We start from the raw sequence: 144,179 nt of genomic DNA on the forward strand, positions 1-144,179 counted from the left end.
ACACTTAGCTTTATTACTTGGGCACCCTTGGCCTTTTAGTTGACCTCAAACGGACCCCGAACAGGCCAAAAACTGGCCTCGTAGTGCATAGTTGTCACCCTGCTGCATCCATCCGCACACCTAGCACTCATTTTTTTCCAATAATGCATCCCGCCACCACGTGAAGTGGCCCCCAAATACAATTCTCATGATGACCTTTTTACATAATTATCACAAGGAAACACCCACGTTGTGTTCGTACTTATCCACGTGCAAGTATTGACCCCATTCGACCTCCTGACGCCACTAGATGCCATCTGACGCACCTACTTACCTCATGTCGTCGGCCCGCGGATAGCTTCCTCGAGAAGTTTTACGCGCTAGCAACTCCTCATTATTATAGAAAAAGCACACTGGTACTGGTGATAGTGAAAATCGATGCACTATGTACATGTTGTCCTACCTGTACACATGTGGGCCCACATAACCACCTGGCTCTGGAAAATGGGCAATCTTTTATTCGATGCACCATGCATGTGTATGTACATATGCGCAATCCCTTGCTCCAAAAAACTCCTAACAACGCATGGGTGCTACTACAAGGTAAAATATGGCGGGAAGGTGGACTTTGGTACAACATAGGGCAGCGCGGTTCGGTGCTATCTTCATATTCTTATTCATTTGAAGTATAAGAATTGTTTTGTAAAGTTTAGAGACCAGTTGTCCGATCATGCACGCTACATTGAGGACGCACTGCAAGCTAGATTTCAAAATGTCCCTGATCAACGTTTTTCACAACAGTGGTTGGAGGGCTACATAAAAACATTTTTGAAAAACAAGTAGTCCAATGGACGGCGTACAACAGCCAACCAGGTTAGATATCCAGACAGGAGCTATTGTGGTGGCAACATGGCAGATGCGGAGTGGAGTGGACAATGCAAGAAAAGAGCAACCAAACTAAAACGAGCTCATCCTACAGACAAACTCCCACGCACTATGGCTCGGGAGGCACAGCAGTATGGAAGGACAAATATATAAGATTGATTAAATTACAACCTAAATCATTGATTATAAAGATTATAGTTGATTATTTGTTTTTGTTATTGCTAGTTTAGAAAAATATCACTCTTAGTTGACCAACCAGAGAGATGGTCAAGTTTCGAGAGCGGCATACAAAATTTGAAACATTACGATGATTGTTCGAAAACAACCACATCTCTTGTGAGCAATTCGACACAACGGTTGGATTACTACAAGCGGTAACTTTAAAAAAAATAATTTTGTACCAATTGTTTTGAGCTGCTGATTTATATATTTTTAATTTGGTTTGGGTTTATTTAGAGTCAAGGTGATCAAACGTACATTCCCGTGGGACAACAATGAAGAGGAGAAGGATTAGATAGAAAAAAAATTGTCCAAACTTCCATAAAGTCCTAATGTGGCACAACGTATATACAAATATTTTTATTTTATTCATACATTTTTAAATAATTGATCTTTTGAACATTGAATTGTCAAGGTAAAGTAAATTCAATTTCAATTTTTTCTCTTTTCTGTATACTCTTTCAAAAAACATTTCATGTTTCATATGTTTTATGTAGGTCAAAAGTAAAGGTGCTCATTTGGACCACCCAATTTTGTGTGGCCCAAATGAGCAACCTTTATTTTTGAATAAGAGTTTAGCAGTAATATACGCGCGCGATAATAGTAGCAGGAATGCATGCGGTAATAGTCGCAAGTATATCGCGACTATTACTGCGTATATTGCTATTTTAACCACTACCACACTTTTTGCCGCTCCTATTGCCACATATGCAATATTTTTTCTTTCTATTTTCCTTTGATTTTTTGCAGCAATGCTAGCGACTATGGAATGCTCCTCTTATAGTGGTATCATGATCCACTTTGGCTATGCCAAGTCTAAAAGCATACTTGGAGTGTTATTGCATCTATTTTTTAAGTGTTGTCGGCAGGTTAAAAACCTATTCAAAGTGGTGACTTGACAAAATTCAATTGTGAAGATGCAAAATATAGTCATACAATGGTCCATTGGAACAAAGAGCAAGCATACAAGTCTATGCCCTCATTGGATGCAAACACTTAGATAAAAGGTGTTTTGGGTGATGCTCAAACATTGTGTTAACATTGCATATATTTATAGAAATATTTCAAGAATGGCAAATGGAATAGCTATTTTAACTATTATCCGATCGAACATCTAGTTTGAAGCTCTAACTATAAATATCGCACTTTTGTAAAATTTGAAACGGCACTTTGCAGAATATGAAAGGGCTTTTGACGTCATCTCTAGGCAAAAGATCTCCTCTCCTTGGCCACATGCTAAAGATTCCATAGCTTACAATACTTTTTTGTACTCTATGTTGAGGCAATGAAGACCTTCTCTCCTTCACTTTCTTCTATTCTCTATTGAGTGTGGGGGGTCATTCTTGCTTGCATTGCAAGTGTGCTTGTGATAGATACTATGTGCATCCTTGTGTATGCAGAGAGAGAAGTGGCTCTCTTGAGCTCTCTTGAGTGTATGGAGAGTGTGTTTATGTGCTTCTTTGTGCATTCCATGCTTGATTGATGAGAAAAAATTCTTGCTTTGTCGATTGTAGATTGAGTAGGATTGAGAAGAGGTATCTTCACCATAAATACACTCTTCACAAGTATTGCAGCTTAGGTAAAGTAGATTGAACACTTGTTGCAATATATGTGTAGTGAGACTCCCATACACAAATATGGTTGCCACCAAGAACTAGCCAGATAAGCTAACCAAATTGATGATTTAGAGGATATGTGCATATGATTGCACAGAGGCCCAAGTCCTCTCTAAAGAAATAACAAAATTGTAGGTGCAGTCTAATTGTAGACCTAGCCAATGTATCCAAATTATTCCAATCATCAACAAAAGTAGGCTCAAAATTCAATGACTTTCCATGCAAAGGGATCAACAAGTCTTGCCTAGTAAGTGCATCAAGCATGCGTTCTTTCCACACCATAAAGAGCTCAAAATAGGGCATAATTTCAACCATATCACTTGCTCCAGTGGAACCCAAAAGTAAGCAATATAACTAGCCAAAATTCTCCAAAAATGGCTCAAAATGCAACCACAAATAGTCCAAACCAGCACTGCTCAAATAAACCCAATGCATCCTAGCTCCATTCACATCACAATGTCATAAACTACATAAACAATATAGCCCGCATCCTCCCTGCATCAAGGAACATACACAAAGATAAGTCTTGTCATAGAGTATCAACACAGCCATAAGTCACATACATGTGTGAATCATCTCCAAAATTCAAGTATGCCAATAAGTCTCTCACAATAGAGCATATATAAGAGCATACATGTCAAGTATGCATTCCAAATTGAGCATGAATGTGACACAAAGCCACATTTGAATATGTATCAACTCCAGGTTCACATTCAAAATCAACACTTGCATATACAAAATCAAGTTTCAAAAACTCTCAAAGAGCATCACAATATCATGTGCATGTCTGAAATCTCAATCTATACATGCTCTGCAATATATGCATTGAAAGACCACGGGGAACTATGACATGTACTTCTCCTCCCAACCTACACTTATATCACCCTTGGCTATAAAAGTCTCCTAAATTGCATGTCTAATCTAGGGCCTTTCCCCTTGGTCCTACCATTTCTATGACATTACTCCCCCCTTGGAGAAGCATTTTCATTCTCGAAAACAAAAGTAGCCTATTTCTTCTTAAAAACACTAATGTTTTCCACAGTGGCATCGTACTTAGGTCCTATCTTTTACACTTGTCCTATGCCATGATAGTCAGGAATACATTCAATTTCATGTGGATGAGTGGGAGATTCAATCAAATCAATAAGAACATATTGATAAACTACATTGTTGTCCCTGTTGTGTAAGCGTTTACATAAATGGCTCATAAGAAAATATACATACCATATTTCCTAATCGCTTGAGTATTTTGAATGGACCACAACATCTAAGAGGTAAATAGATGGATGACCAGTTTTCAAACTTTTTGAAGGTTTTGAAACCCGTAAGAATACCTCTTTGTGACTTTCCGTGAAAGTTACTTGGTGATGTTTCTCATCAATATACTATAAATGTGTGACATAGTGTCATGCTTTATTCTTAGCTTAGAAAATTCTTCTGCAGATTCCACGAAGAGATTTTCAATTGTAGCAAAGTCTTCTCAATTTAATGGTTAGACCCCATTCTCATACTGAGTATGAAAATCATGCACCTATTGTGCTCTTGAGACTTGCTTAAATAGAGATACATGGGTATGTAGATCTCCATATCCACCTTATTTTTTGCTTACACATTTTCTACTTGAGAAGGTCTCGTCTGTCATGGTTAGGAACATATATGTAGGGTGAAGCCGAGGAACCACAGAAGCTTACGGGAAGTGCGGAGATTGAACGAGAGAGAGAGAGAGAGAGAGAGAGAGAGAGAGAGAGAGAGAGAGAGAGAGAGAGAGAGAGAGAGAGAGAGAGAGAGAGAGAGATGTGACATAGTAAATAGAACTCGCTTGTATTAATCTTATAAAAGCCTTACATATATAAAATTGACCTTTCCCATGCAAACTCTACTAGAACATGGATTATACTGCATGCTATAAGAGACGTCCCCACGGGCACGATTTAACCAGACCAACCTTGGGCTTGGAGCCCAACAACCCCCCCCCCCCCCCCCCCCCCCCCCAAGCTCAAACCACTCACGATGGACTTGGTGTAGACCATTGTAGAGTTCAATCACCTAAAACTACGAGTAGAAGCCCCCCCCCCCCCCCCCCCCCGACAACAACATAGGTGCGTGTGTGCACTTCCCTCAATCAGAGTGAGACCAATAATTCAACCAAACAGAAAATGGGCGGTCTTATCACTGATGTGTGGTAGTGTCTATAATCGGTACAATTTATTGACAATAACTAACATAAAAGGCAACATAAGAAAAAACTGAAAACTACAGGACATCGCTATCTACGAGAAGCATCAGTGCTTCACCATCATCATCACCATCAACCATGTTGAGCTGTCATTTATTCTTTTCAAAACACTTATCCAAAGGATAATTTGTCTTTCCACGATGGATGAAATTATTTTTTTTGAAACAATCCTTGGCTTGATGATTATTGTGGCCACAGATCGCACAAGGTCTAGTGCTAGTAGTAGGTCTGGTTAAAGTTGCAGTCAAAGTGCAACCATGGCCTACATATGCAATGGGAATTGGTTAGAACAGACACATGATACTCGATTCTCTTCTTCATGTAATGAATTAACAATATCGTCCAAAGAAGGCAACGGATCCTTCTCCTTTAAAATAGTTACAATTTGACAAAATTATGTAGGTAGGCTATTAAGGAAAATAGCTATGAGATCTTCATTTGACACAGGGGCTTCAACATACTGAGTGGATGCTTTTTAATCTGTTAGCTAAAGTTGCAATATTCTTGTCATCATGCATGGAAAGAGTGAAGTCGCGGAGCGGAGCGTGGGTCGACTCTCTCACACACACACACACACACAGTGAGCTTACACAGTACACAGTACGCAGAGATCTGTTAGAAGGGTTATCTACCAAATCCTTAGTATTCACAAAGAATATGTTAGTATATACAAAGAGTTAGAGGTAAGTGAGTTAGGCGGGCAGCCGGCCATATCCGCATAAGAGGCCACTTGGGCTTTAATCCCAACAACCTCCCACTTAAAGTCCAATGTGGCACTTTAAGTAACTGTAAATCTATGAACATAAATGTACAAAGATTTACATGGCTGCCATCTATCCAATGCCCAATAACTCACGACAATGCACAAAGCCCTCTCCTGGAAGTCCCTTTGTGAGTAGATCAGCAGGATTGTCCTTGGTGTGGATCTTCAGCAGTTGTATCTGCTTGTCTTCAAGTACTTCCCTAATGAAGTGATATTTCACATCAATATGCTTAGTCTTCAAATGGAACACTGGATTCTTTGCCAATTGTATAGCACTTTGACTATCACAATATAACTCTGGCATATCTGCATTGATTCCCAAGTCTGCAACCAATCTACCAAGCCAAATAGCTTCTTTGCATGCCTCATTTGCTGCAACATACTCAGCTTCTGTAGTAGGCTGCGTAACACAATCTTGTAATCGAGATCTCCATGATATGGCACCTCCAGCCAATGTAAAGACATAGCCTGATGTAGATCTCCTTTTATCCAAGTCTCCTGCATAATCTGAGTCAGTGTATCCTCTGACACTCAAATCCTGACTACCATAGCATATGCGCATACTCTTTGTATGTTTTAAGTATCTCATGATACCTTTCACTGCCTCCCAATGTTTCTTGCCGGGATTTGACATATATCTGCTAACCACTCCCACTGCAAATGCAATATCCGGACGTGTAGCAATCATTGCATACATCAAACTACCCACTGCAGACGCATATGGAATCTTATCCATTTCAGCCTTTTCTTCCTCAGACACAGGACAATCTTGTTTGCTAAGTTTCACATATGGTGGCAATGGAACACTCAATGCCTTTCCCTTCTCCATATTGAAACGTTGCAAAACCTTGTCAATATACTCTGTTTGAGATAACCAAATCAACTTCTTTGATCTGTCTCTCTCAATGCGCATACCAAGTATATGACTTGCCTCACCCATGTCTTTCATGTCAAACGATTTTGCCATCTTTGACTTCAAAGCTGAAATTTCTTCCAAGTGTTTGCCAGCAATCAACATGTCATCCACATACAAAATAAGGATCAGCCAACTGCCATCCTTAGCCTTCTTTGTATATAGACAGTGATCGAACTCACTACGTTTGTAGCCTTGAGAAAGCATAAACTGGTGGAACTTATGGTACCATGCCCTCGGTGATTGTTTTAAGCCATAAAGACTCTTTAACAACTGGCATACCAAATGTTCCATGCCTTTCTCAACAAACCCTTCTGGCTGCTGCATGTAAATTTCCACATCTAAATCACCATGCAAGAACGCTGTCTTGACATCCATTTGGTGCAACACCAAATCCAATATAGCAACCAATGCAAGAAAGCATCTCAATGTAGTCATCTTGACCACTGGAGAGAAGACTTCATCAAAGTCAATGCCTTGTTCTTGCTTAAAGCCCTTGGCAACAAGCCTTGCTTTGTACTTTGGCTGACTATCATGAGCGGTGATCTTATACCTGTAAACCCATTTACAAGGTAGAGCCTTTTTGCCCTGTGGTAATTTAACCAACTTCCGTGTCTGGTTTTTATGCAGAGCTGTCATCTCTGACTGCATGGCCAACTGCCATTTTTTCGAGTCAACCACTTGTAATGCTTCCTTGTAACAAGATGGTTCTCCGCAATCTGTGAGCATGACATAATTTAGAGATGGCACATAACGATCAGGTGGTTTGGAGACACGCTCAGAACGTCTCACCACAACTGATTCTGCCTCTCTAGCCACTATAGGCTGTTCCTGAGCCTGACCATGCTGTCTTGATGTGCTAGCACTAGGTCCATCTTCCCTGAAGACAACTCTTCTGATCTCCTCTGTCTTCTCTGGCTTAGCGTGAAACTTGGCTTCATTGAAATGCACATCATTGCTACGAATAAGCTTTCTGGACTCAGGATCCCAAAGCCGGTAACCCATCTCGCCCGATTCTCCGTAGCCAAGAAATATACACTTCTTGCTCTTTGGTTCTAACTTATTTCTGAACTCCTTAGGAATATGGCTATAAGCTTCACAACCAAAGACTCTGAGATGCTTATATGAAGGTGCCTTGCCTGTCCATAGCATCTCGGCCACTGCACTCTTATCCAGAACCCTACTAGGAGACCTGTTGATCAAATGGACTGCTGTAGCCACTGCTTCCGCCCAAAATCCATCAGGCAACTCAGCATTTGACAACATGCTTCTGACCTTCTCTTGTATGGTCCTATTCATACGTTCTGCAACCCCATTCTGTGAAGGATTATATGGTGCAGTAAGTTCCCGCTTAATCCCTTTTGCTTCACAAAAGTCTTGAAAAGCTTTGGAAACGTACTCTCCACCATTGTCAGTTCTCAAGCACTTCAGCTTCTGACCACTCTGATTCTCCACCAGCTGCAAGAATGTCTTAAAGACTTTGAGCACCTCATCCTTGTGCTTCAAGAAGTAAACCCATACTTTGCGAGAATAGTCATCTATGAATGTACAAAAGTACGCTGCTCCCCCTAGTGACAAACTAGGCATTGGTCCGCATAGGTCACTGTGTACAAGAGCTAACCGTTCGTCCCTACGATTCCTCTTTGATCTGTGCGGTTCCTGTGTTTGCTTACCATAAACACAATGCTCACAAAACTCGAAATCTTGAAATGAAAAGCCAGGCAAATAACCATAATGAGAAAGTATTTCCATTCCTCTTTTTGACATATGTCCCAACCTACGATGCCACAGTGACACACTTGGCTGCTCAATCACATTAATTACATGGTTTTTAACCTCTGAAACATGTAAAGTGTACAGAGTTCCTGACTTGCTGCCATGTGCTACAGTCATCGAACCTTTGGAGATCTTCCAAGCGTTGTTCCCAAAAACTGTCACATAACCCGCATCATCCAACTTCCCTGTACTAATCAAGCTCTTTCGGATTGCTGGAACATGTCTGACATTCTTGAGCCATAAAGAAGAGCCATTCTGAAACTTCAACTACACATCTCCCACTCCAAGTATGTCACAAACCTGCTCATTGCCAAGTCTGACATAATCTTTAGTAGCCACATATGATGTAAACCACTCTTTGTGCGGAGAAACATGTAAAGATGCCCCTGAGTCAATAATCCAATCACTCATAGCATGTCCATCCTCTGCAGTCAAGAAAACAGAATCAAGATTGCTTGTAAGGAAGATGTCACCACCTGCTATACCAGAATCACTGTCTGAACCAGATCCTGTGACATTCACCTCTTCAATCTTCATTGAACTCTTCTTTTCATCTTGCTCAGAACTCTTTGTTTTGCCTTTTTCTTGTTTCCACTTCGTACAGTCTCGCTTCATGTGACCCTTCTTGCCACAATGGTAGCATTCTATGTCATCCTTTGACTTTGAATCACGAGACTTACTTCGGTTTTGTGCCTTCTTACCCTTCTTTTCTTTAAACTGTTGTCTCCCTCGAACGACCAAAGCGCTATTGCCTTTGCCTTTGTCAATGTTCTTCCTGTTCACTTCCTCTGTGAGCAAGCTGCCTTCTACATTGGCACTTGTAAGACCTTCTGGCGCGACAGAATTACTTAACGCTGTACGAAAAGTATCCCAACTGTCTGGCAAAGTGATTAAGAGAAACATAGCCTTCACTGAATCTGGAAAGACTATCTCCTGTGCTGTTAACTGGCTGAAAATTGAGTGAAATTCATTCAGATGATTTGACATGGCTGTCCCTTCCTTCATCTTCAAATCCACCAATTTCTTGAGCCAGTAAATCTGAGAAGCGGCACTTTGTTTCTCGTACATATCACATAGCTTTTGCCATACGCCATACGCTGTAGTCTCTTCTGCTACGTTGAAGTAAACATTTTCTGCCAGTGTCAGCATGATTGTGGAACAAGCTAACTCGTCAAGCTCTTCCCACTCATCTTGAGCCATAAATTCTGGTCTCTCCCCTTTGAGCTTCAATGGCTTCACTTGTTTTTTCTGCACCAAAACCTGCCAAATCTGCTTCTTCCAGAATGGAAAGTTTGTGCCATCCAGCTTCTTTATGTTGTAAAGAGTCTCACTTTGAGAAGATGCCATATCTGCCAAACTGTTTACTCCTGAGAAAAATCCGGCAGAGTTTCCCCTGTAAACTGGCCTCTGTACACAGTAAACAAGCTATAATCAACAAGCTGAACACCTCTCCTCAGGAACTGTCAGTATTTTGAAAATTTTTGACAGAGTCTCCCCTGTAAACTGAGCTCTGGGAACCAAAAGATAGCTCAAAAAACAATCATAAATAGCTGACCAATGACGAATCCTGTAAGCATACACTGTCTCCTCTCTGGGCAATGACAGAACCTGTATCTGTCTCAAGACTGAACTCTGAACAATGCCTCAACGGCCTGACGCATAAGATGCAATCCAGTGTCTACACAAAGTCATACATCCTAAGGGATAAAAGTCGCCGAAGAGGATGCGTGTAGAGGGGAACTCCAGCAACCTAATCCACCTCACACTGGGTAACCCAGCCCCCAGTGCTTGGCTTCAAAAAACCTCACACACGACCCTCTCAGATGGCTCAGCAAACTGCCCAGAACTAGCATACATCCTATAATAGACCAATCACTGTCCTATGACCGCTGCGGCGGTCTGTCTGCTAGCGTGACTCACAACTAGCAGACCCACAATCACAGTACATCAATCTGCAATACATGCCAGTGGTGTCAAGCCGTCGTATGGCCACACCTCCCCTGGAACCTGGCAAGCACAAGAAGTAGCAATGCAGACTGCAATATATATATCTGATGATATATATGTGTACCTGGTCTATAGATGATGCTCTGAAGACGAATAAGTGATGTATGTCGATGTCGATATTGATGTCGACCACCTCCTGCTTGCCAATCTACACAAGACGGATTTCTTTGCGGCTGAAATCTATCTTCTGCTGTAGTGCTCAGAACGAAATTCTGAGGGCATAAACGGCTTCGAAAGGGGGGTAAAACCGCAGGTCGCCTGGTGGAAACGCTCCCGGAACGCCGAGTGTGAATTTTCGAACTCCGGATCCAGAATCTGCCGGAAAAGTGCGCGCGCGTGCGTTTGCGCAAATCCGCACTGAACCAAGGCTCTGATACCAATTGAAGTCGCGGAGCGGAGCGTGGGTCGACTCTCTCTCACACACACACACACACAGTGAGCTTACACAGTACACAGTACGCAGAGATCTGTTAGAAGGGTTATCTACCAAATCCTTAGTATTCACAAAGAATATGTTAGTATATACAAAGAGTTAGAGGTAAGTGAGTTAGGCGGGCAGCCGGCCATATCCGCATAAGAGGCCACTTGGGCTTTAATCCCAACAAAGAGAATATAGCTCCATTTTAAGGCTCATTTTGGAACACTTAATAGATGAGTTTAACTAGGGGCAAAAGACATTCAATCTTTGTCGACCAAACAGGCTACAGATTCTTCTTTGGAATTGTAATTTTGTGCTTACCATAATATATATGTTTTGTCTAGTGATTGGGATTAATTGTGTGTAAATCCTCTTGGTTCATAGCAAGATAACTACACTTACTTCAAAAGAAAGGTTATAGTCTATAAGGGGTAGTATGATGGGATCCGGTGAAAGAAGTATTTCATTGAGCCCTTTTGGGGCAAAGAGAAACACTATATGTTGTTGAAAGTGTATTTTCCGGCTAATCCATACGTTAAGTGTAATAGATCGTACATAGTGGAAGCGATATAAATTCACATCATGTGGATTATTCATCTAGGATAACTCTTGTATGTGCAAAATGTAAATATGAGAGGAGTGAAGAGAAGAGAAGTTTACCTCCCAAGCCCTGTTATTGCCCGTAGGCAATAAGGATACTACGGGGAGAGATGTACTTGTAGCAAGGAGAACCTAGAATTTGTAGGGAGAATGACTTTCTAAGAGTGAGAGAGATAGATTTGGTTAGAGAGGGAAATGAAATTAGAGATATATGTTGGATTACATATGAAAAAGTAAACAACAAGAAACCAACAAAATATTAAAGTAAAGCACATATTACTTGACAAACTCATTGGGCGTTATTCACCATTATGATGGAGAGAGAAAAAGAGGAAAGACTTCAGCTTTGATTGATGCACCAAGTTCAAGACCTTTTTTTATTAGAGTTGATCTTCCAAGGATAGCCTACAAGAATGGCTAGTCTTCCTTTAGGAGCAAGCTTAAGCTTAGTTAATGGCTAAGTACAATTAGGCATCAATCCTCTCACTTCCTCATGAATTCATCTCTTGAATGGTTTTCAAGGAAGAAGAGGTCCCCTTTTATAGGTGAAGGGAACCCCCAAGGGTTTACACAAGAAGAGAAGAGCCAGTGTGAACAGAAACTGGCAAAGTTTGAAATGAGCTATCCATGCATGATGTGGGCAGACTGGGGTCCACCATTTTGATCATAGATTCAGAACCGTGGCTCCAAATAAAAAAGTAAAAATAGGAACAAAAAATTCAGCTCATTACCTACGACTCCCATTTTATATACTTTTTTCAATTCGGATTGGAACCTTGTGTAAAAAAACCATCAAAATAGGATACAGTTTTGGCAGCAAAAGTCTTCTTATGGTCCCCTTAGCTTAGACTTTCATTTGATTCCAATGGACACCTCATGCAATATGAAAGCATGACATTTCTCCTTGAAAAAGTTTTGTAATCATGTATATAATAATGCATTAAAATAGGTCTATCTTTGATAATCATGTAAGCTAGTGTCCCACTAGGATTTGATTCCTTCCTAGTAGCTATTAAAAAGAAATATAAGAAAAATACATAGAATATATATATATTAAAAGTTACGCTAGATATAGGATCTAGCTAGGATGTGAGATAATAATAAGATAGTAGAAAAAAAGAACCAATGCTTTTTGCCCCTAGTTAAAGAGGCGGAGCTATTAACGCTTTTTCCATAGTACCTTTTGATGATAAAGTAAGAATATATTACCCTTGAGATAAATAATAGGATGAGATAGAAAGCTTATTATTATAATTAGATATGCATATGTACATTATAGGAAATATACTTACGTATCTAAAAAAGTCACAAGATAGATCTTGTAGCATTCGTTCCCACTATGTACGTGTCACAGCACGACATCCACCCCCTCTCAACCTGCACATCCTTTGGTATGTGCCACATTTGATCTTTGCAAGATTGGTCCTCTTTGCAAAGATATCATCACAGGCTTCATCACTAAGTATGTGTCCTCAACATCAAACCAAAAGTGTCTATCATCATTGAGCACTTTCAGCGATCGAACCTTTGTCTTTACCCGTACGGGTCGCTCTACTTCCCACTCATAGAATCCAACACAAACAAATGTCTCCAAAAACAGCATTTTTATTTGGCAATAGACTCTCCACAGTGTAGAAGTTAGTGCAAAATCTGGTTTCACATGGAAGCTTCAATATTGTGGACATACATTGCCGATACATGTCTAGCACACGTTGTCTCATCAAAATAATTTCACCACCTTCCTTGCATTATCTGTAATGATTTTGAACCAATCAATGTCATCTTTCTTATACCAATCCTGCAACACAAGATTCAAGCTATGTGCATTGCAACCAAACATGTGCAAGCTAGGAAAGCGCTCCTCCAAGAGACCCCAGGGGATTCACCATGGAAAACTTACCGAACCACGTAAGTGCAGGGGAGGGGGGATTTTTTCCAAGTTACATAAGCATATAAGTTAGGGGAAGGCGCCCAATAATTTATCTCCCAAGCTTAAAAATAAGGAAGGGGGTATCATTTTTTTTTTGAGCGGGGAGGGGGAGTGAGAAAAAGGGAAAATGAGAGCAAGTTTTTGTGTTTCAATATCATGGCTTCCCAAAAGAATGCCCTCGAACTTGTGAGTCAATAGCTACAAAGATACATGCAAGAACTAACATTGCTTTGTACTATTGCTTGTTTTGTGATATATTTCATTGTTGAGAGATAAAAGCTATAAAGAGTTTGTATAGTTGCAAATTTACATGGAGAACCATGTTTTTTGAGGAATAATGTGTATTGATTTTAAAGCTACAGCGGGACCCAAAATTACTCAAACTCTTCCCCAACCTTGGTTACATTGATCCCGTAAACACAAGCAAGAATTCTTCCAAGATCCTCACATTGAACACAAGCAAGCCTCCTTCCCTCTTTCAATTTCCCACGAGAGCCCGTGAATCCTGAGAGAGAGAGAGAGAGAGAGAGAGAGAGAGAGAGCCAACAAAGAAAAAATTAATCCTTCCCTTCACTTCTAATACACCAAGAGCAGGAGAGCTCCCATAGGTCAAGAGGCAAGGAAGTTCTCCCCTTTCCTTGTGTATAAGTGAAAAATTTTCTCACAAGAGTAAGAACATTTTCTCTAAAGCCATCCCAAAAGATCCTAAATAACCCCCAATCCTCTTGGTCAAGATCACGAGAGAGCACCTCAACACTAATAGGAGTGTAAGAGGTTTCAATTCTTCTTCTTATCTTCTCCAAGAGAGAGAGAGGAAACCAACAAAGCAAACACCGAAACAAAGTAGGTTCTTCAACTCTCTGCGAGAGAGCTTCCCAAGAGCCTAGCCATCCTTCATCCTTCCCAAGACTCCAACCCTTTATTGATATGCTGGATGGCCATTCATTGGTCCCAAATCCCAATTTCTTGATCAAACCTATTATTTAGTGCCCTATTTATAGCAAAAAGCCCATGTTAATGGCCAATTTTCAAGAAAATGCCACCAATGTCCTCATTTTCAATGCCCTTATAGTGCACAAAGGCCCGAAGACTGAAGGGGATCGGAGAGCACCAAAGACGGAGAGTGAGAGAGAGAAGGAGACACGACACACAGATATGGATGGGGAGACTCAAAGAGTGAGCAACCCCCTATACACTTATGCTATGTATAAGGTATACAAGTCAGTGGGCGCCCAGACTCTGGGCGGCCGGGCAAGGCACAGGTGCCTATACCCCAACAACCTCCCACTTAAAGGCGACTGTGCCTTTAAGCAAGGGAACCTAATCTAAAGACTACAAAAGGCGAGAGAAAATCGCTCTCAACCGATGTCCACTGGCTGGCTGTGATTGTGTGCATCCGGCTGTCCTGCTCCTGTGTAAGTCCATACACCACCAGACGTACCGCACACGTACTGCAAGTATGTACGCAATACCTGCATATCTCCCTCGTGCACTATGCCATCATCAGTCAACAAACGAGTGACAACCCCAACTGCAAATGCTCCCACTCCAGCTGCGATATCCGGTCTCAAGATCAGCATCTCATACATGAGACCACCGAATGCCGATGCAATGCTAGCGGGCCCTGCTAGCTCTACGGAGCATGCATCAACATATATATCCCTTGCAATAGGCATCTCTGACTGACAAGGCGTGTCAGCCACATGCATACAAAGGCAAGAGCCAAATGGACAAGGGGAAAGGTCCAGCTTCCTCGACTCTGCTAGGTGGAGTTCCTACTCCAAATACTGAAAACATTCTGCAACAACTGGTAAAACAGGACAAGTTGCAGCAAATGCAGAGTAAACAGTTGAAAGGGCATCTTCTCCTACGCAAAGCTGATTATGCAACTTTACCCTACATGGCTCCAGTGACAATATATGAGCCTACTGATTCTGATCCAACCACAGGCAAAGACAGATGTTCAGTCCTCATACAATCTTCTTGGAATACCATTGTCAGTTGTATGGGACAACTGATGGAGGCTTCTGGATCAGAAGATGAAGTCAAAAAGCTTAAAGCTGACTTGATGGAGGCACAAGATCAGATTGAAAAGCTCCAGAAAGCCCGAGAAGAGCAGAACATACAACACAGGGTACTGGAAGCTCATTCAGAAAGGACTAATGAGTTGTTAAACAAAAAGTTAGCTAAGGCTAAATATGAAATAATGATCATCAAGAATCAATGAAATGAAGCACTCAGAGCTGCAGAGTGGGCTGAAACAATGCTCAGGATGAAGCGGGCAGAATTCAAAAACTTGTTAATGCGCCATACGGCTCTGAAGGCCTCTTTGACTGAAAGATACATTTATAACAGCTTGGCTGAAATTTTAAATCCATCAGGCAATGCTATTTTCAATTTAGAGAATTTAAAGTCCTTGATGGAAAGTATGCAGAGTGATTTGCAGGACAAGGTGACTGAGTATAATACTGCTCTGATGAATCAAGCTATATTAGATTATATTGAGCAGCAGACTTCTCCGGATGAGGAAGAAGAAGACCAGGAAGATGAAGCTGATCAGGAGGAGGATGATCAAGAAATAGGGCATACAAACGATGATGATGATGCCCCACCACCATCTCCATCTCTAGGACCTGGTATTGGTGGGACAGGGCCAACTGAAGAAGGCCAGTCACAGCCCAGCCATGCCAAAATGAGGGCCAGCAGGAAGGACAGAATGAAGGGCATCAGTCGGGTAACCAGCAGACTGAAGAGCAGCAGCCCAGTCACACAGGGAATCAGCCAACTGATCAGTCCCAACTCAGCAGAGATGCTAAAGGGAAAATGAAAGTGTAGGATGAGGGACCAGTTGTTGATCATCAACATTCACTGCAGCTCATTACCCTGAATAGGCAATTGAGACATCAACATGCCTCCATAACCGGACAATATCTGGAGGATGATGATCTCTTGTCTGATTTGGAAAGATTTCAAAGGCTATATGTTGGAGCCAAGGAAATGGTGGAACATTGGAAATCAGCAGCTTTCCATGATAAAGAAGCTTGCCGTTTACCTACGCATCCCAGTATAGTCTAGCTGCTGGAACGAGTTCCTGAATGGATACTCAATGCTGATGAGAAAGTGGCAAACCCGCACTTACAAAGGCAGCCTATTGCAGATTGTCGCTCCCTTGCCCTGGAACTAGAACTTCTGTTGGGCAACAAACCAACTTACCGATGTATGAAGGATGTTAGGGTACAACTCAAGGATGTTTTGGTACAAATGCAAACTGCCAGAGGTGTTTTGGATCAGAGAGTCAAAGCCATTCTTGAGGACCAGACAGCCACTAGCAAAGGACCTCAGACTAGAATGTCAGTCGGAGCACAGGAAACTGCTCTCCGAACATTGTTCCAGCTAGTGAGAATCACCAGAAAGATGATGCAGCAAGAGAACCAGGTTGTTCTCAATTTCTTAGAATTTGTGCCTGATTCTCCAGTTCTCTTGTATGCTGTTCCAGCAAGAGAAATAGAGTTGCCAAGATTCTTTCCAGCACTGTATACTCAACATCCAGAACCAATTGATCGCCTTACATACTTCAAAATCACTGATGAGCTTCAGGATTGGTACGAGCGATCGACTGTGGAATGGAAGACTTGGCAGACGTTGTTCAATGATGCTCTCCAAATCAATGATATTCAAGCACCAAAAGAGGAGATGCATAGGATCCAACTGTGTATGGGCCAGTGGAAGATTCAAGTGAGAGGACTGACCAGGATTACTAATCAGTTGCTACAACTTACAGTCGAATCTTCTAAATTTCCTGAAAAAGACATTGCAGCAAAGCCGGGTCTGGCACCATAGTACAGGGAGATGGCTGAGATTCTTTTCGAAGCTCGAGTCATAATTAATCAGCCTCTTCCAGAAGGATGGATCCATACTGCTTTGCATTGTCATAAGCTGGCCAGAACCAGACTGAGCAAGGGCAGGCGTACACTCTATGATCCTGACACCAAAACTTATCATTCCCTCACGCCTTATGAAGTAGAGATGACCACCGACCGGCCGGATCAGCTTGAGCAGGAGGCCATTTACCGACTGATTCAGAAGGAGAATGCTGGTACTGGGACTTCTCAGGCACCCTCCAGGTTAAAGGGCAAACAGAAGACGGTCCAATGGAAGGATACTGGGTAGTTCCATCTCAGAATTCAGTGGCGACTTTTCTCCTGAGCAGGCAGGTGGAGATGACAGCTCTACCTTGGCCTGATGAGAGCTCCACCTTGGCCTGGTGAGAGCTCCACCTTGGCCTTTTCAGCTGCCTCTCACAATCCTTGGCCTTTTCAGCTGCCTACTCGCAATCTTTGTATGGCCATTCTGTCAGTGGTCAAACCGGATTCCCAACATCAGAATCAAATAGGGGAATTTTTCAGAAATTTTGGAATCTTGCCAAACTTCAAGAAAGAAGGGAAGGATGTAGACGGCTGGATAGTTCATTGTGTGGGAACGTCTTCTTAGAAGATGGGCAGCGAATTACTTAGTAGTTACTATGGTAATTACTACAGTAAACCCGAAGTGTATAAATAGGACCCATTACATTGTAATCGGGTTGGCAATTATTATCATTTGGGTTAGCGCCTTGGCTGTATTTGTACTTGAGAATCATTGGCAGTATTGTCGGTTGTACTTTCTCTTTGTAAATCATATTCGCTGTAACCTTATTCTATAATTCCAATCATGGCATATTCCAGTTATACTTACTTCTCGTCCAGTCTTCTGAATCTGAACCTTATTTCCAGTACATAAGTCTGATTCTTATTTCAGTATCCACGTTCCAGTCTAGTTTCTGATTCCTGTCTAGTCTTCTGTCTGAAATCTCCCTACACTAGTAGCTGAAATCTTCCAACACTGGAATTAGCTGTCTCAAGAGATTAGCTCCAATTCCACTTGGCAACAAGGCATTGGGTAGCAGCCAGTTCCGGGTTGGTGGCAACGGTAGCATATTCGGCTTGTGAAGTGAACAGACCTTGTGCAGGTGCATGGTTCTCCATAAAAGCCTGGAGGTTCTTCATATTTTCAACAAGTTCGGGGATGGTGTTTACTCCTTGGCATCTCGTGGTGATGGAGCGGTAGGTCTCCCCCCATATGCGGCGGTATTTCTTCATGTTTCCTTCTACTGTTTTATATGATCCAGGTCGTTGTTATGGTTTGTGAGTTTGTTGAAGCCCAGTTTTGATTTGATGCATTCTTGAGGGGGTGGCTTTTGGGGGTGGGAGTCCCTTGGTTACATGTGGCAATCTCTTGATGTTGTAGATCAAGTTGGTGTTTTGTTTGAATGTGATGAACTCCTTAAGTACGCTTGTATTCTTTTTTAATCCATGACTCGTTGTGGGCATGGATCAGTTGTATTGTGGGTGATTAATCTAAGTTACTCACTCTGTGGAGTGAGTTTTGCAAAAAAAAAATCATCACACTGTAAATTCAAAAAACTTAGTTATTTATAATATTTATAGTCCTTGGGAAAGTCATAGAGTTTCAGCCAGTGTTCGGGAAAAAACAATCTCACAAGCATACAAAATTCCCTTTAGGGTAGATTCAAATAGGAAAAAAAAAAGATAATCAACATTTTTTGCAATTTAAATCTATTTTTCTTAATCTTCCAATCAGATTTTCTCCTTGTCCCTCTCCTTTCAACCGTCTTTTTTTATTTTTCAACAGGTTCCAGGCTAAATTGAAGCACACTTTTCTCAAACACTGAATCCAGTCCTCAAATTTCAAGGGTGACCATTGACTACTTTTGTTTTTAAAAGCCATTTGAAGGGTGGCTTTCTTTGCAAATTGAGGCCACAAATAACTTTCCTTCATGTTTTAACAATGAGTCTCGTTATGCACGCTTGCACGGACCTTCCATGTCGTAAATGATCTCCGACTTCATCGCCCAAAGCTCACCGGTTGTTTTCGTGTGTCCATCTTTTGTCTATGCGTGTTGCTGTTTTTAGACTTATACATATACACAAAAGGCAAGCCCAAGACCTAAGACAACAAGGACACGTGTCAAGCACCTACACATGCTACCCTCATGTAGTGCCTAAAGCCTATTGGTTGACCTCTAAAGGGGTCCAATGAGAATTTAGTTTATTTTATTAATTGTTTAAGTATTTTTCAAGCCCTCTCTCTCAAAGGGGAAAGGAGGACACTTGTTCAAATGCTACCATGGTTGCTTGATATGTCCAATGCATGTGATTGGCTAGTCTAGAGAAGGTCCAATCAACTTCAAGCTTGAGCAAGGAAGAGGAGTCGATCCAAGCAAGGAGGGGGGTAGCTTGGCCATATACTCTCCCTCTCACACTCACACACACACACACACACACACACACACACACACACACACACACACACACACACTCATTCTCATGGTGTGTTGAGCATGAACTCCATCTACTTCTCCAAGCTTGAGAAGTTGAGAGCCTACACCAACACTCTTGGCTATAGAATGCAAATCCAAATTGTGGTGCATGAAGCTCTCTATCTTAATTTCACCATCAAGGTCTCAAGGAACAAAAAGCTTGTATTGTACCAAGTCTCTCTTTATGGGAGAAGCTATAATACAAAAGCCTTTTGGAGGGGGGACTTGCTCCACATAAATCCAGTCCTCAATTGTTGTCAAGTTCTCTAATTCACTGTCTTGCAAAGTATAATTAAGTATAATGGTTATGTTGCTATTCCTAATCAAGTTTTCTCCTTATTCTCTTAAAGAATTCTCATGAAAATGCTCACTACAGTTTTCTTAATTCCGCTATTCTCAATGTTCATAGTCCAATTTCGTTACAAAATTTGTAGGTGGGATTACACTAAACCTAAGTTTTTCTCAAACACTCCAGTACACAATAGGTTTTTTCCTATTATTCAATATTCCATTATCTATACTCTTTATAATGGAGCTTGAAAAATTAAAGGAAGTAGAGAGCCTACATGCATCATCTTCTGGTTGATTTGCATGGCTTGCTGAATCAATGCCAACTAAGTTGTTGAGCCACTTCTTGGTTGTCCTCCTTGTCGTACACACATTAAAGAGCCTTTAAAAAGTGTGAAAAGTAGTCTATCCTTTTCCAATGACCTGAAATAGTGTAAATTGTACGCTTGACAACCAGTTGTCAACCTCTATGTGTGTGTGTGTGTGTGTGTGTGTGTGTGTGAGAGAGAGAGAGAGAGAGAGAGAGAGAGAGAGAGAGAGACCCTATCCCAAGGGGGTCATTACAATTAAAAAACACATATCACATGGGCGCAATAGTAGGGATTATTTTATTCTATATTTTTTGACATTTTCACATATAAAATGGTGTGTAAAAAATGATATTGAAAAAAATTATAGATTGAAGGGGCTTTATAAATAGTCCTTAAGCACACGCAATATATAGGTTTTACATATAGTGACCCCCGCCTCCCCCTGAGGACCGCGTAGAGTGCGCAAACCTAGCCTTTTCCAACAACGTGGAGACTGTAGTAGCGAAATTGTGCGCTTGAAAACTTGCATGTGTATGTATGCATACGCATATACAGTGTGTGTGTGTGTTCTAGTAATAATATAACATAAACACCAAAGAGTTCTTTCAAATTACAAGAGACACTAGAAACTAAGTGAAAAGGTGGTATAATTCCCATTCATAGTACAGAATGGTCTTTATGCATAAGTACACGAGAGTTAAGAGCCTGAAGATATATAAATCCACCATCTTCACTCCAAGGAACTTTGAAAACCATAGTTGAGAAGGTAACCCTCACCTGCACCCATGGAAACATCATAACTTTCAATTAGCATTGGCACCATATGCAGGTGATGGATGGGTATCCCACATGTTATCGATGTCACCCAACTAAAATGTTTTCAAAGATAAATAATAAGAAATGTGAAGCTACTCATATATTCAGAGATGGTTTCCTTTACACGGGACAAAAACATTTGAAGCCCCTTTAGCTTTGCAAGCTCTCATGAGATAAGGCCGGAGACGAGTTTTATGAGGAAATTTAGCTTCAAAGTAAGCCACATATACCTGTTTCTTGACTTTACAGAGTTTGGCATTAATTGCCGCTATTTTTTTAGGATCAATGGCAGTGCTCATACATGTAGTCAATCTATACTTTGGAGACACCTGTAACATAAGAAGATGTTAGTAATTAAGTCCTACAGCTCCCTAGACGGAGTCAAAACCACATGTAAGGTAGTAGTATGAGTGCTACTCCCCTAAAACATACAACGTATAGCTCGGATATTCCATAGCTCCGCATTTGTTCAAAAATCTAGGAAAGTCAATCGCCATGGTCCATAACTTTTGATCCAATAAACAGCCATTTACAACCTCATGAGTAGCCCATTAATTTACAACCGTATTTACCATAATTCATAACCATTATCTTAACCATAATCGGCCACAATAAGTCATAACCCTCTTCACAACCATTAATAACCATATTCGGCCAAGTTGAGCACTTTTACAAAGGAACAATATACATAACACTAAGTCAGCATAGACCGTATCTGAGCAAGAATGGTAAGCTCGGTACCAACTCCATAAGCACACATAAGTAGAATAACCGCTGTGCCCACAATCAATCATTAACCTTGTACACAACCACCCATTCATGGCTAAGTGAGTAGATGTTAAATCTCTATATCCATAACACTAGAACAATATAGATTGAAGCCGAGCGGTAATGGTAATCTCAGTGACAAACTCAGAGGCACAACATCAGTATCATATTAGCCACGCCAACCATAACAAAGTATACCAGGCCGTATGTTAACCCCTAAACCCTATCATATAGGGCCATTCCCAAGAGCTTTTGTCATTATATTTAAGCAAAAACATCAACTCAAGGCAACATTTATCCCGTGTTTGCAAGAGGATACCACCTTTTAAAGTTATCCTAAAAACATGCCTATGAAAAAGCCCATAGATATGTATTGCCAGTTATCCCTAACCTTGAAAGGAATTTCTAAGCCGCAGACAAAAGGATGCACATATATATGCCAATGATAAATTAACCGTAAACTGAAAAGCCTTTCCTAAACTCGTAAGGTGAAAAAACTAGTGTCATAAATGATACAGTAGAAGTTGCCAATCATGTATATTCTGGCATAGGCATGAAGAATATAACCATAACAATAATTGAATTATCACAACCAAATAGTTCAGGCAGTAGTCCATATCAATGCCATAGGTCACCTGAGATTGAGTCGGAGCAGCCAGCTCCACAATAGCCTGATTATCCTTGCCTTTTGCCATAGAGCCGACAACTTTAACACAACACCTCTTGCAGGTAACACACTCACAATCCCAATATACACACATACACCAGAGAAGCAAACAGTACTGATGAAGTGAGCATGGGGCCCATCATCAAGAGGTAAGAGGTATACAGCATCATCGCCTAGTACTGAGTGTTAGGTAAAGACGGTGTGCCTCACCGTGCTTTGTCAGTGTCCGTCAGCCAATGTCCGACCGCCCACATTTATCTCCTTATTCTTTATACATACAAAGAATAAGGAGCTCTCACTCATTCTCACATTGTGCTCATACAGTGAGATTTGGGAGCTCCACCCACATCTTGTGTACTCTCTCCCTCTCCCCTTCTTGCTATTTGCACACGTACTGTATTCGTGCACTCACAATTGGTATCAGAGCTTTGGTGATGCGTGTGCAAAAGCTTCCCGGCGGCGAGACGAAAGTGACAAAGCTTGGCTATGGCGGCTTAAGCTCTGCGGCAATGGACACGGCTTGATGGTGTCAGATATCAGCTTATGCATGTATATTCAGCTTATGTAGAGTTTGTGTAGCAAGATGTTGCTGAATTTTGCAGAGAAAGAGCAAAAACAAGAAGTGTTGCAGCTCGATTTTGCTGTTTTTGGCTCTCGAAACAGTGTTTTTTGCATATCTCCGTCACACGGATCAGATGGATATGATCCATGAGTTTAGGTTGGGGTTTTGTCACATTCCAAATGCGATGGTGATATCTATTTTCTGAAATTATGCTCTGAATTACAGCAGGTGCAACAACAGCAAGTTTATGCTGTGTTTTTTGGCATATGTCTCACACCCGGACTCGGATACATGTGATCCAGGAGTCTACCCTGAGGTTTTGGCATGTTCCGAAGGTGCTAGTTATATTAGAATTTTAAAATTTTGAGTGCTGAATTTTTGCAGCAGCCTATCAACAATCTCGATATATCGAGTTTTTGCAATTTGATTCCTACAATGTAGATAGTGATCTGATTTGCATCTTTCGCTATGTATGGAACACTGTGGTTCTCTTTGAGAGAGAATACACCTTATTTTTGTATATTCAAGTGATGCTCTGGGATGTGACTTTTGGATCGTTACACATTCGGATGCGGTTTTATGCGCATTGTTTGATTGTGTGGGGCATTTCAGAGAGCTTGTTCAGCACGGTTTTGTGCAGTTTCATGCTATGTATGCATTGTGCGGATATAGTTTGAGCTAGCCATAGCTCGTAGGTAGCAGCTTTACAAGTTTGCTGTCTTTTTTGGATCGATACACATCCATAGAGCTACTCGGTCACGAGTGAGCCAGTTTGCCAGGCTTTTGGCATTGCATGTAGACCATTTGAGGATTTTGCTACTGAGACAGTGTCTATTGTCATGCATATTGGTGAGATTTTTTATTTTTTTGCTCAATTTCCAAGGAAAACTCTGCCGGATTTTTCCCAGATTCTCGCCATGGTTTATGCATATTTGTAGTTTGCTCTCTGATGGTATAGTGGTCGATATATTCCCACTTTGACATTGATTGAGTGTTTACTCTCACTTTCTCTCACTTTTGACAGGTTTTGTCAATTTGGACACGGTTTGATGTTCTTGTACCCACTCTCGCAGGAGTGAGGAGAGGCTATTGCAAAGGCTATTGAGCTTGACCATTTGCTCGTCTTCTTTGCTTGAGATAGAGGTTTGCTCTCGGGTGGGAGAGTCTTGTGATCTCGAGCATTGTTTACCATAGTTTTGTCATGGATATGGAGACGCTTTAGGTTAGAGGCGGTTCTCGCTCAGGATCGCGACTGACATGTTGGCACTGCGACCACGATGGGCATATCAGGCGTCGTTGCTTCAGGCATATGATGTAGCAGAAGAGGCAGATGCATGGTGCTACTATGATGACAGATGCTAGAGAGTATGCATGTGACGGGCATGTCACTTTTGAGTCTAGATTGCCTTCAGACTACTTTGTGTCTTGGGATAGCACATTGTCTACGCATTTTCTACTAGACGAGCATGCAGTTTTTCACGTGACACCACGTCGTGATTTGTTTTGCTCTTTCTCTAGTGGAAGACTTGGTTGTGTGCAATTTATTGATGGTTCAACATATGACATAGAGGGTGCTGGACATGTATGTATGTCTTTACCTAGTGGTGCATTGCTTATGCTATGGGATGTACGTTATGTACCAGGACTCAGCCAAAGTCTCATTTCAATGTATCAGTTGTTGCAGAGTAGTGGATATTGTGTATTGCTTGGAGAGCGATCATTTCAGATGCATAGGGGATCACTCGTGATAGCCAGAGGCGCTAGGAGTGGTCTGATATACCCTTTGCATATTTTTGACACACGAGGGGGTGTAGTCTCTGTGTATTTGCAGTCCTGTTTGGAGCAAGAGATGAGGCGTGTCTCTTTTGTGGATGTGTTGCATGGAGAGCAGGTTGTGCATGTTGAAGGAGTACGAGCGGAAGTGCGACGCGAGAGAGAGTGCGAGAAGAAGAGCACGACGATATGGTGAACTCGCTCTACTATAATGTGTAGAGCATAGTGAGTTCTTATTAGGTTTTTACTAAAGAATATGTGTACATACCTGGCGGCCCGCCCACTTACCTGGGCGACCACATTGGGATTTATACCCCAACAACCTCCCACTTAAAGTCCAATGTGGTACTTTAAGTGTGAAAGAAGCTACTATACAAGCTAATATACAAGAGATGTAGAGAAGTGATGTACTACCCTACACCTAACTGCTTGCGAAAATGCGCAAAGCTCTCTGAGGGAAGTCCTTTTGTAAGTAGATCAGCAGGATTTTCTGTGGTGTGAACTTTGACAAGCTGAAGTTGCTTATCCTCGAGCATTTCCCTGATGAAATGATACTTCACATCCACATGCTTTGTCTTTGAGTGATAAACTGGATTGCGAGCCAATTGTATAGCACTTTGACTATCACAATATAACACAGGCATCTCTTCTTTGATTCCCAAATCTGTTACTAGTCGATTAAGCCAAATTGATTCTTTGCATGCCTCTGATGCTGCAACATATTCAGCCTCTGTAGTAGACTGAGTAACACAATCTTGTAATCTAGAACGCCATGATACTGCTCCACCAGCCAATGTAAAGACATACCCTGACGTAGACCTTCAGTTGTCTAAGTCACCTGCATAATCTGAGTCTGTAAAACCCTTTACACTTAGCTCCTGACTCCCATAGCATATACGCATACTCTTTGTAGCTTTCAGTTATCTCAATATTCCTTTCACTGCCTCCCAATATTTCTTGCCTGGGTTTGACATGTATCAACTTACTACTCCCACTGCAAATGCAATGTCTGGGCAAGTAGCAATCATTGCATACATCAAACTACCCACTGCAGATGCATATGGAATCTTATCCATTTCAGCCTGTTCTTCCTCAGACACAGGACAATCTTGTTTGCTAAGTTTCACATATGGTGGCAATGGAACACTCAGTGCCTTTCCCTTCTCCATATTAAAACGTTGCAAAACCTTGTCAATATACTCTGTTTGAGATAACCAAATCAACTTCTTTGGTCTGTCTCTCTCAATGCGCATACCAAGTATATGACTTGCCTCACCCATGTCTTTCATGTCAAACGATTTTCCCATCTTTGACTTCAAAGCTGAAATTTCTTCCAAGTGCTTGCCAGCAATCAACATGTCATCCACATACAAAATAAGGATCAACCAACTACCATCCTTAGCCTTCTTTGTATATAGACAGTGATCGAACTCACTACGTTTGTAGCCTTGAGAAATCATAAACTTGTGGAATTTACGGTACCATGCCCTCGGTGATTGTTTTAAGCCATAAAGACTCTTTAACAACTGGCATACCCAATCTTCCTTGCCTTTCTCAACAAACCCTTCTGGCTGCTGCATGTAAATTTCCACATCTAAATCACCATGCAAGAACGCTGTCTTGACATCCATTTGGTGCAACACCAAATCTAGTATGGCAACCAATGCAAGAAAGCATCTCAATGTAGTCATTTTGACCACCGGAGAGAAGACTTCATCAAAGTCAATGCCTTGTTCTTGCTTAAAGCCCTTGGCAACAAGCCTTGCTTTGTACTTTGGCTGACTATCATGAGCGGTGATCTTATACCTATAAACCCATTTACAAGGTAGAGCCTTTTTGCCCTGTGGTAATTTAACTAGCTTCCATGTCTTGTTTTTATGCAGAGTTGTCATCTCTGACTGCATGGCCAATTGCCAATTCCCGGAGTCCTTCATTTGCACTGCTTCCTTGTAACATGAAGGCTCATTGCAATCAGTCAACATGACATAGTTCATAGATGGAACAAACCTATCAGGAGGTCGCGTGACACGTCCAGATCTACGCACAATAGGTGGCTCAGGCTCAGCCACAACCTGTGGTTCCAATCTATCCTGTCCTTGCTCCTCTTGAGCCTTGACATTTTGTCTTGCACGTGCAGGTCCATCTTCTTGGAAGACAACTCTTCTAATCTCCTCAACCCTCTCTGGTTTAGAATGATATTTGGATTCATTAAAGTGAACATCATTGCTGCGGACAACCTTTCTAGATTCGGGATCCCAAAGTCTGTACCCCAGCTCACCAGAATTACCATAGCCTAGAAAGATGCACTTTCTACTCTTTGGCTCAAGTTTGTTCCTAAATTCCTTTGGAACGTGAGTATATTCCTCACAGCCAAAGACTCTGAGATGCTTGTATGAGGGCATTTTGCCTGACCATACCATCTCTGGCACTGAATCCTTCTGCAAAACGTTGCTAGGAGATCTATTTACAAGATGAGCAGCTGTTGATACAGCTTCAACCCAAAACCCATTTGGCAGCTGTGCATTAGGCAACATACTTCTGATCTTCTCTTGTATGGTCCTATTCATCCTCTCAGCAACACCATTTTGAGGAGGATTGTAAGGAGCAGTAAGTTCACGTTTTATACCTTTTGACTCACAAAAGTCCTGAAAGGCCTTTGAAACATACTCTCCACCATTGTCAGTGCGTAAGCATTTAAGCTTCTTGCCACTCTGATTCTCCACAAGTGTCACAAACGTTTTGAAAACACTAAACGCTTCATCCTTGTGCTTGAGAAAGTAAACCCATACTTTCCTCGAGTAATCATCTATAAATGTCATAAAGTAAGAAGCTCCCCCTAGAGATAGGTTAGGCATAGGTCCACACAAATCACTATGAACAAGTGCCAACTGTGTATCTCTTCTACTGCTTCTATGCTTATGTGGCTGCTGTGTTTTCTTACCATACAGACAATGTTCACAGAATTCAAAATCATTAAATGAAAAGCCAGGCAAATAACCAGAACGAGACAAGATTTCCATTCCCTTCTTGGACATATGTCCTAACCGGCTATGCCACAAAGAAACATTCGGCTGCTCGGTTACATTGATTACATTTTTAGAGACATTTGATACATAAATCATGTAAAGTCCTCCAGACTTTACTCCATGTGCTACTGTCATAGAACCCTTGCATATCTTCCACATGTTCTGTCCAAAAGTGGTGACATAGCTAGCATCATCAAGTAAACTTGTGCTGATCAAGCTCTTTGTAATTGCGGGAACATGTCTCACATTCTTCAGCGTGAAAGAAGAGCCATTCTGAAACTTCAATTGAACATCTCCAACACTTAAGATCTCACATGTCTGCCCATTGCCTAGCCGAACATGATCTTTAGTGGTCACATAAGAGGTAAACCACTCCTTGTTTGGAGACACATGAAGTGATGCCCCTGAGTCTATAATCCAGTCACTCAGTGCATTTCCATCAGATGCTGTAAGAAGAGCTGAGTCCATTGTATTCTTCAAGAAGTAGATGTCTCCTGAAACTAGACTGTCATCCTCTGCAACAGTGTTTGTCACATGTATTTCTTGAATCTTCACTGAGGACTTGTTCTTCTCACCATGGTCTTCAGCTTTCTCTTTGCCTTTTTCTGCTTTCCATTCTCCGCAGTCTCTTTTCATGTGACCCTTCTTGCCACAATGGTAGCATTCTATGTCACTCTTGCCTTTAGCACTGCGGGACTTGCTACGAGACTGATTCCTCTTTCCACCTTTGTACTTTTCTTTGGTCCTTCCCCTGACAACTAAGGCTGTTCCTTTGCCTTTGTCCATTGTCTTTCTATTGGTTTCTTCAGTAAGCAGACTTCCCTCTACACCTGCTATGTTCAAACCATCTGGAGGTGCAGAATTACTCAAAGCTGTGCGAAAAGTGTCCCAACTTTCCGGCAATGTGATCAACAGGAACATAGCTCTAACAGGTTCATCAAACTTGACACCTTGAGCTGACAACTGACTATAGATTGTGTTGAATTCATTCAGATGATTGGACATAGGGGTCCCTTCTTTCATCTTCAAGTCAACAAGCTTCTTAAGCCAGTATACCTGTGAAGCTACACTCTGCTTCTCATAAAGATCACTCAGCTTTATCCATGCTTGATAAGCCGACATCTCGTCGGCTACATTGAAGTAAACTCTTTCTGCCAAAGTCAACATAATGGTAGAAAGTGCCAATTCATCCATTTCGCTCCATTCATCTTCGTCCATATCTTCTGGTTTTATCCCCTTGAGCTTTATGGGTTTTATCTGCTTCTTTTGTACCAACACGTGCCAAATCTGCTTCTTCCACAATGGGAAATTGGTTCCTTCCAGCTTCTTGATATTGTAAAGAGCAGTGTCCTGTGATCCAGCCATAGCTACGCTTCACAGTAGTTTACTTTCCTGGGAAAAATTCGGCAGAGTTTCCCCTGTAAACTGACCTCTGAACCAATATCAACCTGTCAAATGAACCAAGAAAGCTTCAGATTCTGCAGAAATTTTGGCAGAGTCTCCTTTGTAAAATGGCTCTTGTGTACTAAAAATAGACGAAAAAACATCTCAAAAAACCACTGTCTCTCTAACACTGTAAGCTATGGGTAAACCTGTCCTGCACCTGTACTGTCTCTGATTGTCCTGTCACTGTCCTGTAAGCATAGACTGCGACAATGCCTCAACGGCAGTAAAGCAAAGATGCAATCCCAACTGTCTAACTCACAGTCAATACATCCTAGCTGCCTATCTAAGGGTGCTCGAGGGATCGCTCCAAGACCTGTATCACCGAAAGGATCTCAACATTTGAGAATCCCCCAGCTCAATAAAACCTCACTCGACCCTCAACAAAGGCTACAGTAAATCTGACAGTACATAGACTTCCCACAAAGTCATACATCCACAAATTTCCCACTGTATGTTGTAACCGCTGCGGCGGTTGTTTGCTGCGTGACTCACAGTCAGCAAACCCTCAATAGACATACATCATCTCTGACAATACATCCCATGTGGAAGTACCTGCAATGTCAGGATGAAATCTGGAATATCAAGCAGCAAACACAAGCTACCCGATGAACTAGTGGATGTCGCCTACAGTCTGTGTGTAGATGCGCCCATGTCGTATGTGACACGCCTCCAAGAACTGTGAGCCGTCCTTCGATGTGTAGACAGCCACAAATCAACACTCTGGGAGTGTCGATATCCTCAGCACCTGCAGTCGTAGGCCGAAAACCCCAAATTTGCAGAGTCGGATCTGCACCCATCGAGACCACGTAGTCGAAAATGGCCTGCGTAGACCTTTGTCGAAGCCAAACGGTGGCCAAGATGACCTCAGAATGAAATTCTGACAACACCGAGCCCTTCAAGCATTCCCACGAGATTTGGGGCCGTGTCTTCGCCTGTCTAATTTCACTCCAATCTGAGTTGGTGACTCTAGCCTCCTGTAGTGCTGCTCCGAGCCTCGATCTGAGCTCTGATACCAGTTGAAGGAGTACGAGCGGAAGTGCGACGCGAGAGAGAGTGCGAGAAGAAGAGCACGACGATATGGTGAACTCGCTCTACTGTAATGTGTAGAGCATAGTGAGTTCTTATTAGGTTTTTACTAAAGAATATGTGTACATACCTTGCGGCCCGCCCACTTACCTGGGCGACCACATTGGGCTTTATACCCCAACACATGTGTCTTATGGTGGTGTTCATGCAGACAGTAGTATCTCTGGGGATGCACAGCTTTGTCAGTCATCAATTAAAATGACATCATTTGAGCCAGAGAGACCGATGCATTGTTTTATGATGCATCTGATATGTTTGAGGGTGACAGTGTCCTTCACAAAGCTGTGTGTGATTGTAGTGGTGCTGATTTTTTGGTTTTGCAGTCATTCTCAATAGATATTCCTTTGCCAGACCATGTTGACATGCTAATGCATAGTCAGGTAGTTCCTAATGAGGATGCATATGGCACTGAGGTTGCTGATAGAGATAGGTTGCCACACATAGTGCATGTTTCGTCGGTTTTTGGGTCTCTCATGTCTGACCTTTTGGTCTCAAGACCTGATCTTGCTTATGCGGTTGGTGCATTTGTAGTGGGAGTTGTCAGTCGTGCGATGATTGACACTAGCATTGTGCATTGTGGAGCCATGCAGGTCATCACTCGATACCTGCATTAGGAGTGTCATCGTAGCTCTAGCCCTAGTGGTATGCATGTTGCATCTACACGAGCGGTTACAAAGTGAACCAATGGGCATAGGTTGAGAGCCGTCTTCTATCACCTCTTGTATATACTAGTTGTAGGCCAGTCTTCTCGCCACTTATCGGCACACAGCCTTTAGTGGGAGAATGTTAGGCAAAGGCAGTGTGCCTCCCCGTGCTTTGCCCATGTCCGTCGGCCAGTGTCCGGCCGCCCACATTTATCTCCTTATTCTTTATACATACAAAGAATAAGGAGCTCTCACTCATTCTCACACTGTGCTCATACAGTGAAAATTTGGGAGCTCCACCCCACATCCCTATGTCGTGCTCGCTCTCTCCTTCTCACTCTCCACACAAGCACCGCATTCGCGCACTTACACAGAGACAGTGAAAGAGAGAGGGGGAGAAAGCTAAGGAGAGAGAATGAGATAGCACTTAGAGGGTGCTGTAGCGCGGACCTGTCAAGAGGGAGCCACCGTGAAGTTAAGGAGAAAATGACAGGGTTTACAGAGCCAGGAAACCCGCCAAATGAACATAACCCCTTTTAACTACAAGGGTTAGGTACCATTATGGTACCACCTTCTAGTGACTTTTTAGATTTATTCAGTGAATTCAAGCCATTATTCACCCAAGGTTTCCAACCTAGCCAATTTTACAAAGGACATAGCTAGGCAATTCATCCACCCTTATATAACCCAATTAACAACCCACGGTTAGATACCATTAAGGTACCTCCTACAAAAAATTAATTTTACCAAGTGAATACAAGCTGGTTATACACCAAGACACCCCAGTCAATAGTCCTAGCAAATTATACCAAAGAAATAGCATCATGCCAGAACTAGCAGTATGACAAGCACCTCAAGCACCTTAGTCATTAAGCACAACAAGCACCTCAAGCACATGCCTAGCTTGCCTAAGGTCTAAAGTACCTAAAGGTCCTAGGTGTCTAAGAACCTTTAACACTAACCTTTGAAGGTCTTTAATGAAGCTAATCCTGAGGTCTTTTAAGTTCCATTATATGCTCATTGCTCTTTGGTAGACCATCGCCTTTTTGGACCCTCAATGAGATGTAGCCTTCTCCCCCTTTGGTCATGTGCTGAGATAAGTCTAAAAACATATATATATAGTCTAACTCTTGTTCCCATTCATTTTCCCACATTAAATGATCGGGTTCAATATGAGAAAATCATTTGGGATAGGTAGATATTAGATTTTATGACAAGGTATTTCTTGAGAATCCATTTAATTTCTCATGCATTGTACATGCTTTTAAATGCATATTAGGCTTTCATCCTAGCCTCCAAGTGTCACATAGTGTAGGCATTCCATTTATGATCAGTCAAAACATCGAGGCCGAGGTACTTGAAGTTCTTCAAGGGACTCTTTATTGTACACAATGCATGGCTTCTCGTTGTTGAGATTTTTCGCAAGCATAACCATTTTCTTTGGAGCCATTCACAATCCGTCCACCATACAATTAATAGTTTTCTAGGACAATCATAAGTTTTTGTGGATCTTCTAAAGTTCAAAAGGTGGAGAAAAGTAAAATATGAAGTTGGGGATGGATGTAAGACATCAAGAAATGGTTGGAAAGATGGGATGCATTACACTTGCTTCATGATGCCTCCATAGAATGCAAAGTGAATTAGGCTTTTCTACAATGCCAATGTATCACAGTTTGGAAGGATTTTATTTTTTTAGTTTTTTTTTTTGGGGGGGGGGGGGGGGGGGGGGGGGGGGGGGGGGGGGGGGGGGGGTGGGGGGGGGGGGGGGGGGGGGGGGGGGGGGTCCTCACACTTCCTACATTACACCATGTATGTTACCCCCAACTACAAAACCGTCTTCTTTTTTGAACGAGAGTACCACACCCTCCCTTACATGCTCAAGCCTATCCCCTTGAGAGTCATTGCCTCCATCCTGCTCAACTCTCATCCTCTAGGATGTCAGACCGGGCATTGGGGTACCGTCAAGGAGGCTCATCGATTGAACTTTATGACCCATAAAGTGTATAAATTTGAGCATCATATGTTTATATTTTGATCACATTAGAGCTTGCTTTCCCCACAATTTTAGCAGTGACCTTTTCCTACACAGATTCCTCTCTCAAGCACGATATGGACTCTCTATTGCGATGCTCATTTCCACAATTCTTGAGCATTGAGAGTCACTTATGAGCCCCACACAGCCTACATATATATTTCTTTTCGTCGCAACGCACCCCCACCCTTGATTCATTGCATGGCAATAGGATGGTGGGCGTGTCAAATGGGCCGGGTTCAGACGACTCGACGGTAGTGCACAAGCAGACACGCAGACCAATGGCTCGCTCGCATTTGGAAGGTGGCGTTTAGATGGCGCGTAGCTCAGCCAGCCTAGCATGCCAACGCACTGCAAAATGCATTGCATTTTCTTTCCGACCCCCCCCCCCCCCCCCCCCCCCCCCTTTTGCTTCATACACTTTGTGCATTGGGTAGCTCATTGAGCTTCCTTTTTATCAACAGGGACAAGGGACAGGAGGAGGGAAGGTGATGAGTTGCACCTTTTTTTGTTGGCATTTTGATTAGCCTTATTTCTCATTGAACATGGATTCCTTACGTTCTCTTTCTTTTTTTGTAGGACATTGAAGGCGAACGTCGTATTCGAAGCGGCAAGGTAGCATTGGGTGCCTCTCCAATTATGCGCATACCTCCCTTTCAACCAAATTATGCCTCCACCCCCCATTCTCCCAACCCTCTCTCTCTCTCTCTCTCTAGGATGTATCCACTAACAATTACTACTCATTAAGGTTGAATGTGCTCTCTCTCTCTCTCTCTCTCTCTCTCTCTCTCTCTCTCTCTCTCTCTCTCTCTCTCTCTCTCTCTCTCTCTCTCTCTCTCTCTCTCTCTCTCTCTCTCAACTAACCAAGCTATTGAAATGTTTGTGTATGCAGGAGTCATGGACCCATCTCAACATTTAGAAATCCAAAAAGACGTTGATGACAACGCATCCCAAAATGTATTCTCTTACTACTCCTTCACACCGCCCCCCTTCACAATGCCTCCACATGGTTTCATGGCCATGCTAACTTCCCCCCCCCCCTCTCCTTTCTTATTCCCCCCCCCCCCCCCCCCCCCCCCCCCCCCCCCCCCCCCCCCAACCATGTGCTCCACCTATATGCCATAAGCCTATGCATGTAGAGAGTGGCCCAAGCCCAAATCCCTCCTCCCATCAATCTAATCGGGAAGAAAGCCTTATGCTTAGGTGGTAGAGAGGATGTGCAAGATATTGCACCGACGGCTCCATCAAAGAAGGCGAGGGTGTCCAAGAAGAAGGGAATTGTGGAGCTCGAAGATAACGAAGACATCATCCAAAAATCCAAGGGTCAATGGAAGGACATCTGGGTTGACCAACTTATCCGTGTGAGGGGGGGTATGCACGAGGAGTTCAACAATCCTCAAAAGCAAGGGATCAATCTATGGGCGAAAGTGGCTGCACGGTTGGCCTCCACATACCATGACTTTGATAAAGATAGCGAGCAAAAAGCGAGGCTCTGTACTTGGCCAATATAGGCTGGATAAAGCACATAATGCTACATCTGGCAATGATAGAAAATACACATGTAAATGGTATGATGTGGTAGATGAGTACTATCATGATAGGGCCTCTGTGAATTGTGTTAGCCATGCCTCATGTACCACCCATGAAAATACTAAGATGGGTGAGGTACAAGGTGAAGAAGACTCCAAAGCCGCCCAAATCAAAAGTCAAGCCACAACCACCACCAATGGCAAGCAGTCTACTCCAAAGGTCGAGGAGTCTTTGGCACAAATAGCGGACACTGGTCGAGCTTTACTTGACCACTTGAAAGATAACTCCAACCAACAAGAGGCACTTGAAAACAAGCGCTTGGACTTGTTGGCTAGCTTTTGTGACACCATGGCAGGGTTCTTAAAGCATGCCAGTAATGACAACAACTGATGAGCCACTAACTAGTGAAGCCTATGGTCTTCAAAGATTCAGTCCTTCCTTGTCTCTAAGTTCCCATTTTTAACGTTTGTGATGACTTTGGATACCTTTATTTTCTTTGGAAGTAAGCATATTGTGTACATGCATTGCTTTCTTTTCGTTGACTATGTTACATTGCTTGTGTAAACCTACAGGATAGGAGTTTGATGTCTAGAGAGATGGCGCTTCATTGTGCCGAATTACTAAAGGATGGTGGACCCAACCAAAATGATGTGGCCTTCTTGCAAACATGGTTGCATTTAATCCAATGTATTGGCCAATCGGTCAACCTCAACATTGGTAGAAGATGAGGTCACGAGCATAGGAAAGCCTGGGCTTATGCTTGGCCCCAAAATTTTCTTGATGACTTTCTTCTAAAGTCATACTCAGATAGCATGTTCAAGAGACGCCTTCGAGTCAGCAAGGATACCTTTCGTTACATTTGTGGAAAGGTGGCCCCTTTCATGTCAAAGCGCGTCACCAATATGCGCAAAACCATCGACCTTCCTACGTGTGTGGAGATTGCTATGCTCAGATTAGCTTATGGCACACAGTTGGAGGTCTTAGGTGACTTGAATGGATGTGCTAAGAGCACAGCATGTGGCATGGTCCTTGATTTTTGCAAGGCCATCATGAAATCAGGTCTCAAAGATATCTACATTTGTTGGCCTTCTTCATCTCGCTTTGAGAAGCTGGACACCGAATTTGAAGCCCTCCGAGGAATACCCTATGTTGTTGGTGCTATTGATGGTTCACATATTCCAATCATTGCACCAAAGGAGAACCATGTGGATTACTTCAATCAAAAAGGCTTTCATTCAATTTTGTTGCAGTTAAGAGTGGCAACAGATTGTTTCGTATGGAACTATGATGTTGGATGGGCAGGGTCAATCCATGACTCTCTGAACTTTACTCGCAGTGAGTTGGGTCAAAATGTGCTAGAGGTGAGCTTGGGAATTATTGTTTGGTGGTTGATGGTGCTTATCCCGCTCAACCATTTATGTTGGTGCCCTTCAAAGGGTACAAGGAAGGCTTATCGCGCAAAAGGTTTCATTGGAATTTTATACAAACTAGCACAAGAATGCTAGTGGAGCGCACATTTGTCATGCTAAAGGCAAGGTTTCGCATCTTGTTAAAGAGATGTGACATGGATCTACATCATGTGTCTGATATGGTGTTGTGTTACACAATATTTGTATACGACACGGCGATGCTTTTGATATGGAATGGGTCAGTGAGGCTGAAGCTACCCTACTGGTTGGCAATTCACTCGACGAAAGCCAAAGAACCGCAACAAGCTCTATGGTGGAAATTCAAGCTCTCCGTTCCACAAGGGCAGAGGGTGCTCAAAGAGGCGATGAAGGAGGTGTTCAAGATGGAGTGGCAAATGACCTTGGTTCAGGTGCTAATCGTTGCAACAATCTCGCAAGACCCTTGTATCAAGAATATGCCAAGAACAAAGTACAAGAAGTTTTTGATGATGTTGTGTCTGATGAGTCATCTTCATCAACTTCTACTTGAGCTCTTGTAACAAGGGTAGGAATTTACACCATGGTTTTATGTTTTGATGTTTGTAATTTTGAGTCAGTTTTTTAATCAGTCTTTTTGGTGTTCTAGCATGTATTCAAGTATAGTCAAATTTAATTATTGTTTATAATTGAATGATTAATACTCCCTTTTGTGAAAAAAAGGGAAAGAGAGAGGGGGGGGGGGGGGGGGCGGGATTAATTGAATAGATAACTCAATGAGCTATCATGTGAACATTCCCAAGCTAGATCTCTTTCGCCGTCCTCGTGTTTACAGGGGTGGCAGAAATCCCCTTGAGTTTGCTTCCGCCGGGCTTGTGTGAACAAAAGGGCGGCGGAAATCACCTCTTTGTGATGGAAACACCCTTTGCAGCCCTGCATTTCCGCCGCCATTGTGTGAACCCACAGCCATAGACGCCATTGCACTATAACTAGCTTTCTGTTTAAGACCACATATTTACACGCGAGGTTCCAACCAGAAGAAAGATCGGGCGTTCTTGCTGTAGAGATATGGTTTGCGCTGAGGTCGAGATGGGTGAGGTTGCTGTGTCTAATCAGCAACCTCACGCATCTCGACCTCAGCACAACCCATATCGCTTCCCCTTCCTGCCCAAGATCACGTATAGTCTTGCTCTGCAAGATTGGAGCTTCCCTGGATCTCTCTGGTTTTGGGCTAGACGGTCCGTAGCCTGGCAGAGCCTTGCTTATCCCACCTGTATTTGGGTGCACACTCGGAAGAGCCGGATGGTTCGATGTGGAAGGCCTTGGAATACCTTGCTTTGGATGGGGATATTCGTCTCCCAGCTAATTCTGGTAATGAATCAGCCCATTTCTGCCTGGATCGAGAGATTGTGTCTTTAACAAGAACGTCAGCTTAAGGCTTCCCCGCTTGCTTTTGGGACCTATACCTCTCTTGGAGAGCCTTGACATCCATGGTAATTTGAAGCTGTCAGCGCTGCCTCCCACCCAGTGCGAAGATCTCTGGATGCTTCTCGTTGTGCCCTTGAGAAGCCCTGTATTACTTGGACCTTTCTTATAACTCTTTGTTAGGGGGCTTCCAGCAAGTATGGCTAACTTGTCAATCCTATCCATGGTACGATTGACGTTGAACCAACACTACAGCTTTTCAAGGGTGCTTTCACCAAGCTTATCACGCTTACATTCGGGCTGGCACTGGACTTAGCGATCTCGAATTTTCAGGAAAATTTCCATCTACCTACGGCAGCTTTTCATCACTGCAAAGGCTGGAATTGTCGTATAATTTCTTGACAGGTGAGATTCCTGCAATTATGGGCAAGTTATCATCCCTAGAGTTGTAGCAAGGATGTCATTGTTGACTCAATTGTACATGTCTGACAGTAACTTGTCAGGACCTTTTCTGGCCTGCTTGGCTAACTTGTCATTTCTCTCAGAGTTAATTCTCACAAACAACAGCTTCACAGGCATCTTGCCAATCTCCAGCTAGCCAATAAGAAGCTGAGTGTTTTGAATGAAGCTTGGCAAGATTGTCACTTGGAAATTCTAGACTGACATATCGTGTCTGGTGATGTGACTCTTTGATACCTCGTAGTGTGATTTAAATATCTTCAATAACAGGGTCGGTGGAATTCTATCCCATATTGGGGCTTTGACAGGCCTTGTGTACTTGAATGCTGCCTAAAACTCATTGACACAAATCCCCCCAACAATACATGGTTTGCACTTTCTGAGGTACTTGATCCTGCACAACAACACAATTAATGGTGAGCTTTTGCTGGGATGCGACAGTGTAGGTCCTTGGAGGTCTTGGATTTGAGTTACAACAGCCTTAGTGGAGCAATTCCAGATTGGTCAATAGGCTCAAGCTTCCCATCCCTGAAGATGTTGGTGCTTAGCAACAACAGGTTTCGTGGTTTTGTTCCGCCGTCGCGAGTGCAGAACTTTACAATGTTGCAGGTGTTGATGATGGCCAATAACTCGCTCTCGGGGCCCATTCCGAGGAACTTGGATGAGCTTCATGGCATGGCTAATACAAGTAAATTAACAGTCAATGGGAACTGTAGATTCTGGCTATGCGAATTACAGCACGGAGTCAACTATCCCAGTAAAGGGCTCGAAGCACTTGCTGCAGGATCCTTACATCGAGTCTATATTAGCCTGCTTCGACTTGTAGGAAACAAGCTGCAAGGTCCCAAACCTCCTCAAACTGTGAGCCTCAAGAGACTCCACTATGTCAATCTTCTGCATAACATTGACGGGCTACATTCTAGACTCTCTGGGACAGGTCTCAAGAAACCTGGAGTCGTTGGATCTTTCTAGAAACAGGTTGAGCAGAAGTATTCCATCGAAGCTTTGCTCACTCAACTTCCTTGAGGCCCTGAATCTCTCCGAAAACCAGCTGGAGGGAGCCATACCAGATTCTTGCAGGAATGGTTACATTGATTGCCAATTTTGATCATTTCAGCAAATTATCAAAGATTTGTTGATTGGCAAGGCGATTATTTCCATTTTCTCAAGGTCTTTTTTTCATGTTTTTGTGGCATGATTGCGACCACTTAAAAGCAGTCATCTCAGATTTGGCCACAATTTGGATGCAAGCATCTGCTTTTTGCTCCTGATCTATCTTCATTTATTATAGTATTGGGTGACTGCCTGGCTATGTAGATCACACCATGTTTCAGCATCACAATGTACGACGCTAAGCAAAGCTGCGATGATCGATTGAGATTGTGTAGAGTGCGAAGTGGGCCTTAATTCTAATAGGAAAAATGAAATGAGTAAATTGGCAAAGTTTAAAGCTTCTTGTGAAGCATTACCATCATTTGGAAATACAATTTAGATTTTAGTCAAAACCCACACATGTTTATGGCATGCAACAAAGTATATTAGACAATAACAACGAAACAGTGAAAATTTTGTCATAACTCCAATCTTTGGCATTCTTTCCTTGAAGGCAGGTATAAGTTATTGGGGAACAAGTCTTCCCAAAACATTTAAAGTAGAAGGTTAGGTTGACTCCTGGAGATGATAAAAAATAATAAGATTTTTGAAGGTAAGTCTCTTGCTTGATCTAAAAGGCCTTCTAGCTTTAACAAGGGTATTAATTTAACTAAGGGTTACCATATGGTATCATGTGAGTGTAGAATAGGGGAGTTTTATAAGGTAAAAAGGATAGATTTTACTAAGGAGGGTCCTGTATATAGGGCCCAAAAAGGCAATTCTGTTGCACACAAGTTGGCATCTCCCTAGTGCTAGTCAATCCCCCCCGTTAGATTTAGGTAGATTTTACTAATCAGGGTCTTGTATATTGGGGTCAAAAAGGCAATTTTGGTGCACACAAGTGATGTCTCCCTATTACTAGCTTTAATGGTGTGCGCACGCGCTTTTCACTTGTTTAGTCTGTCTTTTACTTAGTGCTGTTTTTGCTTCCATATTGTATTGTCATTTCTCTTTTCGAAAGTAGTAGTTGCTGACGTGCACAGCATTTAGCTTCAAATTGAGCAAATCTTTAACAGCCACTAGCATAACATACTGTATATGGCACCAGCTTCTTTTGTGCACAATGAAAGAAGGTGGAGAGTCATGTGGGCCTACTTAATTCCAAAAAAAAGAGGAGGATTAATTGATTGTAATATAGCTACCAATGGATCACATGTCTTTGGAGGCCACACACTATTGAGAAGTAGATGCTTGACCTTTTGCTCATCGCACTATGGATTAACAAGCCAAAAGGGTAAATTGTTGCACATAATTATTCCCTTGGGATTTTAATACTTAAAGTAGCCCTATTGCAATCAGAGATCTGACCATAGATTGTGGAAAATACTTATGGGAGGCAAAATCTCATCACAGACGATCACTACTCACATTTCGTGTGTTTTTTTTTTTATAAAAGAAAGAGCTTAAAATATATCACAGTAGGGTCCTACTGGGAGTCGAACCCAGGTCTCTGAATTTATAGGCCAATGTATTAACCACTACACCATAGAACCTTCATGCAGGCTAAAGTTACTGTTTACATTTGATCCAATACTAACAAATTATTGGAAAAAGCTGTTCTCCAATACCTGCTGTTATTAGGAGAAATTGATTAATGTACATGTTCTTTTTCTTCTTATTTTTTTCTTTTGGGGGAGGGGACATTTGAAAACTCATTTTGGCCATTTGTGATTCTCTCTCTCTCTCTCTCTCTCTCTCTCGCCAATGGGAGTAGTTTTGACTAAGTGTTGCATAGTTTTGGCTTCAAGTGTTGAATGTATCCTCACTTTCAAGCAAGAGTATTTGGATCGATAGCTAAATTATTAATATCCTCGCTTTCAGGCTTAGAGAGGTACTAGTTCAGTAGCTTAATACTCTCACTTTCAGGCTTAAGGAGGTACTAGTTCATTGGCTTTAAGTATCTCATGTACCCTCGGCAAGACTATGTGGCTTGAAGTTTCTCCCCCTATCTCTACCTGCACTTGATGGGAGGAGGTACCAAGTTGCCTGTGCGAGAGGTGTAAATCCATGTATCTCGGCTGTAAAATAAATCTATCCGCAGTAAAACCCATTGTACCGTGGTGTTAAATATCATCGCCTTAGTCTTGCGGTTTATATACATGTCTAAATTTGTGCAGACATCCATAATGCAACCAACCGTCTATCTAACTGAGTCAACAATGAGCACATGATTATCTGCATAAGCAACAAGCATATCCAAATGCCTGATAGCTATGCACCTGTATCTCCCTGTCTATCAATATAGTCTATTATCACCTTAGTATACAAACCAAATAGAGTAGACGAGAGAGGATATCCCTGCTTCACTACCAATAGAGTGAACACCCAAATCATATGATCTATGCATCAATCTTCATCTAGGTACGGCATCAAAAGCTTTGCAAAAATCTTCAAATCAACAATATAGTCGGCATCCTTGTGCTCAACCCCTCTCAGTGGTAGTGATCAAGCGTAGAGAATCCTCTCCTCAATCTAGTCTATCCCAGTGCTCTGACAATCTCTCCCTCTCTCTCTCTCTCGTGGTGAGGATGGTTTTGTGACGAGGCCCAGATACATGGCCACCCACTTATCTCATGGGGTACGATGCGCTATTAGCCATTTACACACATCTTCACACCAGCTTCGAGTCGAGACTAGTAGATACAACGGAGTACCAACAGAGGCTAGGACATGTCCCCTAAGTCACATGGAGCCGGAGACCGAGTTGCACTACACATGCCACTTCCCAATTTACTATGAGATAAAAAGCCACATTCAATGCTTGTTCAGAGAGGGCTTTGGACCACTCTAGATCTAGACTAATGGGGTATGAGGACTGTTCGGGACTGTTTTTGCTCGAGCTGCCCAAACAAAGAGAGCCTGATGAAAGGAGAGGTAGGCTAGCTAGTCTCAGAGACGGATCACTGAATTCTTTAAAGCGGACACTGGACATCCGGAGGAACACAGAGCTCACATTCTCCTTATATCAGGGACAGCGCTGATCGATCGAGCGACCAAGCTAGGGAGATTCAGATGCCCACAATTGTGAAGTACTACATAGCATCGTCGAAGGCTGCATCAGAGGATTCGGGTCACTTTGACCCGACATGCACGCCGCCTGATCAAACTACTAACCATGGAGGAGATTGATGAGATCTGTCAACGACCGATGATGGATTTCCTGTGATTTAGCTCTTTTAAGGATTGTACATGTTGCTCATCTTGTACCACACACATATCCACAGTGTGTTATATTAGCCCTCATTCACTACTTTCACCACACCCCCCCACCACTCATACACATTTCCATTTCAGTAGCTTTTCTTTTTCTTTTTGGTACTCGGACATTGTATCAGATTCACCGCATTGTAACTTTATGGTCTCATAGGTCATTTTGGCCTTTTGAAGAAGTAAATATTACATTCCATTTCATTAACATCTCTCTCTCTCTCTCTCTCTCTCTCTCTCTCTCTCTCTCTGCGCGTAACGGCTTACCTTCACTAAAACATAGGACATACAGCTCACCTACTAAGATCTGTCCCAAGCACTCAATATTAGCACAAGAGGATTAGTGATCCAACTCTCACAACAGCCTGTGTATAGGTCTATCAAACACGGGTGCCATCAAAGGTGCCAATGTATCTGGAGCATGACATAAATGCTCAGCAACTAGACCCTCGTCATCATAAAATGTGCCCATGTACTCATATCAATGGCATCACATATCATGCTGGCACTGAAGAAAGTGGAAGTCGAGGTCAAGACCCCGGCGGCTATGATAGGGGAGGTTGAGTTCACTTTGTATGTGACTAGTAGCATAATGTCACCATGTCTAAAAAAAGTAGCAGGTGTAGTTACTCACTGCCGCCTCTCTAGAATCTTGACAACAGAATGACTAATACAGTTCGCACTCAAGCTTGGCTAAAAGTGTTTACTTGCGAGACATTATTGATGTTTCAAAAAGGCCATTGTGGCCTTTAACACCATAAATACATACAATGCAGACTTATGTTGTCCAAGAGGAACAGAAAAATCGCACTAAGACAAATCTTAAAAATGCAGATTAAAGAGAACATTCATGATCCCAAATGACAAGATATAAAAGCTTCCTATCAAAGTATCTCTCATGAGAAAATGTATGTATGCATAATTTAAATGTTACTCCTGTGGCACTCAAAAATAGCCCAAATTTGCACATGAGAGGGTGTTAAGGTCTCATCTCTGAGTGGAGGTGGGTTGGGGGGTTTCTCGCCTGGCTGAGCACTGCTCTTCCAAGCATTACACCTCCAGACAATGAGACCTCTCGATGCTAAGTTCTAGCTGAAGTTCTCTGACGAGAGAGAGAGAGAGAGAGAGAGAGAGAGAGAGAGAGAGAGAGAGAGAGAGAGAGAGAGAGAGACTAAAAGGCCTGTGAGACCAGAAAATTACATCGTTGTCATATGATGCCCTTGTCCTACGAAAAACTAAGGTAAAAAATACTAAAAATGTGAACAAATACTGCAGCTGGTAGCATATCTCCCAAAGCCTGAACTCTTGAGTGGGCTGCCGCTGAGTACCATCACATAAACTCTGGTGTCATGGCATCAATATCCTCCATGAAGAACCTCGTAGCAGCTGCTTTACGTCTCTCAATAATGGCCTGGATGTTGCGCTGGTGATGTAGTCTGCTAGAGGGACGAGGGCGAACAGATCAAGTATGCAGCTCTATCCAAGATAGAGGTCACAGTATCCCAAAAGACTCAGAATCAGACCAGGCAGTTGGTTGTACAACCTCTTACACCACTTGAATGACAATAAACCACGGAGCAGCTGGTTGTGGTCGGTCCCGTGCCGTGTCCCTGGGGGCGGGGGTCTGCTTCTTCAAAGTCGGACAGAATTGAACAAGCAGTTACCATCCCAAGTATGAGGAATAATCAGTAAGGCATAAAAGTCAAAAGTCATACAACATTGAGCAACCACGTCACTATCTCACGCATGTCACACATTCACTAAGGAGAAACACGATCGGAGCTTCTTTATTTTGTGATGGTTCAGGTAATTTACATGAAAAAAGAGCTTCGGCCATTAGGCAAAAATCAGTACCCACGGAGCTGAGACTTTTAAACTTTTTGAGATGATCTGATCTGCAAATGAGCAAGACACAAATTAAGACCGTTTTCCTCCAGGGAATCTTAACTTTCATGGCCAGCCCAAGACCCGAGAGAAGATAGCCAGCCGATTTATACGATCTGTCTCCACAAAAAGGGGAAGCGGAGCCTTGTAATACCTCCCTCCCTCTACACGCACTAGTGCAGAGAGGAAAAACATGTGGCTCAGGAGGTTCATAAAGAAAGAATCGGACCTAGCGAGCATTATGCATGTGTATAAGCTTCCATCAAGATGGGAAACCAAGGTGTGTACATACAACTATCAGTATCTGAAAAAAAAAGGTTGATCAGCCACTGCCTTCTGCTGCGATTTTCTTTCTCTGTTGATGCTCTGCAGACTTGTAATCTATAACTTCCCTAAATAAATCTGCATCAAGCACTGACTCTCTGCTGCCATAAACGGCACCTTGAACACTTGCCATAGTCTTTGCAATCTCTCTACCTGAAAAGCCTTCCATTTTCCTCGCCGCTTCACGAATTACATCCTCTGTGACATTTCTTATTTCAATCGTATCCTGTTGGCCCCAAATGCGTGATTTCCAATCCTTTCTTTGGCTGCCAGCTTGGGCAATGTACTTGTCCAAGTAAAGCTTTAAAAGCTTGACCCGTTCCTCTTCTCCTGGCAAAGGGAACTCTAGAACCTCGTCTATACGGTCTGCAACCGCAGAATCAAGATCGCTGGGTCGATTTGTTGCCAAAACAAGCACTATATCTCGTGATTGATCACCAGTACGATAGAGAAGAGCGTTTAGTGCACTTCGCTGGGCTTCACTCATGATGTTGCTGTTACGCCTGCATACAAAAAATAATAAATAAGAATTGAAATAATTATATATATCTAAAAAAGAATGTCCATTTTAATATTTCTTACTCGCAAAGGAAGGCATCTGCTTCATCAATAAAAAGGAGCAGTCCCTTTTTGGATTTCCCAGCCCAATTAAAAAGCTCGTGAATTTTCGTCACTGCTTGCGACCCCAACGGAGCCACATCACCACCAGTCATTAAAGCATAATCAAGCCCCTGCGAGGTTTGAAAAGCTAATAAAATATTATTGAGCCAAATGAAACTACCGCTTATTACAAAAGCAAACGCAAGAGAGAAGAAAATCCAAGAACTAAACTTTCCGCCTTACCGACTGCATAGAAAGCTCTTTTGCAGCCATTGTCTTCCCTGTTCCTGGAGGACCATAAAAAAGCATGTTTCGGAAAGGAGCCTGATGGGATTTGGTATTCGCAGTTGCTGCAGCAAGGTGCTGTATTCGTTTGTGTAAGGCGGGATGAAGTATAACATCACCAAAACCTCTTCCCTCCTTCATTGCTGCCTGAGCCTCTCTCTTTCCAAAAAGTGAACTCAAGCCTTTGTATGATATCCACTTAGACCAGGGGTATTTTCCTCTTGAGGACTCCCTTATCAAAGATGGCTGCCCCAAGATTCTATCGATGTAACCCCAGACAACACGGGCACCTTCCCTGTTTAGACAGCGTCTATTAGGCTTGCCTCACAAAACTGCACTTTTCAAGCTTTCTAAAGAGTCCAATGATTTACTTTTCACGTAATGCTGCTTTTTTAATGACTATTTCAGTTTTGGACAAAAAAACAATCATGCAGGGGTCAATCGAACATTGTAAAGGAAAGGCCTCCTTGTGCCTGCCATCTTCACTAACCTCCTCCTACTGATGGCCTACAGTACATGTGCATCAACATATCTCTTCTACCCACATTTTTTACCGGCTAGACACTGCACTCATCGATCAAAAACACCTCCCAGAATTCAAAAAACCCTCAGCCAAAAACAGATGAGGAGAGCCCTTGGTGGACCAGGATAAGACACTGGAACAAAGACATGGATTTTAAGTCAAATAATATATTCATAAAACCAGATTTCAACCTACATAAGGTCATGCTGTGATATATATCCTCCTTCCAGGCCTCTTAGTTATAACTTTTACACATATCGCTAGTCAATGAGGCAACTTGGTCAAAAAACGAAGACACATACCAAAAAAAATGAAGATATATTTGACCATACGGTGCAAACAAAAGCCCAAGAAAGTTCACGCTCCATTAAAATACCAAAATTGACAAATGTACATTGTAAAAGCTAAACTGTAGAGTTCAAATTTTAAGCCCTAGCTATAGCAACCACGTTGTAGTTTATCAGGACTGTTTGTGTGCACTTCTGTAAAACTGTTTCCTTGGTTAACACCTCTGCAAGAGACGCAATAAACTAATCTGGTCTTGACTAGTCCAATCTACCCAGAAGAATGTCCTCTTGTTCGCAGTCTTTCAATATCAGTGTTTTCAACGCAAAAAACAAAATTAAACATACACCACAGACCTAACACAACATGGGCAAAGGCAATTAGGTCCATGTCCTTCAACAACTCACAGTAGATTGTTCAAAGTCAATACAATACAAGATTGAACCAACAAATTCCTTAAAAGCATAAAACCAAAGATGCTGACCTTGTGGTGTAAATTCCTGCTGCCAAAAGAGTCACACCCCCAACCGTGACAACTAATTTGTCTCGATCAGTAAGAATAGCTTTCAAGCCACCTAAAATAATAACGCAAATAAGTAAAGCAGTGTTCCTACCTGTTGATAGCCTATGAGCACGCCATATAAAGAAACAGTAATCAACAGATTAGAGACCTACCACCAATATGGCTAAATGTTGTGTTAATAGCTGCTAGCCACTTATCCTTTTCCAAGCCAGCCCGTTCAACAAGCATCCTTCTGTTCACATCCTCAGCAAGTTTTGCTTCATGAGCACGCCCTTCTGCCTCTGCCATGACCCGTACCCTGATGGTTTCCCTTTCAATTTCTGCTCGCTCTCTGTCTGTTTGCCGGCGCTGAGCTTGGATTTGCTCCTCAGTCTGACGCCGTAGCTGCTCTTGGCGCATGGAAGACTCTTCTTGCATTTTCACAAGCTCACCATTCAAGGTTCTTTGAGCTTCATGCTCTGCCTGCAAGTTTATTTAGTCCATCCTCAGTTAGTATTTAGAGCACAGGATAGTCAATGCACTACAATATAGTAGAGGAAAGAAGAACGACACCTGCATTCGCTTTCTTGTAAGTTCATCTTCATACCGTGCCATTTGAGCCTTTGTCTGTGCCTGCTGCTGGACAAGCTTTTTCTGCTCCTCATACATGACTTGTTGCTTTTTCTGTGGTTCCAATAATTTACATCAAGATTACAACTATAAGATCCAGCATGCCATGGAGAAACTCAAACACTACCACGCGATCAGCTACACTGAATGTGCCATCCTCAAGTATTAATACAAAAAAAGAACTAATATAGAAGGCTACTATTGAGAAGATAAGGAGAAGTAGATTGGCTATAAGTTCCTACCCAGCATGACTTGCCCTTGCATAAGCTGCCCAAAACCTTAAATAATGCAGTACTCACACCCAAGTTGCGAATGGCCAGCAGTGAATCAAATACACATTATTTACAAGATACAACCTACATATCATACGAAGTAATATAGAACACCATGAATGATGATATCACTAAAGTTACTTCATAAGCCAACTACTAAGTAAGCTGCATACAATCTCAAACTCCGACTGCATAGCTTGGTACTCAGCCTTTCGAGCAGCTTCCTCCGACTGACGAGTCTCCTCTTGTTTACGCATTAAATCAAATACCTGCAGAACAAAACCATTGGATCAACATCTTAAACTAAACATGCAACCCACCATCTGAATCAAAAATCCAGTAAACACTAGAGTCGCAAAATTATACACGATAGGACCGTCATCAATATCAAACAATTTCCTCAAAACAAGGTTAGACTAACCAGCACCAACTGTTCATTCATACTCAGGGCAAGCATAAATGAAAGGACAAGCAATGCTGACATTATGACAAGACGACTGTTTCAAATCTTGCATCCACTTATAAAAAAAATTGGACCAAAAACCATACAACCTTGCGTGAACCACAGTTATGTCATACTAACCCACAAAATGACAACCCCAAATCACAGGTGCGTCAAACTGAAACTCTTAGCACCAGCCATGACCAAAAATTGAGGAGTTTACACAATTTGTAACTGTCCATACTTAAGAGTCCCATGGAGAGAGTACTGTCAACTCAGTACCTCATAGGTGCTAAAGAACGCAATGATATGACGATATGAACATTATAAACTCAATCCCCATAGACCTATTGTCAAGGAAGTGGAGTATCTCCCTCTATGAAGCAAGCACTTCATCAGACTCAAATTGTTGAAACCTGAACTATTGGATTGGCAGGCTCCAAACCAAAAGCCTCAAGGTAAAGATCCAGCCAATAATGATCAGCGGCCAAGTCACCTCACCATCCACTTGGCATCCAAAGGAGGATAATTCCTGATATTCAGCAAGTATCTGAGGATCACCTTCCCTTTTATCTTTCTTTCTTTGTATGCCCATACCTGTTCCAAGTAGAATCTCCTCAGTTTCTTCAACTTCCCGATGCTCATCTGCAATCATATCCTCTCGGACCTCACCTTGAAAAGGTCAAAGAAGAGTCACATGAAAAGCATTGTGAATTCTCGAATGAGCTGGCAACTGTGATATGAAAGATGCATCCTTGATCCAGAAAGCAACAATACCGCATACTAAGCTTGAGCTAATGCTTTTCCTTTCCTGGCATCTTTCTCAACCTGGACTAATTAAATCTGAGAAGAACCAATCTCCTTCCTTAAGCTCCAACGCCCTATGATGCTAGTCTCACATATTAACCAAGAAACTTGTTCTAGGCTCAAAAACCCCAAAAAAGCAGAACACAAGAAACATTTCAAAAACAACGGTTTTTTTCTCGTTTCTGGTACAAGATTAAAAAAAAGCAGCATTTTTCATTTCATAAACAGGGGTTTATTTTTGCCAAAAAAATAATTACTTTTTCGTGTAAAACATGTGCAAATCCTTCAGCATTTTTAGTGAAAACAGCTCTCCTTTTCTTCGCCATCGGACTCCCATCATGTGTGACATGATGAGTGAGATGCTGCCTGAGAGTTTCATTTGTCTCTCTTCCACCAGGTCCTTGGGCTTGTTTCAATAGCCCTACATCCTTTCTTCTTGTCCTCCTCCTCCTCTTCATTTTCTCTCTCCCTTTCTTTCATTTCTTCTTTCCCTCCTCCTCCTCTCTGTCTCGTTTCTCCTCCATCCCATAATATGTAAGGTGTAGCGGAAGTGAATGTTGAACTTAGCTCAATATGAGTGCTCCGAACTGTGCTCAAGGTTCCTTTTCCTTACGGAGGGGAGAGCCTTCCGTTCCTTTAGTGAGAGAGTGCAATGGACACAAACAAAGTGGATAAACACTGTGAATGAAGGTACATGACACTGAGAGATAGAGAGAGAAGAATACGACACCAAAATGTTGTCAAACCCTCCTCCGAAGGCCCCACTCTCTATGGCGAGAGCGGTCTATTATTGATTGCACAAATCTCTACAATGCTTTGGACTTGCCGACGATGAGGACGACGATGAAACCGGCTGAAATCTGAAAACGCTAAGGGCTGAAATCTGCTAATCTTGTAACTGTTGAATTCTGACTCTATGTCGATGACGATGTTAATGGCGACGATGCGACGACGACGCGCTGAAAACGCAGATGCTGAAATCTGCGTTTTCCGGGCTGAAACAGCAAACTTCATGGGATCTGACCGTGCGGCGAGGATCTACTGCAGAAAGGTGAGATCAACGAGGTTCGGGACTTGTTCTGCGATGTCTAACTGCTACAAACTGAAAACGCTGGTTCCTCTTGTGGTTCTGTCGCGAAGATCTGCAAAAATGCTAGGTTTCTGGCTGATGCAAAAACGCTAGGCTGAATTGGGATCCTGCTGTGGAAATCTGCTAACGCTAGGGCTGATCTGCGGATGCAAACTGCTAACGCTAGGCTGATCTCTCTTCTGCTGTCTGCCAGGCTGATCTGCAATGCAAAAACGCCAGGGGCTGATCTTGTCCAAAAACGCTAGGCTGGATTTGGGGTCTTGATGCAAAAAACGCTAGGTAAATTGCCGGTGGGGGGTCTTGTTGAGAAGGTGCTTGTTGAACGCGAAGTTCCTGTTGCCTCTTCTGCCCATAAGTGCTAGCGCTAGGTTTCTTGATATACTTGCTTGTGAAAATTGCCCTACCCCCTCCGGTATGACTAGGGGAACATTTTACCACTCTGCCGCAAAGTCAATTGGGCGACCAGTCGGGAGATTTTTAGGCGGCAACCCCGAAACGGGCAAAAGCTTGTAAATGCGCCAAGTGTCACTTTTTCATGAACTTGCCCCATCCAGTTGGCGCTGAATTTTTAAGCTGGGAAGAGCCTCACTTTGCTTTCTGTGACAAGTTAAGAGCTATGGAGTGCTTTCTTTTCCTCCCATTTGGCTTCTCTGTAGCCTCTCCTTGTGTGATGTCAATGGGTTGTGGACTACACCACATAACGCTTTGAAGGTATTCACCCCAATTATCTACCAACTTCCGATGAGCATCACATGCCCTTATATAATTAAGCCATTCTGTGGTAGATTTCTTTTCCTCTATTCTAGTACGCACATTTGCTTGATATCGTCGCCTCTTATATATCTTACTCTTCTTGTCTAATTTTTTATTGCAACCGATCTCTAATGAAGAGTCACTAGATGAATCGCTACTTGTGTCTTCTGCTCCCTTGGATAGATTGTCGTCTAGGGTACCACTGGCCCTGGATGTTTTGTCCCCACATTTGCACTAAGATTTAACTCAGATTCTTTGTCCTCACAGTCAATTCCAATTGATGATCCTCACCCCACAGTGTGGTGCTAGGAGTGATGCCCTGCACGCTACACACTGCTCTCTCTCTACCCTACGTGCAGTTATGTGATGCCCCACAAGAGGGCTCCTCATTCGATTGATGTACAGTTGTGTGGGTTCATGCTTTTGTGCTGAGGCAAGAGCCTCCTTGAGCAAGAACAGGGGTAGCTAGCTGCTACTCCAAAGTAGGTACCAGTGAGGGTCATAACCTCACCCTACATGTGCAAATTCAGCGTTGTGTATGTGCAGAAAATTGACTGTTTTTCAGCCATACAGACGCCAAAACCTTTGGGAATCGTGCCCCACTGGCAGAGAGCAATTCAGGGACTGTTTAGGGCTGGAAACAGGGCAAAAACCAGTAAATACAGCAACCTGAATTTACTGTTTTAGGGCTGGAATCAGAGGGTATACGCCAGTGGAGTGAGTTCTAGCAGGGGAATTGGTTTCGTACAAGTTTTGGGCTGTTATGCTGCCGAAATTTGGCCAAATCAGGTAGTATCTAGTGTGATACAGGTAAAGGATTCCCAGGACCTTACTTTGTAATTTACCCTCTCAAAGAATAAAGAAATACCGAAAGGGGCGCCAATTTTGGGGCCTATAGGTTGTCGGCGTCTACTCGGGGAATTCTAGCTTCCAAGCCGTGTGTATTCAAGTGTTAATTCCCGTCACAGGTTCTCTTTGCAAAGTGCTCTGTGTGTGTGTGTGTGTAAAGTAAAGAATTTCGGGTGAAAGCCAAAGCCTATCGCCCCACGGGCGGCTTTCACTATACTTCCACAAATCCAACACTTTTACAAAGACATCAGTCACTGATCAATCCCATTTCTATCGAGGGTCTCAGAAATGATCATTGTAACCTATTTAGCAATCACTTCCAGACCGCGCTGATCTTTTTACGAATGTCTTGATCTACTAAATCTCGATACTGTCAGATTCATATCCTTTCTTTTCCCATGTCAATCAAGCAAACCATGCCCATGACCATCCCCACAAGATAGTACATTCACATAGCATGAAATTCACAAAATCACACACTTAGTTCACATTGAACATCGTGTTTCCAAAACTCTTGATGCATCTAGATCACTTAGTTTGTATTGAACACTATGTTTCAATCATCATTTAATCTAGCCATCTCATCTCGTCCACTCTCCAGAACTCTTGATGTAGCCATCTCATCCTTTCGAAACTCTTCATACACTCACAACAATATCCAGTCATCTCATCCAGATAGAAATCTCGAAGAACTAGAATCTCTTTCAAATCTCATTCACTCAGTCATAACATCCAAATCTCACTGATCTCTAACAAATGTCTAGATGCACTAAGTTCAAATCATTCATCATTCAAAATGCTGCAGACATTTCATCTTTCTCTGCATGTCTCTAACAAAACACACATGAAAGAGCACATGTCTTCAGTTCAATCAAGGAAATTTCTAATTCAATGCACATATTTTCATAAATTCATTCTACAAAATACTGTCACTCTGTCAATATCCTTAGAATCTCAAGGAGAAATTAATGATTTTATTCAATCTAGGCAATCTATGACAAACGAGTGGAATGGCTTCCCTCTTGTGTAGTCCGCACCACACCAGATTCAACTACTGATTCGTCGATAACTTTTGATATAGACACTACTAATATTCCAAAAGCTTCAAGATACATGTCAGGTGCAACGGAAGTGCTTAAGGATTTAGCTCGGATCTAGTACTCCGCACAAACACAAGCTTACTTTACTTCACTTGAAAAGAGAAACTAAACTAAAGACAATGAAGGAGAGAGACATAGAGAGAGAGAGAGAGAGAGAAATGAAATGAAATGAAATGTTATACTAACGTCTTCAAAAGGCCAAAGAGACCTATGAGACCAGGAAGTTACAATGCGGTGTATCTTATATCAAGTTAGATTAACAAAATAAATTAAACTAGACTAGGGATAACAAGATATAAATACAGCGGAATCCTAAACTAAGCGGATAGGTGTGAAAGGCGAGAGGCGTGAAACGTGTGAACTGAGCTATACAATGTGTAGAGATTAATAGACTCATTCGTCAGGATCTGATTCAGCTGGACACAAGGAGGACATGGATAGAGCCGATACAGGAGTTGGGCACAAAGACAGCTTTCTATAGAGAGCATTTTCTCCACCTCACAGGAAATGGGTTTGTGATTCGACCTAGTTATATGGACGGGCATCTTTCTCATGGTGTCCGATGTGCCATTGGCCAGATACACACGTCCTCACATCAGCTCGAGATTGAGACTGGCAGATTTAGAGGGACACCAGCAGATAGCAGGATATGCCGCTTATGCCTTCTAGAGCCAGAGACAGAGGTACATTACATATGTCATTGCACAGTGTACTATGAGATACGAGGCCGTTTTCATTGTCTATTCAGAGAAGGTTTCGGGCCACTATCTAGGAGAGAGAGAGAGAGACAACACTGCATATCGGGTCCCAACCACCCTCAAGGGCACCCTTGCTTTGTTGACAGAGCAAGTACTTGCTTTATTTACTTGCCCAATGCTATTACAATGATCCTAGATGTTGAGATGCTAATGGGTACTTGCTAGAGATGCTTGGTACTGTGTGGCTAAGGCTGGATGCTGGAAACACTAAGGGTTCATAGGGCTGAAATCTGCAAATGTTGGTGCTGCTGAAATAGCTCTGATGCTGGCTGGTTCTGCTGCTAAGGGCTGAAAACGCTGATCTGCTGCTGATAATAGGGGCTGAAAACGCTGGTGGACTTTGGCTGATTACGCTGATGATTGGATGCTGGAAACGCTGAAGCTGAATTGGGCTGAAACGTTGATGAAGAGGCTTCAAAACATTGAGGTTCTGAGGGTACCTGTCACAAACGGGAGTGCATAACAATATAAAATACATTCGGATAAGTAGAATTTATCACTTATTACTGAAGCCAGAGGATATAGAGAGAAATAGATAGAGAGAGAGATAGAGAGTGAGAAGATCGACACAATACCGGGGACTAGAAGATGGGTTGGTCCCCCCCCCCCCTAATAGTATCTTTATTACTAAGAAGAAGTCTATACAAGCACTTGAACCGAACGTATTACCACGTTCGTTCTAGAATAAGACTTGATGGTTCCCAGAAGCCTCAGCTTCTGATTCCTAGGGCAAAACCCTATTCGAAGGAACTTCCGTTCCTTATTCCAAATCCTTGAGAACCAAGGTTCTCACCTCTGGATCTCACCTTCCAGACTCAGGGCATGACATCCCTGCAACTCTCTCTTCCAACTCTGTTTCCAGAGTCCTCTTCCCGCAGAACAACTCTGCTTTCCCGAACACGAAGTCCTTCCCTTGGGAATTTCAACTTCCGAATCACATCTTGAGAGTCTACCACTCTCGAATCCGTCGATCTACTTCCCAAACTCGGGTACGAAACCCTTGGGCTGATCTGGCTCTAGTTCCTCATAGCGCTTTTATCCTGCAGAGGCTCGTGCCTTCCTCTGCTCCTACTCCCTCACGAAGAGGAAGTACACCTGCAATCAAATACTCAGAGATCATTACATGAAAATCATTACCTTCACAATCTTCACACTCGAAACGCAGCTCAGTTCTCGAAAAGCAATTCCCCGGAAGAGATCTCTACATAGAAAATCCTCTCTTCAATCCTACACACAAAAGAGGTGTGTTCTTGGGTTCCTTCTCGTAAATCAGCCCCGCTTACAACGTTTATGGACTGAAAACAGAGAAAAACAGCAACTTGTCGCGATGGAAACACGCTCCATAGGCACTTCTTCGCGAGGGAACTCGCGCACTGGGTCTTGGCAACATCGGGTACGCTTGGGACAGTCATGGGCATCACCGGCAAACGTCTTCTTTGCAGGTGAACTCTGCAGAGCAACATCTCCTTCTTGCAAAAACTGATCCTCTCCTTTGAGTGAGGGCATGTGATGCTTTAATAGCTCCTAGCCACGGGCACGCATAGTTGCTCGCGCAGAGATCGTGGCCGTTTTTCTTTTTTCAATTTTTTTTTCGTTGTTCTGCCAAAAAAAGAGAGAGAGAAAACGCTGGTTGATCTGTGGCCTTATTTATTAGATGGCTGCCCACTTATTAAATGGGCGGCCGACGTATTTTAAAAATAGTCTGAATCTGCCCAAAACTCAATAAAAGTTGTGATCCAAAGTTTCCTTGTCGAAGACTCTGTTAACTTGATTCCGTCTTCTCAAATTCGAGAAGAATAATCTTCCTAGAAATCAATCTAGGTATCTGTCCTTGCGCATAACCTTGCGTTGTTAGTCCAGAGGGTATTAAACCTCTGTGTCCTCCCACATAGGGAATGCCCAAGTCATAGAGCATTAAGCTCGATGTCTTTCTTTCACAATTTGCGATCACCTTAAAGAAGGTTCTTGTTCCGAAGTCTCTGTTAACTTGATTCCATCTTCTCAAATTCGAGAAGAATAATCTTCCTAGAAATCAATCTAGGTATCTGTCCTTGCGCATAACCTTGCGTTGTTAGTCAAGAGGGTATTAAACCTCTGTGTCCTCCCACATAGGGAATGCCCAAGTCATAGAGCATTAAGCTCGATGTCTTTCTTTCACAATTTGCGATCACCTTAAAGAAGGTTCTTGTTCCGGGCCATCGCTCAACATAGGCGGACGGTTCCAATCCGAAGATTCCTTGTGCACAGCGGCACTTCCTTCCAATCTTTTCCTCCTACGAGTTATTTCCAGACACCCATTAGAGTCTCTTCCTTACAGAATCATAAAAAATGATTCACCTTACGAGCATCAATGACGCCTTGCAAAATCTCAGACAGATAGGATTCTAGCCACAGCATTTTCTAAACGTACGTTCAAACCCGGTTCACAATAGAGCGAACCCTCTTTGATTCTCAGGGATGTTCTCCCATATGTAATTCTTACCATTTTGAAACGGTTGGCGAATTATATTCTTACGAACAGAATAGTTCGAATTTCTTCCAGCACAGTGTAAATGCTACTTGACCTGCTCATGGAGAAACATATACCGCAACCAAAAGTTGCTACTGTAATGGCAAAAGCACATAGCGTACTCAATGATCAACGACCATCAGAAAGCCTCTTCTCCGTAGAGAAACTCAAATTCCTTCTACCGAACACATCTCAAATAGAGATTCTCGTGTCGGGAATATCCTTGCGCGCAAAAAGGCGCTCAAAAGAGTATAACAAACTCTCGTCCACTTCCTTGGCATAGGTCTGCATTCTCGTGTGTTAATCCATGTACTCAAAAGCGTACATAATTCTTAAGCCGTGTTAGAGTTTCAATGAACCTGGGAAATTAACGCTCAACTTGACGATCCCTTGGCTCAATCTTAGAGCAAAACCCGCTCATCAAATAATCTAGTATTTCAATCCTTGGATTCCTCGAGCACAGGCCGCAGTCGTTGCTTGTTCCTGTTCATTCACTTGTGCGTAAAGCACTACCATATCTTCCCTTACCGGGTAGGGGGTGTGGGCTTAAAGAGTATTCAAACTTAATGAAAGCTTTTCTTTGTTGGAAAGCTCAGAATGGTTCCTTCATAACTTCCTACCCGCAGTAGCAGGTAATCTGTTCAAGAATTACCGGATACCAGATCAATAGTTGACCTTCCAGCTAGTTAAGCATACCAATTCATCTCAGAAAACAATGTTTCAATTTGATCCTGCTCTCATAAACACTGGAGAGTGAGTTGTCCCGGTTAGACATAACCATACCTCGTGCAAAAGAGCAAACAAGCACAATGCACTTTATGATTTCCGCAAAGATGTAACTTTGATCGAAAAACTGCCCTCTCACTTAAAGTTCAAGGGTCTTTTATTCAAGAACTAGGAGTTAGATTGAATTCCCTTACTCCAAACTTTCTATGTTCAATGGTTCCCGTCCCACTACGGGAATTGGATTCTATGTACACTAAGGTGTACACTTTCAGCTTTTCTTGTTGACTCTACCATCTGCTGCAAAATATTTTGCAGATGCGTCTACAAAATTCCGGCAAAAATCCTTTGTTGAATTTTTTCATCTTTCCTCCTTCACAGAGGGTCGAGAGTGGAGCTACCTTGGCAAGAGTGAACCACTACTTGCTTTGACTCACTCGTGTTCCTATTGGGCAAACCAAACCCAATCTTCTTGGATGCCTTCCTCAAACCGTAGAGGAGAAAAATTTGTCGGAAAATTCAGCCTTGAATTGAATCCAAGTCTTGTTATAAGTTCCTTGCAGAGCCTTGGTATACCACCAAGTACTTGCAATCCCCTTGAGGTGTTTCGTCACATGCCTCACCTTCGACGCTTCTAAGAAATTGCCATTTGCAAAGGCAACTTCATACTGTCGAATGAAAGCGGTAGCTTTCGGGACATTCTCTTCCGTCAAAAGCAACAACCTTGACCGGAGTGTTTTGAGGTCTAAGACCTTCTTCATATCCTTCCCGAAATATTTCATGGCTATGGTTTTGGATTGATGTTCATGGATATTTCATGAGTTCTGAAGTATCTTGAGCATTCCACTCCTTGGATTCTCTAGGTTCTTGAGCATCATGCTTTGGTCGCCTTCTCAGAGAATCCCAAGTCTTGTGTCGACTTCTTGCAGAGAGAAAATTTTTCCCAACTCTGCGAGCTTTTCTTGTTGGGCTTAGGGTTCCGCCTGCTTGCTTCTCTCTTGGCTTGTCATGGCTTCTTTCCGTATCTTCCCAGAGTCGTCCTCCTTTACAGAGAAAGAGAGGAGACCATGCTCTGATACCACTGTCACAAACGAGAGCGCATAACAATATAAAATACATTCGGATAAGTAGAATTTATCACTTATTACTGAAGCCAGAGGATATAGAAAGAAATAGATAGAGAGATAGAGAGTGAGAAGATCGACACAGTAGTGGGGACGAGAAGATGGGCTGGTCCCCCCCCCCCCCCTAAATAGTATCTTTATTACTAAGGAGAAGTCTATACAAGCACTTGAATCGAACGTATTATCACGTTCGTTCTAGAATAAGATTTGATGGTTCCTGGAAGCCTCAGCTTCCGATTCCTTGGGCAAAACCCTATTCGAAGGAACTTCCGTTCCTTATTCCAAATCCTTGAGAACCAAGGTTCTCACCTATGGATCTCACCTTCCAGACTCATGGCATGACATCCCTGCAGCTCTCTTTTCCAACTCTGTTTCCAGAGTCCTCTTCCCGCAGAACAACTCTGCTTTCCCAGACATGAAGTCCTTCCCTTGGGAATTTCAACTTCCAGATCACATCTTGAGAGTCTACCACTCTCGAATCCGTCGATCTACTTCCCAAACTCGGGTACGAAACCCTTGGGCTGATCTGGCTCTAGTTCCTCATAGCGCTTTTATCCTGCAGAGGCTCGTGCCTTCCTCTGCTCCTACTCCCTCACGAAGAGGAAGTACACCTGCAATCAAATACTCAGAGATCATAACATGAAAATCGTTACCTTCACAATCTCAACGCTCGAAACGCAGCTCAGTTCTCGAAAAGCAATTCCCCGGAAGAGATCTCTACATAGAAAATCCTCTCTTCAATCCTACACACAAGAGGTGTGTTCTTGGGTTCCTTCTCGTAAATCAGCCCCGTGTACAACATTTATGGACTGAAAACAGAGAAAAACAGCAACTTGTCGCGATGGAAACACGCTCCGTAGGCACTTCTTCGTGAGGGAACTCGCGCACTGGGTCTCGGCGACATCGGGTACACTTGGGACAGTCATGGGCATCACCGGCAAACGTCTTCTTTGCGGGTGAACTCTGTAGCAGCATCTCTTTCTTGCAAAAACTGATCCTCTCCTTTGAGTGAGGGCATGTGATGCTTTTATAGCTCCTAGCCACGAGCACGAATAGCTGCTCGCGTAGAGATCGCGGCCCTTTTTTTTTTTTCAAATTTTTTTTTCTAACAAAAAAAAATTTCGTTGTTCTGCCAAAAAAAGAGAGAGAGTAAAAGCTGGCTGATCTGTGGCCTTATTTATCAGATGGCTGCCCACTTATTAAATGGGCGGCCGGCATATTTTAAAAATAGTCTGAATCTGCCCAAAAACTCAATAAAACCTTATAAGTTAAAAACAATGCTTTCGCAACACTTCCCAGGCGTCCCTAGATGCAATCACACGCACAGTTGCAATGCAAACATAGACTTCCTCGCGGGAAAGCAACTGCTTTCCCAAAAAGCAATCCCGCTTTCTCAGAAAGCATCTGTTTTTCCTCAAAGTTTCCTTTGAACCCATCTTCATTCAAGTGCTTGCTTTTCTTTGTGCACAATTCCAACACAGTTCGGAATTTCCTCTTGACTATGGATATCCCCTTTCCAATGCACCCATCACCCACCTTCTAACGCATCAAGAATACCCATCACCTAGTCCTTTCCTACCGAACTTATGGTACAATCTCCTTCACAATGCTCTGTGTCACCCATCCTATGATGCATCAGAGATGTTCGTTCCCGGATGGTCGGATACTTCTTCCGGATGCTCCCTGTCACCCATCCGATGTGACGCATCAGAAGTACCCGTTCTTGGTGGCCTTACAAATATTCCCTTTCACAGTGCTCCCGTCATTACTTTGAATGACGCACTAGCAATATTCTGTACTCGGATGTCTCCAGTGAGAAAAACCCTCTCACTTAAAATTCCAATAATTCATTTAAAATTATTTTTCTTGGTCTTCCAAGCTAGAAAATCCTCACTTATAAATCCAATAATTCATTTAGAATTATTTTCTTGTCAGATAAAGCCAATTTAGCAACAGTACCGGTGTTGCCGGATACTGCGTCTAGTACTCCAAGGTACTGATTTCTTGTTGAGAAGCGCCCCCCGGTTCACTCATATAGCGATCTCATGCCGGGTCGAATGAGATTCCCCGCATAGCAGATTTCCACCGCAGGAACCAAAATCAGCCCTAGCGTTTTTTGTTTGCAGATCAGCCTCGGCGTTTTGCAATTCCATCGCGACAGATTCAGCCCTAGAACCAGCGTTTTCAGTTTTCAGCAGTCAAACATCACAAAAGAAGTCCCGAACCTCGCAGATCTCACCTTCCCGCAACAGATCCCCCCCGCACGGTCAGATCCAGCGCAGTTTGCAGATTCAGCCCAGAAAACGCAGATTTCAGCATCTGCATTTTCAGCGCGTCGTCGTTGCATCGTCGTCATCGCCGCCGTCACCGACATAGAGTCAAAATTCAGCAAATAAACATTTGCAGATTTCAGCCCTTAGCATTTTCGGATTTCAGCCCGTCTCGTCGTCGTCCTTATCGTCGTCGACATCGTCGGCAAGTCCAAAGCATTGTAGAGATTTGTGCAATCATAAGTAGACCGCTCTCGCCATAGAGAGTGGGGCCCTTGGAGGAGGGTTTGACAACTTCCCGGTGTCGTATTCTCTTCTCTCTCTCTCTCTCAGTTTCACCACCTTCATTCACAGTGTCATTCACTTTGTTTGTGTCCATTGCACTCTCTCACTAAAGGAATGGAAGGCTCTCCCTTCCGTAAGTAAAAGGAACCTTGAGCACAGTTCGGAGCACTCATCTTGAGCAAAGTTCAAACATTCATTCCGCTGCACCTTACAATCTGACTGTACTGTACAAGAGAGGGTATGCAACTACGACCTGCCTGAACATGCACGTCTTGCTAGAGGCTCACAGTGTGCCAAGCTAGGTCCTATGCTCAACTAGGACTCGCGCTAGACTATAGCCGAAGCTTGTCCACGTGGCTCAAGTCCAATGCACACGTAGCAATATAGCTCAAAACTCGAGAGAATTAGCGATGTTCTCCTCTTCTATCCACTTTGCATCGAGAGCCAACAAGTGCCCATGACCAAATTATCCGGTGGACCTAGCTTACCTTTCTATTCTTTTCTTGTGTCCTGTGCCCTGTAGGTTGCCTTGCTAGCCTCCTCTGTTTTTGAAGAGTGACAAGAAACCCAAGAAAGAAGGGCTTGTCCAGCTTCCCCTTGTGCCTCTTTTCACTCATTGAGAGCAGACAGTGCACTTAGCGGCCGGCCAATCAACGTGAGGTGGGAAAAAGCAACCTTGGTGTGAGCGCAAGGCCGCCAAGGGGTGCGTCCGCCACAAGAAAGAGAAGAACTCGGGTGAAGAGAAGATCCTTCTCTAAAACAAATTGCAAGCTAAAGAAGACTCGAGAACCTCAGAACCGCAAGAACCTCCCGAACTCAAGAACCTCAAGACTCGGGACGCTCAAGAACCACAAGAACTCAAGACCCCCAAGACCCACAAAAACCCAAGTTCCTCGTGAACTTAAGAACCCAAGACTTCAATGGATGGTCATCACCAGAAGCGGTATGGATACGTTGCATGAAGGTGATGAGCATGGAGGTGGCGAAGAAGAATTTTCCCCACCAGGAGGTTTTTTCGACCCTCCCCCTTCCCCGTCTACAACAAGGATTGCACTAACTCCTATGGAGGCTTTCGACAAGATGATGATGGACAGGGAGTTAGAACGCAAAGCAAGAAAATCAGAAAGAATGGCAGCCACAGCTCGTGAATCACAATAAGAAGGGCAACCACAGCTCGTGAATACGAAGAAAGAATGGCAGCCATAGAGCGTGAGCACGAGCAAGCACGCTTGGAAGCCAAAGCAAGAGAAGCAAAATTTGATCGCGAGAACAAAGCAAGAATGCAAGAAATGTTGCGACTCTTTTCTCAAGTTCAGGCACCATAGTTACAGGGGACGGGGGAGACGGGCCCTAGGGCCGGGGAACGGCCGTAACCGGGCCGGGAACGGCTGGGAAAGCCGAGGGACGGACGGAAAACGGGCCGGACGGGCGGGTCGCAAGGGGGACGGCCGGGGCCGGACCGGGGTCGGACGGACCGAACGGGGACGGCCGGGGTCGGATTCAAAAAAGTGACCGTTTTTGACCGTTTGCAACGGCTCTGTGCAGCCCCAACTGCCATATTTTTTAAGCCTTGGCCCTTGGGAGGCTATAAAAGGCTCCCTTGGGCCTCTTAATACTCATAGTCTCAATGCTCAATGCTCATTCCATTTCCCTCAAGCTCAAGGTTCAAGCTCATTCCATTTCCCTCAAGCTCAAGGCTCAAGTTTGAACTTTGAAGCTCTCCTCTCCCTCTTCTACCCACTTTGAAGCTCTCCTTTACTCTCTCTCCACACAAGCTCTCCTCTAACCCTTCTAACTTCTAAGCTCTACTCTCTCGAGTCTCTCCACCATCATGTCATCTCAAGCCAACTCCACTTCTCAAGCCGCTTCTTCTCGAAGGAGGCCCGCCGTGCAAACGTGGTCGTGGTGGGATGAAGTCGACTTTAGCTCGCGTGGCAAAGGTGGCGGTGCAAGACCATGGACGTGCAAGCTATGTCCATACAAGAGATCGCGTGGTTCAAACAAAGTGCGAGCCCATCTTCTTCATGAACCCGGTCACGAGGTGAAGTTTTGCCCTCATGTAGCTCCCGAGAAGAGGTTGGATCTTCTTGAGAAACTCACGGTGTATGAGGTTGCGGAAGCGGCCAAGAGGGGCCGTTTTGTTGCCGTTGATCCCTCCGCCACGGCGACACCGCGAGAGCAAAGGGAAGCCAACCTTGACGACATCTCTCGAACCTTCAAGAGCCATGGATCTACACCGTCCTCTTCCCTTCCGCATCGCCAAACCACTCTCAACGAAAATTGGAATCCTAAATTGAAGGAAGAGGTAGATAGGTCGGTTGCCCGATTCTTCTTGCACGACCACATTGCCTTCCATGCTTCGCGGTGAGTTTCCCTTGGCATATGCACATTGCAATCTTCCATTTTGTATTCATAATGGGTTATAATTTCTCGACTCTCCATACTAACGCAACATGCTCTATTTTGTGTGGATAGGTCTCCATACTTTCGAACCATGGTTACGAAAATAGGGAAATATGGCTCCCCTTATGTGCCACCTTCATCGGAGAGGCTTCGCACCACCCTCCTTGACAAAGAGAAGCTTGCCGTGGAGCAAGCGGCCCAAGCAACAAAGGATTTGTGGGAGACCAATGGCGTCTCTCTTCTTGTAGATGGATGGAGCGACACCCGCAAGCGGTCCATCCACGGGGTGGTGGCCTACTCTCGGGGGGAGATGTACTTTTTGGAGTCACATGATGCATCCGATAGTGGCAAGGCCGCCGAGATGCTTGCTGCGGAGTGGACAAGCACCATAGAGATCACCAGCCCGGAGAATGTCCTTTGTGTGGTTGCAGATGGAGAGGCGTCAAATAGGGCAGCCAGAGCTATCATTGAGGGCATGTATCCCAGCATCCATGTCACATTTTGCATGGCGCATTGCCTCAATAACCTCCTCAAGGACATAGGGAACTTGTCATGGATTTCACCCACCATTGGTGACGCCTCTCGAATTGTCTCCTTTGTGCTCAACCATCAAAAAGTGCGCCATGAATTCTCAAAGAGGAGCCACTTGTCTTTGCTCAAATATTCAGAGACAAGATTTGCATTCAATTGGCTTATGCTAGGCCGCTTGTCTACATGTGGCGGAGCCTTAAGGGGCCCCTTTCTCAGTGATGAGTTCCAGGCCATGCCGGAGTCTACATCAGCAGTAGGATTGAAATGCCGAGAATGGGCCGACGACGCCGCTTGGTGGGAGGAGGTGAAGACTCTTGACGCCATGGTCAAGCCTATTCTACACCTACTTCGAGTGGTGGATGGCTTGCAGCCATGCATTGGCAAAGTCTACGAAGCCATGGATCGGATGATAGAGGCACTTGAGAAGCTTGTGTCTGACCCTGTTCAGTATGCGGAGATTCATGGCTTGTGTGAGTCGAGGTGGAATGGATACTACTCTCCACTTCATGCGGCAGATTATGTGCTTGACCCTGAGTTTCAAGGAAGGCGTCAAGAGACCGACAAGGAGGTGAGCAAAGGATGGCGGCTTGCATTGGAGCGCCTTGAGCCTAGCAGTGACATTAGGCGCAAGATTAGAGACGAGCTACTCAACTACAGGCAAAAGAAGGGCTCCTATGGATGTGTAGATGCACAGCTTGATCGCAACAAGATTGGCTCGGTTTTGTGGTGGGAGGACTATGGAGGAGATGGCCCACATTTGCAGCACTTGGCTGTTCGTGTCCTTAGCCAAGCATGTACCACTAGTTGCTTGGAGCAACTATGGAGTGTGTACAGCCACATTGCCTCTAAGAAGAGGAATCGCCTTGGCGTTCAGAGGGCCAATGATTTGGTGTTTGTGAGCGCTAACTTGCGCATGCTTGCCAAGAGCGTCACACACAAGGCAGATCCTTTCACTGAGTGGGAGATGGCACAAGAGAATCCATCTATGGCCGATACTCTTTTGGAGGAGCTAGAGGAGGATTTCGAGCCTCAATGCGAGCCTCCCGAGCCGGAGCCCTCATACGTTGCTGACGACCTCGACTACGACACGATGTGGAGATTCAACAGGCGAGGACTTCTTGAGTTTGATGATCATTGATCACTCGACTCTCGAGTCTAGACTCTTGAGTCTACGACTCTACCTACTACATAGCCCTTTGTACTTTTTGTTATCCTTGAGGCCTCAGGCTTGTCCTAAGTCCTTTAGGCTTTTTGACTCTTGAGCCCTTGTGGCATGCACTTCTCATTTTGTATCCATCGATCATCGATGTTTTATTAGCACATTTCAGCCTATATGACTCCTGTTCTTTGGTCTATTTAGTGTAAATTTATGGTCAAAGTGATGCTCTATGTGTGTGGCATGTGTGTAGGTCCAAAAATGCCAAAAAAACTCTCTTTTTTTTTTGCCGTTCCGACCCCCGTCCCCATTTCCTGACTTTTGCCGTCCCAACCCCGTTCCCGACCCCGACCCGCCGTCCCATGTAACTATGTCAGGCACAGATGCAAGAGATTCGGGAAAAGGAAACTCTCTCAGTCTCTTCTTCTCCAAAGCATGACACACAAGATTTGCATGATGATAACATGAAGAATTGCATGATAATGACAAGCATGATGATTTGCACGAAGAAACTGTGATTGTTCACAAGGATGATGTGTTAGTTGATACTTTGTCTAGTGAAGCTAACCTCATTGCAGATTCGTTCAATCAGGAAGAACCGATCTTGGCTCTCGAGCCTAGGTCCAGAGAACCCCCACAGGAACTATTATGTGTTCGAATGATTAGTCAGCACGCATTGTTCGAGTGTTTCATTCATGATCGTTTCCTGTATTTTAGTCAGCGTCTTTCTGTGATCCCTTTTCATAGGCATGTCATATTGTGCGTTGAGCACGATTCACTCATGAATGAGCTCAAATGTTTGCAGATTTCTCATGAAAAGCTCAAAGGTATGCATTCAAGGAAGTCACATTCCATGTCTCTTCCTTGGTATGACACAATCGTAGAAAGAGCACGAGAAAGATTGAGCATCAAGCATCGGCATTTCCATTGTGTTTTGCCACACTTGATTGATTTAGATCAGAAAGAAAAGATTTGATCTCATTGTTTGTATGAGTTTGATAAACGGTTTGGCACTCCGTCTCTATGTTCATCTACATTGCATACACAGTCTATAGAGAGGACAAGAGCTTTTCCAATCACTTTACATGGAATGGGCATTGGGTATGTCCATGTTTTTGTGTTGGAAGTGGTTTCAAGAATTTTCAGCCTAGGAGATTCTTGAAGAAGGTAGACGCATGACTATAGACGAAGTGGAAGCATTGAAGATGACTTTGTCGCTTTCGGCGCGGCCCAAAGAAGAAGGCATTGCAGACCTTTATGAAGTTCAAGTATTGCATGACCCACGCATCAGAGTGGGCCGACGAAGAGTCATTCACAGGATTCCAGACCCTGTTGGCGATCTCCCTCGACGACATACAGTTCGGTACCAGTACCTCACTTTGAAAAGGAGGGGATCATGTCACGTGCACATCTAACCCTATGTGTACGTGGACAAGCTACTTCATGACATGGGTTCAGTTCAGTTAGATTAGGAAGTGATCTGGCACTTTTGTGAGTCTGTTTGCAAACCGTGCATGTCCAGACACTTAGATTAGATGCATATCCTCTAGTTGCACACAGCATGATCATCAGATTCCATCAGAACCCATCAAGAGCATTTTTACAGTGCATAGACTTATTTTCCCTATTTTTGACATTTTTCACTTATTATTTTTAAGTGATTGTTGGTGGAAACTGGGTAGGGCAATTTTCACAAGCAAGTATATCAAGAAACCTAGCGCTAGCACTTCTGGGTAGAAGAGGCAGCAGGAACTTTCCGTTCAACAAGCACCTTCTCAACAAGGACCCCACCCGGCAGCTTACCTAGCGTTTTGTGCATCAAGACCCCAAATCCAGCCTAGCGTTTTTGGACAAGATCAGCCCTTGGAGTTTTTGCATTGCAGATCAGCCCGGCAGACAGCAGAAGAACAGCCTAGCATTAGCAGTTTGCACCCGCAGATCAGCCCTAGCGTTAGCAGATTGACACAGCAGGATCCCAATTCAGCCTATTGTTTTTGCATCAGCCAGAACCTAGCGTTTTTGCAGATCTTCGCGACAGAACCACAAGAGGAACCAGAGTTTTCACTTTGTAGCAATCAGACATCGCAGAACAAGTCCCGAACCTCGCAGATCTCACCTTTCCACTGCAGATCCTCACCACACGTTTAGATCCCGCGAAGTTTGCAGTTTCAGCCCGGAAAACACAGATTTCAGCATCTGCGTTTTCAGCGCGTCATTGTCACATCGTCGCCATCGACATCGTCATCAACATAGAGTCAAAATTCAGCAGATACAAGATTTGCAGATTTCAGCCCTTGGCATTTTCAAATTTCAGCCCGTTTCATCATCGTCCTCATCGTCGTCGACATCGTCGGCAAGTCCAAGCATTGTAGAGATTTGTGCAATCAATAGTAGACCGCTCTCGCCATAGAGAGTGGGGCCTTCGGAGGAGGGTTTGACAACATTCTGGTGTCATATTCTTCTCTCTCTATCTCTCAATCTCAACACCTTCATTCACAGTGTTTATCCACTTTGTTTGTGATCACTTGCACTCTCTCATTAAAGGAATGGAAGGCTCTCCCTTCCATAAGTAAAAGGAACCTTGAGCATAGTTCGGAGCACTCATCTTGAGCAAAGTTCAACATTCAATTCCATTGCACCTTACATTGGTATCAGAGCTTTGGCAGTGGTCTATATCACTCAAGGAAAGAACCACCGAAAGTTTTTTTGTTTGTTGCGGTCGCACGTAACCCAAGTCCTCATAGGCGTGTCGATTCCTAATCGTGTTTTTGAAGAGTGACAGGAAACCCAAGAAAGAAGTGCTTGTCCAGCCTCCCCTTGTTTCTCTTTTCACTCATTGAGAGCGGACCGTGCACTTAGCGGCCGGCCAATGGACGTGAGGTGGGAAAAAGCAACCTTGGTGTGAGCACAAGGCCGCTAAGGGGTGCGCCCGCCGGAAAGAGAAGAGCTCGGGTGAAGAGAAGATCCTTCTCTAGCACAGATTCCAAGCTAAAGAAGAACCTCAAGACTCTGGAACCTCAAGAACCCAAAACCCACAAGAACCCAAGTTCCTCGTGAACTTAAGAACCCACGACTTCAGTGGATGGTCATCACCCGAAGCGGATTGGATACTTCGCATGGAGGTGGTGAGCATGGGAGTGGCGAAGAAGAGTTTTCCCCACTAGGAGAACCTTCCCCTTCCCCATCTACGCCAAGGATTGCACTAACTCCTATAGAGGCTTTCGACAAGATGATGAAGGACAGGAAGTTAGAACGCGAAGCAAGAGAAGCAGAAAGAAAGGCAAAACACAAAGAAAGAATGGCAGCCATAGAGTATAAATACACAGAAAGAATGGCAACCATAAATCGTGAGCGCGAAAAAAGAGAAGCAGAATTTGATCATGAGAACAAAGCAAGAAAAGCAATAAACGATCGACACATGAAAGAGATGTTGCAAGTGCAGGCACAGATGCAAGAGATTCGGGAAAAGGAGACTCTGTCTCTTCTTCTCCGAAGCATGACACACATGATTTGCATGATAAGGATAAGCATGATGATTTGCATGATCAAGATGTGATTTCTCACAAGCATGATGATTTGCAAGAAAAAGATGTGATTGTTCACAAGGATGATGGTTTAGTTGATGCTTTTTCTAGCGAAGCTAACCTCATTGCAGATTGGATCGATCACGAACAACCGATCTTAGCACTCGAGTTGAGGTCCAAAGAACCCCCACAGGGAGTATTATGTGTTCGAGTGATTAGTCAGTACGCATTGTTCGAGTGTTTCATTCGTGATGCTTTCCTATATTTTAGTCACCGTCCTTATGTAATCCCTTTTCCTAGGCATGACATTGTACATTGAGCACGATTCACTCATGAATGAGCACGGATGTATGCGGATAATTCATGAAAAGATGAAATGTTTGCACCCAAGGAATTCACATTCCATGTCTCTTCCTTGGCATGACACAGTATCAGAAAGAGCACAAGAAAGATTGAGCATCAAGCATCGGCATTTCCCTTATGATTTGCCACAGTTGATTGATTTAGATCAAAAAGTCAAGATTCGACCCCATTGTTTGCGTGTGTTTAATGAACGGTTTGGCACTCCGTCACTTTGTTTATCTACATTGCATGCACAGTTTTTTCGAAGGAACGCGTCGTTATCACATCGTCAGTATCGACATTGTCATCGACATAGAGTCAGAATTCAACAGATACAAGATTTGCAGATTTCAGTCCTTAGCGTTTCCAGATTCCAGCCCGTCTCGTCGTCGTCAACATCGTCGGCAAGTCCAAGCATTGTAGAGATTTGTGCAATCAATAGTAGACCGCTCTCACCATAGAAAGTGGGGCCTTCGGAGGAGGGTTTGACAACATTCTTGTGTCGTCTTCTTCTCTCTATCTCTCGGTCTCAGCACCTTCATTCACAGTGTTTATCCACTTTGTTTGTGATCACTTGCACTCTCTCATTAAAGGAACGGAAGGCTCTTACGGCTCTCCCTTCCGTAAGTAAAAGGAACCTTGAGCACAATTCGAAGCACTCATCTTGAGCAAAGTTCAACATTCACTTCCGCTACACCTTACAGTACATTACATTTACGCAATCAAAAGCAAATACAACATCGGCAACGGTGTGGGGGGCCCTTGAGAGGGTTGGTTGGGACCCCACCAGGTCTCTCTCTGTCTCTCTCTCTCTCTCTCTCTCTCTCTCTCTCTCTCTCTCTCTCTCTCTCTCTAAAAGAAACCATCATTCGTGCTAAGTAGCATGCATTCAAACAAGGAAAGAAGTAAAGGAGGTGTGCAATCTAGATCTTGGCACCATTTCAATTCCGCTACACTTGACATTGGTATCTTGTGATTTTGCACTAATCAGCTTATTTTTGAAAAAAAAATCTTATGTAGTGTTTGAGTGTGTGTTTTAGAGTTTCGCCCAAGGACGTTTCTCTCCTCGTCGGATAGATCTTTAAGGTCTCTTGGGATAGTTTCCTACAACGTTAAAACAATCTTCTTCTTTTTCTTCTCACTCAGAGAATTGCAGGACCTGCCATTGCACGTAGGATCGTGCGCCTTGAGCATAGGAAATGCAAGCACTATATACCAGGGGTTACAGTTGTGGTGCGTCTGCGAGAGGGTAGTTGACTTGGTGTGCACGCTCGATCACCTCAACATAAAGAAATCCTAGCATGAAATATTTGCAATCATAAATTCTTCGACATGACAGATCGCATCATTGAAGACATGCATTGGAAACATGAAGATGTTGATTGCGAGTATCAGGATTTGTTAGTGGCCTATGACGACAAAAAAAGGTGCCATCTAGATCAGCCTATTAGCTTTGGAGTCTTAGCATTGTTTCAACAACCAGATCTCCCATTAGCCTAGAGAATTCCATCATTCCAGAAGAGGCATTACATCATCATCTATCAATACACATCTTTGGCCGATGGTGTGAACCAAACTGCAAACCGGATGGACGCGCGTCAAGTGAATGGTTCGATATGCAAACGGTGATGCCCACAAAGGTTACTGGCCAGCCTATGCTACCCCTATGCGGGATGATTGGCGAGAGCAATGCTGAATGGGAGATGAAGATGGATATGTCCTTCAGAATGCCCACGAACCATGGCAAGTCCTCTATATGATGTCTCATGAAACCGACAAGTAATCAAAGGTAGGGGCTCCTCTTGGGACATTGACTAGATTGCCGTATGATGGAAGCTCTAGATAAATCCTCGTCTTTGCAACGAATGTGGTTGCGAATGTAGGCTCACTATGCCGGCAAACTCTCGTGGTGGTTGCCTTGGATTGGAACCTTTTGGCTCCGGAGTTGGTGTAGCAAAGGTTGGCCTATAAGCAACAAGGGAATCGCTTATCCAGCAAGAAGTCCAATGTTTGAGAGTAGATATATCATCACAATCCCTGTCTCTTGGACATTTCCACATCGCCTTGGGGAGCCTCTCTTTATAAAGTAGCCATGGAGGACATCATCTAGAAGGTCTGTCACGTGACACATCCAACCCTATGTGTCCGTGGACAAGCTACAGCATGATCAGGGTTCAGTCAGTCCAATCAATCTAGATTAGAAGTGATCTAGCACTTTTGTGAGTCTATTCGTAGACCGTGCATGCCAAGTCACTTAGCATAGATGCATATCCTCTGATTGCACACAGCATGATCATCAGTGTTCCCTTCAGAATCCATCAGATTCAGTGAGGGGAATTTTCCACTGCATTTAGCCTATTTTCACTTTATTATTTTTAAGTGACTTTCCAACAAAAGTAGGTAGGGCAATTTTGCTAAGTTAATATATAAGCAAACCCAAGTTAGCACTTTCTGGCAGAAGAGGCAGCAAGAGCTTCCCGCTCAACAGGCAACTTCTCAGCAGAACCCGCAGTACCCTCAACACCCGCAAGGCCTTGGCGACCTCCCTCCCCAAGCCTAGCGTTTTTCAGTTCTCATCACCATCAAGACCCCACGATTTCTTGGCGTTTTCCCTTGCAGTCATCGCCAACAACTTCAGTACCCTAGTGTTTTTGGCCATGAGCACTAGCTTCCCTAATTAGCCAGCGTTTTTACTAACGCTCAGCCATCATATCAGCGTTTTTGGTTTTCAGCCATTGCGACAGCAGAACAGCAGCGTTTTCAGCCTATAGCAGAGCAACAGATTCAGCCCTAGAAGCATTGCAGATACCTCCATTTTCAGCCCTCGAAAACGCAGCCAAAACAGTCATTTTCAGCCACCGAAACAGTGCCGAAATTCAGCAGATAGAAGACCACAGATTTCAGCCTTAAAGTCGTCGTCGTCATCACCGTCGTCGTCACCGGCATAGTCCTAGATTGCATCAATCCATTGCAACGTCATTGTACCACTTTGTGCAATCATAAGTAGACCACTCTCGCCGACGAGAGTGGGGCCTTCGGAGGAGGGTTTTACAACGTCTCTGGTGTCGTATCTCTCGTCTCTCTATCTCTCAATCTCATACACTTGCACGCACAGTGTCCATTCACTTTGTTTGTGATCATAGCACTTTCCATTAAGAACGGAAGGCTCTCCCTTCCATAAGAACAAAAGGAACCTTGAGCACAGTTCGGAGCACTCATCTTGAGCAAAGCGCAAACAATCATTCCGCTGCACCTAACATTGGTATTAGAGCTTTGGCAGTGTTCTGTATCACTCAAGGAAAGAACCACAAGAATCACAAGAATTTTTTTTGTTTGTTGCAGTCGCACGAACCCAAGTACTTGGGCGTGTCGATTCCTAATCGTGTTTTTTGAAGAGTGACAGGAATCCCAAGAAAGAAGGGCTTGTCCAGCCTCCCCTTGTGTCTCTTTTCACTCATTGAGAGCGGACGGTGCACTTAGCGGCCGGCCAATCGATGTGAGGTGGGAAAAAGCAACCTTGGTGGGAGCGCAAGGCCGCCAAGGGGTGCGCCCGCGGAAACGAGTAGAACTCGGGTGAAGAGAAGATCCTTCTCAAACGCGAATTGCAAGCAAAAGAAAAATTCAAGAACCTCAAGATCCTCAAGAACCCAAGAACCAAGACCCCCAAGAACCCAAGTTCCTCATGAACTTAAGAACCCAAGACCACAAGAACCCACGACTTCAGAATGATCATCACTCGAAGCGGACTGGATACTTCACTTGGAGGTGATGAGCATGAGAGAGGCGAAGAAGAATTTCCCCCACCAAGAGGTTTTTCCGACCCTCCCCCTTTTCCATCTACGACACCGATTGCACTAACTCCTATGGAGACTTTCGACAAGAGGATGATCGACAGGAAGTTAGAGGACAAAGTAAGAGATGCAGAACGAAAAGCAGAAATAGAGCGTGACCACGAAGAAAAGATGGCGGCCATTGAGCGTCAATACCAAGAAAGAATGGAAGCCATAGCGCGTGAGAACGAGCAAGCACGCTTGGAAGCCAAAGCAAGACAAGCAGAATATGACCGCGAGACCAAAGCAAGAATGCAAGAGATGTTGCCACTCTTTTCTCAAATGCAGGCACAGATTCAACAGGATCAGGAAAAGGAGACTCTCTCAGTCTCTTCTTCTCCAAAGCATGACACACAGGATTTGCATGATTATGGGAAGCATGATGATGATTTGATTGGCAATGATATGCATGATGATTTGGATGCCAACGATTTGCATAATGATTTGGATGACAATGACAAGCATCATGATTTGCATGATCAAGATGTGATTTCTCACAAGCATGATGCGTTGCATGAAGATGATGTGATTGTTCACAAGGATGATGTGTTAGTTGATGCTTTTTCTAGCGAAGCTAACCTCGTTGTAGATTCGATCAATCACGAAGAACCGATCTTGGCTTTTGAGTCAAGGTCCAAAGAACCTCCACAGGACGATTCGATCATTCAGGAAGAACCGATCTTGGCTCTCGAGCCTAGGTCCAAGGAACCTTCACAAGAAGTATTGTGTTCGCATGATTGATACGCACGCATTGTTCGAGTGTTTCATTCGTGATCGTTTCCTGTATTTTAGTCAACGTCTTTATGTGATCCCTTTTCCTAGGCATGACATATTGTACGTTGAGCACGTTTCACTCATGAATGAGCACGAACGTATGCGGATTGTTAATGAAAAGCTGAAAAGTATGTATGTAAGGAAGTCACATTCCATGTCTTTTCCTTGGCATGACACAGTTTCCGAACGAGCACATGAAAGTATGAGCACCAAGCATGGGCAATTCCATTGTGAATTACCACAGTTGATTGCTCTAGATCATAAGAGAAAGATTCGATCTCATTGTTTGCATGTGTTTGAACGGTTTGTCACTCTGTCTCTATGTTCATCTACATTGCATACAGTCTTTAGCGAAGACAATATTTTTTCCATTCACTTTACATGGAATAGGTATGTTCATGGTTTTGTGTTGGAAGTGGTTTCAGGAATTTTCAGCCATGGAGATTCTTGAAGGAGAAGGAAGCATGACTCTAGACAAAGTTGAAGCAAGGAAGGAGCCACAGAAGAGTTTGCGTCACTTTCGGCGCGGCCCAAAGAAGCAAGCGTTGCAGACCTTTATGAAGTTCAAGTACCGCACGACCCACACATCAGAGTGGGCCGGCGAAGAGTCTCTTCCAGGATTCCGGATGCTATTGGCGATCTCCCTCGACGCCATACAGTTCGGTACCAGTACCTCACTTTGAAAAGGAGGGGATGTCACGTGACACATCCAACCCTATGTGTCCGTAGACAAGCTACAACATGATCAGGGTTCAGTCAGTCCAGTCAGTCTAGATTAGAAGTGATATGGCACTTTTATGAGTCTATTCGTAGACCGTGCATGCCCAGTCACTTAGCATAGATGCATATCCTCTGATTGTACACAACATGATCATCAGTATTCACTTCAGAATCCATTAGATTCAGTTAGGGGAATTTACCAATGCATTTAGCCTATTTTCCCTATTTTCACTTATTATTTTTAAGTGACTTTCCAACAAAAGTAGGTAGGGCAATTTTGCTAAGTTAATATATAAGCAAACCCAAGTTAGCACTTTCTGGCAGAAGAGGCGGCAGGAGCTTCTTGCTCAACAGGCAACTTCTCAGCAGAACCCGCAGTACCCTCCGCACCCGCAAGGCCTTGGCGACCTCCCTCCCCAAGCCTAACGTTTTCAGTTCTCATCACCATCAAGACCCCACGATTTCTTGGCGTTTTCCCTTGCAGTCATCGCCAACAACTTCAACACCCTGGCGTTTTCGGCCATGATCACCAGCTTCCCTAATTAGCCAACGTTTTTACTAACGCTCAGCCATCATATCAGCGTTTTTGGTTTTCAGCCATTGCGACAGCAGAACAGCAGCGTTTTCAGCCTATAGCAGAGCAGCAGATTCAGCCCTAGAAGCATTGTAGATACCTCCATTTTCAGCCCTCGAAAACGCAGCCAAAACAGTCATTTTCAGCCACCGAAACAGTCGCGAAATTCAACAGATAGAAGACCACAGATTTCAGCTTTAAAGTCGTCGTCATCACCGTCGTCGTCACCGGCATAGTCCCAGATTGCATCAATCCATTGCAACGTCATTGTACCACTTCGTGCAATCATAAGTAGACCACTCTCGCCGACGAGAGTGGGGCCTTCGGAGGAGGGTTTTACGTCGTCTCTGGTGTCGTATCTCTCGTCTCTCTATCTCTCAGTCTCATACACTTGCACGCACAGTGTCCATTCACTTTGTTTGTGATCATAGCACTTTCCATTAAGAACGGAAGGCTCTCCCTTCCATAAGAACAAACGGAACCTTGAGCACAGTTCGGAGCACTCATCTTGAGCAAAGCGCAAACAATCATTCCGCTGCACCTAACAAGGCCATTCATTCAAGACGATCTTATGGCATCCATGGAGTTCGATACCTCTACCTCACTTTAAGCGAGAGAATGTCATGTGCACATGGCTCTGTGTGCCACGTAGAAAAGCTTCATCAGCTTCCACAACCAATTTTGCACCTATCCCTACATAGGAGTGTTTAGAATCCTAAGAGGATTAGTATCGGCAATTTTGTGAGCCTGTTTGTAGAACCTGCATGTCCAGACGAGTCCATTAGATTAGGTTTTCCAGTTTTGGAACCTTCTTGCATCAATGGATTGTACAAGCATTTTGACAAGTGTTAATACACTGTGGTGGACATCTGACATGACAAGTGTCACAAAGTAAGGACAGACTCCAGACAGAGAGGAGTCGGAGCCCTACTTAAAGATGCAGAAGAAGTTGTATCAAATTGCAGAATCAATCTGAGAGGCCAAAAATGAAAGGACACCAATTTTTATAAGTTGTACCAACTTATGGAGTCCTATCCTTTGGGGCCCAAGAGACAAAAGGCTAAAAGAACTCCATGAAGGCCGATGACATGGCAGTTGTACGGACGCCTGCGAATTGCATGATGACATGGCAGCTCTACAGACGCCCATGTTTTGCGCTGATAACATGGCAAGCCGTACAGATTTCCGCCTAGTGCGTTGGTAGCCCCTTGCACTAGCTTTTGGGCCAAGATGCTTTAGCCTTTTGAACCTGAAGCTTTTGGGGCTCTGCTTATGGGCATCCTTGGTAATGTTTATAAGAGCCCCTGGGGCCTCGCTCTACAGAGCATCTGGAGGCAGAGTGAGAATAGAGGATCCTCGAGAGTTGTACCTTGATGTGATCAATATTAAAGAAGAACGGTCAAAAACTGATGACTTGTCAAGCCACTAAAGATCGGAGCCAACCTACAGATCTCGGTCGAGAAGCCTAAACCCTAGAAGAAGCAACAGAAGAAGTTTTACCAACTTGCGAGATCCCGTTCCAGAGGGCCCTAGTGACCTAAAGGGATTAAACAAAGCAGGGCCACACACTATTGCGTAGCAGTTGATAACGCGGCAAGCCAATACGGACGTCCGAATTTTGCGTTGGCATGCTGACGTGGCAGCCTGCACGGATTTCCGGATTTCGCATTGACTATGCTAGTGTGGCACTTGTACGGATTTCCGTAATTTCGTTGGAAGCTGCCAGTTTTTTAGGCCATATGCTTTTGAGTTTAAAGCTTTTCATGTAACTTCTTTTCATGGCCAAGGGCATTTAAATATGAGCCAAGGGTTGATTCTCTGGCACACTTTCGTGTGGAGGTGCAGAGTCTGGAGTACCAACGTTGTACTGAGTTCAAGCAATATAAAGAAATACCGAAAGGGGCGCCAAGGTTTGGAGCCAATGCTCTTTTGGGGGGAATTCCGCCACTCCCCGTCTCGTGTGTCGTGCATCTTTTTCAATTCAGTTGTTATTTGAAGTGCTTAAAGTTGTTCACTCTGTTCTTTTCCGTTGGCACGTGATGTTCGTCCTCGTGACAAGTACTAAAAGGGGCGCCTTTGGGGCCAGTGCTTCTGGGCGCGGAACTCATGTCGTGTGGACTCTCTCTCTCTCTCTCTCTCTCTCTCTCTCTCTCCACACACACGTATATATACACACACATATTAAAGTTTAGTAATTTTGAAGTTTAAACTTTATGTTCATGTGTTGCTATTGATGTCTCGCTTGGACACTCCAAGCCCTGTGACAACGAGCATGTAGGTCTCTGGAGTGTCCAAGCATGTGACGACAAGCATGTAGGTCTCGTCCAGTCTGTTCATCAAATGGGTCACAAAATAGTGAGTTATCGTTAGAAACTCACATGTATGCACATTTGCACGACTTGGCACAAATTTCCCGAGTTGACCTAAAAATCCATTATAAAGGGAATCCATTACCCAACATTTCTCATAAGTTTTGCACACGCTAGTATTCAGCCCAAACTTTTTGCAACACATCTACATGATTGGCATTTTACTCCCGGATCCGTGATTTCAGTGGATCAAGCCAACGTTTTCAGTTTTCAGCCCTTCCCCTCGCCGAAATGGGCCCGGATCTCCTATTGCTAGCATCTCCGTTGCAGCCCGATACTTCGGCAACCCATTGAGCCTCTTCCTGGCCATTCCCTTGCCACATCAAGTGCATCCATTGCTACCCATCATCGGCATCATCATCATCTACGTTTTTAGCCCTGATTTATGCGACAGATCGGCTGCGTTTTTGCAGCCAGCTTTCAGCCTTCGATTTCTCTTACATTGGGAGTGTAGATCTACTCTTTGGTGGCCATCAGCAACCCCTCATCGAGAAAGATCCAAAGATACATCAAATCAGCCTTGAAGGTGCTTCATTTTGAATAGTTACCGCGGCGACATTCCCCATTTCAAATCAGTAGAGTCTGCATTGAGGTATCACATGTGTGTACATTCGATTTAAGCAATCAAAAGCAAATACCACATCGGCAACGGTGTCGAGGACCCTTGAGAGGGTTGATTGGGACCCATCGTGTGTCATTCTCCTTTTCACTCCTGTCTCTCCCTCTACACATCTTTGCCTCTCATTCCGTCTCTAAAAGGAACCATCATTTGTGCTAAGTAGCACACATTCAAGCAATGAAAGAAGTGAAGATTTGCGGAAGTGTAAAGTCTAGATCTTGTCACCATTTCAATTCCGCTGCACCGGACATAGATGCCTCCAATGAGGACGCCCCCACCTCCGTAAGTAATGCCCACAAATGTGCCTTCCAACACATAAATTGGGAATATAAAGAGTCACTGCCATAAAATAGGGTGTCCATCATAAACTAAAAATTGCCCAAGATCAACACACATGAGAGGAACGTCACAAGGCCAGGCACAACCACACAAAAGCTCTCTCTCCCTAGATCTAAGAGAAAAATCTAGGAGACCACTCTCACAGACTCTGAGGGAAGCTGGAACATTCTACAATATGCATATATACACACACATAAATACTTAGATGACCCAAGGAAAAGCCAATATTCATCTCTAAAGAATAGTGCGAGTTTTAACACACATGGTAGTCCCATCTATTGAGAAAAGACAAAAATTAACTAACAACTGAAGGATTTCCATAGATGGTAGATGATGGTAGTCCGTCTATCAAGAAGACAAAAATTAACTAGCAATGGAAGGATTTCCATGAATGTGGTCAAAGGGTCATAATGCTTTATAAACAACTGAAACCAATAGCATCCTAAGACTGCACATATCTTGACAAACTAAAAGGACACCCAAACAGAGGTAATTGTGGTCTGAGCTGAATTGATTAGAAGGCAACACGAAATTGGCAACAAATGATCTTCAACATCAACATAACCAGTGTTTAAGAGTGTGAAAGTGAAGCAAAAAGAACATAAGGTTTATAACCTCAGAAGGCCAGTAAAATTGCAACCAAACAACAGTGCAAGAGGTAAGTTATCATTACATAAAGGCCAATAACTTGACAATTTTGCACAGTAGCTTACCAAGGCGAATCAAGCATATACCTTTTTAGCATGCAAGGAGGAGCTAATTTCTCGAAGAGCTTTAGCACCGCGCTCAAGAGCTTCTGGGTCAAAGCCAGCGGCACTGGTGCGGGGGTAATCATTACGTGGTCGTTGTTCCTCAGGAGGAGAGGCAGGAACTGAAGGCGGTGCAGAAGCTGCCTGAGCAGGAGGCGGCGAGCTAAGGAAAGAAGGTAAAAAATAGGAACTATCCTTCAACTTCTCTGCGTGTGCAGGCTGAAATGAGTATAGCAGGAAGGTGCCCCCGCCAACAACAGCCGTAAGGCCCACATTCACTGCGTTGAAGCCCTTCACTCTCCGGCTCGCCATAGCTAAACGATGCATCTTTGCGTGCGCTACCTGCGATTGTTTGATACGCCTTTCGAACTAAACCCAAAACCCCTAGGTGAGACTGGACATAGTCCAATTTTTGAGTGGAATAGAACACCAATGCACATTGCCATATCGCCCTCAAAAAACTCGTGTTGTTGAGAGCTAAAATAGGTGACTTACGGAGATGGCATGCTGCATGGTCAAAAGACAAGATTTGCCAAATGGGTTTTGGTTTGAGGCTTTCTTTTGTGCTACATATATACTAAATAGGTGTCCTACTAAAGCACTGCAATCTATCACACCATATGAGGTTTGGCATGATCAGCCAATTTTCGATGCAAATCTACAAGATGTAATGGATGAGGGTAGGGCTAAAAAGGAGTAGGCTAGAGGTATGCCAAAATGGTTGGTGCAAACCTTGTGTGTCATAAATTGGGTATACATTTGCTTAGTCGTGCTTGTTCAAGTTCTCAGCTTGCCGCTTATGCATCAGATTGGTATATACAAATCTACAAGATGTAATGGATGAGGGTAGGGCTTAAAAGGAGTAGGTTAGAGGTATGCCAAAATGGTTGGTGCAAACCTTGTGTGTCATAAATTGGGTATACATTTGCTTAGTCGTGCTTGTTCAAGGTCTCAGCTTGCCTCTTATGCATCAGATTGGTATGTTTTGGTTGTGTTTAGTATGAATGATGATAAAGAACTCTTATCATTTGTTCAAACAAAAAATTCAAGAAAGTTGTTGGTTGTAATGCAATCTGGGTATGATGCTATTATGAAGAATGGCACACCATCTTTGTGTGATTTGCCTAGAGGAGAAACGATCATTAGTACTAAGTGGATTTTTAAGGCTTAACATAAGCCTAACAATATTGTTGATAAACTTATGGCAAAAGGGTATGCCGAAGAGAAGTGCACTAATTTTGATGTGTCTAGACAAGGGTCTTAGTGGCTACGAACCAATGGGATTAGGGACTTGGAGGCTCCCTATTCCAGGAGTGCACACTAAACATAGGGGTCCTTCTAGTAGAGGCAACACCATCTATATGAACATGGTTGGGTGGGAATGTCATGTGCAATTCTAATCTCGCTCTTGAGGTGCAGGGTCATGGTCAATTATTCACCTAATGAGACTATTTCTCCTAGTGTCCCACTTGTCCTACAATTCGTGTGCTAAGAAGGCTTTGGATGGTTTGAAGCAAACTCCATATGTTGTTGGAGTCAGCCCAACTTGGGCAGCCACATATGGTGTGAACATGTTGTAATGCCTATAAAGGCTTAAGAAAAACCTAATTGAAATCTCTCTCTTTGTGTGCCTCTCTTATGTGCTCATTGCTACCTTATCTTCTTCTCCCTCTCCTCTACACCTATGTCTCCTTAGTGTTATCACCCACCATAGCTCCATCTCCACATATGGTCCATTGTGGCAAGGAATAGCTAGTGTAGACCTGATGTGTGTGGCCCAACCTCTTGTGTACATCCCCAACGTCTACACCGACGGCACAAGCAGCCAATCAAAAGGTGGAACCACCTACATAATGCACTTGGTGACATTGACAACGTGAAAAAAAAGCTATGTGTATGATACCAGGAGCTCTGTGTACAATACCAGGCTACATACACAATTCAAAGAACCACCACAACATGTATGGGCTCCACATATGTGCGGCAGCTGGCAGAGTTCTATTCATCAGCAGTGACATACTTTCTCTGAATAGCCATAGCTTATTTGGTAGGGAGTGTCGTCAGCAATCAAGAGCCCGACAAATTTGTGTTGGCAATCACGAGCTCGTAGCTATAATATGGGGTGCAGGAGAGATGAGCAAAGAAACTTGCACAAGCAGGAAAGATAAGTTTCTCTCTTTTGTGTGCCTCTCTTGTGTGATCACTGCTACATTATCTTCTTCTCCCTCTCCTCTACACCTATGTCTCCTAAGCGCTATCATCCACCATAGCTCCATCCCCACATATACTTGGTATGAAAGATTCATGCTTACTTGGTTGCACATTGACTTGAGAATAGTCCAATTGAGAGTACGTTGTACTCAAGCATGCAAATTTATATTTTGATCATTGTGCTCTATGTTGATGACACGTTGCTCACTAGACCAAAGGAGGGACAAATTAATGATTTTAAGGCTAATTTAAAATGACAAATTTGGGGCTTTTGCGATATTCTGTTTAACATGTATTGCTTTCTGTCAAACAAAGTACATTAAGATATTCTTGCATAGATTTGGCCTTGATGATTGCAAGCCTATTGCTACTCCTATGAAGATAGGTTTGAGGATTAGTATTCATGATGCTAGAGATTACTTTGATTTCTATTAGTAGGCTATTGGTTTCCCCGATATATTATGAGGCCAAATGTGCCTTCTTTTCTAGTTCCTTACAAGTTGTATCCCATCAATCCGTCTCTATCACTCCCTCTCCAATTGTCCCTACCATCCGCCCTGTTTGCAATGGACGCCACCTCCTGGCCCCGAGCGTCTCTCATTAAATCCACCTTTCGAGGTGTTCATGCAAACTTAGAGGTCACTCAACAAACTGCACAAAGAAGACAATAACAAGGTAGCCCACCCCTGGCCATTTGACTCATAGCCCACCTCTTGGGCTGTGTTTCAAATGGCCTAAAGTATTTGGCCAAATATGAGGAGCAGCTAGGTGATGACTAGTGCCACACGAGTTTGCTGGTAGAGAAGCGATACGTCATGGAGGCAAAGAGGAGAGAGGTTTGTGAAGCAACGAACTCCATCCACCAGTTCCTTGTGTTAGCCAAGGCATGTGAGCTTGCCCACCAAGATCAAGAGAATTGTGAGATTCTTGGACGTTGAGTGCCCTTATGCCCTTAGCCTACATTTTATGTTTCGATTGTAATGACTATGGTACATACACACCACTAAGAAAACTTTTGTTTTGAATAAAGGTTTTTTCTCTCCTTGTATTATGCATTTCTTGAGATGTCATTTCAATTCGTGCATTGTAAATTGCAATAGATTCCATTGGAATAGGATGGGTTTGGGACCTCCCTTTAGGAATTTCCTCGTCAATTCCCAAAAAACCCTCACCATTAAATGCTCACCCAAAAATATATGTTTATGAAAAACTTGAATTTTACACCAAAATCCTCGGATGACAATAAGTTCGTTCATTATGAACACCTTTGGTATTGCCATATAAGCAGATATCTATACAATGGATGATGGGACTAAGGCAATAGGAGAAGTGACCAATCACTCCATCCACCCTTGGTAGTAAGGGAAGATAAAGGGGACTATTTGATCAAACTTGGGAACGGCACCATCTTTCTCAAGAATCGCTTCTCGAAAGCCATGAACATGTGGGGGGAAATTTTCCACATGGATGTTCCAATTCAAAGTAAAACTTCACCTAGGAGCCCCAATCCTTTTATCAACCCTTAAAAGATCTAGAAACCAACTCCAACATCTTTAACTCATATCTAGGAATCGAATATGTTTAGCACCCCCATTTAGTAGATTTCCAAACCAAGGAGAGCATTAACAAAGGCTTGAAGCCACCCCTATGACACCTCCTCCTCCTTCACTGTATCTTGTCACAAACGCTAGATACATACACATAGAGAATAATGCAACTACCCTTCATGCTATCAAATTATACATACTCACTGGATACCAAGTTACTGAATACAAAAGAACAACCCACAACACCTTTCCCTCATTTTGAACAATAAACACTTCCACAGACTCTCATATCAATTAGAAACACACAACAACTATGGCACAAGACATTCACGCTACATTTTAGGGATTCATTTTAATCAGTTACATTTGCAATTTAGGAGAACAACCCCTTATATAGAATTTTAAACCTCATACTGTTTTTTCACATCTCCACTTGTCCTAAGGTCTATTCAAGCCGCAATATCCTCCTCCTAGACCTGGCACATCCTGATGGTCGATCTTTCCAAAAGTAGACTTGTTTGTCACTATCCCTGATCAAGAACATATTAGTGCTAGAGCACTACATAGAGTGCAAAGCAAAATGCCCTGAACTTAATTTAAGATGTGAAAATAAAAACTACATAGACACCAAACACCACTCTATTTTCCCAAAAATTTACAAACAAATCCCATTATGGTCACATGCCAATATTTAGAAATCATTATATACAAACACATGCAATCCACCTCATACAAGATAAACTTGTGAAATCAACAATGGATAAGCATACTGAATCTTTTTGAGAACAAATTCAACTTCAACTTTGCAAATTCTGAAATTTGCATGAAAATCTTAAATTTTTGAAGTTTTTGATAGTCTCATTTTTGAAATTTTTCATGAAACAAAAAATCTTTATATGTCTGAAAATCTATAAATTCAGCTTCATATAACCCGTCCAAATAGTTAAACTAGTTCCTAGAATGGCACAAAATCTAATTCAAATGAAAAAGACACTCGTTCTTCTTAGAATCGGACATATGAGAAAAAGTAGAGTAAAAACAACTCTTTTGGGACTCAATCATCTTGGTCGTCAAACTATGCATATTCATCATCACAAGAAATATCCAAAACATGGCATCTTTCTTAGATCCATTTGAGTTTTGCAAAAGCAAAGTTAGCAATGTTACCATATACATGTGGTAGTGATGTGTGTGAACACACTAGGACCGTCGGGGCATTTTTTCCCTCTTTAGGAGATTTTTTCCCCCGAGCATTGTATATACGCCCATCACTCTAGGGCTATCCATCTTTCCATTGCACATTAAGTAACACACTCTCTATTGTGTGTCTTGAGCTTCCTTCGTCTTCTCCAAGCTGTGTGCGTTTCTCTGCAACCCTAATTCCAACAATTGGTATCAAAGCAGGTTGAGTCCTCCCGGGCTTAGTCGCTAGCTGCTCTAGCACACGCCTGCTCACTTTCTCCGATTTCAGTGATCTTTGGCAAGCGTTTGCAGGTCGACAAAAATTTTGGGGCTCGTAGAGCTTAGTCTGCTCAAATTTTTGATTTGGGCTCATTTCGGCCTCCGTTTCCACTACAGGCAGTACTACACAGGCTATTTCGTCATTTTGTGCAGAATTTTTGTCAGTGCCGTTTTCTGCATAATAGGTGCCTCATAGTCTTCTACGGTTTGTGCTGTATAGCACGTGTTGTTCCCACTTTGTTTCTCCTATTTTCGGGCAGTTTTCACATCAGGTGCAACATTTACCATGGCTGAAAACAACACATATGTGTTCAAGATGTTTGTTGTGCTAAGGACAGGTTGGATGGGGACAACTACCCTATGTGGGCTTATATGATGCAACATGTTCTTGTGTCAAAGGGCGTCTGGAACATTGTGCAGGGCATTGATGTACGTCCTGGTTCTGAGGATGTAGGCGATGTTGAGGATGTTGCAGGTCTTGCTGCAAGGATTGCTACTATTAGAGTTGTTTTGCCTAGAGTAGAACAAGCTTGTTGGGATGTAAAGGATGCGCAGGCTCATGCATTGATTGCATTGTTTGTGAAGCGCACCATTGTTCCTCACATTCGTTCAGCAAAATCTGCAAAACAGGCTTGGGATATTCTAGCAGGTCTTTATGCAAGTCGCAATGAGGCTAAAATTGCTTTGTTGCGTAAAGAGCTGGAGTCGAAGATTATGCATGAGGAAGATGATATGGACACTTTCCTTGCTGGTGTCAAGGATATCAATGAGCAACTTATTTCTGCAGGTGAAGTCATTTCAGACAGTTCCCTTGTGCAGACTGTTCGTGATGCCTTACTAGATTCCTACCAAACTTTTGCTAGTACTTGGAGACTGATGACCCAAGGAAATCCTAAAGTTGTCAAGTTTGATGCATTATGCACATTGCTATTGCAAGAGTCACTTTCCAGAAAAAAACAGGACTAGATAGCGTGCAGTTGAACGGGCTTTTATTGCTTCTCAAAGAAAGGGTGGTAAAAGCAATGCAGCCACTTCTTATGGTTCTGCTGCGAGTGGCAAAAATTCTGTTCCTAATGCTTCTGCTGGCAGCAATTTGTCTGGAAATTCTGGTGATAAGGGCAAAAAGAAGATGCGTTGCCATTATTGTAAAGCTAATAATCACTTGATCAAGTCGTGTCCTAAGTTGAAGGCCAAAGAGGCTAAGAAGAAAGAGGGTGGTTCCACTGCAAATGTTGGTTCCACTACAAATGCAACCATTGTTGAGTCTTCTGTGAAAGGAGATTGTGTTGCTGATGTTGATGTAGAATGGGCTTTTAGCGCAGAGTGCACTTACAATCCTGTTGTCCATGATGCATGCTTGTCAGTTGCTGCAGGTTCACATGTGTGGTATTTCGACAGTGGTGCTACAAAGCACATTACCTCACATCGTGAAATATTTACCTCTCTCGAGTCTGTCCCTCATGGGAATTCAGTCACTTGTGCCAACAATGCCTCTTATCCGGTTCAGGGAGTTGGAAAGATTGTGCTTACTGCTGCAAATGGTAGTTCCTTCACACTTGTTGATGCACTTTATGTACCTGGGATCAAGAAGAATCTCTTGTTTGTATCCGCACTTGCTAGACTTGGACTTGTAGCCAAATTTGTGGATGACAGATGTATAGTTCATGATCTCAGTTTTGGTGATGAAATTGTTGCATCTGGCCTTTTGTGCCATGGGTTGTATAAGCTCACTTTGTATGACAAGTGTGGACAAAATTTTGCAAATGCTGTTGTAGATTCAAGGGCTATTTCAGATGCAAAACTTTGGCATGCATGTTTTGGTCATCTGAATTTTGCCAGTTTGCTGCGTTTGCAAAAATATGATATGGTTGCTTCTTTGCCGCCTCTTGAAGCACCTGTCAAACATGTTTGTGAAGGCTGTATTTTGGGTAAGATGCAGCGTTCTAAGTTTCCAAAGTATGGTTCAATTTGGGCCACATGCAGGTTGCAGCTTGTGTATAGTGATGTTTGTGGGCCCGTGCAAACTCCGTCCTTGGGCAATTACCTTCACTTCGTGACTTTCATTGATGATTACTCTAGGCATGCATGGGTATTTCCGCTTAAAGCGAAGTTCGAAGTTTTTATGTGCTTCAAACAATTTCTGGTTATGGTTGAAAATGTCTCGAAATGTACTATGAGCACCCTCCGTTCCGATCGAGGGGGGGAGTATATGTCTCATGAATTTAATGCATTTTTGGCTAGTCGTGGGATAAAACACCAACGTACAATACCTTATACACCTCAGCAAAATGGTGTTGCTGAGAGGAAAAACAGGTCACTGACAGAAATGGCACGATGTATGGTCAAAAATCAAGCTTTGCTGCATTCTTTTTGGCTTGAGGCCATCATGTGTGCCACTTATGTACTTAACAGGTGTCCTACGAAAGCTTTGCAGTCTATTACTCCATATGAAGCATGGCATGATAGAAAGCCTTCTATTGAGCACATGCGTGTTTTTGGTTGTTTGGCATATGCTTTGGTGCCACAAACACAACCCATAAAATTGGATGATAAGGCTGTCAAATGTATTTGTGTTGGTTATAGTGCTGAAAGAAAAGGTTGCAGGTTATCATCCGCAAACAAAGCGTATTTTGGTTTCACGGGATGTAGTGTTTGTGGAAGATTCTATTGAGCCCTTGCTATCATGTACTAGAGACAATAATGTAAGCTCACAGGAAATTTATGACACTTTTTTGCCTCTTTTCAGTGGTGGAAATACGAATGTAATTTCCAATGAGGAAAATGTACAGCCTATGGGGGTTTCTGAAAATGTTACAGATCAGCCTATTACTGATGCAGATGTACATGATGTACTTGATGAGGAAAGGGCTGAAAATGAGCAGGCTAGAGGTATGCCAAAATGGCTGGTGCACACTTTGCGTGACAGTAAATTGGATGCACCTTTGTCTAGTCGTACTCCTTCAGGCTCTCGCCATGCATCTTGTGCATCAGATTGTTATGCTTTGGCTGTGTCTAGCTTACATGATGTTGAGGAGCCTCTGTCTTTTGATGAAGCACATAATTTAAAAAAATGGATGGCTGCCATGCAATCAGAATATTATGCACTTATAGAAAATGACACATGGACTTTATGTGATTTGCCTCCTGGCAAAAAGGCCATTGGTACGAAGTGGGTTTACAAGTTGAAACACAAGGTAGATGGTGAGATTGATCGCCATAAGGCTCGACTTGTTGCAAAGGGTTATGCACAACAAAAAGACATAGATTATTGAGAGACTTTTGCTACCACTTGTCGTATGACTACTGTGTGTTTTCTATGTGCATTGGCAGCTCATTTTGGTTGGGATGTATATCAATCAAACATTGTTACTGCTTTCTTGAATGGTGACATATTTGAGGAAGTTTATGTAACACAGCCTTGTGGTTTTTTCATAAAAGGACAAGAGGACAAAGTGTGCAGATGTAAGAAGGCTTTGTATGGGTTGAAGCAATCTCCTCGTGCTTGGTATGAGAAAGCTGATACTCATTTGGTCAAACGAGGCTTTCGTAACAATCCAACAGAAAGCACATTGTATGTAAAGCGTGAGGGTGATGTACTTCTCATTGTGGTTCTTTATGTCGATGATTTGCTGATCATTGGACCAAATGAGAGACATATTGCTGAATTTAAGGCTGATTTGAACGCTACTTTCAAGATGAAAGATTTGGGGCTGTTGCATCATTACTTGGGTATACAGTTTAAGCAGTGATGGTGGTATTGCCTTGTGTCAGAAAAGTTACATAGAGACATTGATATGTAAGTTTGGACTTGAGGATTGCAAACCTATTGCCACCCCCATGGAAACAGGTTTGAAGTTGAGTCTACATGATGCTGACGATCCTGCTGATGTCACTCTTTACCAAACTGCTGATTGGTTGGCTCATTTATGTATGCAACACGAGGCCAGATATTCAGTTTGTAGTCTCACAGGTCAGCAGATTTATGCATAGCCCAGGGTCTAAACATTGGCAGGCTTTCAAGAGGATTTTCCGCTACCTTAGTGGCACTTTACATCTTGGCTTGTTTGATCCCAAGGGGGGATCATTACCGCCAAACTTACATGCTTTTTCGGACTCACATTGGGCTGGTTGTTTTGACATGCGAGTGTCCACAAGTGGTTTTTGTTTCATGCTTGGCGTTCATGTATATCATGGTTGAGCAAGAAGCAACCTACCGTGGCCACTTCGAGTTGTGAGGCTGAGTACAGGGCAGTCTTCACAGCTACGGTTGAGTGTTTATGGCTCAGACGCCTTATGGCTGATTTGGGTGTTGGACAAGACACTGCCAACACTATCTACACTGACAGTCAGAGCGCATTGGCAGTTGCGAGGAACCCAGCTTTTCATGCTAGCACAAAGCACATTGAGGTGCATTACCACTATGTCAGGGAGAGGCTCTCAGCAGGAGAGATCAGCTTGGCTTATGTGCCAACATAGGAACCTTGCAGATCTTTTCACAAAGGCATTGTCTCGTGAGAAGCTTGAAGCTTTCCACAAAGCTTTGGGCTTACTCCCATTTGTAGACTGATCATGTCCTCAGGGCATGGCACTTCCCTTTACTCATGTGTTAGCTCTCATTCACCGCATCACTCCAGGGGGGGGATTTGTTACCATATAGATGTGGTAGTGATGTGTGTGAACACACTAGGACCGCCGGGGCATTTTTCCCCTCTTTAGGAGGTTTTTTCCCGCGAGCATTGTATATACGCCCATCACTCTAGGGCTATCCATCTTTCCATTGCACACTAAGTAACACACTCTCTATTGTGTGCCTTGAGCTTCCTTCGTCTTCTCCAAGCTATGTACGTTTCTCTTCAACCCTAATTCCAACAAGCAAAACCCTCTTTGCTTGATCTTTCAAAATCTGATCCAAAGAATAAGAAACATGAATCCCTAAGTTTGGTGACTCATTATTTTGCATCTGAAAAGTTAGATCTTCAACTTTTGCAATAAGAGAAAATGAGTTATCCACTTCAGACACAAAAGTCTGATCTTCAAAAACTCCAACATGAGAAATATCTCCAACTTCATACTTCAAGAACATGTTCATACAACTCATAAACTTGAAGTAAAAGAGGGTTGATGTTGAAAATAAACTTTGCCACTATCAATCAATGCTTCTTCAACATCTCCAACACTTGTGAACATGGATTAATCACTTCAGAACCAACTGTAAAATCAGCTTCTTCAAAAATCTCATTTTCTTGACTTTGTGGAGCTTCAACGAACAAATTTACAATTTGATTTTGTTTTCTCACATTTTGCTTCAATTTAAATCCAAAAATCAACAAATTACACATCTTCACAATCTTTTGGGGAAAAAAAGCAATTCGCTCCATAGCAAAAATATCAAGAACACGAAATTTGAATTTTCCAAAGTCAAATTATTGAAATTTGCGTGCATCTTCTTGTTATTCTACACTCAAGAAACACTCCCAGCATGTCATATTGATCATTGGCTAAAATGCAAAAAATTAGGTTAACAGTCTAATTTTGAACTATTGGATCAAGGAACATTTCATTCAATAGCAAAGAGTTGTTTTTTGCATATGTGTGAAGTTATGGCATGTGCTTGACCAAAGGGGTGGGGCTATTTTGCATCATGGTTAAGTTGATGGTTTGATGTCATATGACGTATGGAATCTCATGGATGAATGAGGATGCCTCATGTGCATGTGTATACTCCATTCCACCCTTCAAGGTCAAAACTAGCTCTATGTGCTAGGGGGGTGAGGTGTGGTCATAGTGCACCGCTTATGCATGGTTAAACATTGTCAAAATGGGATTTTGAAGTTATGTTTAGTCGTTGATTAGAATTATTTTATGCATAAAAACGTTCATCTCTTAAGAACGATGTGTTGGATTCAATTTGATTGCAGTGAGTATGGTCAAAGCTCCAAATGTGGGAGTTGGTTCAGTAAGTATTATGGTTTATGTTCAAGGGCTCATATCCCTCATGGGAAAATGGTTGTATTTTTTATTGTGAAAGGTGGTGTGGCTCTTGATTTTTATTTATTTTTGCATATGGTTGTGCTGCCAAACTTTTTACAACCATGTTATGTGCTAAAGTGGTTTTGCGGGATTGGATGTGCATCACCCTGAATTGGATAAAGTGCTCACCCATCTGATGGGATTGGATTGTGGTTTATGGTCTTGGAGTGTATTATGAAGTGGTTTTGATGGTTTATGGTGGATGTGTAAGAGTAGAGACCCTGGACTATCGTTGGTGGATGCAAAGCGAGGGTATATCTTCATATGCTTGGCCAAGACGCTCTAGGCTATTTTGTGCAGATGCAAAGTGAGGGACTCTCTCCAAATGCAATCGCATACACTTGCATCTTGAAGCTTTGGGTTGTTTTTTTATGGATGCAAGGTGTCTCTCCATACTCTTGGCCAAGAAGATTTGGGCTATTTTTCGCGAATGCAAAGCAAGGGTGTCTCTCCAGATGCAATCACATACACTTGCATCTTGAAGGAAAGAGCCTCGATAAGGAAACTCTCGGCTGTTCTCATCACATGCAAAGAGAGGGCTTCTCTCCAAATGCAATCACATCTTGAAGGCATGTGACATTATGCAAGATGCTTATATAGGCAAAATAATTCACGATGATATTGTTAGTTAGGGTTGTTGAAAGAAACCGTTGTGCTTGGCACTACCTTGCTTGACATGTATGTCAGATATGGTGCACTTCATAAAGCACAAAAAGTGCTTAAGGAGCTTCCTATTTGGGACTTGGTTTCTTGGAATGCATTGATTCAGGGATATGCCCAACTTGGGTAGGGCCAAGATGCTCTGGGCTATTTTTGGTAAATGTGAAGTGAGTGTGTCTCTCCAAATGTAATCACAGATGCTCTAAGCTATTTTTGACAGTTGTAGAGAGAGGGGATATCTCCAGATATCAGCATCAGGAAGCTTTGGGTTGTTTTTGATAGATGCAGAGAGAGGGCATGTCTCCAAATGCAATCACATATGCTTGCATCTTGAAGCTCTAGGCTATTGTCAATGGATGCAAAGCAAAGATCTCTCCATACATTTGGCCAAAAATCTTTTGGCTATTTTTGGCAAATGCAAAGTGAGGGTGTCTCTCCAGATGCAATCACATATGCTTGCATCTTGAAGGGAAGGGTCTGGGTCAGAAAGATCTTGGCTATTTTCAGCAAATGTAGAAAGAGGGCATCTCTCCAAATGCAATCACGTACACTTGCATCTTGAAGTCATGTGGCATTACACAAGATATTGATATGGGCAAAGGAATCAACTGCACAAACGAAAGCAAGATGGCCCTGAGAAATAGCAAAAGGACATACTGCACGGCATAAAACAATTGATTTGCATACTTGGACAACTGCAACTAGCACATAATCGAACGATACGTGAGCAGAGAGTGAGAGAGAGAGTAGCGAGCACGTGCATACGCACCTCCTAGAGCGAAGTGCTACATCGGCACGGCGAGAAAGAAGAGAAGAGAGGAGAGAAGAATAACATAGACACTGAGTGCAGTCTCCCCCGTGCAAGAGTGAGCATTTTCCTATGGCACGTATTTACTTATAGATTTCTTCAATGCTCAAAATGAGTACAAACTGACCGATCGGACACTCGTCGGACATAAACGGCCAAAGCTCGTAAAGAGCACTTGAATAATGAAATATACATAAATGTGATAATATCCTTTTACATAGGCCATAGCTCTGCCGTGCTTTTTCCACATGTCACCTACAGTAAATAATAAAATATCAATTTTCATAACATACCTCTCCTTTAGAAAGCATTGTCCTCAGTTTTGCAAAGATAAAAATCTACAGACAATACTTGTCAAAAACAGTGATTGAAATTTGTATCAAAACTATCACATAGTAAAAGAAAAATTTATAAATTAGACAACATTGCTTATGCCTGCCGTCATTCACATAGTGCCTATTCTAGTGTCCCATACCACTAGAATAAGTAGTATATGTCATATCCTGATGAATCAGGATATCATTGGTCACACTCATCATCAATCTCATAAATCTCAAGTCCAATTTGATAATCACTGTTGCGACAAGATGTCATCATATACCAAGTCCAAATCCAATTTCAAATATAACGAAATCATACTACGACATGGGTTAACAAAATCATACTACGATAGTGGTGGCCAGCCACCACTGCAGCATGATTTTGTGATCGATGTTGCCTCAATCGGCGAGTCTACGTGCCAATATGACGTGCTGCCTAAATCAGCAAATTTGCACTAATGCTGCCTAAATTGATGGATTTGCATTCATCATTGTGAATCTGTAATTTGCCAGTGTGCTGCCTAAATTGTTGGATCCGCACAAATAACTGGTGTTGCCTAAATCGGCGACTCTACACCAGGATGAGCATTTACACAGTGCCTAAATTGGCGAATCTGTGTGCACATGACCAATGGACTAGATAAAGCATAAAAATACAACATAAATTACCTGTTTGATATCAAATTGGAGTATATTGTAGTGCTAAACCATGTACCAAATGTTGATGATCATCCCAAATGAAATTTGCTCATGTAAGTAGTTGTATGACAAGTCATCTCAATAGAGACTCCAATCAAAGTAAGCACAAGCCATAACATTAGAAATAATGGATTTTTCAGCTTATAACACAGGTAAACAAGTAAAGAAACTCTGTTCTTCTAAAAGTGTTCGGCGATATGCTTACTTGTTGAAATTTTTTTGGGTATAGCCTTGTAAAAACATCTGCAAAGAGAATCACTTTAAAATAAAAAAAATAAAAAAATAAGGAGCATTGATTTATCAAACCAATATTAAAGTGGGGGAATGTCGTATAATAATTTTTTGTAACAGGTGATGGAGAATCCGGTGATTTTAAGGTAAGAAGGGAGGTAGAGTAAGCAGTAGGGTGGTGTATTATACATATGTTATCTGGTTGTAAGTAGACATAGAGAGAGATCGTACTTATCAAAGATAATTAAAAGGACCTTGTTCAATGCATATTATTTCAAGGTATTTAGAAATTTCATACCTGGAGCTTGAAATGAGAATATTGGATTTAGCTTTATCTACAAAAGTGTTACTTACAAATATCCATATCTCACAGTGAAACCCAAACCTTTTATGTGATCCTTCAAGTATAGTTAGGATCTTAGAGTCTTTCCTAAACTTGGAAGACATGGAGTATTGTGTGCATACTTGAAGTGCCCTACAGAATGAGGCAGATGCTCCCCTTGAGTGTACTGTTACCTCATTTAGTAGCAAGAACTCTGAAGATTTGTTGTATTAAAGATAGAATATTGGTAATTTCAGTATAAAAAGCTCGTGTTTGCTAGACTATAGTGTTGGATGCATGCAGTTAAATGGGGGGACCCCCGGTAACTATGATCTACTCATTGCCTTAAGCAAAATGTGATATGAAGATCCAAAAAGAGGATGGAATCCGGCCAAAGTCTTCGAAGCCATGTATAACTAAGCATCTTGATCGGCTACATATCTTAATTGTACAAAGTCAATAAGGTATTACTGTGACAATGTTTAGTGGCCAAGCCCATAAAGAAGTGTAGTCATTTTTAACAATGTGAAATTCACTATTTACTTGAATGGGCCATTGATAGATACTCTAAAGGACATTGACTAGTGTTTAGCCATGATATCACGAGCATACTTTTTGTATATTAAGTAAAGGATAGACTACAAATAGTAGATTGGGCCAACAAAAAAAACAAAAATAACGCAAAATTTATCCATCCATAACGCTCTCCTAAATTTGCTACATCAAGAACTCTAAAAGAATCTAGGTTTTTATGCATCCAAAAAATGCCATGCAAAACGAGATACTTAAGCTTTTCTTTTAAAGTTGTAGTGGGTAGCGTGGGAGTCTACAATTTGTATTGTTTACCTAAACTAAGCTAAATAATGCCTTGAAAGTGAGATAATGTAGATTACACAAGGTATATCCCTATCATTCAAAACTAGGGCGAAGGAAATGTCTAGTTAGCTTGAATAGAAGAAGAAAATTAGAGCAAGTAGGGATGCTGGTTTGCACATTAATGAGACACCATGTGTGTGTGCGTGTGTGCGTGCGCGCTTGTGTGTTATGTGTATATCGTCCGAATTGACAAGTGAGTGTGTGTGTGGGTGACAAGAATTAACTTGCATGGTTGTGAACAATCGAATACAAGGATAGGGCTCGCAGTTTGGTTTGATCATTGATATCGATCACCGTCCAAAAGGGAAGGGGGAGAGGGGGGAAAGAGAAAGAGAAATGAAATATTAAACATCTTCAAAAGGCCAAAATTAAATATGAGACCCAATTGATACAATCCTTGTGAATTTAATCCAATGCCTAGGGGTACAAAAATAAAATGAAGTAAAGTGAAAGATTGGAAAGACTAAAACGTTGTCTGAGAAATTATTGCATTGGTCGTCAAAGAGCGTCCTCAATGTCCTCCGTTGTAAGGAATCATAGTGGGAGAGAGAGAGAGAGAGAGAGAGAGAGAGAGAGAGAGAGAGAGAGAGAGAGAAATGAAATGAAATGTTATATTACTCGTCTTCCAAAGACCTATGGGACCAAACTGATACAATACTTATGGATCTAATACAATGTTTGGGTACAAAAATAGAATGAAGTAAAGTGAAATATTAAATTGAAAGCCAAAAAACGCATCACTATTGTCATTGTCAATGCCCGAGGATGTCTGACAACCGGCCTAGTCAGAGAAAATATTGCAACTGTCACTGAAGAGCTTCGTCACTGTTCGCCGCTAAGAGCTTTGTCACTGGCCGCTGATGAAGAGCTTTGTCAATGTCGCCGCTGCGATGCGCATATGATGTTGATCATGGTGATGTTGTTGATGATGGGATTGATCTAATCCGCTCTGGATCAAAACACCTTTCAAAGTGCACGAGCTATAACTTGACACATGCATGACCATAGCTACTACTGTATCATCAATTTTTGGGGGAGGGGGGGATCATATGTTGCATATGTGGTAAGAGATGGGGGGATGAAGCATGGAACACCTTATTTCATAGAGAGATGAAGGAGATGGCATCGCTTAGTGGGGATATTGCGAGGAGGTGGGCATATGGGGTTTTTGAGGACCTGGGAGTAAAGATGATGGCAAGCAAGCACCCATGGAGGTCCTTTCAACTTGCAGCTATAGCGAGCAAGAATTCCATAGCCTACAGTTGGAGGTAGGTGCAAGCTCGACCAAGGGATGGGTTGTAGACGCTTGATAAAGGCCTCGACTGGTTCAACCTGCAGCAGCTACCGAGTCAAACAATGGAGGGAATATCCAATCGGAGAGGGGTCGCAACAGCTCGATGGAAATGGGGGAATAGCCAATTGGCGAGGGGTCGCAACAACTCAATGGAAATAGGCAGAACCTTGGGCAATAACTGCAGAGGACAATGGCTGCAATAGGAGCTCCAAGAGGAACATTTGGAGAGGATTGGTTGGCGGGACGGCGAAAGAGGAGAGAGAGAGAGAGAGAGAGAGAGAGAGGTTTGCAGCTTGCGACACAGTGCATGTGGCGGCTGCATGGTTGTGTGTGTCTATACCAAACGAGAGGCAAAAAGAAAAGGGATACATGCACAACATGTGGTCATAGTTGGCCGAGATAGAGTGAGGAGAAAGAGCAATTTGTGGCTATTGTGTGTGGTCGTTGCTAGACGACTGCAGCTCCACATGCAGGGGTCCTTGCCTACAAAGGTTCGTGGAGAAAGGTAGCTAAGGTTGGTGGATATAAGTCGAGAGAGATAGAGATTGTGTATGTGTGTGTGGTTGTGCTTTGGCGGTGCCAAATTCGGATGGTGGATTTAGAAAGAGATTAGGTTGGTTGGACCACAAGCAAGAGAGCCGGTGCTTGATCACACAAAGACAGAAAGAACTGATGGACGTTTTTTTTTTTTTTGCATGGATGTTTGAGGACGGCCGCAGACTGTGCCATGGATGACTGTTGCTGCCATTGTCGTGTGTGGATGACATTGCTGGACGCCGTGAATGCCTCAAGAGTGAGGCTCTGGCCGTACAACAGAGAGGAAAGGAGAGGTGCGAGGGTTAATGAACTCTCGTAGATCGCCCTGAGGGAGTGCAGGCCACGGTAGCAGAAGTCGAATTCATTTGCTTGATGACACTCACCCGATCTTACTATGATTGCATTATCATCCGATTGTGTTGATTATGTGATTATTATGAGGTGCTATTACAACAGCTCCAATGATATTTGGGCTGTTCACGTGTTATCAACCGATGCACATGGCAACGTCTTAATGCCTTCTATTATCAAGTCTCTCCTTTTGAACACGTACAATGTTTGATTGAATCAGTGAACGTTTTGCCATTAATTTACACGAGTTAAGTATGTGTGGAATACCTCTTCCTCTTCTCTATCCAGCTATGTAGAAACCCCATCTTCTTCTGCTTTTCACGAGCACTCTCACATACATCCGTCTATCTAAGTTTCTTATTCTCAATACGAGCATGACATCCTCTATTTCTTCCTTCTAAACATGCTTATTACTCAAATTATGCACACACGCTCAAATCGAGCTGCATGCATAAACTACTCAATACTTGAGTGAATGCCCTCAATAATAAGAAAGGCCTCTATATATCTTCAAAAGAGAAAAATCATGAATATAATTAGAGATAATTAGAAGAGGAAAAACTTATCTTCATGTCAGTTGTGCCTAGAGATCCATGGTGCCATGATCTATGTGCCATCGAGAGCAATGGTCCTTGCTTTGATACCACTACTACAACCGGAAGCGCAATGGCCCTGCAAAATAGCAAAATAAAATACTGCACGGCATAAAATGATAGATTTGCATACCTGGACAACTGCAACTAGCACATAATCGAACGATACACAATCATAGAGAGAGACAGAGAGCGAGAGAGAGTAGCGAGCACGTGCAGATGCACCTCCTAGAGTGGAGTGCTACGTCGGCACACCAAGAAAGAAGAGAGGAGAGGAGAGAAGGATAACGCAAACACTGGGTGCAATCTCCCCTCGTGCAAGAATGAGCATTTTCCTCTTGCACGTATTTACTTATAGATTTCTTCAATGCTCAAAATGAGTACAAACTGGCCGACCGGACATAAACTGCCAAAGCTTGTAAAGAGCACTTGAATAATGAATATACATAAACGTGATAATATTCTTTTGCATAGGCCATAGCTCGACCATGCTTTTTCCACATGTCAGCTGTAGTAAATAATAAAATATCAATTTCCACAACATTCCGATAATATTTTTAGTTAGGGGTCGATGAAAGAAAATGTTGTGCTTGGGATTGCCTTGGTCGACATGTATGCCAGACGTGGCGTGCTTCATAAAGCACAAAAAGTGCTTGAGAAGCTTCCTATCTGGGATGTCATTTCTTGGAATGCACTGATTGTAGGATATGTCCCCCAACTTGGGCAAGGCTAAGAAGCTTTGGGCTACTTTCAGCAGATGCGAAGCAAGAGTATCTCTCCAAATGCAATCACATATGCTTGCATCTTGAAGCTTTGGGCCGTTTTGGGCATATGCAAAGCGAGGGTGTCTCTCCAGATGCAATCCCATATGTTTGTATCTTGAAAGCAAGGGTCCGGGTGAGGAACCTCTGGGCTATTTTCAACAGATGCAGAGAGAGTGCATCCCTCCAAATGCAATCACGTACACTTGCATCTTGAAGGCATGTGAAATTACACAAGATGTTGATGCTGATATAGGCAAAGAATTCATGATGATATTATTAGCCAAGGGTTGTTGGAAGAAAATGTGGTGCTTGGGATTGCCTTGGTCAACATATATGCCAAATGTGGTGCACTTCATAAAGCATAAAAAGTTCTTGAGGAGCTTCCTATCTAGGTAAGGAAGCTCTAGGCTATTTTCATCAGATGTAGAGAGAGGGTATCTCTCCAAATGCAATCACGTATACTTGCATTTTGAAGGCACATGACATTACACAAGATACTGATATGGGCAAGAGAATTCATGATGATATTGTTAGTGAGGGGTTGTTGCACTGCCTTGGTTGACATGTATGGCAGACGTGGTGCACATCATAAAGTGCAAAAAGGGCTTAAGAAGCATCATGTCCGGTGAAATGCATTGATTGCGGGATATCCCAACTTGAGCAAGGCCAAGAAGCTCTAGGCTATTTTTGGCGGATGCAAAGTGAGGGTGCCTCTCCAGATGCAATCACATACACTGCATCTTGAAGATGTGGCCTATTTTTGGTGGAGGCAAAGTGAGGGTGTCTCTCCATACAATTTGCCAAGAAGATTTGCGTTGTTTTTGGTGGATGCAAATGAGGGTGTCTATCTACATACAATCACATATGCTTGCATCTTGAAGGCAGGTGTCTAGGTCAGGAAGCCCGCCGTGGGCTATTTTTAGCAGATGCAGAGAGAGTGCATCATTCCAAATGCAATCACATACACTTGCATCTTGAAGCTATGTGACATTACACAAGATGCTTATATAGGCAAAAGGATTCACAATGATATTGTTAATCAGGGGTTGTTGAAAGAAAAAGTCATGCTTGGCATTGCCTTGGTCGACATGTATGCCACATGTGGTGCACTTCATAAAGCGCAAAAAATTCTTGAGAAGCTTCATGTTGGGGATGCCGTTTCTTGGAATGCATTTTTATGCCCAACTTGGACAGGGCCATGAAGCTCTGGACAATTTTTGAAGGATGCAAAGCAAGGGTGTCTCTCTAGATGTAATCACATACACTTGCATCTTGAAGGCAAGGGTTATGTTCGGGAAGCTCTGGGATGTTTTCGACAGATACAAAGAGAGGGTATCCCTCCAAATGCAATAACGTATGCTTGCACCTTGAAGACATGTGACATTACACAAGATGCTGATATGGGCAAAAGGATTCACGATGTTATTGTTAGTCAAGGGTCGCTGAAAGAAAACATCGTGCTTGGCACTGGGTAGGGCCAAGAAGTTCTGGGCTATTTCTAGCGGATGCGAAGCGAGGGTGTCTCTCGAGATGCAATGACATATGCTTGCATCTGAAGCTTTGGACAGTTTTTGACATATGTAGAGAGAGGGAATCTCTCCAAATGCAATTGCGTACGCTTGCACCTTGAAGGCATGTGTCATTACACAAGATGCTAATATAGGCAAAAGAATTCACAATGATATATCGTTAGTTAGGGGCTGGTGAAAGAAAACATTGTGCGTAACATTGCTTTGGTTGACATGTATGCTAGATGTGGTGCACTTCATAAAGCACACAAAGTGCTTGAGGAGCTTCTTGACTGGGATGTCATTTCTTGGAATTTGCGGATTGCGGGATATGCCCAACTTGGGTAGGTCCAAGAAGCTCTGGTTTGGCGGATGCAAAGCAAGGGTGTCTCTCTAGATGTAATCATATACTCTTGCATCTTGAAGGCAAGGGTCAGGGCTAGGGTCAAGAAGCTTTGGGCTATTTATAGTAGATGCAAAGTGAGATCATCTCTCCAAGATATCGATATGAGCAAAAGAATTCACAATGATATTGTCAGTCATGGGTTGTTGAAAGAAAACATTGTCCTTAGCACTGCCTTGGTTGACATGTATGCCAAATGTGGTGCACTTCCTAAAGCACAAAAAGTGCTTGAGGAGCTTCCTATTTGAGATGTCATCTCTTGGAATGCACTGATTGTGGGATATTCCAAACTTGGGAAGGGCCAAGAATCTCTAGGCTATTTTTTGCGGATGCGAATCTAGGGTGTCTCTCCAAATGCAATCACACATGCTTGCACCTTGAAGCTTTGGTTGTTTTTGGTGGGTGCAAAGTGAGGGTGTCTCTCAAGATGCAATTACATACGCTTGCATCTTGAAGGCAAGGTTCTAGGTCAGAAAGTTGTGGGATGGTTTCTGGAGATGCAGAGAGAGGGCATATCTACAAATGAAAAGGAATTCACGAAGATATTGTTAGTCAGGGTTTTTTGAAAGAAACGTAGGGCTCAACACTTCGTTGGTTGACATGTATGCCAAATGTGTTGCACTTCATAAAGCACAAGAAGTGCTTGAGGAGCTTCTTGTCCGGGATGTCTTCTCAGGGAATGTATTGATTGTGGAATATGCCCAACTTGGTCAAGAAGCTCTGGGCTGTTTTTGGTAGATGCCAAGCAAGGGTGTCTCTCTAGATGCAATCGCATACGCTTACATCTTGAAGCTCTAGGCTCTTTTTGAAGGATGCAAAGGGAGGGTGTCTCTCAAGATGCTATCACATATGTTGCATCTTGAAGGCAAGGGTCTGGGTCAAGAAGCTATAGGCTTTTTTCAGGAGACATAGAGAGAGAGAATCTCTCCAAATGGAATAGAATTTATGATGATATTGTTAGTCATGGGTTGTTGAAAGAAAATGCCGTGCTTGGCACTGCCTTGGTTGACATGTATGCCAAATGTGGTGCACTTCATAAAGCACAAAAAGTGCTTGAGGAGCTTCCTATCTGGGATGTCATCTCATGGAATGCATTGATTGTGGGATATGCCCAACTTGGTTAAGAAGCTCTGGGCTATTTTTGGGCGGATGCCAAGAGAGGGTGTCTCTCTAGATGCAATCGCATACGCTACACCTTGAAGCTCTCGGCTATTTTTGGGCGAACGCAAAGCAAGGGTGTCTCTCAAGATGCAACCACATACGCTTGCATCTTGAAGGCAAGGGTCCGGGTCGGGAAGCTCTAGGCTATTTTTAGAAGATTTAGAGAGAGGGCATCTCTCCAAATGCAATCACATACACTTGCATCATGAAGACATAAGGCATTACACAAGATACTTATATGAGCAAAAAAATTCACGATCATATTATTAATCAGGGGTTGTTTAAAGAAGACATCGTGCTTGCCACTCCCTTGGTCGACATGTATTTTAGATGAGGTGTTAGTGACCATTGCATCCGTCTCCTGCAGTCATTGTGAGATGCCACTATGACCAAATATTGTCCACTCCCTCCCTCCTGGCAATAGTTTTTGGGTAGCATTTGTATGTTGAAATGGGTTACAAATCAAATAAAGAGAGTGGGTGTATTATGGAATGGGATAAATATGGGGGGGGGGGGAGAGAGAGAGAGAGAGAGAAGCAGCGTAACCGTGAAACGTGTTTCAACAGGCCTGAAATGGGATACGGGAGAAACAGCCGAAGCGTTTCACCTGTAAGGTGAAACGCCTGGATTGAAACGTCTGGCATAAAAAAATTCCTCTAAAGAATTTGGCCATTAAATAGTTATTTATTTATTATGTATATGCTATTTCAAGGTTAACATAGCATGTGTCTCTACTCATTGCACTGTGAACACCTATTTTGTCAATACATAACTCTATATATACACAAAATTGGCATCGCGATCAGACGTTTCAATGAGACCTTAGCCTAGGGTGAAACGTTTTGGGTCTGAAACGTTTCGCGGTTACACTGCAGAGAACAATTATTCATGAAAGAGAGCAAATTAGAGGGGAATAGAAGTTTGTATATTGAAATGGGCTGCAAACAAATAGAAAGACATGGAGAAAGGACGCCATCATTTACGAGCAAGAGAGAAAGGCATCTCTCTCTCTCTCTCTAAATGTAGGCCTTATATAGATAGCATTGACATGCCTAAGCACTAGCAGAGGCCTTATCATTGTACCACGGGTAAGAGCGAGCGAGACCCATTGTAGGGGGGTCATGTGAGCTAGTGTTATTAATACCCTTAGTACATAGCAAGACTTAGCTCTTAATTAAGGCCTTTTTTTCAAATGAGCGTGCAGCTGTCCATGTAGCCCAGCTCTGTGACGTCAGATTAGTGGTGCATTGTATCATCAATGGCAACTGCTCTAAACTTGCTTTTCATAGCAAATTGTTGGCACCTTTTCAAAGGGCTATATAATTAGTTCTAGTAACGATGCTTTGTAATGCTATTGAAGAAATTCATACAGTCACAGAGCACGCCAAGAATGTAGCAATATTTTCTATGCAAGCGAACATGGAGACAAAGAGAATGAGTCTTTCTTTTGTCAGCTCAATGTTAAGAAGAAGTAGGATACATGCTAATATTTGATGATTATTTGTGATAGTGGTTTACTTCAAAGTGCAGTGCACTTACCAGAGCTCAACAAGTCATTGATGAGCTTCTTGTCCAAAACATTGTCTCTTGGATCTCACTACGGCAGGGCCTAAAAGCTCTAGGTTGTTTCCCACGGATGAGAAGCAAGGGAATCTCTGCAAATACAATCACCTGTGAAGGCATGTGGCACTATGCAAGACGATATGGGCTAAAATATTCATGATGATATTGCTAATCAACGGTTGTTTAAAAAAACCGTTGTGCTTAGCACTACCTTGGTCGACATGTATGCGAAATGTTTTGTACTTCAGAAAGCACAAAACTTGCATTAAAAGCTTCTTGTTTGGAATGTCATCTCTTGGATTGCAATGCTTGCATGATATGCTCTATAGGGATAAGGCCAGGAAGATCTGGCCTGTTTTTAGCAGATGCAAAGAGAGGGCATTTCAATCACCTATGCTTACTACTAGGGAGTGCTAGAGGAGCTTTTTATTCGAAATGTTGTCTCTTGGAATACACTGATCGCAAGATATAGTCAATAGGGACAGTGACAGAAAGCTTTGGGCTATTTTCAACGGATGCAAAGAGAGGGCATTTGTCCAAATGCAATCACCTATGCTTGCATCTTGAAAGCATATGGCACTATGTAGAACGCCCATATGGGCAACATAATTTATGATGATATTGTTAGTCAGGGACTATTAATACAAAATGTTGTGCTTGGCACTGCCTTTGTTTATATGGATGCATAGGTGTACTTTAGAAAGCACAAAATGACGTCATTTCTTAAGGGATTTTTCACTTTCTGTTTTCAACGGATGCCACATGAGGGCATCTAGATCTCTAGATGCAATCACCTATGCTTTCATCTTGAGGGCATGTGGCAGTTTGAAGACATTGAAATAGGTGAAAGATATGCTTGGCACTGCCTCGGTCTACATGTATGACAAATCTGGTAGGAACAAGAAGCTCTGGGCTGTTTTCAGCAGATGCAAAGCGACGACATTTCTCCAGAGGCAATCACCTTCTATGCTTCTTGACGAGCTTCTTGTCCAAAATGTCACCTCTTAGAACACACTATTGCAGTGGGTGAGAAGCAAGGGCATCTCTCCAAAGGAAATCACCTTTGAAGGCATGTGACACTATGCACGACACTCATGTGGGCCAAAACATTAATGATGATATTGTTAGTCAGAGGTTGTTTAAAACAAACGTCATGCTTGGCACTGCCTTAGTCGACATGTATGCCAAATGTGGTGTACTTCAGAAAGCACAAAACTTGTGTTAGGAGCTTCTCTTCTGGAATGTTGCCTGTCTCTTGGAGTGCATTGATTGGGGGATATGCCCAACATGGCACGTCCTTGGTTGACATGTATATATGCCAAATGTGGTGTACTTAAGAAAGAACAAAACTTGCAAACTCACAATGATATTGGAAGTCAGTGAAGGAGTACGAGCGGAAGTGCGACGCGAGAGAGAGTGCGAGAAGAAGAGCACGACGATATGGTGAACTCGCTCTACTGTAATGTGTAGAGCATAGTGAGTTCTTATTAGGTTTCTACAAAAGAACATGTGTACATAACTGGTGGCCCGCCCACTTACCTGGGCGACCACATTGGGCTTTATACCCCAACAACCTCCCACTTAAAGTCCAATGTGGTACTTTAAGTGTGAGAGAAGCTACTATACAAGCTAATATACAAGAGATGTAGAGAAGTGATGTACTACCCTACACCTAACTGCTTGCGAAAATGCGCAAAGCTCTCTTAGGGAAGTCCTTTTGTAAGTAGATCAGCAGGATTTTTTGTGGTGTGAACTTTGACAAGCTGAAGTTGCTTATCCTCGAGCATTTCCCTGATGAAATGATACTTCACATCCACATGCTTTGTCTTTGAGTGATAAACTGGATTGCGAGCCAATTGTATAGCACTTTGACTATCACAATATAACACAGGCATCTCTTCTTTGATTCCCAAATCTGTTACTAGTCGATTAAGCCAAATTGATTCTTTGCATGCCTCTGATGCTGCAACATATTCAGCCTCTGTAGTAGACTGAGTAACACAATCTTGTAATCTAGAACGCCATGATACTACTCCAACAGCCAATGTAAAGACATACCCTGACGTAGACCTTCGGTTGTCTAAGTCACCTGCATAATATGAGTCTGTAAAACCCTTTACACTTAGCTCCTGACTCCCATAGCATATACGCATACTCTTTGTAGCTTTCAGGTATCTCAATATTCCTTTCACTTCCTCCCAATGTTTCTTGCCTGGGTTTGACATGTATCGACTTACTACTCCCACTGCAAATGCAATGTCTGGGCAAGTAGCAATCATTGCATACATCAAACTACCCACTGCAGACGCATATGGAATCTTATCCATTTCAGCTTGTTCTTCCTCAGACACAGGACAATCTTGTTTGCTAAGTTTCACATATGGTGGCAATGGAACACTCAATGCCTTTCCCTTCTCCATATTGAAATGTTGCAAAACCTTGTCAATATACTCTGTTTGAGATGACCAAATCAACTTCTTTGATCTGTCTCTCTCAATGCGCATACCAAGTATATGACTTGCCTCACCCATGTCTTTCATGTCAAACGATTTTGCCATCTTTGACTTCAAAGCTGAAATTTCTTCCAAGTGCTTGCCAGCAATCAACATGTCATCCACATACAAAATAAGGATCAGCCAACTACCATCCTTAGCCTTCTTTGTATATAGACAGTGATCGAACTCACTACGTTTGTAGCCTTGAGAAAGCATAAACTTGTGGAATTTATGGTACCATGCCCTCGGTGATTGTTTTAAGCCATAAAGACTCTTTAACAACTGGCATACCCAATCTTCCTTGCCTTTCTCAACAAACCCTTCTGGCTGCTGCATGTAAATTTCCACATCTAAATCACCATGCAAGAACGCTGTCTTGACATCCATTTGGTGCAACACCAAATCTAATATGGCAACCAATGCAAGAAAGCATCTCAATGTAGTCATCTTGACCACCGGAGAGAAGACTTCATCAAAGTCAATGCCTTGTTCTTGCTTAAAGCCCTTGGAAACAAGCCTTGCTTTGTACTTTGGCTGACTATCATGAGCGGTGATCTTATACCTGTAAACCCATTTACAAGGTAGAGCCTTTTTGCCCTGTGGTAATTTAACTAGCTTCCATGTCTTGTTTTTATGCAGAGCTGTCATCTCTGACTGCATGGCCAATTGCCAATTCCCGGAGTCCTTCATTTGCACTGCTTCCTTGTAACATGAAGGCTCATTGCAATCAGTCAACATGACATAGTTCATAGATGGAACAAACCTATCAAGAGGTCGCGTGACACGTCCAGATCTACGCACAATAGGTGGCTCAGGCTCAGCCACAACCTGTGGTTCCACTCTATCCTGTCCTTGCTCCTCTTGAGCCCTGACATTTTGTCTTGCACGTGCAGGTCCATCTTCTTGGAAGACAACTCTTCTAATCTCCTCAACCCTCTCTGGTTTAGAATGATATTTGGATTCATTAAAGTGAACATCATTGCTGCGGACAACCTTTCTGGATTCGGGATCCCAAAGTCTGTACCCCATCTCACCAGAATTACCATAGCCTAGAAAGATGCACTTTCTACTCTTTGGCTCAAGTTTGTTCCTAAATTCCTTTGGAACGTGAGTATATGCCTCATAGCGAAAGACTCTGAGATGCTTGTATGAGGGCATTTTGCCTGACCATACCATCTCTGGCACTGAATCCTTCTGCAAAACCTTGCTAGGAGATCTATTTACAAGATGAACAACTGTTGATACAGCTTCAGCCCAAAACCCATTTGGCAGCTGTGCATTAGACAACATACTTCTGACCTTCTCTTGTATGGTCATATTCATCCTCTCAGCAACACCATTTTGAGGAGGATTGTAAGGAGAAGTAAGTTCACTTTTTATACCTTTTGACTCGCAAAAGTCCTGAAAGGCCTTTGAAACATACTCTCCACCATTGTCAGTGCGTAAGCATTTAAGCTTCTTGCCACTCTGATTCTCCACAAGTGTCACAAACGTTTTGAAAACACTAAACGCTTCATCCTTGTGCTTGAGAAAGTAAACCCATACTTTCCTCGAGTAATCATCTATAAATGTCATACAGTAAGAAGCTCCCCCTAGAGATAGGTTAGGCATAGGTCCACAGAAATCACTATGAACAAGTGCCAACTGTGTATCTCTTCTATTGCTTCTATGCTTATGTGGCTGCTGTGTTTGCTTACCATACAGACAATGTTCATAGAATTCAAAATCATTAAATGAAAAGCCAGGCAAATAACCAGTACAAGACAAGATTTCCATTCTCTTCTTGGACATATGTCCTAACCGGCTATGCCACAAAGAAACGTTCGTTTGCTCGGTTACATTGATTACATTTTTAGAGACATTTGATACATAAATCATGTAAAGTCCTCCAGACTTTACTCCATGTGCTACTGTCATAGAACCCTTGGATATCTTCCATATGTTCTGTCCAAAAGTGGTGATGTAGCCAGCATCATCAAGTAAACTTGTGCTGATCAAGCTCTTTGTAATTGCGGGAACATGTCTCACATTCTTCAGCGTGAAAGAAGAGCCATTTTGAAACTTCAATTGAACATCTCCAACACCTAAGATTTCACATGTCTGCCCATTGCCTAGCCGAACATGATCTTTAGTGGGCACATAAGAGGTAAACCACTCCTTGTTTGGAGACACATGAAGTGATGCCCCTGAGTCTATAATCCAGTCACTCAGTGCATTTCCATCAGATGCTGTAAGAAGAGCTGAGTCTATTGTATTCTTCAAGAAGTAGATGTCTCCTGACACTAGACTGTCATCCACTGCAACAGTGTTTGTCACATTTATTTCTTGAATCTTCATTGAGGACTTGTTCTTCTCACCATGGTCTTCAGCTTTCTCTTTTCCTTTTTCCGCTTTCCATTCTTTGCAGTCTCTTTTCATGTGACCCTTCTTGCCACAATGGTAGCATTCTATGTCACTCTTGCCTTTAGCACTGCGGGACTTGCTACGAGACTGATTCCTCTTTCCACCTTTGTACTTTTCTTTGGTCCTTCCCCTGACAACTAAGGCCGTTCCTTTGCCTTTGTCCATTGTCTTTCTATTGGTTTCTTCAGTAAGCAGACTTCCTTCTACACCTGCTATGTTCAAACCATCTGGAGGTGCAGAATTACTCAAAGCTGTGCGAAAAGTGTCCCAACTTTCCAGCAATGTGATCAACAGGAACATAGCTCTAACAGGTTCATCAAACTTGACACCTTGAGCTGACAACTGACTGTAGATGGTGTTGAATTCATTCAGATGATTGGACATAGGGGTCCCTTCTTTCATCTTCAAGTCAACAAGCTTCTTAAGCCAGTATACTTGTGAAGCTGCACTCTGCTTCTCATAAAGATCACTCAGCTTTATCCATGCTTGATAAGCCGACATCTCGTCGGCTACATTGAAGTAAACTCTTTCTGCCAAAGTCAGCATAATGGTAGAAAGTGCCAATTCATCCATTTCGCTCCATTCATCTTCGTCCATATCTTCTGGTTTTATCCCCTTGAGCTTTATGGGTTTTATCTGCTTCTTTTGTACCAACACGTGCCAAATCTGCTTCTTCCACAATGGGAAATTGGTTCCTTCCAGCTTCTTGATATTGTAAAGAGCAGTGTCCTGTGATCCAGCCATAGCTACGCTTCACAGTAGTTTACTTTCCTGGGAAAAATTCGGCAGAGTTTCCCCTGTAAACTGACCTCTGAACCAATATCAACCTGTCAAATGAACCAAGAAAGCTTCAGATTCTGCAAAAATTTTGGCAGAGTCTCCTTTGTAAAATGGCTATGGTGTACTAAAAAACAGACCAAAAAACAGCTCAAAAAACACTGTCTCTCTGACATTGTAAGCTGCGGGTAAACCTGTCCTGCACCTGTACTGTCTCTCACTGTCCTATCAGTGTCCTGTAAGCATAGACTGTGACAATGCCTCAACGGCAGTAAAGCAAAGATGCAATCCCAACTATCTAACTCACAGTCAATACATCCTAGCTGCCTATCTAAGGGTGCTCGAGGGATCGCTCCAAGACCTGTATCACCGAAAGGATCTCAACATTCGAGAATCCTCCAGCTCAATAAAGCCTCACTCGACCCTCAACAAAGGCTGCAGTAAATCTGACAGTACATAGACTTCCCACAAAGTCATACATCCACAAATTTCCCACTATGCTGTAACCGCTGCGGCGGTTGTTTGCTGCGTGACTCACAGCCAGCAAACCCTCAACAGACATACATCATCTCTGACAATACATCCCATGTGGAAGTACCTGCAATGTCAGGATGAAATCTGGAATATCAAGCAGCAAACACAAGCTACCTGATGAACTAGTGGATGTAGCCTACAGTCTGTGTGTAGATGCGCTCGTGTCATATGTGACACGCCTCCAAGAACTGTGAGCCGTCCTTCGATGTGAAGACAGCCACAAATCAACACTCTGGGAGTGTCGATATCCTCAGCACCTGCAGTCGTAGGCCGAAAACCCCAAATTTGCAGAGTCGGATCTGCACCCGTCGAGACCACGTAGTCGAAAATGGCCTGCGCAGACCTTTGTCGAAGCCGAACAGTGGCCGAGATGACCTTAGAATGAAATTCTAACAACACCATACCTTCAGGCTGTCCCACAGGATTTGGGGCCGTGTCTTCGCCTGTCGAATTTCACTCCAATCTGAGCTGTTGACTCTAGCCTCCTGCAGTGCTGCCCCGAGCCTCGATGTGAGCTCTGATACCAGTTGAAGGAGTACGAGCAGAAGTGCGACGCGAGAGAGAGTGCGAGAAGAAGAGCACGACGATATGGTGAACTCGCTCTACTGTAATGTGTAGAGCATAGTGAGTTCTTATTAGGTTTTTACAAAAGAACATGTGTACATACCTGGTGGCCCGCCCACTTACCTGGGCGACCACATTGGGCTTTATACCCCAACAGTCAGGGGTTTTTAAAAAAACCCGTTGTTCTTGACACATCCTTGGTCGACATGTATGACAAATGTGGTAGGACCAAGAATCCCTGGACTGTTTTCAATAGATGCCAAGTGACCACCTCATCTATCCAGATGCAATCACCTATGCTTCTTGATGAGCTTCTTGCTCTATGCTTTTTTCAATAGATGAAAAGCAAGGGTATCTCTCCAGATGCAATCACCTTTGAAGGCATGTGTCACTATGCAAGATGCCGATATGGGCCAAAATATTCATGATGATATTGTTAGTCAGGGGTTGTTTAAGAAAAATGTTGTGCTTGGCACTACCTTGATTGACATGTATGCCAAATGTGGTGTACTTCAAAAAGCACAAAACTTGCTTCACAAGATTCTTGTATGGAATGTAGTCTCCTGGGTGCATTCATTACATGATATGCATGATAGGACAAGGCCATGAAGATATGGGCTGTTTTTAGCATACACGAAGTGAGGGAATTTCAATCACCTATTTTTGGAACTTGGAAGTGCTAGAGGAGCTTTTTGTCTTGAATGTGGTCTCTAGAAATGCATTGATTGCACTAATTGCAGCATATACACAACAAGGGTAGGGCCAAAAACCTCTAGGTTATTTTCAGTAGATGCAAAGCGAGGGCATTTATCGAGATGCAATCACCTATGCTTGCATCTTGAAGGCATGTGGCACTATGCAGAATGCCCATATGGGCAATATAATTCACGATGATATTGTTAGTCTATGATTGAAAGGAAGGGATTGTGCATGTGTGGCCAATTGCCACATGTATGATTTCTAATACAAAAGATGTGTTGTGAAGAGAGATCAAGACAAGGTTATAATGTTGAGCTTCCTAAGTACTTCATCAATAATTTTCTCAACAACATTTCATGTTATGGCTCCACCTAAAAGAGAGATCACAAAAAAGCAGAAACACACGCTTTCTATCCTGATGACAGAGAGAGAATCAAAGATCTATGAAACAAACTTGAGCATGAGTAAGTAGGAACAACACAAAGCAATGTTGATGGTAGATATGACATCAACAAGGATGTGATAGTTGACACGAGGGTAGAAGTCGTAGAAAGTATGAAGCACGAAGAGACCATGACAAACAATGATATAGAAGGAATTTTAGCCACAAGGATGAAGTGGAAAAACAACTTGTACAGAGCATGAAAATAGCAAGGACATATATAATAGATATGATGGTAGTGACTATGATGATGAATGCAGAGAGTGAAGCAGGTCTCAAAGTTGACGATGCAAAATCATAGAACCAGAGAGAGAGAGAGAGAGAGAGAGAGAGAGAGAGAGAGAGAGAGAGAGAGAGAGAGAGAGAGAGAGAGAGAGAGAGAGAGAGAGAGAGAGAGAGAGAGAGAGAGAGAGAGAGAGAGAGAGAGAGAGATTTTGTTATCATCATCAAAGGTCTAATATGACATATGGGACCAAAGTTACATGTGATGTAGCATGTGTATGGTTGATGAGTGACTCTCGATGCTCCAAAATTGTGGTGATGAGAGTCGCAATGGAGAACCCACACTGTGGGCTGGGAGAGGAAAGTGTGTAGGTCTAAGTCATGGCTAAAAATGTGAGGGAAGCAAGGTTGGATGTGACCAAAAGCTGCAGTGAGCATAATGTGCACAATCGATTTAACTCTTCTCCATTACCCCAACGCCTTGTCTCTCATCAAAGGGAGTGGGAGCTAAGATGAATGGCTGTGATAGTGTGTATCTCTGACAATGGGATAGACTGAAGCATGTAAGGGTGAGTACGGTTTCCTCTTTCAATGAAGAACATGGTTTTATAGTTGGGGGCAATATGGGTGGTGTAATGTATGAAGCATGACTAATCAGATTTCTCCCAAGCCGTAATACATTGGCGTTGTATAAAATCTTCATTCACTTGGGAGTCAATTGAGGCATCATGTAGCAAGTGTAATGCATCCATATCCCAAACCACTTCTTTATGTATTGCATCCATCCTATGCTCAAGATCTTGCTTTTATGAATCTTTTGAACTTTTTTGCATGTACTGCACAACCCTTTCCATGCCCATAACCTCAATTGGAAGAGATCCCGTCTCAAGAAGTAGGAGTATATAAGGTGTTTGTGTCTTAACTTGGAGAAAGTTTGTAAGAGAACGCTTTTGGACAATCTCAAACTCTCTCCAAGTAGACTTTGAGATGCTCCTGCCCCACACTTCAACTCCAAAAAGAAGAACCGGTGTCACCTATGCGTGACAAAAGGTACTTCTTGAGAACCCAACACTTGATGTTTCCCACATTACAGATGTTCTCAAATGCATAATAAGCTTTCTTTCCCGCTTCCAAATGACGCATAACACATTCATGCCACTTTTGATTGGCCGGAACCTCAAGGCCAAGGTAATTAAAGCTCTCAATAACTTCAAGTGTCCCATTGTTGTAGACTCATTGTTGTACACAATGCATGGCTTTTCCTTACGGTTGGTTTTCACAAGCATAACCTTTGTCTTGGATTCATTCACATCCCATGATGAAAGAAAAAGTTCTCAAGGAAAACCATAAGCTTTTGTGCATCCTCTAAAGTGTAGGCTAGAAGCACTACATCATCCATTGTGACATACAACAAAAGCACGATAACCGCATTGCAAATAGTGATCTCTTCAACCTTCTTCTTGCATAAAATTCTCTTTGACCCAACCAACCTTGGCAATGAATAAACTGATACAATGTACAATGGGGACAAGGGGTCACATATATACCCACCTCAAAAAACTGGCCTACCCAAATTTTGACAAATAAGTGAAATAAATACCTAAAAGCCAAAATAAATAATGGGACCACTTTGGGCAGTTCACTTGAGATGCCAAAACTCTAACACCCTCTTTGCAGCTCATAGTGGACATGTATAGTGATACCAAGTCGATGAAGAAGCTACTATGGACACCCCATCAACTGTAGACTACTGGATTTGCTACCCTCAACTTTGTACCTTGGACTCGAATGCCATCTTGAGCATAGATTTCCTTTTAGAATTGTAGACCACGCTACATCCAAGAATCCCCATTTGTGAATTGTGAACACATCGCGTCCAAAATACTCCAAGATAATGAAATGTGGAATAGATCATGTCCATAATCTAAAAAAAAACAATGGATTGGTGCACTCATCCATAGTGTTTTAGATATGTCTGATGGGTTCCTTGCCAAATGCATGTGCCTTGAGCTTCGACCTAGGGGATAAACACCAATAACTTGAACTCCAACACAAGGGTCCAAATTAAGTATACCGAGCACTTCTTGCCCCTCTCTGCCAATCAGAAGCCTCTCTCTGGTTCAAGCTAGTGGTGACAATTGTCCTTTGACTAGAAATCTGGTGCCATGGCCACTGTGGTCACCACCACATGTGCCATGTTGATCTCCTCTACCAAATGTTTATTATTGTTATCTTTGTCTAGCTTGCCTTTGTCCGTGTCTTCCTATGAGTTCTTGCTTTTGTCTTTGGCTTCAAACTCTCGAGCCAAACAAAGTGTTGTGTCACATTTATAACAACTGTTGTCGGACCTCGTGGGTATGGAGGCATCTAGCTGAGTACTGGTATTACCGTCCTTGTCAAGCTTGACTTTGCCTCTGCCCTTTAGTGAACTCATGCATTTCAGTTTGGCTTCACAATATTGATCCAAACAATTGTTGGTTTCCATATGTGCATAGGCTGCTAACTAGATGGTGGATCTGCTTCCATAGCCGATAGTTGCTTTTGGTTGATGTCATTGATGCTTGAGCAAGGGGGGGCCATGTTGAAGTTACAAGATCTAGACACTTGAGTTCCTTCTCGCACTCCAGGGGCCGCAAAATTTCACCACGCCACTCCAAACTTTGAAATCCCCTCCTTCCAAGTCGGTACAACACACCTTTGGGACTTTTGCAAGTCGTATTCCCAAGGGAGGTCACAAAATAATTGACCTCATGAGCCTCTTTCACTTCTCCCAAAGCCAATAGAGGGGAAAAGTCCTCGAATGCTCTTGAAAACCCCCAAATACTCCTCCCAGCCGATCACAAGAGAAAACCAAGGGCCTCCAGTTCCCTCTCTTGATGTTACTATTGAGGCAATTTTGTGTGCCTCTTTGTAATTGATTCAACAAGCACAAGCACAAGGATGGTTGTTGTTGGCAATGGCGTGAAAAAAACAGAGTAGCATTTCAAAATGGGGATCGTCGCTAAGGGAGAGCTTCTGCTATGGTTGCATTTCAGAACGTACGTTGGGAGATTGTCCTTGAGGTGTTCCAAGCCTTCAGGATGCAAGCAATCTATCGGCATTTCAAAACACTCTATTGGACTGCTGCCAGCACCTCGCACGGAATCGTACCACTTCTTGCCTTCAATGTCTCAAAACGCTAGCCCCCTTTCTGCACATAGCGTGCCAGCAATTGACTTTTTTGCATTTATGTAATTAACAATGAGTGATCCACCTTCGTATTTTCTATTGCTTCCTGGCTTTCTATAGCTTCAATCTCCATGACCTCCTGTCTTGATGGTTATTTCTCTCTATTTCTTTTGTGATTGTTGTGTCTGAACTGCACTTTGATTTTGTTTGATTTGATTCAAGTTATTTTGAGGTTCTGTTGGGTGGAGATGAATACTCTTTAATAAACTTTGCTTTGGCATTGGTGTCCATTTGAACTTTACTTAAGGACTTTGTGTTGTCCCCTGCTGGTGACCATTCCTGGTCTTCATTCTTGGCTGTCTTGAAGAACTGCATCTTGTTTGAACTTCCTATCTCTAGAACCTTTTGGGTAGGTGGCATTCCCAATATTATTTTTTCTGGTACACCTTTTAATTTTATCACATATAATTGAGCTATGAGGGTATGTGAACCTATTTGAATGGCGGTGGAAATGATTGCCCAACATTCTACTTCTTTGTTTCCAGATATGCTAATGAATTTTGGAGCATCTTCCAGTTGTGGTTGGCCACAATTGCAAAAGGACATGAGGTCCTTGTCTAGTTGAAAGTCTAGCTTTTCTTTGCTTGACAACTTTTCTTCATGTTCACCTATAATGTTGCACTTGATCTTGTTGGAATTTCTTTTTGTACTGATTGCTCTTACTGTGGTGGCATCCTTGGGTTAAACTTTTTATGCATCTTCCTAGATTTGACCACTTGCTTTAGCCAATGTGGACTCATTTAATTATGCTATTTCACCTTTTGCTCGCAACTGCTGCACAATACCTGTCTGCATTTGGGTAACCTTTGATCTTAGAAGATCCATTGTATTATCTGATAGAGTTTATCTCTTTAGAGGAGATTTTAAAGTTGACCTTTGTATACCTTTTTAAACTCTAGCTTTTGTCGATCTTGAGCTATCTGTCATCTGTTCAGGCAACTTGAGGTTTTTCATCATTTTGTGAAAATCTTTGACTTCAGTCTTGCCATATGTAGGGGTTTGTACATGTAAGGACATGGGTCCTATGGGCAAGGCCACCGGCGCGGCCGGATAATGTGTACGCTAGGGGGAGGCTATAAGATAGCACGGTTGGGTGGAGACTAGCACACGCATTACCACCGCCCTTTCACTGGTATCTGAGCTATTTTTGGAGAAGGGGAAAAGCGGGTTGCATGTGCATGCAATGTGCTGCTTCTCTTCCACGTTCCGCGGACAGCGACGTCTCCGTTGTGCATCAAAAAAGAAGACATGCACAGTTTCTTGTGCGCCCCCCGAAGGTAGACATCAAGATCGGCTGCCCCATCTACGCTCTCCACAACGGGCAACTAAGGCGGGCGACCAGTGCAACTCTATAGCACCGAGGCTCTGAAGGCTTCCATTGGTGCCGTTGGCTACGCGTGTAGGAAGGCCCGCTTGACCCTTGCATGAAGGAGGGCTGAACCCACCACATGAGGGTAAGAGGCCAACACTTTACCATCAAGCTATTGACCCTTGTTGTGTATAACAAGGAAAGATAGCATACTTGTGTTGAAAGGAAAACTAGAAGGAAAGAGAAAGCTTAAAACTTCAAGAAAGTAGTTTTACCCTTCCTTTTCACTTCTTGGAGGAAGACAAGTTTTCCTCCAAAAATTCTTTTTTCCTCAAGGAGGTAGCTTCAAATTGAGCGAAAGCCTTCACAAAAACGACGACTTTTTGTGAAGAATCAACAAAGGTGTTCTTACGATGAACGACACGAGAAGTGCTACAATTCTCGCAAGGCGAGGTTCGCATGCAACGCAAATCGTGGAGCATACAAAACACAAAGACTTCAATTTCACAAGGTACAAGTTGACATTTTTTTTCTCTCTTTACATTAGTGTGTGTTTACCATGACCAGTGAGGATATCCCACCTACACACACTTTTGATTTTGAGCACGTAGATCAAAATCAGGGCACCATGGGTGCTGCTGACACTAATATGCATGACAACGATGATCTAGGAGATCATGGCCTTGTAGGTATGGCTGCCTTCAAGACTTTGGAAAATCGCCAAAGTGTACTTGAATGCAACCTCTCAGCACTCAATGCAAATGCTACCAATCTTACGGAGTTACTTGTGAAATTTATGAATACACAGATGGCTCAAGGAGCCACAAGTGGCACGATTCAAGGGAACCAAGCTCGCATGACTCAAGGAGTCCAAGAGACAAGTGCTTCAAAAGATGCAAAAGGTATCAATGCGTTACTTAAGAATATCACCATTCCTGAGCTTCACGAGGAAGAGTGTGATCACAAAAAGGATGCGATCAATACGTTCTTACACCAATGGAGTGATATTCATAGATTGAGACACACCACGGATATAAAGACGGCTATGGAAACAAGTCTATCTCTTAAAGGCAAGGCCTATAAGTGGTGGATGACATTTTCAACAGATGCTCGTCCTCCGTCTTAGGCTATGTTTCAAGCTTCTTTCTCCAAAGAGTTTTTGGACTCCAATGAAGAAGATAAGAATTGGCTAGCATGGGATGCATGCCGCATGTCTAGCGTCTCTCTCATACAATACCTTTCGAAGTATCAGGAAATCATATTAAAACTAGAAGGTCTAGATGAATTCCAAAAGATAAGGAATGTTAATAGGAGTCTTGACAAAGACTATCGTCTTCATGTCAAGACCCAACATCCAAAAACTTTGGAAGAAGCCATCAATCATGCCCAAAGATAGGATGATGACCAAGAGAGGAAAGGAAATGTTCCCTAATCTAAAAATAGTTTTGCTGAGAGCAATGTGGCTAAGAGCCAATGGCAAGGTAGATCTCCCACACGTTCCAAGAGGAATAAGAAACAATCTACCTCTCCACAACCACAAGAGGCTAAGAAGCCTAAGCAATCACGAGATACTCCATGTGGGTCTCTCAACATTGTTGATTTTGAGCGTGCGAAGAAACACAATTTGTATTTTAGATGTCTTTCGGACCAACATAACAAGAAAGATTGTCCTCTTTTGCAAGGCAAAGAAAAGGCCATGCACACGGTGCACGCCTCACATTAGATTCATCTCCTAAATATTGTGTTGTAGAGGTTCTTCATATGGAAGAAAAGCACAAGTGTTGTGTGCCTGCTTCAATGTGGCAACCCACCTTTGGCCCCCATGATTTGATTCGCATGCATGGCACTATTAACGGACAACGTGTTCGTATTTTAGTGGATGATGCTGCAACTCATAACTTCTTAAACTATAAGCTAGTCAAGAAATTGAAGCCTCACAAGTATGTGGTGGAGCAGATATCTGGGAATGATAAAGAAGTATGGGAAGCGGTAGTTCAAGGGGTTGATCTTATTGTTCAAGATCATACAATGACCCTTGACTTCCAAGTTATGAACATGGACCGTGCTGATGTAGTTTTAGGACGGGAGTGGCTGCATAGTTTAGGAAACACATTGCACACTAGTTATGAACACAACTCCTTATCCTTATGCAAAGTGCAATTAATTCTAATGATAAACAAAGTGTTAACAAATCTAACGAGCAAAGTGCTTTCAGTTTTAAATCTATAGAGCAATGTGTAGCTGTTGTAAAACAAACATTACAGGAATTACAAGATTCTCCATCCCAGCATAACTCTAGTTTACTTTCTCCTTTTGCACGGCAAAAGCCGACTCACTTACTCACGGAGTATAGTGGTGTATTCTCAATTGATTTACCGTCGGGTTTACCCCCTACACGTGATGTGCAACATGGCATAGATGTCTTGCCAACCACTAAACCGATGAGTAAACCACCTTATCATATGAGTGCTAAAGAAGCCAAGGAGGTTGAGAGTCAGTTGGCTGACTACCTCGCTTGTGGTTTCATTAGACCTAGCACTTCACCTTGGGCATCACCAATTCTATTGGTAAAAAAGAAAGATGGTACTATGCACATGTACGTAGATTATCACGGATTAAATGCCAAAACCATCAAGAACAAGTATCCTTTGCCTCAAGTGGATGAGTTGTTTGATTAACTCCATGGGGAAAGATACTATACAAAGATAGATCTTCGTTCAGGATACCACCAGGTGCGTATCCTTTTGCAAGATATCTCCAAAACTGCCTTCAAAACACGGTTCAGGCATTTTGAATTTTTGGTTATGCCTTTTGGTCTAACCAATACTCCAGCTACATTTATGACACTCATGGATAGTGTCTTACATCCCTATCTTGAAAAATTTGTTGTCGTTTTCCTTGATGACATTCTCATTTACAGTAAGACTGAAGATGAATAGATAGAACACTTCCGATTAGTGTTTGAACAACTACGATCTCACGCGCTGTATGCTAAGCAAAGCAAGTGCGATTTCTTTAAAACAGAGATACATTACCTTGATCATGTGATCTCTTATTATGGCATCAAGATGGACAATAACAAGGTCGCTGCCATTCTTCGATGGCCACATCCCAACACGGTTGAGGAGCTTCAAATATTTTTAGGCATGGCTGGATTTTATCGACAATATATCCATGATTATGCCAAAATCGTTGTTCCTATGACGGATCAACTTAAAGCAAAAGGTAAGACCTTTTCTTGAGAAGAAGCCCAAAAACGCAATTTCGAATAGCTCAAGGTAGTTATAGCCACTGCTCCCATCCTAGCAATCGTTGACCCACTTAAGCCATTTGTGGTAGAAATTGATGCTAGTGATAAAGCAATTGGTGCAGTACTTCTCCAGGAGGGAAGACCTATAGCCTTTGAAAGTAAAAATTTAGATAGAGCTCAATAGAATTATTCTGTTTATGAGAGAGAGCTCTATGCCATAATTCAAGCTTTACGAAAGTGGCAACACTATTTATATGGTACCAAGTTTGAAGTAGGTTTTGACCATGAGAGTATCAAATGGTTTACTACTCAAACAGACTTGAAGGGCTGTAAAGCTAGATGGGCAGAAATCCTTCAAGATTATGATTGTAAGCTACAATATCGCAAGGGGCAATATAATGTAGTAGCAGATGCACTAAGTTGGATGCCTCAGATTAATTCAATTGCTTTCACGGAAATAAAGAGTGGATTTTTGGAGTCATCATGTGGCAAGTGTGCACAAGATCAATCATATGCTAAAGTGTGAAGTGCAGTTTCAAAAAGGGATCCCTCACACTCACATGTCTTTGCACACGAAGATAAAAACTCCAACACACAGAGCTCCATCCCTACTCATGAAGAGCTTAAGCGATGGAAGAATTTTTCCATTGATGATGGCTACTTACTGCACAAGGGTAGAGTATGCATGCCAAAGGACTCAAACACTAGGTGCCAAATCTTACTTGAGTGTCATGATAGTCCAAGTGCTGGTCATCTAGGTATTTGTAAGACGTATGCCTTAGTTCGACGGCAATTTTATTGGCTGGGCTTACATCATGATGTTCAAGAGTACATACTAAATTGCCAACAGTGCCAAGTTAATAAGGCAGAGTGCCTCAAGGTAGGTGGCCTTTTACATCCTTTAGAGATTCCACAAGGTAAGTGGGAGAGTATCTCTATGGATTTTGTAGTAGGACTACCTACTACAAATCGTGGCCATGATGCCATATGGGTAATTGTAGACCGTCTCACAAAGATGGGTCGATTCATTTCCACTAAGACTACGATTAAGACACCGAAATTAGCATGGCTATTTGTAGAGCATATATATAAACTCTACAGTCTTCCAGCTAGTATCATTAGCGACAGAGAGTGAAAGTTCGATAATCAATTCTAGAGAGCTATGTTTCAAAAGTTGGAAACTAAACTTAATCTACGTACGGCTGATCATCCAGAAATAGATGGTCAAACCGAAAGAGTTAATCAAGTGCTAGAGGATATGCTACGAGAGTACATTAGAAAGAAGCAAACCAATTGGGAAGACTACTACCTATGTTGGAATTTGCTCATAATAGTTCAAAGCATGTGACTACAGGGTTTAGTCCATTTATACTTTTATATGGATTTCAGCCTAAATCACCCGTTTTGGTGGGGTTGGCTAAGGAGAAGATACAACAAGCGAAGGATTTTCTCCAAAACCATTTTGACATGCTTCGAGTTGCTCGACAGAATGTTAAGCAAGCTCAAGATCGATATAAGAAGTACGCAGGTGAGCATCGTCGTCTTGCTACTTTCAAAGAAGGAGACAAGGTTTTCCTCAAAGCTTCGGAGCATTCAGAAAGTTTGAAGACGAGAAAAGTTGCTAAACTTTTACCACGCTTTTATGGACCTTTTACCATTATCAAATGTATAGGTCAAGTGGCCTATAAGTTAGCTCGTCTAGAGCACTCACGAGTTCATCTTGTTTTTCATGTTAGCCGTTTACGAAAACAACTAGGACAGAACGATAATGTCATTGACACAGGTGTGTTAGTTGACCTTATCAAATGCCAAGCATCCCTCATGACCCCGAAAAGATTTTGGATTCTCATGAGCTTCGCACCAGACATCATGCCAAATGACAAGTGTTGGTAAAATGGATAGTTAGACCTGCAGAAGGTTCTACATGGGAGAATGTCTCTGCACTTAAGAAACATTTTCCTACGTTCATTTTTGAGGACAAAAACAATTCTCCATGGGGGGGGGGGGGGGGGGTAACGTAAGGACATGGGTCCTATGGGCAAGGCCACCGGCACGGCCAGACAGTGTGTACGCTACGGGGAGGCTATAAGTTAGCACGGTTGGGTGGAGACTAGCACACGCATTACCACCGCCCTTTCAATACAAGCTCATGAACTTTCTGGTATTCATTTCCATTTTCACTTTGATATGCATATGTGAGCTTGGTCACATGCAATTGCTTGAACATGACAGGATTCATCGGCTTTTGACTTTCACTTGTGGAAATCAACTAAAACTTTTGTTCTTGAAAATATTCATACAAGCATTTGTCAGGAGAGTCTGATGGAATCTGGGTCAACTAGTAGCTTCCAACAAACATATGATCCTTTAATGGCTTCTGCTCTGAAGAGGGCTAGCTAAAAGTTTTATGGCTTCTAATTGACATTGTAGTTCTTAGTACATGAGATGGGTTTGATGGATTTGTAGCTCCCCCCTTCCTAGGGTGATCACTAAGGGGTTCACTCGAGTAATTCCATTCAGATCTAGAGAGGATGGGCTATAATAGATTCTTTCCTCAAAGATAAACCATCCATTCTAATCTATAAATGGCCTTCTCAGTCTACATAATGTGCATATGAGTTATATGTGCCATACAATGCTAAAAGGATTTTCTTTGATGTGCCTCTTGACCCATAAATGAACCACACCATTGGCTATAGATGTAAAATTATTTGCAACCCTAAAAATTTTTTGACCTCTGGCCAATACCGGATACTCTTACTAATTCACACATGAATTTGTTATTGAACGGTTCTAATTTAAGCTTTTCAGGTGCCTTTGCAACTTCATGCAGATTTGGAACTTGCAGTGCTTTTACTCGTGTTTCTAATGATTATGCAGAAGCATTCAAATACATAAAAATTGATGAGCTAGATGCACTTACATTGAAATTCATATTTCCAATTTGCTCTGTGCTTTGCCTTATAGTTGTTTTGACCTTGTTGTCTGGGTATCTAGGACAATCTCTGGAAAATTTCCACCTTTTCTGCCACAATCTAAGCAGTGCACCATTACAGGCGGAACTTCAATTGGTTCATCCACCTCAAGCTCTTGCTTAGAAGTCTCTATTTTTGTGTTGGCCAAGTTGTCGACATCCTCCTCTTTTAGAACACTGAGCATCAGGATGTAGACTGCTCCATCTTAACATTTATACTATATTTTGATTGGTAAGCCCAACTTGTGGGAGCTTGTGGGAAAGCCCTCTAGCCACCTAGGAAAAGATAAATAAAGTCATGGTCCAATAGCAAGAGGATGTAACCTCTTGAGCCAATGATTGTAAAATACCAAGCCTATTTGAAAGGCTATTCTCTAATTAGTCAAGTGCACTTTGAGCACTATCATTGTGTCTGTACTCTCTTTATTTTTATGCTCTTGCACTTGGCATAGCCTAACCCTAACTGGTGGGCTATATCTCTAACCCTAGCCCTAACACCATGGTAAAGCTAAGGCTTCACCCTCCATAGCTGAATGCTAACCATTGGTGATTAGGGAGTACGCTTCCACATCTAACCCAACAAGTGGTATCAGAGCCGATGGTTCTACACCTAGAATAATTAATTTTGATTGCATTTGCTCCCTTAATAATCCCATTCTCTAGTTGTCGGTCGACTACCAAGCCTCACCATATCAATGCTAGCAAAGCGAGAACCACATACATAAAAAATGTCAATTTGTGGGATGTAGTTGACGCGACTAGTGCATGGAGGCTACAAGAGATAACTAATCTCTTGGAAAACCCAAGTCCTACCTAAGTTGCATTTATACATTTGTATAACAAAAATTGTACATATAATTGGGTATTATATGCTATATATTTGTAATATACGCGTATATCCAAATAAAACATATTTTGATCGATATATAATTTAATAAAAACATGTTTTACTTTATAAAAAAAGGCATTGTGATAGTTTGTTCAAACTGCCATGACATTGACGTCTAGGTTTGAGACACACACACACACACACACACACACACACAGAGAGAGAGAGAGAGAGAGAGAGAGAGAGAGAGAGAGAGAGAGAGAGAGAGAGAGAGAGAGAGAGAGAGAGAGGGAGAGAGCAAGTAGTCAGGTAATCACTTCTGCTTCTTTTTTTGCTTTTTCTCTAATGTTGTATTTGCTAGCATTGTTGTTGTAAAGCTTTGCTCACATCTCAGTGTTTATTTGTAGGTTAGTGCGCTCTCTTTGGCTGTGTTGACCCCCGTGTCACACTAGAGAGAGAGAGAGAGAGAGAGAGAGAGAGAGAGAGAGAGAGAGAGAGAGAGAGAGATTAGAAACCCGTCCTTGGCTGTGTTGATCCAGCTCATGACACAGTACAAGGGGGGTTTAGACTTTAGACACTTCGTCCTTGAATGCTATTGACCTCCATGTCGCACTGCAGGGAGTAGCTTAGGATATACAGTTAGATTTCCTATCTCTGGTTGTTGCTGACCACCGAGTCGCATTGCAGGGATGGCTTAGCAATCTTACATCCTTTCTTCGTGGTTGTTGCTGACCACTACGTTGCACTATAGGCAGGGCTTTAAGGTTTTTTAATCCTTCATTCTTGACTATTACTGACCATCATGTTGCACCGCAAGAAGATTGGATTTAATAGATTCCTTGTCTCTGGTTGTTGCTCACCACTGTGTTGCACTGTAGGGAGGGGTTTAGATTTTTAAATCCTTTGTTCTTGGCTGCTGCTGCTGCTGACCATTGCATCACACTACAAGAAGATTGGATTTAATAGATTACCCGTCTCTACTTGTTGTTGACCACCATGTTGCACTGCAGGGAGTGTTAGGTATTTTAAATTCTTCGTTCTTGGATGTTGGCTGACCATCGCATCGCACTACAGGAAGATTGGATTTAATCTATTGCCCATCTCTGGTTGTTGTTGACCACCGTGTTGCACTGTAGAGAGGGGTTAGGTATCTTATATCCTTCACTGCTGGCTATTGCTGACCATCACATCGCACTGCAGGTTGATTGGATTTAATAAATTGCTCATCTCTGACTATTGTTGACCACCATGTCGCACTGCAGAGAGCAATCAGGTATTTTAAATCCTTCGTCCTTGACTGTTGCTGACTACCACATCACACTGCAGAGAGATTGGTTTTAATAGATTTTTCATCTCTGGCTGTTTGCTGAGCATCGCGTCGCACTGCAGAGAGGGGTTATATATTTTTAGATCTTTCATTGCTGGTTGTTATTATTGTTCATGAAATGTTTTTTATATTGTTCAATTTACAATCATATAAATCAAAGTTATATCTATTATAGATCTACCTTAATTTTATTTGCTTCATGCTTTTTCAAGCTTCAATCATTGAAGAGACAAAGTTAACGCGTCAAATTTGTGATGCTCTAATTTTATCTCTCTATGGATCTTCAAACAATCATTTGCATCAAGCATTTGATCTACTTCAAGCAAAGTTTGATGATTTCGTGATTGAACTTGTGGAGTAGTGCTGGCTGAAAATGTGTAGTGCATTCCTTGTTTCATTTGACCTAGCTCTGCACAAAATGGAGTAATGTACAACACAGTAAGGCCAAGTCACTAGAAGCTTTAAGAGTATGGTTCATCCAGAAATCAAAGCCAAACCTGGAATCAGAGAGCGAATGTAGCTTGTGTCACAACTACATTCAGATTTGAAGAGCAAGGATAAGGTCGAAGGCTCTTCTAAATGTCATATGATAGAAGAGGATGTGCCTCCTCCTTCAGGTGCCGAGCCCTTAGCTGTACACCTGGATGATACTACATGTCCTCCTGTCCTACTCTTACTTGGGGATAATTCTATCTTTCACCTGCAAGCACCCCAATTAGGTGAAGGACATTTTGCAAATGTGAAACAAGTTTCAGTGGCCCATCCCCTCTTCAAAGATCCTTTCTATGCGGCAAAGATCTACAAGGCCCATATAGGAAGCAAGCTGGCTTTACCAACAGTGCTAGAGGAAGCAACAACTACTACTATCCAACACCGTGGAATGATATTTCCCCATGCTCTTAAGAGTTCATTATAGCAAAAGGCCCATGTTGATCTTCAAGCTTTGGAATGGAGGTCATCTTGAGCAGTGGATTTAGGCATGTCATCATGCTAGAAGAAAGCCTGCAATCAGAGAGTTTCAACACACATTTGGAACTGTACAAAAATTCATAGACAACATTTTGCCGATCTGCAACGCTCTACAACGATAAAATTCTTGCATAGTCACGATTTCATTCACAATGACCTACATACTAGAGATATTCTACTACATTTTGGCGAGCGAGGAGTGTATACTGGGATCACGGACTGGGATAAAGTACACCATCAAACACTTTGGAAACATTCCCAAGCTCCCAAATCTCAACCCTCAAACTACAGCTCAATTCGAGCGAGATTATCCATGGACTGCCCTTGAAAATATCAGTACCAATCCTCCTCCTTTCACCAAAGCATCTGATATATATAGTCTATCATATATTCTTAAATGCTTGGTTGCATGTTTTCCAGAGCCCTCTGAGGCTCCCAAGCGCGAAGTTTTGCAAAATGTAAACAAAAATCTTGCTAGTGGAAAATTTCCCAAACCCTTAGATATGCCTAAAATATAGGATTTAAGTCTTTGTTTGAATGGAGCCCATAATGTTATCTATCATGTTGTAACCAAACCTGGCTGAGGTCAGTTGATGATTAAACCAGTAACAATATTTTTTGCCATTGATGGTAAGCAATGTGTAGTGCTATTTCAAACTAGATCTTTAATCGTATTTTTAGTTAAGTCTTTAAAGTTCTTCAAGTTAGGGTTTTTCAAGTTGGATCGCCAAAATCCTTTTAACCATCTCTCTTTTCTAAGTGCTAAGGCTTCGCTCATTAAAGTATATTGTTTTGCATTTCAAATATGGAAGATATTGCTCCCGATGCAAAGTAGAACCACTTGGTGCAGGTTCTCCTCCAGTCCATGCGTCACTTTGGCTTATGTTAGCAGAGCTTGCGGTGGGATTAGAGCTACAAGCCCCAAGAATGGATGAATGACACCCTCCTTGATTACAAGTAGGGGTCGAGGGAGGGTTTTGATCATTCTTGAGTGTCATCTCCACGTCCCTAGCCATAGATGGAGCCATCATTTTGGGATCACCCTTTTTTTCCCCCTCAAGATGTGCTCTCTTTGCCCTGAGTGCCCACTCAGGAAATTTTTCTTCAATACCTCTTGGGGGGTTTTTGCAAGCTACCACATTTCCAAGAATTTTGAACACATGTTCTTTTATCCTGTGAGAATTTTCCACTAAAATTATGGTCACAGGTCTTACACCTCAACTTTTATGTAGTCTTTGCACTGACCAATTCATCTACGTAGTTCCACTCATATCCTTTCACCATCTTCTTAAGATCTGCAAACTCAAAAAACACTACTTACTAAATACACATCTAAATTCGAACTCTCATACCATTTACATTACTTTATTTGCCATCATTTTCAAAAAAACATAAATTTTCAACCTCTTTAAATTCTAAATACCATTTTTTTTTTCAAGTGTGAGCTTTCACTCTATACCTGAATCATGATAAATAGATCGCTTATTCTATCTCAATAACTTCCAAGTGTGAGTAAACTCTACAGAAAGCAAGATATCTTTAAAAATCCTACCTAAATTACCTCCAAGTGTGAGTGTAACTCTACACATGGCAAGCAATCATAATTCACTACTTATCTAAATCTCTTTTAGGTGTGAGAATACCTCTACACAAAGCAAGAGATTATTATGTAATCTACCTAAATTGCCTGCAGTGTGAGTATTACTCTACACATGACTGATAATCATTATATAAATCTAACCTAAGTTAGTTCCAGTTATAAACATAGTTCAACACAAAACAAGTAACTCCTAACTTTAACTATCTAACTTAATTACTTCTAAGTGTGTACATAGTTCAACACAAAGCAAATAACTACTAACTTTAACCATCTTAAATCAATTCCTGAAGTCGCGGAGCGGAGCTTAGATCGACTCTCTCTCTCTCTCTCTCTCTCTCACACACACACACACACACACACACACACACACACACACACACACACACACACACACACACACACACACACACACACACACACACACACACACACACACACACACACAACTTACACAATACGTAGAGAATTCGTTGAAGGGTTATCACCCAAATTTTATTATTCACACAAGTATAAGTGAGTATATACAAAGAGTTAGTGATAAGCGAGTTAGGTGGGCGGGCGGACGGCCATATCCGTATAGGTGAGTATATACAAAGAGTTAGTGATAAGTGAGTTAGGCAGGCAGGCGGCCATATCCGTATAAGAGGCCACTTGGGCTTTAATCCCAACAACCTCCCACTTAAAGTCCAATGTGGCACTTTAAGTAACTGTAAATCTATGAACATAAATGTACAAAGATTTACATGGTTGCCATCTATCCAATGCCCAATAACTCACGACAATGCACAAAGCCCTCTCCTAGAAGTCCCTTTGTGAGTAGATCAATAGGATTGTCTGTGGTGTGGATCTTCTTCAGTTGTATCTGCTTGTCTTCAGGTACTTCCCTAATGAAGTGATATTTCACATCAATATGCTTAGTCTTCGAATGGAACATTGGATTCTTTGCCAATTGTATAGCACTTTGACTATCACAATATAACTGTGGCATATCTACTTTGATTCCCAAGTTTGCTACCAATCTACCAAGCCAAATAGCTTCTTTGCATGCCTCATTTGCTGCAACATACTCAACTTCTGTAGTAGACTGCGTGATACAATCTTGTAATCAAGATCGCCATGATATGGCACCTCCAGCCAATGTAAAGACATAGCATGATGTAGATCTCCTCTTATCCAAGTCTCCTGCATAATCTGAGTCAGTGTATCCTCTGACACTCAAATCATGACTACCATAGCATATGCGCATACTCTTTGTATGTTTTAAGTATCTCATGATACCTTTCACTGCCTCCCAATGTTTCTTGCCGGGATTTGACATATATCTTCTAACCACTCCCACTGCAAATGCAATATCCGGACGTGTAGCAATCATTGCATACATCAAACTCCCACATGCAGATGCATACGGCATCGTATCCATTTCAACCTTTTCCACCTCAGACTGCGGGCAATCTTGGTTGCTTAGTTTCACATATGACGGCAATGGTGTCATCAATGCCTTTCCCCTGTCCATATGGAAATGTTGCAACACCTTGTCAATATACTTCTCCTGAGATAAGTAAAGCATCTTCTTTGACCTATCTCACTGGATACGCATACCCTGTATATGACTTGTCTCACCCATGTCTTTCATGTCAAAAACCTTTGCCATTTTTGACTTAAGAGCTGAAATTTCTGCCATTTGTCTACCAGCAAGTAGCATGTCATCCACATACAAGATGAGGATTATCAAGCTACCATCCTTAGCTTGTCGAGTATACAGGCAATGATCTGTCTCACTTCTCTTGTATCCGTGAGAAAGCATAAATTGGTGAAACTTCATGTACCATTCTCTTGGTGCCTGTTTCAAGCCATAGAGACTCTTTCTCAAACAACATACCAATTTCTCTTTGCCTTTGTCAACATACCCTTCTGGCTGCTGCATATAAACCTCCTCATGCAAATCTCCATGAAGAAATGCCATTTTCACATCCATCTGATGTAAATGCAGATCATGTTTGGCAACCAAAGCAAGTACACTTCTCAATGTCGTCATCTTGACAAGCTGATGAGAAGACTTCATCAAAATCTATTCCGTGTTCTTGCTTAAAACCCTTAGCAAGCAACCGTGCTTTATATTTTGTCTGTCCATCATGAGGAGTAAGCTTATACCTATAAACCCACTGACAAGGTAGAGCTTTCTTGCCCTCTAGCAATTGAACAAAATCCCACATTTGATTCTTATGCAGAGATGTCATCTCTGATTGCATGGCCAACTGCCATTTTTTTGAGTCAACCACTTGTAATGCCTCCTTGTAACAAGATGGTTCTCCGCAATCCGTGAGCATGACATAACTTAGAGGTGGCACATAACGATTAGGTGGTTTGGAGACACGCTCTAAACGTCTCACCACAACTAATTCTGCCTCTTTAGCCACTATAGGCTGTTCCTGAGCCTGACCACGCTGTCTTGATGTGCTAGCACTAGGTCCATCTTCCCTGAAGACAACTCTTTGGATCTCCTCTGTCTTCTTTGGCTTAGCGTGAAACTTGGCTTCGTTAAAATGCACATCATTGCTATGAATAACTTTTCTGGACTCAGGATCCAAAGCTGGTAACCCATCTCGCCCGATTCTCCATAGCCAAGAAATATACACTTCTTGCTCTTTGGTTCTAACTTATTCCTCAAATCCTTAGAAATATGGCTATAAGCTTCACAACCAAAGACTCTAATATGCTTACACGAAGGTGCCTTGCCTGTCCATAGCATCTTGGCCACTTCACTCTTATCTAGAACCCTACTAGGAGACCTGTTGATCAAATGGATTGTTGTAGCCACTGATTCCGCCCAAAATCCATCAGGAAACTCATCATTTGACAACATGCTTCTGACCTCTCTTGTATGGTCCTATTCATACGTTCTGCAAGTCCATTTTGTGAAGGATTGTATGGTGTAGTAAGTTCCCGCTTTATCCCTTTTGCTTCACAAAAGTCTTGGAAAGCCTTGGAAACGTACTCTCCACCATTGTCAGTTCTCAAGCACTTCAGCTTCTGACCACTCTGATTCTCCACAAGCTGCAAGAATGTCTTAAAGACCTTGAGCACCTCATCCTTGTGCTTCACAAAATAAACCCATACTTTGCGAGAATAGTCATCTATGAATGTACAAAAGTACGCTGCTCCCCCTAGTGACAAACTAGGCATTGGTCCGCATAGATCACTGTGCACAAGAGCTAATCATTCGTCCCTACGATTCCTCTTTGATCTATGCGGTTCCTGTGTTTGCTTACCATAAACACGATGTTCACAAAACTCAAAATCCTAAAATGAAAAGCCAAGCAAATAACCATAACGAGAAAGTATTTCCATTCCTCTTTTTGACATAGTCCCAACCTACGATGCCACAATGACACGCTTGGCTGCTCAATCACATTAATTACATGGTTTTTAACCTCTGAAACATGTAAAGTGTACAGAGTTCCTGACTTGTTGCCATGTGCTACAGTCATCGAACCTTTGGAGATCTTCCAAGCATTGTTCCAAAAAACTATCACATAACCCACATCATCCAACTTCCCTGTACTGATCAAGCTCTTTCGTATTGCTGGAACATGTTTTACATTCTTGAGCCATAAACAAGAGCTATTCTGAAACTTCAATTGCACATCTCCCACTCCAAGTATGTCACAAACCTGCTCATTGCCAAGTCTGACATAATCTTTAGTAGCCACATATGATGTAAACCACTCTTTGTGCAGAGAAACATGTAAAGATGCCCCTGAGTCAATAATCCAATCACTCATAGCATGTCCATCCTCTGCACTCAAGAAAACAGAATCAAAATTGCTTGTGAGGAAGATGTCACCAGCTGCTATACCAGAATCACTGTCTGAACCAGATCTTGAGACATTCACCTCTTCAATCTTCATTGAACTCTTCTTTTCATCTTGCTCAGAGCTCTTTGTTTTGCCTTTTTCTTGTTTCCACTTCGTACAGTCTCTCTTCATGTGACCCTTCTTGCCACAATGGTAGCATTCTATGTCATCCTTTGACTTCGAGTCACGAGACTTACTTCGGTTTTGTGCCTTCTTATCCTTCTTCTCTTTAGACTGTTGTCTCCCTCGAGCAACCAAAGCACTATTACCTTTGCCTTTGTCAATGTTCTTCCTGTTCTCTTCCTCTGTAAGCAAGCTGCCTTCTACATTGGCACTTGTAAGACCCTCTGGCGTGACAGAATCACTTAATGCCATGCAAAAAGTATCCCAACTGTCTGGCAAAGTGATTAAGAGAAACATAGCCTTCACTGAATCTGGAAAGACTATCTCCTGTGCTGTTAGCTGGCTGAAAATTGTGTGAAATTCATTGAGATGATTTGACATGGCTGTCCCTTCCTTCATCTTCAAATCCACCAATTTCTTGAGCCAGTAAATCCGAGAAGCAACACTCTGTTTCTAGTACATACCACATAGCTTTTGCCATACGCCATACACTGTAGTCTCTTCTGCTACGTTGAAGTAAACATTTTCTGCTAGTGTCAACATGATTGTGAAACAAGCTAACCCGTCAAGCTCTTCCCACTCATCTTCAGCCATACCTTCTGGCATCTCCCCTTTGAGATTCTGTGACTTCACTTGTTTTTTTCTGCACCAAAACCTGCCAAATCTGCTTCTTCCAGAATGGAAAGTTTGTGCCATCCAGCTTCTTTATGTTGTAAAGAGTCTCACTTTGAGAAGATGCCATGTCTGCCAAACTGTTTACTCCTGGGAAAAATCCGACAGAGTTTCCCCTGTAAACTGGCCTCTGTACACAATAAACAAGCTATAAACAACAAGCTGAACACCTCTCCTCAAGAACTGTTAGTATTTTGCAATATTTCGACAGAGTCTCCCCTGTAAACTGAGCTCTTGAAACCAAAAGATAGCTCAAAAACAACCATAAATAGCTGACCAGTGACAAATTTAAAGATCTCTGTAATATGCTATCCTGTAAGCATACACTGTCTCCTGTCTGGGCGATCACAGAGCCTGTATCTGTCTCAAGACTGAACCCTGAACAATGCCTCAACGGCCTGATGGATAAGATGCAATCCAGTGTCTACACAAAGTCATACATCTTATGGGATAAAAGTCGCCGAAGAGGATGCGTGTAGAGGGGAACTCCACCAACCTAATCCACCTCACACTGGGTAACCCAGCCCCCAGTGCTTGGCTTCAAAAACCCTCACACACGACCCTCTCATATGGCTCAGCAAACTGCCCAGAACTAGCATACATCCTACAATAGACCAATCACTGCCCTATGACCGTTGCGGCGGTCTGTCTACTAGCGTGACTCACAACTAGCAGACCCACAATCACAATACATCAATCTGCAATACATGCCAGTGGTGTCAAGCCGTCGTATGGCCACACCTCCCCTGGAACCTGGCAAGCACAAGAAGTAGCAATGCAGACTGCAATATATATATCTGATGATATATATGTGTACCTGGTCTATATATGATGCTTTGAAGACTAATGAGTGATGTATGTCGATGCCGATATTGATGCCGACCACCTCTTGCTTGCCAATCTACACAAGACGCGTTTCTTTGCAGCTGAAACCTATCTTTTGATGTAGTGCTCAGAACGAAATTCTGAGGGCATAAACAACTTCAAAAGGGGGGTAAAACCTTAGGTCACCTGTGGGAAATACTCCCGGAACGTCGAGTGTGAATTTCCAAGCTCCGGATCCAGAATCTGCCTGAAAAGTGCACGCGCGCGCGATTACGCAAAAATGCAATGAACCTTGCTCTGATACCGATTGAAGTCGCGGAGCGGAGCTTAGATCGACTCTCTCTCTCTCTCTCTCTCTCTCTCTCTCTCACACACACACACACACACACACACACACACACACACACACACACACACACACACACACACACACACACACACACACACACACGGAGAGCTTACACAGTACGTAGAGAATTCGTTGAAGGGTTATCACCCAAATCTTATTATTCACACATGTATAAGTGAGTACATACAAAGAGTTAGTGATAAGCGAGTTAGGCGGGCGGCCGACCATATCTGTATAAGAGGCCACTTGGGCTTTAATCCCAACACTTCCAACTGTGAGTTTCCTCTACACAAGGCAAGCAATCACTAACCACTTTACTTAATTTACCTCCCAGTGTAAGATATACTTCACACAGAGCATATAAATTTTAAACTCAAAACTCCATAGCCTTAAAAAAACCACATTTAACTAATTTAACTTTTTATCCTATGCTCTAACAATGAGGAAAAAAATCCGTTTTCACGGTATATAAATGACTTTATTTCGATCAAAATACATATTTTGATCAAAATTCTAAGAAATTATACAATATGGTGTTTTTGCTGATGTGACACTGTATAATACGATTGAATAAAGATAGGTGTCATATAATAAGCTCGTGTAAAGCGTATTATACGTACATCGTATAACGTACAAATGCAACTTAGGTTCCTACCTATCTCAGTCTCAAATGTGTGTCAGACATCAAAAGCTACTTTCCTTACCGCAAGCTTGGTCTGATGATTTGGCATAGCTACGACTCTATGAATGCAACAAAACTTTATACCTAGCATGAGCAGAATAGGCTTAACATCCCTATATGCTCAAATGTCATTTCTGACACTCAGACAAAATTGTGCCTAAGATAAATAGCCTATTTTAGATCATTCAGTTTTGGAGTGTGAAGCACTCTATAGCTTCCTCTAGACGTGCTCTACCTATTCCTAAGGTCAAAAACTAGTTTTGGTACGTGTATGGTGCATAGGGAGTAAAATCAGCTCATAGAAAACATGATTAAAATCACACTTTCATCGCGAGAAACTTACGTTAAATGGAAGAGCTTTCACCGTTGGTATGCTCGCAATAGAAATGCAACACCGTATAAGAGAGACACAAAGATTCAAAGAAACATTAGACTCACGTTGCGCTTCTGCAGCAAACACTTACTTTCATTATCCAAAAACTTAGGTTTTTAATTACAAAAGTTGGCTTTTATACCTTAACCAAGGTTCAAAGAATGGAGTTCTAGGTATTTGGGCTCAATACAAGGCTTAAAAACTGCATATGATTACAAACTTGGAGGCCCTCAATCCCCCTAGACTCATTGGTGATCAATAATATTACAATGGCTTTGGATTTTGCAAGATTGTTTAGTGATACAAAGAGATTGGCTTTAAAACATGAGTGGCACCCCTTTTGGATTTTGCAAGATTTTTTCAGTGATACAAAGAGATTGGCTTTAAAAAATGAGTGACACCCCTTTTGATTGTATTTCTTCAGCTCTTGTTATAGCTAATCAGTTAACATTCCCCCCTCCTTACCTGTGTTGTCCGTTATACAAGATCAGATAACTGGGGTGTCGGTTCAATCAGATCTCCCACCATTTGGGATGTGCTAGTGTTGGGTTGGCTTATAATCTTTGAGTAACCTCTCTTTGATCTGGAGTACTTCAAATTTAATGAGAGGAAAGGGTAGAGCTTGTTGATGCCATGCCTCATTTATATCTGGTAGTGTGAGTAGGTTGACATTGATGGAATGCAGTTTCGCTCTTCCCACTGCATGGCTTCCTTCCAGATGGTCTCTACCTCCTCTTCCATCTACTTTTTCAATGTTGCTTCCTCTTCAATAGTTAAGCTTTTCGGTTGAGTGGAGGGTCCACTTTCATCATGAGGAATATCTAGATCAAGAAGATTAGCCTCTGTGGTGGCCGCTGCTTCAAAATCCATAAACTGAAGGGTATCTTGATCTTGCATTACAGAATCTACTTGTCCTTCCTATGGTGTGGTGGCCTGTGCAATGGCTGTTGCTTGAGCTTTGCTTAATTTTGCTTTTAGTTGCCTGTTGGCATCTTTCCTCTCGCTGCATAAACCCAATAGAGAGCTCTCTTCGTTGCATTTTCTCTAACTTCAGCTCATCTCAAGGTCTTTAACTTTCTGTTCCACTGCTTTGTATGCCTGATCTGTGCCTTGTAGTGTGGCTACTGTAGGATTGTCCTTGAGCTGGTTTAGCAATGTATTTTTCTCTTGGCACCTGGCCTTTGATTGTGCCAATTGAGTATTTGCAATGTTTAGTTGAATTTGTAGCCTGTTGATTGTGGAAGAAAATTCTGGTAGAGCTATGGTGGCCGTTGCGACTTGTTGCTCTTGCTATTGATTTCTTGTCTGGAGAGCTTCCAAATCCGTTGCTGTCTTTGTAGTTAGTTTAGTCAATTCCTTTTCTTTGAATTCCATGGCCTCTTTGTATGATTTAACACGAACATTGGCCATGTCTAGCCTTTCATTTGAGAGACGCTGTTGCCTATATACGCTATGAAGCTGTTGGTGGAAAGCATAGATCTCTTCTTTCATTTTGTCCACCACATCGTGCGCATATTATGCATATTCATCTATGTCCTCTAGATTCTCCATTCTTCTTGTCTTGCTCACTTCAAGTTGATCTGTTTGTGTCTCTTGAGCCTCGGTGAGTGGCTCATCTGGCTGGTTGGGTTGAGTATTTGGTGTCTCTATTGGGCTAGATGGTTTAACCTCTGACAATTTCTTTGGGCGGTTCTATATCTGGTTCCATATTGCTAGCAATGGAAGTGGTCTCCTCTGGTTGTGGTTGTATTGTGTCCTCCGGATGTGGTGGTGCACTCGGAGGAGAGGAATGTGAAAATTTTGCAGTAGGGTTGACTGGTTCTTTGGGTGAATCCTCCCTAGGTGGTGTATTAGCTTCTTCTTGTGTCTGGGCCTGTTCTCGTTGCCATTCTTCTTTATATAGAGATGTTCTAGGCTAGCCCGAGGATTGTCCATTTCATAAACATTGGGTGTTTGGTTCAAATTTTGATTCTCATTGGAGATGGTTTCCATTTTTCCTCGAAATCTCCTTTGAGTCCTCTTTCTAACTCAAAAGCCGCCTTCTCTCTTTTGACTCTTGGTGCCTTTTAGATTGGTTCTTCTGCTGTTGTTGTAGGACGTGGCCGTTTTGTTGTTTTTGTGTCCTGTACCTTTGCTTTCCCTTTTTCTCTTTTCTTTCTTTCGAGGGGAGTCTCTTCCTCCACCACCTCTTCTTCTTCCTTATCGCTTTCCGCAGCTTTTGTTGTAGTAGTTGTCTCTTGGCTATGGTCATCGACTAGTCTGGTCCTCATTGGTGGAGCTCTTGCTCTCACTTCTTCTTCTTCATTCTTGTTCAATAGCCATAGATTTTGCTATGGGGCAGGCAGTAGATGTTCTGCCTGGCCGATAACATGATAAGAAATCCTTGTTAACACTTTTGGAGCTCCCAAGAAGGTTATGTTCTCTGGCTTTTTCATGAGTGAGAGTGGTGTGAATATAGCAGGCATGGTCTACTTCTATCACACCTTCTCTCTTTGAGGCTTGTGTGAATGTGGACGCCACGACATGATTTGGAACTGTGTATCGGGGAGGTCTTTTAGCAGTGAAGTGAAAGTACTGATGATAGAGCCGAAGAGCTCGCTCTATCCCTATTTCCTTTAGATATGAGAAGGAGGTTGATGATCGACTGGTGAAAATGTCGGCTGTGGGCAACCCTTTGTCTCTTTTCCTCCTCTTTGTAGCCTTAGGGCTTCAACAACCTGGTCTTCTATGATGTGCACCTCTGTTGGAGAGTCATTTAAATCTGAGATGGTTGCCCTTCCTTGTTTTGTAATGCTGTGTAGGAGCTCATATGCCCTCTTGTGGTCTACACCACAAGGGTCCAATTCAAGGTAGTATTTAAGGCCAATTCTTTCCCAAAGTGGCCAGACTACCTATTCTTTGACAAGGTCTCGAGTTTCCTTTGGCAACATCTAAACTTTAACTTTAGAGTAGCGTGCATTTTTGAATGAGCCATGGTATACAGTGACATGTTGCCTCTCAAGTTGGTCTTTTGATAGCGTGGTGACATTTGCTTCCTTGAGAGAGTCTTCTTCTAAATGGTATGGTGGAAGCTCCACAAATTTTTTCTTCATGGTTTTCTTCTTTGGAGCTCTTGAGGTAGATGAGAATGAACCGAGCAGGACAACATCCAATTCACTGGTCAGACCATGTTAGCAAGTCCCAATCAAGTATAGAAACCATTAAGATAGAAATAAGCACTAAAAAGCACAATCTTAGCAAAACTTATCTTAGGCATGCCTAAGATACAAATGGGTGCAGGTGCATGCAATTTTGTGCTAGAGTGAATGATTAGGAAGTGTATGGGTTATTGGTGATATGTATGGAGTTGGATAGCTTTTGGACATTTGTTTTGGTGAGAATTGTGCACAAATATGTGTCCTCTTTACTGCTTTTAGAGCTTTCGGTGATTGATAGGGTTTTACTGTTCCAAACTTGATGAAACTTGTTAGGGTGCTTTATTTGACCCTTATAGACATATCTACGTCGAAGAGCCTCTGGTTCACTTTTGGTGCAATTTGGAGGTCTGGTGTGGTGGGTCTTAGTGGTTCCGATCCAAAAAGTTCCCAAATTGGTTTGTGTATTTGTGCCTCCTACTGCTCATGTCGTTGACAATGTGATATCCAAAATGCTTCTAGACATAGTTAGGAACTTATCCCCATGTCTAGAGTGAATAAGAGCTGGGAAATAGGGCCTAGGAGAGTGTGGATGGTCGCCAAAATCCACAACGTTTGGAGCTCTCCCTCTAAAGTCTAGAATGCAAATGAGAGGAAATATGGCCCAAGGAACTATACATACCTAGACTTTTTCGACACCCCCTATCCAATGCCTAGCTGGTGAGTCTAATAGGCCTTAAAATGTACTCTCGTATCGAAAATCTCTGAAAACTGACATCCTTGGACCTTTTTGTTGCATTCTGCTCAAGATGACAAGTGAGCTGAAATGGCCGTCGAGTTTTTTGATCGGATTTGCTTCAAAATTTTTCTGGCCATTCCATTGAGCTTCGAGATTTGGCGTTTGAAGTCGGAATCCAAGTTTGACATTCCTGCTCATTATTTTTATTTTCTTGGCTTTTATTAGCAAAAATAAAAGAAAATTTACCTAACTGCTCAAAAAGTTCCATCCTATACGCAAAAAATACTAAAACACTCCTATATTTATTATTTGACCATATTTTGTGGATTACTCATTTTTACAATAATTTGGCCAAAAAACACACAATAAAATTAAAAACTGCACTATTTATGGCTTTTGGCAGTTATGTATAATATATGCAAATATCAAGGGATTAACTCATTGCATTTCCCAATCATTGTGTTACATGGCAATCAACTAATTTATTCAAGAAAGATCGTATGTTGACACACAATTACTTCAAAACATTGCCCGTATCTTTTCCAATCAATATGCTTTGTCCATTTTCAGATTGTCTCCCCCCCTCCTTGCTTCAATCTACCACAATAACTGAGTATTCTGGTTGTGCACTGTGTAGGTTATGAAGGTGTGTCTATGCATGGCCCTTATTGGCCCTATAATGCTATTGATGTCAATGTAGTTAAACACGCTATGCTGTGCAAAAGGTGGCTCTTGAGTATTGCACTCAAGGGGTTTTGTTGGCGAGGTACGTTGTGTTTGAACTCTCTTGAAGAGTAAACTCTGTAGCACTTTGAGCATGTTCTTTTATGGTGTGATGTATGTACCGTCTGTTGTGTTCTGACTGGAATCGGTGGGTCCAATCGTAGTTGGAGGTTTGACTTTAGGTATCACTTGTACCTGATGGAGGTTGGTTTGAGTTGCGGTGGGGTCTTTGGTACCCATAGTTTGACTTATTTTCTTTGAGCAGACAAGTCAGACTATGGGTACCCATAGTTTGACTTAAGTCAGACTATGGGTACCCATAGTTTGACTTATCTGCTTTGAGCAGTCGGGCTTCTACTATGAGCTACACATTTCTCTTTTGGTTGCCATAACCATTTCATCTTTTTTAGTGGTGGTTTTTGTTGAAAATATGGATACAATTTTTTTCTCTTAGGGTCGTTGGCGACACATAGCAATATTTTGGGCACCCAGATTTGCTGAGATCGGTTGACCAATTGACTTTTGGGTATCCAAACTTGCCTGACTCCCTACATTGGTGGAGTAGTAGAAGTCTTTATTGGAGTTGTAGTCGTAAGTGTGGTTGTTGACTCATACTTGTTTGATTGGAAATCACCTAGAGCTTCCTTCCATTCCTCTTTACTGTAGGCAAATGGTACTTTTAGTTGTTCTCCTTTGAGTGTGAGCTTTAGAATTCTGGCATCCCAGGGCAAGAGAATCCATGAACCATAATATTCAAGTTGATTTCCCCTAAAGTTGGAGTGACACTCTTGTTGCAACCCTTGACAGTGGCTCGACAATACTCAAGTGGTTGACTAGTTGTTTTGCAATAAGTGGAGTATTTGAACACATTTACACGGGCTCCTGTATCTGTTTAAAACTTTAACTTTGTAATTGTCATCCAAATTCACATTGATATGCATATCAAGACCATCTAGAGACTCGTCATCAGTCTCGACCTCATCCTCTGCTAAGGGTTGAATGTGGAGGGTATTGAGTGGTACAACTTGGAGAACAGGTTGTCTTGTAGTTTTTTGTTTTAGAACTCAAATGCGAGCTTCTTCTTGAGCCTCCTCAGTAACCTGTTGTTGTTTAATCTTCCTTTCCTTGGATGCATGCATTCTCTGTAGAGGGTCATTAGTTAAGGGAAGGTTGTATTTGCGGAGTTGACATCCACTAATCCAGTTTTCCATGATTTCTCCATCTACCGTGGCTAACTTGACATCCCCACTTGGTGAGACATCTTCAATGACAAAAGGACCATGTTCCTTTTTCTTGAACTTAGGCATATGTTGTTTTAATGAGTATACTAGGACTAAATCCCCTGATTTAAAAATGTTAGTCAGCAAATGCGAGTCAAAGAACTGCTTGTTTTGTGCGTATATATGGGCAATGATTGCTAAACATTGTTCATCTAGGTGTTCTAAGTCCTTGAGTTGTTTTGACAACTCATGTCCTTTCCATTCCAACTTAGTTTTGCAACTCTGAGTGTGGGTAATAAGAATTTCATTGGAAATATTGCATCCAGGCCATAGGCTAAGTTAAAGGGACTCATGTTCAAAACCGTTTTAAAGGAAACTTGATAAGCCCATAACACAAAGTGAAGATGCATTTCCCAGTTCGTTCTACCTAGACTAACAATTTTGGTTAGTACAAAGCTCAAAATTCTGTTTGTATGTTCTGTTTGACCATTCGCTTGAGGATAGTAGGGTGCAAATTTGTTATGGATTACCGTGAACTCATCTAGTAGATATTCTATCATTTGATAGAGGAAATGCAATCCGCGATCACTCACAAGATCAATAGGAAGTCCATATCTAGTAAAGATGCATTCATACAAGAATGCAACCGTGGTTCTAGCATCGTTCTTCCAAGTGGCTCCTCTTACCTCAGCCCAGTTGGTTAAGTAATCTGTTGCCATAATAATATATTGTGACTAAGTTTTGTAAGTTGGTGGTTGTATTGGACCAACAAAGTCTATACCCCATTTAGAAAATTCATGTGCTCCCATCATAGGTCGCAGTGGCATGTTATCCATTCTTGTTGGCATCTTTACTCGTTGACACGCATTGCATCGTCGAACAAACTCTTTCATGCCATCAAATAAAGTTGGCCACTAAATGCTTGCCGTCAATATAGCCTTGGTAGTGGTCTCATGAGAGAAGTGACCACCAGCTAGACCTACATGAGCTTGTTCCATAATAGGAAGGTATTCCTCTTCATTGGTACACAATTTGAGCTTTTGATCTTTCTCGTGTCGATAGAGCTGGTTTCCAATCATTGTGTAGTTTGCTGCCTCAATTTCTATAGCTCTTTTTCTTCTTTTACTCATGTCTTCTTTTACTCATGTCTTCTGGAAATATTTTGTTAGTCAGATACGCAACCAGGTATCTACTCCACTGTGGTCTGACTGAAATGTGAAATAACGTGGCATGGGGTATGGTGGATTTTTTAAAACATTGAGAGCATCATTCATGTAGTGATGAACATTGAGAGCATCATTCACGTAGTGATGAACATCTCTCTTCATGATAGGCCAGTAAACACCCAACCAGGTTAATCTTTGCAGAGTTTTGTCTCGTGCAAAGTGTGGACGTATGATTGTGGTATGAGCTTGACTCAAGTAGGTGTCTTTCTCCTTAGGATTGATGCACAAGAGTAGGACTCCATCCTTATTTTTACGATACAATCGTCCCACCAACAATTGATATGGAGCCGATTGCTCAATTAATTGTGGTGTAATAGGAATTGGTATTTGAGAATCCACTTGTGCTATAGTCATTAAAGATAGCAGTCCTTCTGACCATCATGGAATCATTTCCTCAGAGAACAGATATGCATCGGGTAAGTCATCGTCTACCTCTTTAGGTGCTTCCCCTGTGGTGAGTCTTGATGGGTGATCTGCCCACTGGTGAGTCGTGCCTTTTTTGACCACAACTGTGAAGTCGAGTTCAAGTAGGATGATAAACCATCTTACTATCCTACCTGTATTGCATCGCTTATTCACCAAGTAGAGTAAGGCTTGCTGGTCTACAAAAAGGACAAACATATTAGCTAGCAAGTAGTGTCGAAAGTTATTGACTGAATACACCATACCAAGACCTTCTCTTTCCGTGGTTGTATAGTTCTTTTTCGCCAGGTTTAATTGTCTGCTAGCATAGGAGATAGGAAAATCCATTGTTCCTTCTCTCGGATGGGCTAAGATGCAACCAATGGCATACCTTGAAGTATCAACGTGTACGTGGAACACTTTGTTCAAGTCTGGAGATTTCAGTATTGCTACTGAGCTTAAAGCTTGCTTAAGATTTTGGAAGGATTCCTCACATTCATTAGTCCATTCAAAGTGAGTGAGAAGGCTATATATGGGCCGAGCAATTACCTCATACATGTAGATAAATCTACGATAGCAACCACAATGTCCATAAATAGCCATTCATGCGATCACTGCCACCTTTTTCATGTCTATGGCTATACCATTTTTTGACACAATATGTCCAAGAATTTTGCCTTGTCTAACCATAAAAATGCATTTTTCAAGATTTAAGCAAATCCTATATAGACAATATTTCTCAAAGACACATCGTAAATGTTTGAAATGACTTTCTCATTCTACGGAGTGCACACAAACATCATCCATGTATACTTCCAAGAATTTCCGTAGATACTTCTTATAGGCATGGCGCATTAACCTCTGGAATGTTGCCGGTGCATTGGTCAATCCGAAAGGCATTACTTGATAAGCAAAAATTCCCCACTCCATGGCAAAGGCCGTTTTATGTTGGTCCTTGGGATCGATATTCAATCGGCTGTATCCAGAGAAGCCATCCAAAAATCTATAGGCTTCCTTGCCAGCTACTTGTTCTAGCACGTGATTGGTGATGGGAAGAGGATAGTTATCGCATATGGTGGTGGAGTTCACCTTTTTGAAATTTTTACACACTCTTAAGTTTTCCATTCTTTTTAGGCACCACTACAATTGGTGATACCCAGTCAGTGTGTTCTATTTCATAGATAAACTTAGCCTCCTTGAGTTTCTCTATCTCTTCCTTGATTTTCTTGGCAAGGTTTCATTATAAGTGTATGGTCTTTATCTACTTGGCTTAGCGTCATATCGCATAGGGATAGTGTGCTAACATATAGCAAGATCCACCCTTTTGAGATCTTTATAAGGCCATGCAAAAACATCCCTGTATTCTTTTAACATTATTGTGAGAATCTCCTCTTCTTCTTGTGATAGATCCTTGGCTATGTATGCCGGTTTTGGCTCTTCTCCAAGATCAGCAAGGTCAATTCATTTGGCATTTTCTGACCCGTCATAGTACTTTTCCAATTCTATTGATTGTTGCAAGGGTTGCTCTATAATAATCCTACGATCTTATAAAGTGTATTTCTTATAATGTGTTGGAACACTAAATTTTCCCAATTTTTCACAATCTGATTCCATTTCCATGGTCCATACTTCTTTCAAGGTTCATTTCAACTCTTTGTATTTTTCTTTTTGCTCCGTCTTGGTCAGAGGTTCTTTCCCTTTGGTTTTGTCTGGCTTAATTGACCGTGATTTTGTTTGGTGTTGTATCTTTGCAGGCTGTATGTTTTAATATCTTTCAGTTATCTTGCCTTTTATGCAATCGACTGCTTTCACTTTCATCAAGAATTGAAGTTTTGGTTTTCAATGGCAGTTTTGTAGTTTTCTTTCTTAAGTTATGGTCTCGTTTTTTTTAATACCTTTGTCGGTGTCTTTGGTGTTGGTTTGGAAGCTCAAAAAATCTTTCTTCCCCTCCTCTGAGTAGAAGCTTAGCTCTTACCTTCTCCTTCTTAGAGTTTAATCCCTCTATTGTAATTGGTTCTTCTTCTCACTCGTGCGTAGAATCATAATAGTGATCAGAGAAAACCTTTTGCTCCTCGATCATCTCAATAGATACCATTTGGATGGGGACTATATCCTAGCCCTCCTCGACACAAAAATGTGTAGGTGTAGATTCATTAATACATACATCCATGGTGGCCAGGATTTGAGTCCATTCAAAGGGTTCAATCAAATGTTCAGGGAATGGTTTAGGTATGTAATCTGCATCATTTACATCTCTGTCCAGAACACAATCTTCCTTTCGTAAGATTCCCGAATGATACATACAAATTGAAGTGTTTTAATGTACTCATGATGTCAGTTCAATTTTCACACAAGTTTTAGAGTCCCATTCCTGTATTGGTTTCCTCAAGATATCCTTGTAAGAATGGTCTTTCAAGTTCACTTGAGTGAATGCCCCTACTTGTGTTTAGGTGGAGATAATTGTTGCCCCAGTCTTGGATTAATTGTATATGTCTCATGAATGGTCTTCCCAAGATGATTTGTTAATTGAGTTTCTTCCCAAAGTCTACAATGGCAAAAGTGTGCTGGTAGTCAATCCGGCAGGAGGTGACTATCACATTCTCTAGTAGGCCCATTGGTTTCTCTATGTGTCCATCTGCCAATTGCACTTTCATCCTTGTTTGTCTACTTGCTGGATTTCCCCAAGCTTCACAAATAGCTTTGGTTGCTATGGCTATGCCTGCTCCACTGTCTAAAATAGCCATAGTTGTTACATCATTGTATTGCACTAGAAGGGCCGTGTTTCCCTAATTTCCTTCACAATAGTCCCCGACCTTATTCATAGGTATTAATTTGATAAATCTACTATGTGTCTCTTCTTTTTGCAATTTTTTGAGGTCCATTTGAGATACTCCTTTCAATCCCATTCTTTCCATGGTAATTTGTATATCTCCCCATAGGTTTGGTCTCAGTTTCAACAGTTCACCCAAAGTGTTGTGCACTGAATTGGTTCGACATGATGATTGTAAATTAGCCACATTCAAAGTCTGTCTTGGACTTTCCAATTTTGTTGTTTTGTAGACCATTGATTTCTCTTCATTTCTCACCTAAGTAAGATGGTAGTGTCCGCAAGGTTTCAGCTTTTGTAAAGTCTGATTGTTCCGATCCCCAATCTCCATACAACAACTGTTCATCTAATTTCATGGGTGATCTGTCAAACCAAACTTTTTCTATTGGTTCTGATTTTAGAGTCAAGCTCCCATCTATCACTTCCCTAACTCGTTTCCACATGTAGTTTGGCCAATCGTCTTCAAGTATCGGCACCCCGTCCATCCTTCTTCGACATCATGCAAGAACTTCCAGTTTAGGTGGTTGTATTTTATAATTTTCTAGTTTTTCGACCTTTCCTTTTCTAGAGCTTTTTCTCTTAGGATTTTGGTCTTAGCTTCTTTCGGTTCTCCTATATCTTCCTATTGAGGATTCTGTTTTTCCATTAGGGCTTGTGTGATGTGCACAAGGTTTCTGTAAGATTCTAATTTAGTGGCTTCCATTTCAGGTCCATTGGTTTTCCAATGTTTGCCCGCCTTTTAGTCCAGCCTGAAAAGCTTGCAAAGCTGCATTGATTTGTCTGTGAATTTTATCAACCAGAACAGATCCAACCGATTTTGGTTCGGGTTCCTGAAAGTCTGTTAAAGGAGTTGTATTTGTTTCCTTATCTTCCCTTGATCTCCTTTCACTATTTTTGTCTCTTGAGTTCGTATCTTTTGCGTCTTTCTTTTCTGGAGTTTTTGGAGGAATTGTTGGATTTATCCGATTCATTCACGTTTTTTTTGTTTATTTTGCTTGGTTTGTACTCTAGTCATCGCTCGAACTGGAATTATTGGTTCCCCTTCTGATGAACTACTCAGTATCACTTGAACATGTTTAAGGCAATTTTTCATTTGTTTGCTGGATTCCTAGGGCAGTCCTCATGAAAATGTCCACCCTTGTGTCCGCACGCTCCACAATATGCCTCTATAGGTCTCACATTCTTATCCAATTCAGGACATTTATTTTTCCATTTGCTCCACAATTGTGACAATTTCTGCTTTTTGGTTTGGGCATTGGCTTGACCAAAGGTCACCTCGTCCCCTAGTTTGCAATAAAATAAACAGGTGCTGTATCAGGGGGTGCTCGGCACATCGGATTGATAGGAACTGGAGCAGGTCGGTTATACCACTCTTCTTCTATCCCCATTGTTACTGAAATAGTCTCAGTATATGGAGTAACGGGTACTAGTGCATGCTCCTCAATTTGTTCCTCATACACCATGTACTTGATCAGTATAGATCTATTCCCTAAAAGTGGAGGGTTCTGACCTAATATTGGTTGAGGTCGCTCCACATTCATGGGTGATCTTTGCATGGGTGCCATATTGGGCAGGTATCTATACATGGGATGCCCCTATGGCCTGATTGGCACATATGTGACATTTCCATCATATTTCGGCTTGTAGTAGCACTCATTTGTCTCATGATTTGTCCATTTCCCTTCAATAGTGCACCATTTCAACTGCCTTTGTTGTCCCATAGGTTGTCCTTGCAGTGGACCTTGCATTGGTTTTTTTTGCATGTTGTTCAAAATATCGTTCATCCGTTTAAGCATGTCCTCTATCACATTGACAGAAGCTGTATC

The 144,179-nt window shown here is 42.4% G+C and overlaps 2 protein-coding genes and 1 pseudogene across 2 annotated transcripts; 2 read left to right on the forward strand and 1 right to left on the reverse strand.

The window, feature by feature from the left end:
- The first annotated feature begins 34,037 nt into the window (after nt 1-34,037).
- On the forward strand, nt 34,038-35,060 carry LOC147464574 (uncharacterized; annotated as a pseudogene).
- Nucleotides 35,061-38,347: 3,287 nt separating this feature from the next.
- LOC147464575 (uncharacterized protein At4g06744-like) lies at nt 38,348-39,494 on the forward strand. Its single transcript, XM_086509685.1, has one exon. It carries the CDS (start codon nt 38,372-38,374, stop codon nt 38,909-38,911), a length of 540 nt encoding a protein of 179 aa, XP_086365811.1. The 5' UTR covers nt 38,348-38,371; the 3' UTR covers nt 38,912-39,494.
- A 4,565-nt stretch (nt 39,495-44,059) lies between these two features.
- Nucleotides 44,060-78,649, reverse strand: LOC147464576 (uncharacterized). The gene is made up of 8 exons (XM_086515889.1): nt 78,229-78,649; nt 47,777-47,872; nt 47,275-47,385; nt 46,875-47,184; nt 46,684-46,774; nt 45,350-45,686; nt 45,089-45,237; nt 44,060-45,009 (listed from the first exon to the last, which is right to left on the reverse strand). The coding sequence occupies exons 1-8, from the start codon at nt 78,568-78,570 to the stop codon at nt 44,505-44,507; spliced, it is 1,941 nt and encodes a 646-aa protein (XP_086372015.1). The 5' UTR covers nt 78,571-78,649; the 3' UTR covers nt 44,060-44,504.
- Nucleotides 78,650-144,179: the final 65,530 nt, after the last annotated feature.

The sequence above is a fragment of the Adiantum capillus-veneris genome, chromosome 1, assembly GCF_014529385.1.
Source record: "Adiantum capillus-veneris isolate H3 chromosome 1, ASM1452938v2, whole genome shotgun sequence".
In the NCBI taxonomy this organism is placed as follows: Eukaryota; Viridiplantae; Streptophyta; class Polypodiopsida; order Polypodiales; family Pteridaceae; genus Adiantum; species Adiantum capillus-veneris.

Bases quoted from the DNA above. Each gene is read 5' to 3' on its own strand.
- LOC147464575 (XM_086509685.1), top strand. From the start codon at position 38,372: ATGCGACAGTGTAGGTCCTTGGAGGTCTTGGATTTGAGTTACAACAGC.
- LOC147464576 (XM_086515889.1), bottom strand. From the start codon at position 78,570: ATGCATCGTTTAGCTATGGCGAGCCGGAGAGTGAAGGGCTTCAACGCA. The intron at 47,386-47,776 runs GTATGCAGCTTA...TTGGAACCACAG, and splicing joins TGCAGTCGGAGTTTGAGATT to AAAAAGCAACAAGTCATGTA. The intron at 45,010-45,088 runs GTAAGAAATATT...TTTTGTATGCAG, and splicing joins GCAGATGCCTTCCTTTGCGA to GCGTAACAGCAACATCATGA.